This window comes from Mobula birostris, chromosome 3 (genome assembly GCF_030028105.1).
Source record: "Mobula birostris isolate sMobBir1 chromosome 3, sMobBir1.hap1, whole genome shotgun sequence".
NCBI classification, from domain to species: domain Eukaryota; kingdom Metazoa; phylum Chordata; class Chondrichthyes; order Myliobatiformes; family Myliobatidae; genus Mobula; species Mobula birostris.
Window position 1 is genome coordinate 210,724,112 of NC_092372.1, and position 144,179 is coordinate 210,868,290.

Genomic DNA, 144,179 nt, shown 5'->3' on the forward strand with positions numbered 1-144,179 from the left:
TGATGGTAGCAATGAGAAGAGAGCATGACTTTGGTGATAGGGGGTCCTTTATGATATATGCCACCCTTTTGAGGCATTGTTCCTCAAAGATGTCCTGATTACTAGGCAGGATAGTGCCTGTGATGGAGCCGACTGAGTTTATAACTTTCTGCAGCTTATTTTGATCCAGTGCAGTGTTTCCTCGACTCCTCTCCATACCAGACGGTGATGCAGCCAGTTAGAATGCTCTCCGCTGTATATCTGGAGAAATCTGTGAGTGTTTTGGGCGACATGGCAAATTTGCTCAAACTCCTAATGAAATATAGCCACTGTCGTGTCTTCTTCGTAACTGGACAATGCCAGCGTTTTGTTGTCTATCCCTAATTGACCTTGAACTAAGTAGGCAGTTTATGGCTCTTGAGTCAGTGTGTTGGCCATATCGATGCATTGAGAGATGCAACACAAACCAGGCTCTTTGGCCATTTGAGTCCATGTTGACCACCAACTGCCCTAATCCTAAATTAGCCTTTTTTAAAAAAATTCTCCCCACATTCTCATCAAATCACCAAAGACTCTCCATTGAACACCAGGGACAATTATCCTACCAAGCCGCAAAACATTGGGTATCAGGATAAAAACAGGGAGTTAAGAGCAATGGAGCCATGGGGAGAGCATGCAAACTCCACACAGACAGCACCGGTGGTCAGGATTGAATCCTGGTCTTTAGTGCTGTCAGGCAGCAGCTCTACTAGCTGCACCATGGCACCATGGAGATTTTCCTTCACTAATATACATTACAGCTGGCGGGGTGGAAAAACATTTCCACCAAAGGAGGTGTAAGGCACTTCTTCCCTCCACGAGCCTGCAGGTCACCCTTGGGCAAGGTGTAGCACCTGCTAAGCCTCCTCCAATCAGGGTCACATGAAGTCATGGGAGCAAGTGGTAGATGGTCACATGAACAACCAGTGCACATCACAAGTCCTGTGTCCGATGCCAGGCAGACAATCTCAGGGTGACCTGTCTTGTAAAGACACTGCCCAGAAGAAACCACTTATGCAGAGAAATTTGCCAAGAAAAATCATGGTCATGAAAAGAACATAAAATAAGCGAAAATCTGTAGATGCTGGAAATCCAAGCAACACTCACAAAATGCTGGTGGAACTCAGCAGGCCAGGCAGCATCTAAGAAAAAAAAGTACAGTTGAGGTTTTGTCTCGAAACCTCAACTGTACTTTTTTTCCATAGATGCTGACTGGACTGCTGAGTTCCTCCAGCATTTTTTGTGTTGTATGGAAAGAACATGATTGCCTATATCATATTACACAGTACAAGATGATGATAGATGAATGCACATTAGTGGATCTGAAGATTTTTTACAATAGTCAGGTAGATTCATGATGCTATTACTAATTCAAGATGCTTTATTGTCACTTAATTTAATTTAAACCCGCACATGCTGAAGTAACATTTGACCACAAATCTATGGATCAATACCCTAGTGTCTGTCTGTTAAGCTGATAAATTAGTCAACTATGTGTCACTTCATTACACTGAGGTAGATGGAATGTAAGAAACAGCGCAAGGATTTCCTGTTCAAGTGCCTTTTCTCCCTCTCCACGGAGAGAAAATACATGGTGTGTTGTGTCCACAGATAGAAACATAGAAGGCGCAGTCTGTGATTTACAAGCCAACAAGGACTTGTCATCATCTAGTGCCTCTAAAAATATGTACGGTGTGTCTTCAGTCTGAACTATTGGACAATATCCATCTGTTAAAACTGCGTTGCTGCTCTTACATTGAAATTGTCAAAATGTATATTTTTTTGGCAGTGAGTGAATATAAACACAAGTAATTCTGCAGATGCTGCAAATCCAGAGCAACACACATAGAATGCTAGAGGAACTCAGCAGGTCAGGCAGCATCTACAGAAATGAAAAAGCAGTCAACGTTTTGGGCTGAGACCCTTCTTCAAGACTGTGAAGAAAGCTGGAAGACACCAGAGAAAAAAGGTGGGGGCTGGGGAGAGGGGGGAGGATGACTAGCTAGAAGGTGATAGGTGAATCCAGGTGGGCAGGAAAGGTAAAGGGCTGAAGAAGAAGAAATCTGAGAGGAGAGGAGTGTGGACCATGGGAGACAGGGAAGAAGGTGGGGCGCCAGACGGAGGTGATGGCCTCATTGTAGCAAAGAGGAGACCATGGACTAACATTTCAGAATGGGAATGGGCATAGGAATTAAAATGGTATGGAACATCCCTAGTGAATGAACATCCCTGGCTCGTTACCACAGTTTCAGTGCAGCAGCTGGTGTTAATCCACAACCACATTTTCCACAAGCAGTAAGGGGTTAAAGAGGAGTCTTTGAGGATTGCACAGACGTGGTGAAAGTGAGTTGTACAATACATTTAAAACTTGGACCTACAGAATACATCTCTGAATTAGTTAGAATATTCTTCTTTTGTTGTCTTTTTTTGAATAAATTGAAGAATTCGAAGTTCAAGGTAAATTTTATTAACAAAGTATACCTATGTTACTAAATACTATCCTGAGATTCAGTTTCTTGCAGGCATTCACAGTAGAACAAAGCGTAGTAGAATCAATGAAAATAAAGACTAATAAATCGTGCAAATACAAAAAGAAGCATAATATTAATAATAACTAAATAAGTAAATAAATCGAATTCTTGAAAGTTGTGTTCAATGATCAGTTCAGTGTTGAAGTGAGTGAAGATGTCCACACTGATTACCTCACCTGGTCCCTTAATATCACCTCTCTGAATAAGGCAGCACAGCAGCATCCCCACTTCCTAAGAAGACTGAGGCAAGCAATCCCGCAACTTAACTGTGGAGCACTGACTTGCATCTCCATCTGGTATGGAAGCAGTCGAGCATCGGACCAAAAGTCCCCACAAATGACTGTGAGAACAGCTGAGAGGATCATAGGTGTCCCCTTACCATCCATCAGAGACATTTATCAGGAGCACTGCATATGCAGAGCCCTTGATATTATTAAGGATCCCACCTGTCCACCTAGCATCATCTTTGACTTAAAAACAGGAACAGCCACGATGGGAAACAGTTTCTTCCGTCAGGCCACATCATATTCGAAATGTCACTGGTTACTCTGTTCCATACCTTAAAATATTTAATATTAATGCACTTTAGTTTGTTATTTATGTCTGTAACCATCAGTAGATTTTATCCTTACCTTTATAAGTTATTGTGTGCTATGAGTGTTATGTGTACTACTGTGCATTACACCCAGGTTCGAAGAAACCATAGAAACCATAGAAAAACTACAGCACAGAAACAGGCCTTTTGGCCCTTCTTGGCTGTGCTGAACCATTTTCTGCCTAGTCACACTGACCTGCACATGGACCATATCCCTCCATACTCCTCCCATCCATGTATCTGTCCAATTTATTCTTAAATGTTAAAAAAGAACTCGCATTTACCACCTCGTCTGGCTGCTCATTCCATACTCCCACCACTCTCTGTGTGAAGAAGCCCCCCCTAATGTTCCCTTTAAACTTTTCCCCCCTCACCCTTAACCCATGTCCTCTGGTTTTTTTCTCCTCTTACCTCAGTGGAAAAAGCCTGCTTGCATTCACTCTATCTATACCCATCATAATTTTATATACCTCTATCAAATCTCCCCTCATTCTTCTACGCTCCAGGGAATAGATTCCTAACCTATTCAACCTTTCTCTGTAACTGAGTTCCTCAAGTCCAGGCAACATCCTTGTAAACCTTCTCTGCACTCTTTCAACCTTACTTATATCCTTCCTGTAATTTGGTGACCAAAACTGAACACAATACTCCAGATTCGGCCTCACCAATGCCTTATACAACCTCATCATAACATTCCAGCTCTTATACTCAATACTTTGATTAATAAAGGCCAATGTACCAAAAGCTGTCTTTACGACCCTATCTACCTGTGACGCCACTTTTAGGGAATTTTGTATCTGTATTCCCAGATCCCTCTGTTCTACTGCCCTCATCAGTGCCTTACCATTAACCCTGTATGTTCTACCTTGGTTTGTCCTTCCAACGTGCAATACCTCACACTTGTCTGTATTAAACTCCATCTGCCATTTTTCAGCCCATTTTTCCAGCTGGTCCAAGTCCCTCTGCAGTCTCTGAAAACCTTCCTCACTGTCTACTACACTTCCAATCTTTGTATCATCAGCAAATTTGCTGATCCAATTTACCACATTATCATCCAGATCATTGATATAGATGATAAATAACAATGGACCCAGCACTGATCCCTGTGGCACACCACTAGTCACAGGCCTCCACTCAGAGAAGCAATTCTCTACTACCACTCTTTGGCTTCTTCCATTCAGCCAATGTCTAATCCAATTTACCACCTCTCCATGTATACCTAGCGACTGAATTTTCCTAACTAACCTCCCATGCAGGACCTTGTCAAAGGCCTTACTGAAGTCCATGTAGACAATATCCACTGCCTTCCCTTCATCCACTTTCCTGGTAACCTCCTCGAAAAACTCCCAACAGATCGGTCAAACATGACCTACCATGCACAAAGCCATGTTGGCTCTCCCTAATAAGTCCCTGTCTATCCAAATGCTTGTAGATCCTGTCTCTTAGTACTCCCTCCAATAACTTGCCTACTACCGACGTTAAATTTGCCAGCCTATAATTTCCCAGATTACTTTTTGATCCTTTTTTAAACAACAGAACAACATGAGCCACTCTCCAATCCTTCGGCACCTAACCTGTAGACAGCAACATTTTAAATATTTCTGCCAGGGCCCCTGCAATTTCAGCACTAGTCTCCTTCAAGGTCCGAGGGAGCACCCTGTCCAGTCCCGAGGATTTATCCACTTTAATTTTCTTCAAGACAGCAAGCACCTCCTCCTTTTCAATCTGTACAGTTTCCATGATCTCACTACTTGTTTCCCTTAACTCCATAGACTTCATGCCAGTTTCCTTAGTAAATACAGACGCAAAAAACCTATTTAAGATCTCCCCCATTTCCTTTGGTTCCGCACATAGCTGACCACTCTGATCTTCAAGAGAACCAATTTTATCCCTTACAATCCTTTTGCTCTTAATATACCTGTAAAAGCTCTTTGGATTATCCTTCACTTCGACTGCCAAGGCAACCTCATGTCTTCTTTTAGCCCTCCTGATTTCTTTCTTAGGTATTTTCTTGTACTTCTTATACTCCTCAAGCACCTTATTTGCTCCCTGTTTCCTATACATGTCATACAACTCCCTCTTCCTCCTTATCAGAGTTGCAATATCCCTTGAGAACCAAGGTTCCTTATTCCTATTCACTTTGCCTTTAATCCTGACAGAAACATACAAACTCTGCACTCTCAAAATTTCTCCTTTGAAGGCTTCCCACCTACCAATCACATCTTTGCCTGAGGACAACCTGTCCCAATCGGCGCTTTTTAGATCCTTTCTCATTTCTTCAAATTTGGCCTTCTTCTAGTTCAGAACCTCAACCTTAGGACCAGATCTAACCTTGTCCATGATGAAGTTGAAACTAATGGTGTTCTGATCACTGGAAGCAAAGTGCTCCCCTACACAGACTTCCATCACTTGTCCTTACTCATTTCCTAACAGGAGATCCAATATTGCATCTAGTTGGTCCCTGTATATATTGATTTAGAAAACTTTCCTGAACACATTTTACAAACTCTAAACCATCTAGACCCCTAACAGTATGGGAGTCCCAATCAATATATGGAAAATTAAAATCCCCTACCACCACAACTTTATGTTTCCTGCAGTTGCCTGCTATCTCTCTGCAGATTTGCTCTTCCAATTCTCGTTGACTATTGGGTGGTCTGTAATACAATCCCACTAATGTGGCCATACCTTTCCTGTTTCTCAGCTCCACCCATAAGGACTCAGTAGACAAGCCCTCTAATCTGTCCTGCCTGAGCACTGCTGTAATATTTTCCCTTACAAGCAATGCTACTCCCCCACCTTTCATTCCTCTGCCTCGATCACATCTGAAACATCGGAACCCTGGAATATTAAGCTGCCAGTCCTGCCCCTCCTGTAGCCAAGTTTCACTAATTGCTATAACATTATAATTTCACGTGTCAATCCACGCCCTCAACTCATCCGCCTTCCCCGCAATACTCCTAGCATTGAAATATATACACCTCAGAAGATTTTTACCACCACTCACAACCTTTCTATTAGCGGATTTGCTTGAACTTTTAACATCATTTATTTTCACCCCAGCCACACTGTCAGCTCTGGCACTCTGGTTCCTATCCCCCTGCAAATCTAGTTTAAAGCCTCCCCAATAGCACTAACAAACCTCCCTGAAAGGATTATGGTCCCCCTGTAGTTCAAGTGTAACCCGTCTCTCTTGTGCAGGTCCCACCTGCCCCAGAAGAGGTCCCAATGATCCTGAAATCTGAAACCCTGCCCCTTACACCAGTTCCTCAGCCACGTGTTCATCCTCCAGAGCATCCTATTCTTACCCTCACTGGCACATAGCACAGGTAGCAATCCTGAGATGACCACCCTCGAGGTCCTGCTTTTCAACTTCCTACCAAGCTCTCTATACTCACTCTCCAGTGTCTCATTTCTATATACATTATAAGATGAGATATGTAACATACATGTATACAGCTAAATGACAATAAACTTGACTTGACTTGAATCTCTTACCTGGAATAGAGGGCTGTGGTTACAAGGAGAGATTGGATAGGCTAAGTTTATTCCAATTGGAATGTAGGAGTCTGTGAGATGATCTTCAAAAAGGTTTATAAAATTATGACAGGAGTAAATAAGGTAGATAGTCAGAGTCTTTTTCCAAAAGTAGGGGCTGTAACACCAGAGGGCATGAAGTGAAAGGAAAGATATTTAAAGGAGATCTGAGATCTGAGTGGTGGTTATATACAAAGAGCTAGTAGAGGAAGTGGTGGAGGCAGATACAATTATGTTTAATGGGCTTTTGGACAGACACTTGAATAGGAAGAGACTAGAGTGATTCAGACCTAATGTGAGCAAATAGGATTCACACAGAAAGGCATCACAGTGAGCATAGATGTTGGTCCAAAAAGCCTGTCTCTGAGATGTATAACTCCATGACTCTTTGTGATTTCAGACCATTAATGTGTGTGTCCATTCAGTGCTCTGAAAGTTTCTGGCAAGCTGTTTGTTGACCAGAACACTAGAAGTGCCTCCACTGGCTTTCAATGAAATAGTGGCATGGGCGATTTTGCATGGGCTTATTGAACTGAAAGAACTTTGATCCAATTCTCCAAAGGGTAGCTCTTTCACAAAGACAACACTCCTTTAAGTGTTGCATTAAATGCAGCTACAGATATAAGGTGGTGGGAGTACTGGTTGAAAAAGGAATGAAGTTTAGAAGCTGGGCCCCAAATGGTGGATGAGGGTTCGGTTTCAATTTAAGAGAAGTTTGGATCGGTACATGGATGGGAGGGGTATGGAGTGCTATGGTCCAGGTACAGGTTAATGGAGCTATGAAAAATGATATTTTGGCATAGACCAAAGTTCCTGGATGAAACCCATGAGATAATGGAAATACCTGCTGAATCCTTCAAGACAGATGTTTATAAAATCATGAGAGATATAGATAGAGTGGACAGCTGGCATCTACTTTGCATGTTTGAAATGTCTAATACTGAACGGCATGTATGAAAGTTGAGAGTGGGAACATTCAAAGGAGATGGCAGGGCAAGTTTTTGACACCAAGAGTGATGGATGCCTGGAGCGATCGTGGAGGCAGATAAAAGAGTGGTGTTTAAGAGGCTCTTGGATAAGCACATGAATGTGCAGAGAATAGAGAGATATGAACCATCTGCAAGCAGAAAGGATTAGTTTAAATAGGCATCATCGCCTTAATTAGTTCAGCACAACATCATGGGTAGAAGGTCCTGGTCCTGTCCTGAACTATTCTAATAAAGATAATGTATGAAATTCAAGTGATATGTTGTACCAAGAAAGAAATAAAGATGTCCAAGTCATTGGATATTTAGGCAAACAACTTGTCTAAAAAATATAGACAATAGAGATTATACACAATACATTGATCTTGCTTTGCAGTTAGATGTTTAAACATACAAATACACTTCAAATTTTCTATTTAAAAAGTACTATGAAACAATCTATCTACTCATTGAGTCATAGAATCATAGAGTAATTGAGTTGTTCAGCAGAGAAAGGACCTTTGGTCCATATGTCATTGCCAACCAAAATGTATATTCAAGCAAATCCTATTTCACACCTGGCTCATGTCACTCTAAACCTGGGGTTCACGGACCCTTCAGTTAATGGTAGTGGTCCATGGCATGTAAAAGGTTGGGAACTCCTGCTCTAAACACTTGTCATCCATATAGCTGTCCGTACACTTATGCCATTCTTGATTCTTCAGTCATTACTTATTCTCAGATAAGTGCAAAGTATTACATTTTGGAGGGTCAATGAGGGTAGACTTCCCGATGAGTGGCAGGATCCTGAGGAGTGATGTAGAAAAGAGAGACCTAGGCGTGCAAGTACATGGTCACATGAAAGTGCCTGAACCACCTCCTCTGACAGCTGGTTCCATATATTGACAACCCACTGCATAAAACAGTTATTTCAATATTTTGCCCCTAACCTGAAAACTATGTCCTCTAGTTTTCAGTTTCCCAACCCCAGAAAAATGACCAGTCATCTCAGGATTTTGCATACCGCTACAAGATCACCCATTCATCCTTGGAATGCATGGGTGATCTCATGCTCTGCTATACTCCAGGAAAAGAGGGATGATTTTGTAGAGGAGCATAAAATTATGAGCAACATAGGTTGATTCGTTTTCCCAGAGTTGGGAATAGGTTTAAGGTGAGAAGGGAAAGAATTAACAGGAACCTGAGGGGCAACTTGTTCAGTATATGGAATGGACTGCCAGACAAAGTGGTTGAGAGAGGTACATAAACAACATATAAAAGACAGTTGGATAGGTACATGGATAGGAAAGCTTTGGAGAACATAGGCTCAACGTAGGCAAATGGGATGAGCTTAGATAAGCACCTTGGTTGGCATGGACCATTGGCCAAAGTGTCATACAACTGTTTCCATAACCAGCAGCGCTAATTCTCTGCAGTTTTCTAATCCCTACTGGGATGAAACATTGGTGGTCACATTTACAGTACAGCAAGGGCTATGAAGTACTCTTGAGAAGTGAAAGGAGCTGTCTAAAGACAAAAGTATTTACACATGCAATTAAATATTTACTGACACATTTAGCCTTTTTTATGTCTGATAGAAATGTGAAGTATTGGAAGAGAAGCAGAATGAACTGCTGGAAGAACTCAGTGAATCAGGCAGCATCTGTGGAAGGAAATAAAGAGTGGGTGTTTGGGCTGAGACAACTTCATCTCGATCCAAGCCCGTTTTCCATCACTGGTCTGCTGAGTCAGGTGAGGCCAGTGAAAGGTTTTGTTTGGAGTCCTGGTCAGGTTGTTTACTAGCTGTGGTCCTCATTAGGTTTCCAAGGGGTCCATAAAGGCATCACAGTGGCGTGGGGGTTAGATTAACACCATTGCTTCACCATTGAACTAAGTCCAATTGCACTGTAGTCTTTAAGGTGTTTGTATGTTCTCAATGTGACCGCATGTGTTTCCTCCCACATTCCAAAGAAGTACAGGTTAGTAGGTTAATTGGTCACATGAGTATAATTGGGTGGGATAGGCTTGTTGGGCCAGAAGGACCTGTCACTGTGTTGCATCTCTAAATAACTAAAAGCAGTAAATAATACGACATGCAGAAATATAATGGCCTTGCATAATTGCAGGGGAAGGTAATATTTATTCTCCCATGAAAATGATTCAAACTTCATGTTCCTGCCAAGTAATATTCATATTCCTCACTGCACTCCATGGTTTGATTTACAATCAATAACATTTGAGTGCTAAGGTCTGTAAAATTACATCAGTAAAGGCATTAGATAATCATACCAGTTCATGATTCAAAGGAAAGCACAAGGAATGAATATTTACACGGCGGCTATTAAATGTACTCCAGCCCCCAGAGGTTTTCATGTTTTATTGTTGTACAGTATTGAATCACATTGGATTTAATTTGGCTTTTTTTTGACACTGATCAAAACAAAAGACTCTTTCGTATCAAATTGAAAACAGATCTCTACAGAGTGATCTAAATTAGTTACAAATATAAAACACAAAAATAATTGATTGCGTTAAGTATTCACATCCTTCAAGTAGATGCACGTTAGGCAGCAATTACAACCTTGCATCTGGATGGATAGGTCTCTATCAGCTTTGTACATCTGGACACTGCAATTTGTCCCCATTCTTCTTTATAAAACTGCTCAAGCTCTGTCGGATTGCATGGGAATCATGAGTGAACAGCCCTTTTCAAGTCTAGTCACAAAATCTCAATTGGATTGAGGTCTGGACTCTGATTTGGCCACTCCAGGACATTAACTTTGTTGTTTTTAAGCTATTCCTGTGTAGCTTTGGCTTTACGTTTGGGGTCATTCTCTTGCTGGAAAACAAATCTCCCAAGTCGCAGTTCTCTTGCAGACTGCAACAGGTTTTCCATCAGGATTTCCCTGTTTTTTGCTACATTTATTTTGCCCTCTGCCTTCACAAGCCTTCCAGGGCCTGCTGCAGTGAAGCATCCCCACAGCATGATGCAGCCATCATCGTGCTTCGTGGTAGGGATAGTGTGTTTTTGATGTGCAGTGTTTGGCTTTCATCAAACATGGCATTTAGTCTGACAGTCAAAAAGCTCAATTTTGGTTTCATCAGACCATAGAACCTTCTTCCATCTGTCTTCAGAGTCTCCCTCATGCCTTCTGGCAAACTCTAGCAGAGATTTCACGTGTTTTTTTTCCAACAGTGGCTTTCTCTTTGCCACCCTCCCATAAATCTGCAACTGGTGAAACACCTGGGCAACAGCTGTTGTATGTGCAGTTTCTCCTTCTCAGCCACTGAAGCTTGTAACTCCTCCGGAGTTGTCATAGGTCTCTTGGTGGCCTCCGTCACGAGTCCCCTTCTTGCACGGTCACTCAGGTTTTGAGGACAGCCTGCTCTAGGCAGATTAACAACTGTGCCATATTCTTTCCATTTCTTGATGATTGACTTAACTGTACTTAAAAGGATATTCAATGACTTGGAAATTTTCTTGTATCCATCTCCTGACGTGCCTTTCAATAACCTTTTCACAGAGTTGCTTGGAGTGTTCTTTTGTCTTCATGGTGTAATTTTTGCCAGGATACTGACTCACCAGCAATTGGACCTTCCAGATACAGGTGCATTTTCCCTACAACCAATTGAAACACCTTGACTGCACATAGGTCTCCAAAAAAGATCTCCATTTAACTAATTATGTAACTTCTAAAACCAATTGGCTGTACCAGTGATGATTTGATGTGTCATATTTAAGGGGGTGAATACTTATTCAGTCAATTATTTTGTTTTAAATTCGTTATTGATTTCAATCACTTTGTAGAGATCTGTTTTCACTTTAATGCAAAAGTGTCTTTTTCTATTGATCAGTGTCAGAAAGGCCTAATTAACTCCATTATGATTCAATGTTGTAAAACAATAAAACATGAAAATTTGCACCAAGGGGGTGAATACTTTTTTAAAAATAGGCACTGTATATTGTATTTCCTTTTGAATCAGCAACAGTCCATGTCTTGATCAATAAATTTGTCCTCTTAGAGTCATGCAGCACAAAAGCAGACGATTCAGCCCACTATGGCTATGCTAACCATCAAATTCTCTTCTCTACAAGTCTCATTGGTTCATAGCCTTCGATACTTTGCTCATCTAGATGCTTCTTCAATGTTGTGAGGGCACCTATCCCTATTGCCCATTCATTGGCTGTTCCAGATTCTGAACATCCACTGGGTGAAAACTATCTTCCTTAGATCTCCTTTACACTTCCTGATCCTTAACTTAAACCTGTGCCCTCTGATTTTAGATGCTTCTACTTTTCCTATTGCTCCCGATAATTTGATGTCACGTCTGCCTTCTTCAGTTCAAGGAAAACAAAGCCAACTTACCCAGTCATAACCGAAGTGTATGATCTGGGGCTATGCCCCAAATATCACATTTAATATGGGTCTGCATAATGAAGATTAAAGATTAGTGTTGTTTGGCAGATGTACATGAAAGCATGCAGTGAAATGCTTTGTTTGCATCAGTGACCAACACAGTTTGAGAATGTACTGGGGGCAGTGTCCAAGTGTCACCATTCAAGTGCATGGTTTGCTGAAGGTGGCATTGCAAGCAGATAGGGTGGCAAAGGTGACATTTGGCATAGTGGCCATCCTCACTCAGGGCACTGAGCATAGGATTTCAGAAGTTATACAAGACATAGGTGAGGCCACAATAGGAGTATTGTGTACTGTTTCAGTCACCCTGTTACGGGCAAGATGTTTTTAAACTATAAAGAGTGCAGAAAAGAAATGCCAGGATGTTGCCTGGACTTGGAGTTACATGGAGGCATTGTGTGGACCATTTCTTATACTCCAGGAATAAACTCCTAGATGGGTGACCTGACAGAGATATTTGGATAGGTACGGGGAGCAGAGGGGCCTGTGAGGTTTGGGCTGAACGGAGGCAACTGGAACTTGCAGGGAGAATCCTGCAGTCACTCTGGACCAGTTGAGAATATTTCTGTGCTGTGTTCTTTGACTCTTTACCTGTTATGGACTGGGCCATTTCTTTGACTCCATGACATCATCATGAGGGGCGTAGACAGGGTGAAAGCACATCGGTTCCCCCCCACCCCAACCCATGGAGGGGTTGCTAAAAATAAGAGAGTAAAATTCAAAACTCAAAAGTAAATTTATTATCAAAGTACATATATGTCACTATATACATGAGGCCATTTTCTTGCAGGCATACACAGTAAATCCAAGTAACACAGAAGAATCAATGAAAGACCGCACTCAGCTGGATAGACAATCAAACAATCAATGTGCAAAAGACAACTGTGCAAAAGCTAAAAGAAAGAAATTAATAATAATAAATAAGCAATAAACATTGAGAACATGATATTAAGAGTCCTTGAAACTGTCAATAGGTTGTGTGAACAGTTCAATGATGAGGTGAGTGAAATTATCTCCCTCCAGTTCAAGGGCCTGATGGTTGAGGAGTAATAACAGTTCCTGAACCTGGTGGTGCGAGTCCTGAGGCTCCTGTACCTTCTTCCTGATGGCAGCAACGAGAAGAGTGTATGGCCTGGGTGATGGGGGTCCCTGGCCATGGTTGCTGCTTTCCTGGTAGTTCTCTGTGTAAATGTGCTCAGTGATGGGGAGGACTTTACGCATGATGGACTGGGCTATTTCCATCACATTTTGTATGATTTTCCATTCAAGGGTATGGTGTTCCCATATCCTTCGATGGAGGATGAGAGGTGACTTGATAGAGGTGTACAAGATAATCAGAGGCATTGATAGTCAGAGGCTTTTTCCCCAAGGCTGAAATGGCTAGCACAAAAGGACATAGTTTTAAGGTGCTTGGAAGAAGGTACAGAGGAGATGCCAGGGGTAAGTTTAAAAAAAAACACGCAAAGAGTGGTGACTGCGTGGAAGGGGCTGCCAGCAGCTGAGGTGGAGGTGGAAACGATAGGGTCTTTTAAGAGACTCTTGGATGGATACACGGAGCTTAGAAAAATAGAGGGCTATGGGTAAGCCTAGTTAGTTCTAAGGAAAGGACATGTTCGGCACAGCTTTCTGGGCCAAAGGGCCTGTATTGTGCTGTAGGTTTTCTATACCAGGATGTGATGCAACCAGTCAATATACTCCACCACACATCGATAGAAATTTGTTAAAATTTTAGAAGTCATTCTGAATCTTCACAAACTTCTAAGGAAGTAGAGACACTGCCGTGCTTTCTTCATCATTGCACTTACATGTTGTGCCCAGGACAGGTCCTCTGAAATGATAACGCCAGGGAGTTTAATATTGCTGACCCTCTCCAACTCTGATCCCCTGATGAAGACTGGCTCATGGACGTCCAATTTCCTCCTCCTGAAGTCTATAATCTGTTTCTTGGTCTTGCTGACTTTCAGAGAGAGATTGTTGTTGTTGTTGCACCACTGAGAGATTTTCAGTCTCCCTCCTTTGTGCTGAATCATCACTACCTTCAATTCCGCCAACAACAGCTGACACTGCTGTCCACTGGATGGATGACGCATCAGCGAACTTAAATATGGCATTGAAGCTGTGCCTAGCTTCAGCGTCACAAGTGAAAAGCAAGCGGAGCAGGGGGCTGAGCACACAGTCTTGTCGTGCACCTGTGCTGAGCGAGATGGTAGAGGAGATGTTGTTGCCAATCCGACTGACCGGGGTCTGCAAATGAGGAAATATCCCACCAGTTGTACAGTGACATCAGCAATGGACTTTGGTACAGGATTTGAATCTGTCCGGCTCCTTGCACGTCTTCCATCCATGCTGGGTTGAGCATTGAGCTCGCAACTCAGCCTCGTTAAAAAAAAAAGTCAAATGCTACAGAAACGGCAAAAATGCCACCCGATGTGCCACAAGGTGTGAAAAAGAACAACAATTGCACAAGGAGGTATTAAGGCCAAAGCTTTGAAGCTTATTGATTAGCTTTGAAGGGACAATAGTATCAAATGCCAAGATGTAGTCACTAAGGAGCACCCTGATGTACGCTTATTTACTCTCCAGATGTTCCAGGATTGAGTGAAGAACCAATGAAATGGCATTGGCTATGGTCCTATTGTCTCGGTAGGCAAATTGGAGTGGATCCAAGTCACCTCTCAGGCAGGAGTCGATATATTTAATCACTAATCTCTCAAAACACTTCTCAGACGATGCAAGTACTACTGGATGATAGTCATTGGGGCAGGTTACTACGTTCTTCTTAGGCACTGGTATAGTTAAAGCCTGCTTGAAGCAGGTGGGAAAAAGGTTCAAGATCACAGACATGAGATTGAAAAAGGGACATTAGGGTTAGCTTCTTCATGCAAAGGGTGTTGTGTATTTGGAATGAGCTGTTAGAAATAGAGGCTGAGGTGGTCAGAATTGCAGCATTTAAAAGTCAAATTGAGAAGTACATAGTTAGGAGAGAAATGCAGATGAGCTTGCTGATCAGCTTGGACCGGTTGGACTGAATGGCCTGTTCCCATGCTGCATGATTGTGATTCAATTCCTTGCATTGTAAATGAGGCCCTTCAGCCTATTGACTCAATGGCAGCTCACAGAGCAATCCCACTTTCTTTTCTATGTCTCACATACACTCATTGGATAGAACACAAAGTACAGTACAGCAACAGGCCCTTAGGCCTTACAATATTTAGGCCAACCTAAACTAATCTATTGCAGATTTCCTCTCAGATAATAGTCTAATTGTTGACTGAATACATTGAGTAACTTTGGCTAAAGTATGCTGACTGGATATATAAAAGATAATACCTCACAAGTGTTTTGGGGATGTCCCTACTAATTATGCAGCCAATGCAATCCTTAAGAAGTGTAGTCGCTGTTGTGACACAAGGCACTGAGAGCGAATCATGCACAGCAAGCTGCCATAAACAGCAACACAATAATTGCAGTATAATCTGAGTGAACTCTAAATGGCAACTCCTCCAAATCCCCCAATGCTGAAATGGATTTACATTCCTGATTATTGAGTTCAAGTGAATGAAGTAAGACCTAAATTCACAGCTACGGGCATTAACTCAAGAGCCCTTGAGGATCATAAAGAAGCCAAAAGTGAACTCAAGAAAAGAATTAGGGGAGCTAAGAAGGACCACAAAAAATGCTTGACAAGTGGGAGTCAGAAGAATCCCAAGGATTTAACTATACACAAGTCAAAAGCAGGAGGATAACTTGGTAGGACCACTCAAGGATAAAAGGTGGATCACATGCTTGGAGGCATAGGAGGTGGGTGAGACCCTTATTGAGTCCTTTGCATCAACGTTTATTAAGGATATGGAGAACAGTGTGGAGCATACTGCAGTACTAGGGCAATTTGAGATAAAGTAGGAGACAGTGTTGGATCTCTTAAAGAACATTCAGTTCAAAGTTTAGATTAGATTACACCCTGGTCAACTGCCCTGCACAGACTCTGAGCACACGGCCAGGTATTCCATCCGGACCAGCTGCCTTCCGTACACTCACCCTGCTCAGGGTGGCGCAAACGTCGGAGGTGGAAAGTGAAAGACACAGCTCACCAGGTGGGAGATCCGCTTTGAGGGTGACCTTCTTGTTCTCTCAGTCAAAGTGAGCATAGAAGTAATTGAGCTCCTCGGGGAGGGAAGCAGAGCTGAAAGGGGGCATGGTACAAGGTGGTTTGAAGTCTGTAATGACCTGTATGCCATGCCACATGCACCGGGGGTCCGAGGAGTTGAAATGCTCCTCGATTCTCTGTTTGTATATGCGTTTAGCCTGAGAGATTCCCCTCCTCAGGTTGGCCCTGGCTGAGCTGTAAGCCGCCCGGTCTCCAGACTTGAAGGCTGAATCTCTGGCTTTGAGCAGGAGGTGAACCTCTCTGTTCATCCATGGTTTCTGATTGGGGAAAACTTTTATTTGTTTTTGTGATGTCACTATCTACACACTTGTTGATGTGCAAAAGGACAGAGTTGGTGTATAAATCAATGTTAATCTGAGAGTCTGTGGTGACATGGGCAGCAAACGCGCTCCAGTCTGTGTGCTGGAATTGGTGCTGAAGAGCAGAGTCAGCACTCTCCAGCCAGATCTTAATAGTCTTCATTGTGGGTTTCACACGTTTAATGACCGGGCTATACTTGGGAAGCAGAAACAATGGAAGATGGTCGGACTGTCCCAGGTGGGAGAGGGTAGTGGCTTTGTAAACATCAGCTTCATCTGTGTAGACATGATCTAAGGTTTTATTTCCCCTTGTGGTGCATGATACATTTTGGTAAAATCTTGGAAGCACAGTACGTAGGTTACAATGATTAAGGTCCCCAGCGACAATAAAGGTTCCGTCTGGATGCAATATCTGCAGCTTGCTAATAGTGACACTGAGGTATTTCACAGTTACTTTAGCGTTAGCATCCGGTGGTACATAAACTGCGACAGCAATGATGCATGTAAACTCTCGTGGTTGATTAAAAGGTCTGCACTTAATCATCAGGTATTCCAGATCAGCAGAGCAATAAGTGTCAGCAATGGTAGAGTTGGTGCACCATGATTGATTTAGGTAGATGAATAAACTACCTCCCCTACTTTTACCTGTCGCTGTTGCAGCTCTGTCAGCCCTGAAGACTGTGTGCCCTTCCAGTTCCACCACGTTGTTTGGGACATCAATGTTAAGCCACATCTCTGTAAAAAACATGACATTGCAATCCATAAGCCTTCTTTGTGTGAGGGTCCAAGTCCTTAGTTCATCCAGCTTGTTCGTCAGAGATCGAACATTGGCGAAGAAGATGCTAGGTAGCGCTGGCCAGTGTGGATTTAGCCTTAGCCTAGCACGCAGACCTCCACGCTTCCCCCATCTTTGTTTACGGTCTCAATGCCGGCGCCAGGCCCTTCCGGTCGGAGCGAGTTGAATGCCGGTCCATGGTGTCCTTAATAACTCCGGAGGTAGTTGGTCGAAATTGAATGGATAGTCCAAAACCGTGTTGCTGCATCGATAGTTAATGTCCAAAAGTGACTGTTTGCTGTAAGTGTAGTTTGCGTAGCCGAATCGAGCGAACACGCAGGAAACAAGCAGATAAATTAACATTATTTTTCAAAATCTGGTAAAACACTGAGCCTTGCAATACACACGCACCACCATCTTAGGCGGGAAAGTGCATTTATTATCAAAGTATGCATACGTTATACAACCTTGAGATTCATCTCCTTACAGGCAGCCACAAAAGAAACTCAAAAGAACCCTTTCAAAAAGACTAACAAAAATCCAACATGCAGAGAGAAAAAAATACAAATCATTTAACCATATAACCATATAACAATTACAGCATGGAAACAGGCCATCTCAGCCCTTCTAGTCCGTGCCAAACTCTTACTCTCACCTAGTCCCACCGACCTGCACTCAGCCCATAACCCTCCATTCCTTTCCTGTCCATATAGCTATCCAATTTAACTTTAAATGACAACATCGAACTTGCCTCAACCACTTCTGCTGGAAGCTCGTTCCACACAGCTACCACTCTCTGAGTAAAGAAGTTCCCCTTATGTTACCCCTAAACTTTTGCCCTTCAACTCTCAACTCAGGTCCTCTTGTTTGAATCTCCCCCACTCTCAATGGAAAAAGCCTATCCACGTCAACTTTGTCTATCCCCCTCATAATTTTAAATACCTCTATCAAGTCCCCCCTCAACCTTCTACGCGCCAAAGAATAAAGACCCAACTTGTTCAACCTTTCTCTGTAACTTAGGTGATGAAACCCAGGTAACCTTCTAGTAAATCTTCTCTGTACTCTCTCAATTTTGTTGACATTTTTCCTATAGTTCAGTGACCAAAACTGTACACAATACTCCAAATTTGGCCTTTACCAATGCCGTGTACAATTTCAACATTACATCCCAACTCCTATACTCAATGCTCTGATTTATAAAGGCCAGCATACCAAAAGCTTTCTTCACCACCCTATCCACATGAGATTCCACCTTCAGGAAACTATGCACTAGATCCCTCTGTTCTACTGTATTCTTCAATGTCCTACCATTTACTATGTATGTCCTATTTTGATTAGTCCTACCAAAATGTAGCACCTCACATTTATCAGCATTAAACTCCATCTGCCATCTTTCAGCCCAATCTTCTAACTGGCCTAAATCTCTCTGCAAGCCTTAAAAACCTACTTCATTATCCACAACACCAGCTATCTTAGTATCATCTGCAAAAAAAAATAAAAGTAAGCAAATCGTATCTAGAATGAAAGTGAGTCCTCAGATATGAAGCTCAGAGCAGGTAGAACAGGCCCACAGCCTCAGCTCATCACATAGCAGAGTAAAGCATTGCGAAGCCCACAGACACATAGCAAAGAGCAGCCGGCTCAGGCCCACAGCCTCAGAGCAGAGTAAGTGTTTCAGAGAAGTGAGCAGAATAGGCCTGGCCATCACCAATGTTTCCCACATCCTGCCTTTTCAATCTATCTGGCCTGGCATTTAAGTCATCTAAACATTAGGTCATTCCTCACTCTAGGATCCAGGCCTTGTCACATTGATGCACTCTGGGCCTGGACCCTGTCTCCACATTTTGGCCCTTTATCTGACCTTTCCAAATTGACCCAGCATTTAGATCAAATCAAACCTCGCTCTCTGTTTGCATGGACAGGCCCGGAATCTCCTCCTCTCCAACTTTTCTCCACTGCATATGCTCCGACTCCATCTGAAATATGATTTGACCTTGCTCACCTTTGCCTTGCACCCACATGATTCAACCTTCAACTCGGCCTAACCTTCACTCACCTCTTCATTGCTTGCAGTGGTCACTTACAATTTTTTAAAACTAAAAAGTGTTATTAATGAAGTACTTAGTTATCAAGCAGTAGAAAATCAAAGCAACTAGACTTGCTGTTCTGTCTAGAAGACATTTCACCATTCATCCAAGAGGATTCTTCAGTTCTAATCCATGGTGGGTAGTTTTCCGGTTTATAAACTCTGCGAGTTGTTTAAAGGTATAGCACTCACATGTGGGTCGTTAAGAGTGGTAGAGGTAATGAGAGGATCATTAGTCTTACCCTTGCATGAATGGAGGTGTGAACTGTTGTGGAGACGCCAGGGTAGAGATGTTAGGACTGCATATTAAGTAGCTGATAGGTGGTATCATACCCCAACCCCTCTGTTCAGGGATGGGTTTTGCAGTTTGATAAAGATGCCTTCTTTAACCCCTCCTTCAAACCACCTGCCCCCCCCCCACCATCCAAAATGTGCACGCCATTGTGGGCTGAATGTCCTGTATTGCTCTGTACTGTTCTATGTTAGCTCTAGCTAATTGTATTTGATTCTCACCACCTCCTTTGTGAGCACATTCTGTGTAAAGTACTTCCCTTTCAAATAGTTGACTGGGTATATCTGACATAATTTTGCTCTATTTTTAGTAACTTGAATGAAATAGTGGAAGGTTTCTGTAAACAGACTCCTTTATTATGAGAAACTGAAGCAGGGCTTTTCATATCACAGTCACTGTAAAAGTTATTAGTTACACAGTCCTTCTGATTGAACTGATTGCAGGAGTACCCTCACTCACTATTCTCCCAAGTAGACATTAGAATTAGAATCAGAATCAGGTTTATTGCCACTGACATCAGTTGTGAAATTTGGTATTTTGTGGCAGCAGTACAGTGCCGGCAGAAACAAATTACTATAAGTTAAAATTTAAAACAATTAATATTGCAAAAGAAGAATACAAAGTGTAGTGTTTATGTGTTCATGGACTATTCAGAAACCCGTTAGCATTTACAGCAAAGCTTACTGCACTAAACATTCATTAAACCAAAACCCAGCCTGACTACAGATTCTCACAGATTGTGTGATGTGCAGGGCCACATAACCCTGCTCGAGCTGGAAGCTTCAACCTTTTCACCTTGGTACTACAGACCAGTTTCTTAGACAGAGACATATGTTCCCTCAATCGTAATGCTAGTGTGTTTCAGAAATATCAACAGTAAAAATAAATCTATTTGTTTAGATGTTTAAACATCTGCTGTCTTCACCAGTCTAAGACATAGGCCATTTTCTCCACTCTCAACATGCTGGAGGAACTCAGCAGGTCAGGCCATTTTCTCCACCAGGTCTGCTCTGCCATTTGATTATGGCCGCTTTATTTTTGCTTATTTTATTTTATTAAGAGATACAGCATGATAACAAGTCCATCCAGGCCAAGGAGCCTGTGCCACAGATTACACCCTTTGGTTAGTGGGAAGAAACCGAGCACCCAGAGCAAACCCACGTGGTTACAAGAAGAACATGAAAACCTCTGGCGGACAGCAGCGCGATTTGTATCTGGGTCACTGGTACTGTAACGCCATAACACCACACTGCCATGACTTCTTAACCCCATTCTCCTACATTTTTTCCATAACCCCTGACACCATTACTGATCAAGAAACTATCTGTTTTGAATGACTTGGCCTTGACAGCCATCTGTGGCAATGATTTCCATAGATTCGCCACCCTCTGGCTGAAGAAATTTCTCCTCATTTCTATTCTAAAGGAACATCTTTAATTCTGAGATTGTGCCTTCTGCTCTCATACCCTCCCACTACTGGAAACATCTTCTCCACATCCATTCCATCCAGGTGTTTCAATATTCAGTAGGCTGCAATTAGATTGGCTGCCCTAAATGCCAGTGGCAAAACAGGCTTTTTATGATGATAACAATTAGATCTCCCCTTATTCTTCTAAACTCAGGCAAGCACAGGATCAGAAGCATCAAATGTTCCTCATATGTTAACTATTTAATTCCCAGGATAATTTTTGTAAACCTATGCTAGACTCTCTCCAAGACCAGCATATTCTTCCTCACATATGGGACACAAAACTGCTTGGAACGCTTTATAAAGTTTCAGTATTACATCCGTGTGTTTATATTCTAGTCTTCTTGAAATGAATGAATCACTACTGACTCAACCTGCAGATTAACCTTCAGGGAACCCTGAAGTAGGTTCCATGTTCCTTTGCATGTCTGATTTCTGAATGCTGTTCCCATTTAGAAAATAGTCTATGCCTTATTGCTTCTACCGAAGAACGTAAGCATACTCAATATTCCAACTGCCACTTTGTTACCATTCTCCCAATCTGCCCATGTCCTCGTTTATTCTCCCTGCTTTCTTAACACTCCCTGCCCTTCTTCATATCATATGCAGGCTTAGCCTCAAAGCTACCAATTCCATGATCCAAATCATTGACGTATATTGTGAAAAGCAGCAGGCATAACACAAGCCCAGTGGAACACCACTAGTCTCCCGCAATATACCAGTAAAGACTCCCTTTATTCCCATTCTTTGCCTTCTGCCAATCAGCCATTCTTCTATCCATGCTAATGTCTTTCCTGTAATTCCCTGGACTACTATCTTTTTAAGCATCCTACTTCTTTGCTAATTGTGGCTTTATAAATAGTCCTTTTGCTGCTAAGCCAGGACATTATACATTCAGCTCTCTTTGCAGAACCTAGGGATTATAGGTTGGAACTCCATTGCTGCTGTTACTGCTGTCTTGTGGATGAAGCATTAGGTCAAGGCAGGATGTTCTTAGGAGTTTGAGGTGATGTCACCAAAGACACTTACACATTTCTACAGGTGTACCGTGAAGAGCATTTGAAATGGTTGCATCACTGTCAGTTATGGTGGAGGTGGGGTACTGCACAGGATCAGAATAAGTTGCAGAAAGTTGTAAACTCACGCAGTTCCATCACGGCCTCCAGCCTCCACAGCATCTAGGACATCTTCAATGAGCAATGCCTCAAAAGAGCAGCATCCATCATTAAGGACTCCATCACCTAGGCCATGACCTCTTCACATTGCTATCAACAAGGAGGAGGTACAGGAGCCGGAAGGCACACACTCAACCATTCAGGAACAGTGTCTTCCCCTTTGCCATCCAGTTTCTGAATAGACGTTGAACCTGTATATATATAGATAGATAGTCATTTACAGCTTTTAATTATTATGTATTGCATCGTGCTGCTGCTGCATAACAATAAACTTGTGCTGGTGATATTAAACCTGATTCTGACGTAGAAGATAATGAGGTGCTATGTTGAAAGTGATTGCTGTAGCAACTTGCCAGAGTACCCAGATACTTCAGATCCAATTCCTGGAGGCAAATCTGATTGCCATTTTCACAGGCTTTGGCCCCTCAAGCAGTAATGGGATAAAGAGTAGGTAATTATTTTAGTGACACACACTAAAAACGGGAGGAAATCAGTCAGTCAGATAGCATCTATGATGACAAATAACCAGTCGATGTTTTGGGCTGAGACCCTTAATCAGCCCTAGAAAGGAAAGGGGAAGAAACCAGACAGAGAAGTTGGGAAAAGGGGAAGGAGTAAAGGTGGGAGATGGGAAGGAGTACAAGCTGGCAGAGTAAAGGTGGGTGAAGGGAAGGAGTACAAGCCGGCAGAGTAAAGGTGGGAGAGGGGAAGGAGTACAAGCTGGCAGTGTAAAGGTGGGTGAAGGGAAGGAGTACAAGCTGGCAGAGTAAAGGTGGGTGAAGGGAAGGAGTACAAGCTGGCAGAGTAAAGGTGGGAGAGGGGAAGGAGTACAAGCTGGCAGTGTAAAGGTGGGTGAAGGGAAGGAGTACAAGCTGGCAGAGTAAAGGTGGGTGAAGGGAAGGAGTACAAGCTGGCAGAGTAAAGGTGGGAGAGGGGAAGGAGTACAAGCTGGCAGAGTAAAGGTGGGTGAAGGGAAGGAGTACAAGCTGGCAGAGTAAAGGTGGAAGAGGGGAAGGAGTACAAGCCGGCAGAGTAAAGGTGGGTGAAGGGAAGGAGTACAAGCCGGCAGAGTAAAGGTGGGTGAAGGGAAGGAGTACAAGCTGGCAGAGTAAAGGTGGGTGAAGGGAAGGAGTACAAGCTGGCAGAGTAAAGGTGGGTGAAGGGAAGGAGTACAAGCTGGCAGTGTAAAGGTGGGTGAAGGGAAGGAGTACAAGCCGGCAGAGTAAAGGTGGGAGAGGGGAAGGAGTACAAGCTGGCAGAGTAAAGGTGGGTGAAGGGAAGGAGTACAAGCTGGCAGAGTAAAGGTGGGAGAGGGGAAGGAGTACAAGCCGGCAGAGTAAAGGTGGGAGAGGGGAAGGAGTACAAGCTGGCAGAGTAAAGGTGGAAGAGGGGAAGGAGTACAAGCTGGCAGAGTAAAGGTGGAAGAGGGGAAGGAGTACAAGCTGGCAGAGTAAAGGTGGGTGAAGGGAAGGAGTACAAGCTGGCAGAGTAAAGGTGGGAGAGGGGAAGGAGTACAAGCTGGCAGAGTAAAGGTGGGTGAAGGGAAGGAGTACAAGCTGGCAGAGTAAAGGTGGGTGAAGGGAAGGAGTACAAGCTGGCAGAGTAAAGGTGGGTGAAGGGAAGGAGTACAAGCTGGCAGTGTAAAGGTGGGTGAAGGGAAGGAGTACAAGCCGGCAGAGTAAAGGTGGGAGAGGGGAAGGAGTACAAGCTGGCAGAGTAAAGGTGGGTGAAGGGAAGGAGTACAAGCTGGCAGAGTAAAGGTGGGAGAGGGGAAGGAGTACAAGCCGGCAGAGTAAAGGTGGGAGAGGGGAAGGAGTACAAGCTGGCAGAGTAAAGGTGGAAGAGGGGAAGGAGTACAAGCCGGCAGAGTAAAGGTGGGTGAAGGGAAGGAGTACAAGCTGGCAGAGTAAAGGTGGGAGAGGGGAAGGAGTACAAGCTGGCAGAGTAAAGGTGGGTGAAGGGAAGGAGTACAAGCTGGCAGAGTAAAGGTGGGTGAAGGGAAGGAGTACAAGCTGGCAGAGTAAAGGTGGGTGAAGGGAAGGAGTACAAGCTGGCAGAGTAAAGGTGGGAGAGGGGAAGGAGTACAAGCTGGCAGAGTAAAGGTGGGTGAAGGGAAGGAATACAAGCTGGCAGAGTAAAGGTGGGTGAAGGGAAGGAGTACAAGCTGGCAGAGTAAAGGTGGGAGAGGGGAAGGAGTACAAGCTGGCAGTGTAAAGGTGGGTGAAGGGAAGGAGTACAAGCTGGCAGAGTAAAGGTGGAAGAGGGGAAGGAGTACAAGCTGGCAGAGTAAAGGTGGGAGAGGGGAAGGAGTACAAGCTGGCAGTGTAAAGGTGGGTGAAGGGAAGGTGTACAAGCTGGCAGAGTAAAGGTGGGTGAAGGGAAGGAGTACAAGCTGGCAGAGTAAAGGTGGGAGAGGGGAAGGAGTACAAGCTGGCAGTGTAAAGGTGGGTGAAGGGAAGGAGTACAAGCTGGCAGAGTAAAGGTGGAAGAGGGGAAGGAGTACAAGCTGGCAGAGTAAAGGTGGGAGAGGGGAAGGAGTACAAGCTGGCAGTGTAAAGGTGGGTGAAGGGAAGGTGTACAAGCTGGCAGAGTAAAGGTGGGTGAAGGGAAGGAGTACAAGCTGGCAATGTAATGGTGGGAGAGGGGAAGGAGTATAAGCTGGCAGAGTAAAGGTGGATGAAAGGAAGGAGTACAAGCTGGCAGAGTAAGGGTGGGGGAAGGAGGTGGAGAGTGGACTATAGGAGAAAGGGAAGTTGGAGGGGCACCAGATGGATATGATAGGTAGGTGAAGAGAAGTAAGCATGAAGAGGGGATCTGGAGAATCTCTTGTGTTTAATAATTTCAATTACTTTAGTAAAGAAATAAATATTGGCCAGTAGGGAACGTTCTTCCAAGTATCGTCTGTGCCCTCCTAAGAGGGAAGATTGGTTTCATGCCTCATCTAAAAGAGGCTCCTCCAAATAAGGAATTATATAAAATACAAAGTACAGAATAGACTTGATGGAAGATCAAATTTGAAGACAGAATCTAATATTAACGGTAAGACTCTTGGCAGTGTAGAGGATCATCAAGATCTTGGGGTCTGCGTCCATAGGACATTCGAAGCTGCTACGTAGAGTGACTGTTGTTAAGAAGGCGTATGGTGTGTTGGCCTTCATCAACTTTGGGATTGAGCTCAAGAGCCATGAGGTAATGTTACAGCTAAATAAGACCTTAGTTAGACTCCACTTGGAGTACTGTGCTCAGTTCTGGTCACCTCACTACAGGAAGGATATGGAAGCCATAGAAAGGGTGCAGATGAGATTTACAAGGATGTTGCCTGGATTGGGGAGCATGCCTTATGAGAATCGGTTGAGTGAACTTGGCCTTTTCTCCTTGGAGCGATGGAGGATGAGAGGTGACCTGATAGAGGTGTATAAGATGATGGGAGGCTTTGATTCTGTGGATAGCCAGAGGCTTTTTCCCACGGTTGAAATGACTAACACAGGGGGCACAGTTTTAAGGTACTTGGAAGGAGGTACAGAGGGGATATCAGAAGTTAAGTTTTTCACACAGAGAATGATAGTTGCATGGAATGCACTGCCAGTGAAGGTGGTTGAGGTGGATACAATAGGGTCTTTTAAGAGACTCTTAGATAGGTACATGGAGCTAAGAAGAATAGAGGGCTGTGTGGTAGGGAAATTCTAGGCAGTTTCTAGAGTAGGTTACATGGTCAACGCCACATTGTGGGCCGAAGGCCATGTAATGTGCTGTAGTTTTCTATGTTCTATGTTCTATAAATACAAGCATGTATTTACAATGTGAACAACGTGATAAAAAGTGGTTTAAAGTGTTTGCAGTGCAGTAACGAGTGTAATAGACAGAAGGGGGTTGGGGTTTAACTAGAATGGTTGATCAAATTCAAGAAAATCTGCAGATGCTGGTCTCGGCTGGAAATGTTGACTGTTTACTCTTTTCCATAGATGCTGCCTAGCCTGCTAAGTTCCTCCAGCATTTTGTGTGTGTTGCTTGGTTGATCAAATTAACTGGAAAAGTCAGTTTGCTGGGTGGGTAGTGTCTGCAATGATTCTTCCTGCTTGTTCTTTGTTCAGGATACATACGACCCCTTGTGACAAAGGAAAACAGTGCCTCTGAATAGGTGACTGATGTAGAGAGTGAACATTTTGGAACAGTTTCCTTTGGTGGGGTGGGATAGATTTAGTTATATTAGGATATATAACCCCCTAAGGTTACTAACAATACAGCAGAGTGCACTGTCTGGTTCAGGATCTCGTGTTATGATCTACGCCATGAGCCCAATCCTAGCAGAGGTGGGTCTATATGAAGCGAACTCTGTGTACACAAGGTGGGATAGGAAAATCCAACTGTTTACACCAACACAAAATAACATTGTGTCCATTTCAGCTGGTTTTGTACAAAGTACATTGTGCTGAAGAAATAGGGTTCAGAGCATATCTATGAATGTCCTCCATTATCAGAGAATGATACCAGTTCAATACCAGCTCTACATTTCAGTCTATTGCCCTGATACCCTAAATGGAAACTGCTAAGCATACAGTTCATATCCCTTTAATAATAGAGATGTGGAATAGGTCTCTTCAAAATTAATGTGGTGCCCAATTTAAAATGTGAGTGGTTTGACAAGGTGTAAAATCAACTGCCGTCACACTGCAGGCTCACAGATTGAGAAGGTTAGCTTTGCCCTTTAAAAAATGATGAAGAGCGTGATTTTCAATATAGAATTTAAAACATATCCAGCCTAATTAAGGAGAAAATGGCAAACTCACACTGCCGGAACTTTAGTCTCAGATTATTTCCAGTGAGAGGTTTCAAAGCCCCTGCTTGAAAGGGACAACAAAAGGAATTAGAAACTACTTACCTCCATTATTTAGCATCTGTGCATGCCTATCTCCTCTCCTCTGAACAACCTGTAATTGAACAGCACGTTTAATGGAACAAAATGTTACAAGTCACTTAACAAGATCATTAACCAAGCTAGATCGCAAATATGAAGTGAAAGAATCAGGTTTGAAGGAGAGTCTTCAAAGAATGAGTCAGAGGGTTGGAAGAGATTTCCAGAGGTCATGAATTGCAAACTCACCACGAGTGAAGTGATTAAAATTGAAGATAGATTGGACGCCAGAGAGGTGTTCAGAAGTTGTATGAGGTGAATGTAGACACTAGTTAGGAGATTGAAAGGCTGCCTGAAAATGTTTAGTTTATAATAGTTAATGTTTAGGAGTAATGAAGACATGGGTGAGAGATTCAGTTGAAATATTTTCCATTACCTCTGTTTGTAGTCATACAGTAGAATCTTGTTTTAAATGATTGCTTTTGTGAATATTTGTGTCTCTGAGTTTGTTTGTGAGTTAAGGCTGAGCAGACTTCCAATATATTTCACTGTAAAGGGAAGGTTAAGGAGTGGGTAGGTGTCAACATCCCCATTTTGCACCAATAGCCAAAGTCCAGAAAGCTATTTAGGCAGTTGGGTTGGGAGCAGGCAGATATCGAAAGGCTATCAGCCTTTGCCCAGTTCAGGTGGCCCCACTGTAGGAAGGATGTCATTAAGCATCATTTGGCATGTTCACATCAACTCTTACCAATTTATATCAATACACCCTGTAAAGCAACCTGTCTGGATGCATAACGGCTTGGGATAGCAACTGCTCTGCACGTGATCACAAGAAACTGCAGAGGGTTGTGCACATGATGGGAACCAGCCTCCCGTCTATGGACTCTGTCTATACTTCTCGCTGCTCAGTAAAGCAGCCACCTTAAACAAAGACCCCACCCATCCCAGACATTCTCTATTCGCTCCCATCTCATCAGGCAGATGATACAAAAACCTGAAAACACATGTCATCAGGCTCAACGACAGATTTTATTCTGCTGTTATCAAACTCTTGAATGGACCTCTTGTACAATAAGATGGACTCTTGACCTCACAACCTACCTTGTTGTGAGCTTGCACCTTGTTTACTTGCACTGCACATTCCCCTGAAACTGTTACACTTTATTATGTTGTTATTGTTTTACTTTGTTCTACTTCAATGAATGAATAATAACACCATAAGACATAGGAACAGAATTAAGCCAGTCGGCCCATTGAGACTGCTCTCACATTCCATCATTCTTGATTTATTATCCATCTCAACCCCATTCTTCTGCTTCTCCCCATAACTTCTGATGCCCTTATTGATTAAGAACCTATCAACCTCTGTTTTAAATATACCCAATGATTTGGCCTCCACAGCTGTCAGTAGCAATGAATTCCACAGATTCACCACTTCTGGCTAAAGGAATTCCTCCTCAACTCTGTGCTAAAGGGGTGTCCTCTACTCTGAGGCTGTGCACTATACTCCTAAGCTCCCTTACTGTAGAAAACATCTTCTCCACATCCACTCTACATATACCTTTCAATATTCATAGGTTTCAAAGAGACTCCCCCCCCCCCCCCACCGCCTCCCATTCTTCTCAACCCCAACGAGTACAGGCCCAGGGTGATCTAATGCTCCTCATACATTACAGCTTTCATGCCCAGGATAATTCTTGTGAACCTCCTGTGCACCATCTCCAATGCCAGCATATCCTTTCTTAGATAAGGGGCCCAAAATTGCTCACAATACTCCACATTCAGTCTGACTATTATAAAGCCTCAGCATTACATCCTTGTTTTTATATTCTAGTCCTGTCAAAATGGATGCAAACATTTCATTTGCTTTCCTTACCACCAACTGAACCTGTAGGGTAATCTTAGTGAATCACACACATGGACTCCCAAGTCCCTTTGCACCTTAGATTTCAGAATTTTCTCCCCATTACTCCTTTATTCCTTCAGCCAAAGCGCATGACCATACACTTCCCTGAACTATATTCCATTTGCAACTTCAATGACCATTCTCTTAATCTGGCCAAGTCCTTCTGAACGCTCCCTGCTTTCTCAACATTATCTGCCCCACTGCCTATCACTGTCCATAAGCTTGGTCACAAGGTCATCAATTCTGTCATCCAAATCATTGACATATGACAGTTAAGGAGCCTAAATCCAGAGGACATTGATTTAAGATGAGAGGGAAAAGATTAAAAGAGATTTGAGGGGAATCTTTTTTCACACAAACGGCGCTACATATGTGGAGGAGCTGCCAGAGGAAATTGTAAAGTTAGGTACAATTCAATGCTTAAAAGACATTTAGACCAATTCATGAACAGAAAAACATTAGAGAGATAAATTTGTAACTCAAGCAAATGAGATTAGCTCGGATAGACATCTTGATCACCATGGACAACTTGGGCTGAAGGACCTGTTTCCAAACGATAACTATGAAACATTGAATCTGTTTCTCCACAGATGCTGTCTGACCTGCTAAGTGTTTCCAGAATTTTCAGTTTTTCTTTCAGATTTCCTGCATTTCTGTGCTTTTTTGCTAATCAGTCAACCTAATCTTTTAGAATCAGCTTTCTCCTTCACTGAAACCAATAGAAATAACAGGAGAGCAGGTGTGAAGAGCACCGGCGGGCACTATCCTGCTGATTGTTCTCACAGTGAAGATTATCTCAGTGTAAAGGTTGGCATCCATGGCAGTGGAGCCCAGCAAACGTACAACAGTGGCAGGACAAGCTGTCCACTGTGCAATCATACATCTATTTTGGTGCAAAACAACAGCTGAAAACATGGCAACCAGCTCACATGCTCAATACCTCCTTTAACGACGAAGGAAGAGGAAGAGATGTCCAAGATCTGCAGCCAAGACAACTTACACAAACTCACACACAGGGATCTCCTACCACAATGGTGTTGGACCTTTTCGAGAGCATGTGCCCAAGCTGACAATAATCTTATGAGAATCCCTCGTGTATCATGGCAATTTTCACCGGAATTATAATTCATTAATGAATTAGTAACAATAATTATGGACTTTTTTCAGGAAAAAGGATGAGGTCTGTTGCTCATATATGTGTATTCATTGTTTTACTATTAATAAAAATATACACAAACAGATTGAAATAAGTGTAGCATTTTAGAAAATCTGATCTAAAATTATTAATCTTTTAAAAAGACAATTGTAAAATAATTTCAAAAATTTAAATAACTGAAATATAAATAAACATAATTTCATTACTGTAACCGTTCACAGGTCTGCAAGGATTTTAAATTGTATCATCCAATGTCACATGTTCTTGCTACCGTCTAGCCAGCACCAAGCCAGTGTGAGACGTTTCCTGTGATAACATCTCACTGCCCTGGCATTGTAAAAACTTATTTGCTGCGTCATGTAGCAGTAAAGATAATCAAGGTGGTGCCTTCAGGCAGAGGGTACAGGAGCCTGACAGGCCACACCCCAAGGTTCAGCAGCAGCTTCTGCCCCACTGCAATCAGGTTCTTGAACCGATTTGAAAAATCTGAACACCACCTGAGACTATATTCTCAGTCTCAACTTGCACTAACGTCATGATGTTTATTGTATGTGTAAGTTATGTAAATTTAATTTATGTTAACTTATTTTTGTCTCATTTATAATGTACTGTGGTGCTGTTGCAAAAAATTAATTGTCCTGGCATTTATATTGGCAGTGTGTGCCTGTGAAGTAGAGCTAACGTAGAACTGTACAGAAATAGACAGGTCATTCAGCCCACAGTATTGTACCAATCTTTATGCCAATTTATAGTAAATGTCCTCCTCCAGTATATCATTTGTATTCCTGCATTCTCTTTATATTCATGTGTCTATCTAAAAGCCTTTTAAACACCATCAAACTGTCTGCTTCCACTATTGCCCCTGGTATCTATTCCAGGCAGCAACCAGTCTCTGCATAAAAGTCCTCAAAACCCCCGGCCTTGCCTGCTTTTGGCGACTGAGAAGGAGGTTGAATCATTAGTACTCGGTGTCAGAGAGCTGATCAGAGCTCCAAGTTTTCGGATGACTCAGAGTCGGATTGTGGTTGGCATGGCAGGGAGAGTTTTTCTTCCTTCTCCCGTCTGCATGAGATGTGGGACATTTGAGAAACTTTGAACTTTACTGTGCTCACGGACTTCTTCATCGAGTTATGGTATTGTTACACTGTTTGTAACTATATGTTATAATTATGTGGTTTTGTCAGTTTTATCAGTCTTGGTCTGTCCTGTGTTTTGTGATATCACACCGGAGGAAATAATGTATCATTTCTTAATGCATGCATTACTAAATGACAATAAAAGAGGACTACGTGTCTTCATAATCCTAAGTCACTTTAAACTTCTCCCCTCTAACCTTAAAAGTATGTCCTCCGGTACTTGACATTTCTATCCTGAGGAAAACATTCTGACTTTTTACCCTATTGTAATGCCCTGGGCAAGAACATGTTTTATTGTATTCCTACTGCTATGCTGCGAGGTATTTTATTTCAGCAGGTTTTCTGCAAAGGACAGTGTATTCTGTTAATTAAGATTCATAGACTAGCATTTTGGTTTCTGCTAAAGTAAGGGGCCATTTGCTCAGCTTAGGAATGCTGTGTCAGTTAATTGGGTTTGTCCAGTGGGATGCCGAGGAACATTCGAGAGAGCTGGGTGGGACCAGATTTCTGGCGGCCAGTGGGCTGGTCTTGGGTCTTTGTTGGCAGGGAGTGGAAGAAGGAGGAGGTGCAGAGAAGAACACAAAGGAAGATGCTCACAGAATCCTGCTCAAAGGAGAGACCCTGTTGTAAGAAGTGCTTTGTGCAGATGAAGTAATCAAATCAAATCAAAGTATTGAGCATAGGAGTTGGGATGTTATGGGGAGGTTGTATAAGACATTGGTGAGGCCAAATTTGGAGCATTGTGTACAGTTCTGGTCACCTTACTATAGGAAGGTTATCAGTAAGATTGAAAGAGTGCAGAGAAGATTTACTAAGATGTTGCTTGGTCTTCAGGAGTTGAGTTACAGGGAAAGATTGAACAGGTTAGGACTTTATTCCTTGCAGCATAGAAGAATGAGGGAAGATTTGATAGAGGTTTACAGAATTATGAGGAGTATAGACAGAGTAAATGTGAATAGGCTCTTTCCACTTAGATTAGGAGAGATAAATACGAGAGGACATGGCTTTAGGGTGAAAGGGGAATGGTTTAGGGGGAACTTCTTCACTCAGAGAGTGGTGGGAGTGTGGAATGAGCTGCCATCTGACATGGTAAATGCGGGCTCACTCTTAAGTTTTAAGAATAAATTGGATAGGTACATGGATGGGAGAGGCCTGAAGGGTTATGGACTGGATGCAGGTCAATGGGACTAGCGGAATAATGTTTTGGCACAGACTAGAGGGGCCGAATGGCCTGTTTTCTGTGCTGTAGTGTTCCATGGTTCTATGGTTCTATGAATGGCTCCATGGAGGAGACGCCAAAGCTCCTGAGATACCCGGTTCATTTGAAGTGGACTTTGTATCATAAAGCCTATTGCAGTGGTCCCCAACTCCGGGCCGTGGACCGATACATTGCCGTGAAGAATGCAGCAGTACAGTGGTAGCCAGAACGCAACCAGCACATCTTTGAGAAAAAAGCCAAAATAAACAAGCTAATTAATTAGGTGCTGTCCAGCACGTAAATGTCGGCCCAGATCAGAGGCGATTGCTGATTGCGTCACCTCTGATCTGGGCTGACATTTATGTCCTGGGCGGCACCTAATCAATTAGCTTGTTCATTTCGGCTTTTTTCTTAAAGATGTGCTGGGTGCATTCTGACTACCACAGCACCCCTGCATTCTTCGCGGCAATGTATCGGTCCACGGCCCGGAGGTTGGGGACCACTGGCCTATTGTATAATGAGGGACTACTTTATGTTGTAGTAACACGTCATTGTATGCACGTATTATGCTTGTGCTATTAGGCCTGGATTGATCGGTACATGTGTGTTCAGTTCGGTTTCAGTCAGTAAAGAAACCTATTAACTTAGCTCCCATCTCCAGCGTTCTTATTTATAATTTTGTTGTGTAACAGGGCCACATACACAACAAATTGGCGACGAGGTTAATGAACCTACATCTTACCAGAACGCTGGGTTTTAGTTGATAACGGCAGTCGGAGGACATGCGCAAGGTACGAGCCAAGGAGCGGGAGAAGGAGGCTGTGAGTCCGAAAGGAAATGGAAGTACAGCCGCGGGTCGGGAATGCCAGGAGACCAAGGGATACAGTTGAAGCCGCAGCACGTCCAGCCGAGACCACAGCCAGCGATGACCCCAGAGTTGAGGGTCTGACTGCCCCAGAAGGGAGATAAAAAGGAGTGACACACACATCTAGACAGAGTGCGCTCGGGACACTAGCAAAAAGGTCACAGGAGTCAAAAAAAAACAAGGGACGTGGCTGAATTAACATAACAAGGATGGTGTTGATTGGAACCATTACAGCATTTGATAGTGGCATTGAAGAATGGGCAACTTACATTGAAAGAGTGGACTTATATCGTCATGCTAACGGTGTTAATGATGAAAAGAAAGCTTGCGCATTACTCAGTGTTATGGGTGCGTAAACATACGGGCTGCTACAGAGCTTGTTAACCCCTGAAAAGCCAGCTGATAAAACATTCAAGCAAATAGTAGACACCCTCCAACAGCACTTATATCCCAAACCACCAGTCATTACTGAAAGATTTAAATTTCATAAACGGAGTCAGAGCAAAAATGAAAGCATTTCTGAATATTGTGCTGAATTGCGCAAATTATCAGAACATTGTCAATTTGGAGCTGGTCTGTCAGACGCATTGAAGGTTAACAGGTTAGTGTGTGGCATGCACTTTAAAACCACATGGAAGAAGCTCCTGTGTGAAAAAGACCTTACATTTGAGAAAGCGCTAAACATCGCAATATCAATGGAAACAGCGGCACAGGGTGCTTCCGAGATACGACAAAAATCTCTGGAATATGCCACAAGTAAGATATCACTGAACAGAAATGAAGGAAAGAAATGTTACCGTTGTGGGAACAGGTCACATGACCCTGATGATTGTTGGTTCAAGGATAAAGAATGCAGAAACAGTGGCAAACAGGGCCACATTGGCAGAGTATGCAATTAGTAAACAGCAGAAATAAGGGCAAAATACAGAGAAACAAGAAACCCCAGAAAGGAAAATACAATAAGGTACACAAAATGAAAGAAAGCAATTCTGATGAAAACGACTCAGACAAAAGTGAATTGTCTTGTCTGCAACTTCACAGCGTGGAAGAGGCAGATGACCGAAGAGTAATATGGATCACTCCACAAGTAGCAGGCGTGAGACTGAAAATGGAGTTGGACACAGGCTCAGCTTTAACAGTGATCTCTGTACACGACTACAAACGACTGTTTTCTTACATACCTCTGAAACGAACTAAACTACTTCTAAATACTTACACAGGACAGAAAGTGTGACCCAAAGGTAAAATTAAAATGACAGTGACCTACGGAGACAAAACACAGAAGCCGAACCTTTATGTACCGAAAAATGGAGGACCACTGTTGCTGGGACGTGAATGCCTCAGGAAAATTCAGTTGGATTGGCACACCATCAAGGCACTAGATGTGTCAGCAGAGGAGGGCAGCAAGGCTCCATCTGAGAGACTGTCACAAATACTTGCTGACTCTGAGGAAGTGTTCATGAAAGGAATAGGAACACTTCAGGCCATGAAGGCAAGGATTGAGGTTGAGGAAAATGCATGTACAAAATCTCACAAAGCCAGACCAGTGTCATATGCAATCCGTCCTACAGTAGAGGCAGAGCTGAAAAATCTGGAGCAGACTGGGGTCCTGTCAAAGGTGGATTGGAGTGAACGGGCCATGCCTATTGTTCCAGTGATGAAGAAAACCTCCAGCACAAAACCAGGAAAACCAAGCAAGGTGCGCATATGTGGTGAGTTTAAAGTGACTGTTAACCCAGTTCTCCGCACAGTACAGTATCCCCTACCCCGTATTGAGGATATTTTTGCTTCCCTATCAGGAGGGGAACATTTCACAAAAATCAATTTGACCCAGACTTACCTCCAAATGGAAATCAGGAAGCATCCAAGAAATACCTGACAATAAATACACACAAAGGACTTTACCAGTACAACGGGTTGGTGTTTGGGATCGCATCAGCGCCTGCAATCTGGCAAAGGGCAATGGACCAGGTCCTGCAGGGTATCCCAGAGACTCAGTGTTACCTGGATGACATCATTGTCACCGGCAAAGATGACAACGAACATCTTTCTAACCTAAAACAAGTGCTCACCAGGTTTCATGAATATGGGCTCAAAGCTAATCGATAGAAATGTGAGTTTTTCGAAAAGGAAATCTCATACTGTGGGCATGTGATCAACAAGGATGGCTTACACATGTCTCAAGACAAGATAGGAGCGGTGCTTAAGGCACCACACCTGAAAATGTGTCTCAGCTGAGAGCATATCTTGGTCTAGTGAACTACTATCATAAGTTCTTGCCTAACCTATCCACAGTCCTACACCCACTAAATGCACTATTACAGACAGGGACACAATGGAAGTGGACTGAGAGCTGTGAGAAAGTGTTTTAAGAAACTAAAAGACTCATAACTTCAGAAGAGGTGCTCGCGCACCTTGACCCCTCCTTACCAATCCGACTAGCTTGTGATGCCTCACCCCACGGGATAGGAGCTGTATTATTGCACAAGTTTCCAGGTGGTTCCGAAAGACCAAGAGCCTTTGCCTCAAGCACGCTAACTTCAGCTGAACACAACAAGCACAGATTGACAGAGAGGCCCTAAGCCTCGTGTGGGGAGTCAAGAAATTCAGTCACTACCTGTATGGCCATAAGTTTACCCTGTTGACTGACCATCAACATCTCGTCAATCTTCAATCCAAAAAAAGGTTCCATTGATGACAGCACAAAGGCTGCAGCGATGGTCCCTTTTCTTAGGAGGTCACAGGTATGACATTGATCACAGGGGGACCCAGCAACGCAGATGGTTTGTCACGTTTACCAGTGCCCACTTCCGAGATAACTACACAAATGGATTCAGCAGAGGTTTTTCACACAACAATAGTCGAACAATTCCCAGTAACAAACAGCCTTATTGAAAAGGAAACACGCAATGACCCTATGTTGTCAATAGTGAATGACATCACGGTAAGGGATGGCCAGCACAGGGTAACACACTGTTTCCAGCCTTCTCAGCGAGAAAGGAGCAGTTGTCAGTGTGTCCGGATGTGTTATGATTCCTCCCAAGCTGCACACCAGAGTGCTGAAGGAACTGCACGAGGGGAACCCGGGTACCGTGAAAATGAGAAATCTTGCCCGTGCCTGTGTGTGGTGGCCAGGAATTGATAAACAGATTGAGAACTTGACCAGGAACTGCTCTGGATGTCAAAAGATCCAGAACACACCACCACAAGCCCCTCTCCATCCATGGGAGTGGCCCTCATTACCATGGCAACGAGTGCACATTGACTTTGCTGGGCCATTCATGGACTCTCTTTTTAACTACCGTTGATGCACATTCCAAATGGCCAGAGGTCATCAAAATGAAGACAACCACATCAGAAAAGACCATTACGGTTCTGAGGACCACGTTCGCCAGGAATGGCGTACCAAAACAAATCTGCACAGACAATGGACGACAATTTGTCTCTGAAGAATTCCAAAGCATTGTAAAGAACAATGAAATCAAGCACTTTACATCTGCCCCTTGCCATCCATTCACAAATGGCTTGGCAGAAAGATTTGTACAGACATTCAAGAAAGCCATCAAGGCAATGGACAGTGAAATTTGACCACTGCAACACAAGATAGACAACTTCCTCCTTGCCTATCGTAATGCAGTACACGCAACCACTAATCAGATCCCAGCAATGATGTTTCTGAACAGGAACCTGAGGTCCCGCATGGATCTTCTCAAACCAGATGTACGGCGTGATGTGGAAAACAGACAGTTCAAACACTTGAATGCTAAGCCAACACAGAGCTTCAGTGTGGGACAGTCAGCTCTTGCATGTGATTACCAGACTGAAAAGTGTCAGTGGGGTATAATTTCTGCCATAGACAGGCCACTGATGTATAGAGTACAGGTGGGAGAGAACGTATGGAGACATTATGTGGATCAAATCCTGAATGCTCTGGTGAAAAACACAACAACACCTTGCCCGGACTCCCATGACATAGAAGCACATTATGTGGATCAAATCCTGAATGCTCTGGTGAAAAACACAACAACACCTTACCCTGACTCCCTGGACATAGAAGCAAACACTCCTGATGTGACCACATCAGCCTCATCTGCAGGTAAGCCTGTCATCAGTGCTGAGGACCCACCTGACGTACCTGTGGGGACTAATTCCCCAAAGCAAACATTTCAGGGCAGACGTTACCCGGAGAGGTAGAGAAGATCCCCTCAGAAACTTGGGTTAAAATTATTATTATTATTACGTTACTTTGTTATAATTTGATATTATTTGTTACATACACCTATTAGGGTGCATTCTTCAGTTACCTTATAAGGTAACCGTAGCCTTCAGTTATTGGTAGGTGTTTGTATGTTAAGAGTACACATATTTGTTTAGTGTAGTGCCCCCGGTAATAAAATCAGTTGATACACTATTAAAATAAAAGGGGAAGAGTGTACCATATAGCCTACTGTATAATGAGGGACTATTTTATGTTGTAGTATCACGTCATTGCATGCACTATTAGCTGTGGATTGATTGGTACATGTGTGTTCAGTACGGTTTCAGTCAGTAAAGAACCCTGTTAACTTAGCTCCCGTCTCCAGCGTTTTTATTTATAGCTTTGTTGTGTAACCTGGCCACATACACAACAGACTTTGAGGGAAGTTTGAACTGTGGCTGGTGTCTTTCACACAGAACGTGGGTTCAGCACATGAGTAATCAAAGCGACTACTCCAGAAACGAGCTCCAACATTTATGTGCATACTTAGACTGGTTTAACTGTAATGACTCTGTATCTTTTTTCCATATACTTCCACTTTAATTTTATGCTGCTGTAAGGTCTGTTATCTCCTGCAAATGATAACTTTGTATAGGGCAGTATTTATACAGTATTCACCACAACTTCCGTTCCCTCCTCACAACATTCCAACTTTCCTGTCTGGTTCAACTCTCGATGTGTGTTGCTTATTGAAGGTGGCCTTCCCACCATTACCCATGAAATGCTGAGTCACATGGCTATTAGCTTTATTACGAGCCAGGGTGAGAGGGTTACACTATTATCCATGTCTCACTATCACATCTCCCCTCAACCTCCTACAATTTTTTTACAGATATACAGCGGAGAGCATTCTGACTGGTTGCACCACCACCTGGTGTGGAGACTCCAATGCACAGGATTGCAAGAGGCCTCAGAGGGCTGTAGGCTCAACCAGCTACATCACAGGCACAAGCATCATCATCATGAAGGATATCTTTAAAAGGCAGCATCCATCATTAAGGACCCTTAATATCCAGGATGTGCCCTTTTCTTATTACCACCATCAAGGAGGAAGTACAGGAGCCTACAGGCCCAGACTCAATGATTTAGAAATCTGCCATTAGATTTTTGAATGGTCTATGATTTGCTATCCTTCTTTTGCACTATATATTTATCTGTTTGCTTATTATTGTAACTTGTAGTAATTTGACATATCTGCACTCTGCTGCTACCACAAAACAAAATATTTCATGACCATTTAGCTCACACAAAATGCTGGAGGAACTCAGCAGGCCAGGCAGCATCCATGGAAAAAAGTACAGTCAATGTTTCGGGCCGAGACCCTTCACCAGGACTGGAAAAAAGGATGAGAAGTCAGAGCAAGAAGGTGTGGGGAGGGGAGGAAGAAGTACAGGGTGGTAAGTGATAGGTGAAATCGGAAGAGGGGGAGAGGTGAAGTAAAGAGCTGGGAAGCTGATTGGTGAAAGAAGTAAAAGGCTGGAGAAAGGGGGATCTGACAGAAGAGGGTGGAAAACCACGGAAGAAAGGGAAGTGGAGGAGCACCAGAGGGAGGTGATGGGCAGATAAAATGCTAAGGTGAGAGAGGAAAACGGGAATGGGGAATGGTGAAGTGGGGGGGGGGGGTGTCATCATAGTCATAGATTCTGTTTGTGTAGCACCCAACCTGATGGGCATGAATATTGATTTCTCCCTTCAGGAAAAAAAATCCCCCTCTTTCACCTCTTCCCCTATTTCCCACTCCGAGCCTTTACCTTTTCTCACCTGTCCATCATTTCCCCCAGGGTCCCTTCCTCCTTTCCGTTCTCCCATGGTCTTCTTTCCTCTCCTATCAAATTCCTACCCCTCCAGCACTTTGACCTTCCCCACCCATCTCCCTTCATTTATCACCTTCTAGCTAGCCTCCTTCCCCTCCCACGTCCCACCTTTTTATTCTGGCATCTTACCCCTTCCTTCACAGTCCTGAAGAAGGGTCTCGGCCCAAAATGTCGACAAGTTTATTCATTTCCCTAGATGCTGCCTGACCTGCTGATCTCCTCCAGCATTTTACGTGTGTTATAAGTAACTAACAGTTTGAGATTTCATTCACTTTCATTGAATCAACAACTCTCCTGAAAATTAGACCACATATTTGGCCTGATATCTAAAAACAGTGATTGGATGACACCAATTTACATTTATATTGGAAACCAGTTTCTGCAGAATTTGGGACAAGGTAATGCAAATAGAATCGCATGGTAAAAAGGAAGAAAATGTGTGTTTTATTATATTTATAATTGATCACGGAGAAATTAATGTGACTTAAAAGTTGGTAGTTTATTGGGTTCTGTTTTTGTGGTTGGTTTGATGAATAATTAAGAGCAATTGCCCATAGATCTAACAGCACACTGCTTTTAGTTTTTCTAAGGTTGAAGTAGAATTTGGTGGGAGACTCCCAGAGGATCTGCTCAGTCCCTCCTGTAACTTTGGATTAAGTGAAATGGGGCTAAATTCTTTCAGGCAGATAAGAAGTAACTTAATCGTAAGACAGTGTTGCAGGCAGCAGAGCTGCTGTTGTATATCTCCAGTGACAAAGCTCCAATCCTGGCTTCCAGTGCTGTCTGTGTGATGTTTGCACGTTATCTGTTTGAGCATGTGAGTTTCCTCCTAGCACAAGATTCAAAAAAGTACAAAGAAAAAAGTTAGTTTATTATCAAAGTACATATATGTCACCAAGAACAATCTTGAGATTCATTGAGAGCTTTCACAGTGAATACAAGAAACACGATAGAATCAATGACAGATGACACCCAAAAGGATGGACAAAAAACAACATGCAAAATACAACAAACTGCACAAATACAAAAAGAAAATAATAATAATAATAAAATAAAAACTAAATATTTGGAACATGAGATGAAGAATCATTGAAAGTGAGTCCATAGGTTGTGGGAACAGTTCAGTGATGAGGCAAGTGAAGTTGAATGAAGTTATCGCCTTTAGTTCAAGAGCCTGATGGTTGAGAGGTAATAACTGTTCCTGAATCTGGTCCTGTGAGTCCTGGGACACCTGTCTGTTCTTCCTGATGGCAGCAGTGAGAAGAGAACATGGCCTGGGTGGTGGGGGCCCTTGATGATGAATGCTAATTTCCTGCAATAGCACTCCATGTAAATATCCTCAGTGGTGGGGAAGGCTTTACCCATGATGGACTGGGCTGTATCTACTACTTTTTTGTAGGGTTTTGCGTTCAAGAGCATTGGTGTTTCCATACCAGGCTGTGATGCGGCCAGTCAGCATCCTTTCCACCAGACTTCTGTGTTCTAGATGACATGACAAATCTTCGCAAACTTCTAAGAAAGTAGAGATGCCACTGTGCTTTCTTCATAATGGCACTTCAGACAGATTCTCTGATATAACATTAAGGAAGTTAAAGTGGCTGAATCTCTCCACCTCTGATCCCCTGATGAGGAATAGCTCCTGGACTGGCTCTAGTTTTCTCCTCCTGAAGTCAATAATTAGCTCCTTGCTGATGTCGAGTAAGAGGGTGTTGTGGCACAACTCAGCCAGATTTTGAATATCCCTCCTAATGCTGATTTTCACTACGTTTTATTTGGCCTATGAAATTGGTTTCATCTGAAGACTTAAATATGTCATTGGAGCTGTGCCTAGCTCACATTCATAAGTATAAGGTGAGTAGAGCAGGTGGTGCGCCTGTGCTAATGGAGATGGTGGAGGAGATGTTGTTGCCAATCCAAACTGACTGGGATCTGCAAGTGATTGTTAGTGCCAGAAAGGGTGGTTTGAGTATCTCAGAAACTGCTGATCACCTGGGATTTTCACGCACAACAGTCTCTAGAGTTTGCAGATAATGGTGCAAAAAAAACAAGCAAAAAATCCAGTGAGTGGCATTTCTGTGAGCGAAAATGCCTTGTTAATGAGAGATGCTAGAGCAGAATAACCAGACTTGTTCAACTTAACAAGAAGGTGACAGTAACTCAAATAACCATGTGTTATGACAGTGGTGTGCAGAAGAACATCAGTCAATGCACCAACCCTGAAGTGGATGGGCTACAGCAGCAGAAGCCCATGAGCAGGAGGTGCCTAATAAAATGGCTACTGAGTGAACAGCGACAAGATCATCCTTCTATTCTTTACTACTGTGCTGCAGAGTCATTTTACATTTGCCTTCTGTACCGAACAAACCTGTGATGCCTACCTCGAAGGACACGGGCACCAGCTGCACTAAAACACCAGCACTTATATATTTCCCTTGAATTACCAACCACCCTAACTTAGAAGAGTATTGTTGACATTCATTGTTTCTGGTGATTAATCATAGACCTCCACAGTCAGCAACACTGGAGCATCAAGTGCTCTGGATGAAATTAGTAGACACACTTAAATGTGAGGTTTACCTTCCAGAATCCAGCAGAAGAAGACAATATTGGGAGAATGGGCAAAGAAGTGGCAAATGAAATACAATGTTAGGAAGTGTATGGTTATGCACTTTGGCAAAAGAAATAAACGTGCAGACTATTATTTAAATGGGGAGAGAATTCAAAGTTCTGAGATGCAACGGGACTTGGGAGTCCTCGTACAGGATACCCTTAAGGTTAACCTCCAGGTTGAGTCAGTGGTGAAGAAGGTGAATGCAATGTTGGCATTCATTTCTAGAGGAATAGTGTATAGGAGCAGGGATGTGATGTTGAGGCTCTATAAGGCACTGATAAGACCTCACTTGGAGTACTGTGGGCAGTTTTGGGCTCCTTATTTAAGAAAGGATGTGCTGACATTGGAGAGGGTACAGAGAAGATTCACTAGAATGATTCCGGGAATGAGAGGGTTAACATATGAGGAACGTTTGTCCGCTCTTGGACTTTATTCCTTGGAGTTTAGAATAATAAGGGGGGGGACCTCACAGAAACATTTGGAATGTTGAAAGGCATGGACTGAGTGGATATGGCAAAATTGTTTCCCATGGTGGGGAAGTCTAGTACGAGAGGGCATGACTTAAGGATTGAAGGGTGCCCATTCAGAACAGAGATGCGAAGAAATTTTTTAGCCAGAGGGTGGTGAATCTGTGGAACTTGTTGCCATGGACAGCAGTGAAGGCCAAGTTGTTGGGTGTATTTAAGGCAAAGATTGATCGGTATCTGAGTAGCCAGGGCATCAAGGGTTATGGTGAGAAGGCGGGGGTGTGGAACTAAATGAGAGAATGGATCAGCTCATGATAAAATGGTAACTCGATGGGCCGAATGGCAGGCTTCTGTTCCTTTGTCTTATTGTCTTATGGTCTAATATGAAGTATGAAGAAAATCTACAAGGATGTCTTTGGTACATTGGCCTTCATAAATCAAAGTGCTGAGTACAGTTGTTGGGGTATTATGTTGAAGTTGGGTGTTATGTTGAAGATGTTGGTGAGACAAAATTTAGTGTATTGTGTGCAGTTTGGGTCAACTGCACACGTGGCCAAGTGGTTAAGGCATTGGACTAGCTACCTGAAGGTCGTGAGTTCGAGCCCCAGCCGAGGCAATGTGTTGTGTCCTTGAGCAAGGCACTTAATCACACATTGCTCTGCGACGACACTGGTGCCAAGCTGTATGGGTCCTAATGCCCTTCCCTTGGACAACGTCGGTGTCATGGAGAGGGGAGACTTGCAGCATGGGCAACTGCTGGTCTTCCATACAACCTTGCCCAGGCCTGCACCCTGGAGAGTGAAGACTTTCCAGGTGCAGATCCATGGTTTTGGAAGACTAGCGGATGCTTTCTTGGGTCAACTGCTCAACTGTCTTTCAATAAGATTGAAAGAGCACAGAGAACATTTACAAGGATGTTGCTGGGACTTGGGACCTGAGTTACAGGGAAAGGTTGAATGGATTAGGATTTTATTCCCTGGAGTGTAGAAGAATGAGGAGATTTGATAGGGGTATACAAATTTTGAAGGTATAGATAGGGTAAATTTGATCAAGTTTTTTCCACTGATGTTGGGAGAGATTAGAACTAGAAGTCATAGTTAAGGGTGAAAGTTGGAACATTTGAGGGGGACCTGAGGGGATATTGATTTTGCTTTATACTACCTTAATGTATCTTGATCCTTTTTATGACTATGGTTGAAAAGATCTGTCTGGAAGGCATGCAGCTTTTTACTGTGTCTTGGTGTACGGACAAAATCAAATTAATTACCAATTACCAATTCATAGACTAACCTGATGAGATGGAGCAAAGCAATGATGACTGAATCACTGAAAAGGTTGCAGTTCAGAGCAAGAACATTCAAGCCATATTGTTCATTGCCATTCTCTGTAAGAGCAAAGCAACTACATAAAAACAGTTACTTTCCCCAAGCAGTAAGGCTGATCAACACTAATCCACCCCTCCACATCCCCAACCAGCAACTACTGTTAGATCTCTGAGGACCTAACCTGGTCCCAACATATTGATGTAGTTATAAAGAAGGCAAGACAGTAGCTATACTTCTTAAGGAGTTTGAAGCCATCACCCTCCCCCCGGCCCTAACTCACCTGGACAAAAAAGACATGTATGTTCGAATGCTGTTCATAGACTTCAGTTCAGCATTCAACACAATCATTCCTCAGCACCTGATTGGAAAGCTGAGCCTGCTGGGCCTGAACACCTCCCTCTGCAACTGGATCCTAGACTTCCTGACTGGGAGACGTCAGTCAGTCCGGATTTGAAGCAGCATCTCCAACACCATCACACTGAGCACGGGGCCCCCCCAGGGCTGTGTGCTCAGTCCACTGCTCTTCACTCTGCTGACCCACGACTGTGCTGCAACACACAGCTCGAACCACATCATCAAGTTCGCCGATGACACAACCGTGGTGGGTCTCATCAGCAAGAACGATGAGTCAGCATACAGAGAGGAGGTGCAGCAGCTAACGGACTGGTGCAGAGCCAACAACCTATCTTTGAATGTAAACTAAACAAAAGAGATGGTGGTTGACTTCAGGATGACACGGAACGACCACTCTCCGCTGAACATCGGCGACTCCTCCATAGAGATCGTTAAGAGCATCAAATTTCAAACTACCTCAACTATACCTCTTCCCACCCCGCCACATGCAAAAATGCCATTCCCTATTCCCAATTCCTCCGTCTCCGCCGCATCTGCTCCGAGGATAAGGTTTTCCATTCCAGGACATCTCAAATGTCCAAGCAACACACATCAAAGTTGCTGGTGAACGCAGCAGGCCAGGCAGCATCTCTAGGAAGAGGTACAGTCCACGTTTCAGGCCGAGACCCTTTGTCAGGACTAACTGAAGGAAGAGTTAGTAAGAGATTTGAAAGTGGGAGGGGGAGGGGGAGATCCAAAATGATAGGAGAAGACAGGAGGGGGAGGGATGGAGCCAGAGCTGGACAGGTGATTGGCAAAAGGGATACGAGAGGATCATGGGACAGGAGGTCCGGGAAGAAAGACAAGGGGTGGGGGGACCCAGAGGATGGGCAAGGGGTATAGTCCTATTCTGGTATCTGTCCCCCACTTTTCCTTCGCTACATCGACGACTGCATTGGCGCTGCTTCCTGCACGCATGCTGAGCTCATTGACTTTATTAACTTTGCCTCCAACTTTCACCCTGCCCTTAAGTTTACCTGGTCCATTTCCGACACCTCCCTCCCCTTTCTAGATCTCTCTGTCTCTGGAGACAGCTTATCCACTGATGTCTACTATAAGCCTACTGACTCTCACAGCTATCTGAACTATTCTTCTTCTCACCCTGTCTCTTGCAAAAACGCCATCCCCTTCTCGCAATTCCTCCATCTCCGCCGTATCTGCTCTCAGGATGAGGCTTTTCATTCTAGGACGAGGGAGATGTCCTCCTTTTTTAAAGAAAGGAGCTTCCCTTCCTCCGCTATCAACTCTGCTCTCAAATGCATCTCCCCCATTTCACGTACATCTGCTCTCACTCCATCCTCCCGCCACCCCACTAGGAATAGGGTTCCCCTGGTCCTCACCTACCACCCCACCAGCCTCCGGGTCCAACATATTATTCTCCGTAACTTCTGCCACCTCCAACGGGATCCCACCACTAAGCACATCTTTCCCTCCTCCCCTCTCTCTGCTTTCCGCAGGGATCGCTCCCTACGCGACTCCCTTGTCCATTTGTCCCTCCCATCCCTCCCCACTGATCTCCCTCCTGGCACTTATCCGTGTAAGCGGAACAAGTGCTACACATGCCCTTACACTTTCTCCCTTACCACCATTCAGGGCCCCAAACAGTCCTTCCAGGTGAGGCAACACTTCACCTGTGAGTCGGCTGGGGTGATATACTGCGTCCGGTGCTCCCGATGTGGCCTTCTATATATTGGCGAGACCCGACGCAGACTGGGAGACTGCTTTGCTGAACACCTACGCTCTGTCCGCCAGAGAAAGCAGGATCTCCCAGTGGCCACACATTTTAATTCCACATCCCATTCCCATTCTGACATGTCTATCCACGGCCTCCTCTACTGTAAAGATGAAGCCACACTCAGGTTGGAGGAACAACACCTTATATTCCGTCTGGGTACCCTCCAACCTGATGGCATGAACATCGACTTCTCTAACTTCCGCTAATGCCCCACCTCCCCCTCGTACCCCATCTGTTATTTATTTATATACACACATTCTTTCTCTCACTCTCCTTTTTCTCCCTCTGTCCCTCTGACTATACCCCTTGCCCATCCTCTGGGTCCCCCCCCCGCCCCCCCCTTGTCTTTCTTCCCGGACCTCCTGTCCCATGATCCTCTCGTATCCCCTTTGCCAATCACCTGTCCAGCTCTTGGCTCCATCCCTCCCCCTCCTGTCTTCTCCTATCATTTTGGATCTCCCCCTCCCCCTCCCACTTTCAAATCTCTTACTCACTCTTCCTTCAGTTAGTCCTGACGAAGGGTCTTGGCCTGAAACGTCGACTGTACCTCTTCCTAGAGATGCTGCCTGGCCTGCTGTGTTCACCAGCAACTTTGAAGTGTGTTGCTTGAATTTCCAGCATCTGCAGAATTCCTGTTGTTTGCGATCTCAAATGTCCTCTTTCTTTAAGGATCATGGTTTCCCTTCTGCTGTCATTAATGATGCCCTCACTCACATCTCCTCCATTTCCCACACTTCGGCTCTCACCCCATACTCCCGCCACCACAACAGGGACAGAATTCCCCTTTTCCTCACCTACCACCCCACTAGCCTCCGGATCCAACACGTTATCCTCCGCAACTTCCGCCACCTTCAACAGGACCCCACCACTAAGCACATCTTTCCCTCTCCGCCTTCCGCAGGGATCAGTCCCTCCGCGACTCCCTGGTCCACACGTCCCTCCCCACGGATCTCCCACCTGGCACTTATCCCTGTAAGCACAAGTGCTACACCTGTCCCTACACCTCCTCTCTTGCCACCATTCAGGGCCCCAAACAGTACTTCCAAGTGAGGCAACACTTCACTTGTGAGTCTGTTGGGGTCATCTATTGCATCTGGTGCTCCCGGTGCGGCCTCCTCTACATCGGTGAAACCCGACGCAGATTGGGGGACCGCTTCGTCGAGCACCTCTGCTCCGTCTGCCAAAACAGACAGGATCTCGCAGTAGCCACCCACTTCAACTCTGCTTCACACTCCCATTCAGATATGTCCATACATAGCCTCCTCTACTGCCATGATGAGGCTAAACTCAGGTTGGAGGAGCAACACCTCATATACCATCTAGGTAGTCTCCAGCCCCTTGGTATGAACATAGAATTCTCCAACTCCCGGTAATTCCCTCCCCCTCCCTTCCTCTATCCCTATGTCACTCTGCCCCCTCCCTCAGCTGCCTATCGCCTCCCTCTTGGTTCCGCCTCCTTCTACTACCCATTGTGTTTTCCCCTATTCTTTCTTCACCTTTCCTGCCTATCACCTCCCTGCTTCCCCTCCCCCACCCTTTTATCTTTCCCCTTACTGGTTTTTTCACCTGGAACCTACCAGCCTTCTCCTTCCCACCCTCCCCCCACCTTCTTTATAGGGCCTCTGCCCCTTCCCCCTACAGTCCTGACGAAGGGTTCCGGCCCGAAACGTCGACCGATCTTTTCCACTGATGCTGCCCGACCTGCTGAGTTCCTCCAGCGTGTTGTGAGTGTTGCTTTGACCCCAGCATCTGCAGATTATTTTGTGTTTACCAAATTTCTTGGTGTTTACCTGGTGGAGAATCTCACCTGGTCCCTCAACATCAGCTCCATAGCAAAGAAGGACCAGCAGCCTCTCTACTTTCTGCGAAGGCTGAGAAAAGTCCATCTCCCACCCCCCATCCTCACCACATTCTACAGAGGTTGTATTGAGAGCATCCTGAGCAGCTGCATCACTGCCTGGTTCAGAAATTGCACCATCTCAGATCGCAAGACCCTGCAGCGGACAGTGAGGTCAGCTGAGAAGATCATCAGGGTCTCTCTTCCTGCCATTACAGACATTTACACCACACGCTGCATCCGTAAAGCAAACAGCATTATGAAGGACCCCACACACCCCTCATACAAACTCTTCTCCCCCCTGCCATCTGGCAAAAGGCACCAAAGTATTCGGGCTCTCACGACCAGACTATGTAACAGTTTCTTCCCCCAAGCCATTAGACTCCTCAATACCCAGAGCCTGGCTTGACACCAACCTACTGCCCTCTACTGTGCCTATTGTCTTGTTTATTATTTATTGTAATGCCTGCACTGTTTTGTGTGCTTTATGCAGTCCTGGGTAGGTCTGTAGTCTAGTGTAGTTTTGTGTCGTTTTTTACGTAATTCGGTGTAGTTTTTGTTTTGTTCCTGTAGCACCATGGTCCTGAAAAACATTGTCTTATTTTTACTGTGTACTGTACTAGCAGCTATGGTCGAAATGACAATAAAAAGTGACTTGACTTGACTTGACTTGAAGAGATTTGGCATGTCAACAAATACACTCGAAAACTTCTACAGTTGTACCATGGAGAGCATTCTGACAGGCTGCATCACTGTCTGGTATGGAGGGGCTACTACACAGGACCGAAAGAAGCTGCAGAAGGTTGTAAATCTAGTCAGCTGCATCTTGGGCACTAGCCTACAAAGTGCCCAGGACATCTTCAGGAAGTGGTGTCTCAGAAAGGCAGCGTCCATTATTAAGGACCTCCAGCACCCAGGGAATGTCCTTTTCTCATTGTTACCAGCAGGTAGGAGGGACAGAAGCCTGAAGGCACACACTCAGCGATTCAGGAACAGCTTCTTCCCTTCTGCCACCTGATTCCTAAATGGACATTGAATCTTTGGATACTACCTCACTTTTTTTGAATATACACTATTTCTGTTTTTGCACATTTTTTATAATCTATTCAATATATGAATACTGTAATTGATTTACTTGTTTATTTATTATTTTTTTCTCTCTCTGTTAGATTATGTATTGCATTGAACTGCTGCTGCTAAGTTAGATTTCACGTCACATGTCAGTGATAGTAAACCTGATTCTGATTCTGTCGGTCACCATTTATACAGCACAATCACTCCTCTGCCTAGCACCACTATATGGATATACAAGCTATCTATGTATATAAGCTATCACATGTACTTATACTTATTGTGGTTTTTAGTTATTTTGTTCTTTACCTTTTTGTTTTTTTGTGCTGCATTTGGATTATTGTGTTCTCCTTTACACTATTAACCAACCTTGAATGGACAATGAACCCTTGAACAGTGAACTACCTCTCCGCCTTGCTGTCTTTTTATACTAATTTAATAACATATAACCATATAACCATATAACAATTACAGCACAGAAACGGGCCATCTCGGCCCTTCTAGTCCGTGCCGAACTCCTAACCTCACCAAGTCCCACCGACCTGCACTTGGTCCATAACCCTCTGTTCCCTTCCTGTCCATATATCTATCCAATTTAACTTTAAACGACAACATCGAACCTGCCTCAACCACTTCTGCTGGAAGCTCGTTCCACACAGCTACCACTCTCTGAGTAAAGAAGTTCCCCCTCATGTTACCCCTAAACTTTTGTCCTTTAACTCTCCACTCATGTCCTCTTGTTTGAATCTCCCCCACTCTTAATTTTGTTATATATATTTCTTATTGTAATTTGTAGTGTATTTTACGTATTACACTCTACTGTTGCCACAAAACAACAAATTTCAAAGACATGAGAAATTTTGGAAATCCAAACCAGCACATACAAAATGCTAGAGGAACTCAGCAGGTCAGGCAGCGTCTATGGAAATGAATAAACTGTCAACATTTCAGGCCAAGACCCTTCTATTTATTTTTATTGTTATTATTTCTTTTTTCTCTTTATTTTTGTATTTGCACAGTTTATTGTTTTTTTTTGCACATTTGTTATTTGTCCATCCTGTTGGGTACGGCCTTTCATGGTGTTTCTTGTATCTACTATGGTAACCTGCAGGAAAATGAATCTCAGGGTTGTATATGGTATTATATATTTACTTTGATAATAAATTTACTTTGAACAGTGGTAGTAAACATGATTCTGAAATTTACTTTGAACAGTGGTAGTAAACATGATTTTGTTTTTTTCAATACAGCAAGTACGTTTGTAGTTGTGGTCAGAGGGGTGGGGCAAAAAAAAAACAGGGAAATGGTATTCCGTGTAATTATTCTGTGATTTAGTGATCATTACTTTCTGTCTCATAATATCAGGAAATATAGTCATCTTCCTTCAGTAGAACATAAGCTTCATCTATAAGTAGGTCAGGTTATTTCCATATGGAACATTAAGAGACTTTTCCTTTTATCAACTAAAAAAACATCATTTTTAAAATGCAGCATCACTTCCCACCAATCCGCAGTGGCATTTCATTGGTACATATTTATTGGGCTGCTGAGTGGCACTGTACTTTCAAGCATATTACGGCCAGTTTCCATGGTAACACTCAGGACTCAGGTCTCAATGCTGGGTACCAGGTGCAGCCTCAGACCTACTGAGAAACATGCAGCAATAAGATGCAGCGAGGAGTGCTTCAGGGTTAGATGAAAGACCATGCAAATTAGTAGCTTTCTAGCAGTTGTACTGCCAGCCTTGAAATTCTTGGCACACCAGTTATAAATTTCAGACATGGTTTTCCCTAGCTGCAGTGACAGATATAAGCAGAACATGAACCTGTCTTCTTGACAAGACATCTAGGTTGCAAGAATGAGTGAAATACATATACTTGTTATTTTCAAGAGCTCAAGATGTTTACGGTCAAAGAAATACTTTTGAAATTTTGCAGTAAACTCAGCATCCAATTGGCAGACCATGCATTTTTTTAATTCAATAACAGAAAGTGAGTAAAATGTATTATCGAAATTTAATTGTCTTTGGACTGAAAGGCGGGATGAAGCAATTCAGGTAGCTGTTAAGAGTCAATCAAATTACAATGGATCTGAAGTCAAATTTAAACCAGGCAGAGTAATGGATGGGAGAATTCTATAGGACATAGTCATGCAGCATGGAAGCTGGCCTTTGGCCAAAATGGTCCATGCCAGCCAAGATTCCCATCCAAGTTAGTCCCACTTACCCATTTTTGGCCCATATCCCTCTAAATCTTTTCTATCCATGTACCTTCCAAATTTCAGCCATGCTTCTCTTCTCACTGCTGCCATCAGGAAGAAGGTAATTCCAACACCTTCATTTTCAGGAACAGTTATTACCCTGCAACCATCAGGCTCCTGAACTGGTATAGATAACTTCACTCACTTCAAATCTGAACTGATTCCACAACCTATGGACTCACTTCCAAGGGCTCTACAACTCATGTTTTCATTATTAGTTGTTTATTATTATTGTTGTTTTTGTTTGTATTTACACAATTTGTCTTCTTTTATTGATTCCATTGTATTTCTTTGTTGTACTGTGAAAGCCCCCAAAAAATTAATCTCAAAGTAGTGCCACACACAAAATGCTGGAGGAAATCAGCAGATCAGGCAGCATCTTTGCAAATGAATGAACAGTTAACGTTTCAGACCGAGACCCTTCACCAGCACTGGAAAGGAAGGGGAAGCCAGAGTAAGAAGGTGGGGGGAAGGGGAAGGTGTACAAGCTAGAAGGTGATAGGTGAACCTAGGTTGGGAGGAGGTGATAAGTGGAAAAGGTAGAGGATTGGAGAAAAAGGAATCTGATAGGAGAGGAGGGTGAGCCATGGGAGAAAGGGAAAGAGGAGAGGCACCAAAGGGAAGTGATAGGCAGGTGAAGAGAAGTGGTAAGAGGCCAAAGTGGGTAATTGAAGGAGAGGGAAGGGGGAGGAGAAGAATTACCAGAAGTTGGAGAAATTAATGTTTATGCCATCAGGTTGAAGGCTACCAACACGGAATATGAGGAGTTGCACCTCCAACCTGAGAGTGGCCTCAGCCATGGACCAACCTGTCGGATTGGGAATGGGGATTAGAATTAAAATGATTGGCCACCAGGAAATCCTGCTTTTTAAAGATGTTAATAAAGTGGTCCCCCAATCTACATTAGGTTTCACCGTAGGCCGTATTGGGAGTATCAGATACAGTAGACACCGCAACAGATTATCAGATGAAGTGGTTGTCTCACCTGGAAGGACTGTTTAGGGCCCTGAATGGAGGTGAGGGAGGAGATGAATGGGCATTTATAGCTTTAGGCTGCTTGCAGGGGTAAGTGTCGGGGGGGGGGGGTAAGTGCAGAGGGATAAATGGACAAGGGAGCAATCCTAGTGGAGAGTTGGGGGGAGGTCACTATGTGTTTGATGGTAGGGTCCCATTGAAGATGGCAGCAGTTCAGGGAATGATGTGTTGGATGTGGAGGCAGATAAGGACAAGAAGAATTCTATCTCTGTTAAGGCAGCAGGAAGATGGGGTGAGTGCAGATGTCTGGGAAATGGAGGAGCTGTGGGTGAGGGCAGCATCAATGGTGGAGGCAGGGAAACCCCATCCTTTGAAGACTGAGGGCATCTCTGATGTCCTGGAAAGGAAAGCCTCAAACTGGGAACAGATGTGATGGAGACAAAGGAACAGAGAAAAAGAAATAGCATTTTTGCAGGGTGGGAAGAGGTATAATCAAGATAGCTACAGGAATTGGTAGGTTTATAAAAAAATATCAATAACAGCTTGTTTCCAGAGATAGAGATAGAGAGGTCGTGAAAGTGGAGGGAGGTGTCAGAAATGGACCAAGTTGGAGGCAAAGTTGATGAAATTGACGAGCTCAGCATTGGTGCATGAAGCATTACCAGTGCTGTCATCAATATACTATGCAGGTACCTATGACCATATTTTGCGTTTGAAGAAAGTGGTAGGAGCTGAAAGGGAAATTTGCAAGGGTGTCACCAGATGGAGGATGGTGGTGAAGGGGAACTGGTCGGATCTGTTGTGAAGAAAGAAGGGGAGAGCTTTAAGGCCTTCTAGATGGAGGATAAAAGTGTATAGGGACTGGACATCCATAGTGAAATGAGGTAATCGGGCCAGAGGATTGAAAGTTGTTGAGGAGATCAAGGGCATGTGATGTTTCATGGGTGTATGTAGGTGGGAAGGACCTGAACCAAGGGCAATAAAATGGAGTTGAGGTATGTAGAAACAAGTTCTGTGGTGCAGGAACAAGCAGAGACAATGGATCTACCTAGACAGTCGGGTTTGTGGATCTAAAGCAGGAGGTAAAACCAAGTGGTGTGGTGTAAAGGAACTAGGAGGTTGGTGGCAATGGATGGCAGACCTTCAGAGTTGATGAGGTTCGTGATGATGTGGGAGACAATGAACTGATTGTCCTAAATGGGGTTCCCTTCAAGGGGTGAGTATGAGGAGGTGTCTGATAGTTACTGCCTGGTCTCAGCAAGGTCAAAGTCAGTCGGCCATACTAGAACAGCACTCCCTTTGTCTGTGGGTTTGATGGTAAGATTGGCATTGGTGTGGAGAGAGTGGAAGGCAGTGCGCTCAGAAGGGGTAAGGTTCGAGGAAGGGAGAGGAGTGCTGAAGATGAGTTGGTTGATGTCTCATCGGCAATTAGAGATGAAAAAATCCATAGCAGGCAGGAAACCAGAACGGGGTGTCCCAGAAGAGGTGAAGGGTTGGAGACAGGAGAAGAGGTCGTCAGTGAGGTGTGAGGAACCCTTGTCAAAGAAATGGGCTTGGAGACAGAGATGATGGAAGAAGAGCTTGGCATCGTAGTGGGTTCAGAACTCTCAGAGGTGGAGGCATAGGGAGATGAAGGTAAGGCCCTTGTTGAGTAGTACGTGGTGACATGCAGATTATGTATTCTGATAATAAATATACATTGAACTTTGAATCTTTTAAATGTCATCGCTGTATCTTCCTCATCCACGTCCTGTGCAGCTCATTCTACATACGGAGTACTCTCAAAGTGAAAAGGTTGCCCTTCAGGTTCCCATTAAATCGCTCCCTTCTCACCTTAGACCTGTGCCCTCTATAACCATATAACCATATAAGTTCTGGATTGAAGTCTGGTTCTTGATTTCCCCAACCCTGGGAAACTGTGCATTCAGTGTATGAGTATACACCTCATAATTTTATACATCAATAATCCTGAGTGTTTTACAATCTGCCAGTTCCATTATCAATGCTGGCCTTTTATCTCAGAATTATTTAATTAGTGGCATTTCAATTCCCTGGGGCTGTAGCAATATTTGAAGTCATGTCTCCAGATTATTAGCTTGGGCCTTTGGATTACTGATCTACCAATTTACTATACTGCCCCAAGTGTAAAAATGACCAGATGATCTATTCCACAAATGTTGCTTAAATAAGAAAAAATTGTCCAGTACTCTGGGCTATATTGAATTATAGTGAACCACAGATCAAGGAGATTGCTTTATGCTGAACCAGAAAGAGATGTGTGTTAAGGAACTGAAAGTCAAACACGATATATTACAGAGATGCATAAAATTAAGTTAATTAGTAAGTGATCCATGAATTTCTTGTTCTCCATTTCACGTGTATTGGATTAATAAGAAACACATTGAAGGAAATAGATATGTTATTCAAAATAATTAACAGCATCTACAGAATACCAAGTGCGTTTACTCCCAATGTTCTTAATACATCCATAAACTTAGACGCCATTACAACACCTATGGATTCTTTGTGGTCAGGTTAGTGATACTGATTTCAACTTTTATCTTTATATTTTGAGATCAGAAAATGTGGGGAATCTGGATTTAGGCACTTTTAAAGGGCTAGTGGTCTTATTAAAGACACGAACGCTGCAGATGTTGGAACATAGGCAAACTGAATCTTCTGGAGGAACTGAATGGGTCAGGCGGCATCTGTGGAGGGAAATGGACAGTTTTAGGCTGAGACCAGACCTTAATCCAATTGAGAAATTGTGGCTGGACTTGAAAGGGCTGTTCACTCACAAACCCCATGCAATCTGACAGGGCTTGAGCAATTTTGTAAAGAATAGGGAAACATTGCAGTGTCCAGATGTGCAAAGCTGATAGAGGCCTATCCACATAGACTCAAGCCTGTAATTGTTGCCAAATGTGCAACTGCTCAATACAGACTTGAAGGGGGTGAGTAATTATTTTGTATTTAATAATTGTAATAAATACAGACCAATTTGTAGAAATTTATTTTCACTTTGATACAAAAGAGTCTTTTCTGTTGATCAGTTTCAAAAAACCTAAATTAACACTGTGATTCAATGTTGTAAAACAATAAAACATGAAAATTTCCAAGGAGGGGGAACACACATCAAAGTTGCTGGTGAACACAGCAGGCCAGGCAGCATCTCTAGGAAGAGGTACAGTCGACATTTCAGGCCGAGACCCTGGAGACAATGGCCTAAGTAAGAGGAGGTATCCGCAAGTTGTTGCTGTGCCTCGGTAATGTAGAGGTCAGTACGCCAGACTACAACAGCATCCCCCTTATCGACGGGCTTAATAGTAAGGTTAGGATTAGTGCGGAGGGAGTGGAGAGCAGAGCGTTCGGAAGGAGTGAGGTTGGAATGGGAACAAGATGCGGTGAAGTCGAGACGGTTGATGTCCCGTTGGCAGTTAGCAATAAAGAGATCCAGAGCAGGCAGAAGACCAGAGCGGGGTGTCCATGAAGAAGAAGAGGGTTGAAGACGGGAGAAGGGGTCATCGGTTGGGGTGGAAGAGTCCTTGCAGAAGAAGTAGGCTCGGAGATGGAGACGGCGGAAGAAGAGTTCCGCATCATGGCGAACGCGGAACTTGCTGAGGTGTGGGCGAAGGGGGACAAACGTGAGTCCCTTACTGAGGACAGAGCGTTCTGCCTCCGACAGTTGAAGGTCAGAGGGGATGGTAAAGACCCAGCACGGATGAGAGCTGGGATCAGAGGGAGGAGGGGGGAGTGGAGAGGGGAGGGTTGGGGTGAGAGGAAGATGGAGCCTCTGAGTACCCAGGAGCTGACGATGGGATCTGAGGGAGACGAGATTGCAGAGTATTGGTGGGGGAAGGGGAGATGGGAGTCACAATGGCAGCACATAAAGACCTGGCCTGGAGTTCAAGGCTGGAGTCGCAGTTGGTGGTTGCGGAATCGCTTTGAAGGTGTCCATGGTCGTTGCTGGAGTCCGGGTTTTGAATATGCCCTGAGGTGTTGAAGCCGGCGAGATCAATGGCAGAGGCAATCTGAAGTTCATGCCTGCTAGCGTCAGGGCCAGCAGGCTCTGGAGTCCGTAGATGTAGGATCTTGCGATCTTTGCCTAACATGACAAAGGCAAAAAAACTGCGATTGCTGGCATGGATCTGACGGAGGATGAAATAATGGGTAGGACCATTACAGACAGCGAAGAAAGTGTCTCGAAGGTGTTGAAGGGTCTGGGATAGGGGCACCAAATACCTCCTCATGGCAGAGAGGATCGCCTTCAGAGCTTGACGGGAGAAGCGGCGAGAGGCAGAGTCAATAAAATGTGAGTACCTGGGATCCTCAGAAGGTCCAAATTGAGAGGCTTGGAAACGAATCCTAAAGCCAACTGGAGTAAGTTGGCGACGGAGGCACGTTCCAAGAAAGGATATATGGCTGTGATAGCGAGTCTGATTCAAAATGTGGTCGAAAAGTTGAAGAGCCGAAGAAATTACAGATGGGGAGCAGTGAGAGATGGTTTCACTGAACTCCCGTCAAAGAGAGGATTTAAACTTCTTCGGTGTAGGCATCACCGGAAGAGGCTTCACAGTAGTGAATTTAAAAACGCAAACAACAGGAATTCTGCAGATGCTGGAAATTCAAGCAACACACATCAAAGTTGCTGGTGTACGCAGCAGGCCAGGCAGCATCTCTAGGAAGAGGTACAGTCGACGTTTCAGGCCAAGACCCTCAGCCTGAGGGGGAATACTTTTTATTAGTACTGTACTTTCCTATTGATTTAAACTAGAAGACACACTCGGTGGCCACTTTATTAACACCTGTACGCCTTCTTATTCATGCAACTATCCGATCAGCCAATCATACGGCAGCAACTCAATGCATAAAAGCATGCAGACATGGTCAAGAGGTTCAGTTGCTCTTCAGACTGAATAACAGAATGGGAAAAAATGTGATCTAAGTTAATTTGACCGTGGAATTACTTTGTTGGTCTCAGATGGGGTGCTTTGAGCATCTCAGAAACTGCTGATCTTCTGAGATTTTCATGCACAACAGTTTCAAGAGTTTACAGAGGATGGTGTGAAAAACAAAAACATATCCATTGATTGACAATTCTGTTGGTGAAAACAGCTTGTTAGTGGGAGACAACAGAAGGAAATAAACCTCCTGGACCTGATAGAATGCACCATGGGTTCTGAAGGAAGTAACTGGAGAGATTGCGGAGCCATTAACAATGATCTTTAAGGAATTGATAGGTTCTGGCATTGTACCAGATGACTGGAAAATTGCAGATATTACTCTGCTATTTAAGAAGGGTGGGAGGCAGCAGAAAGGAAACTATAGACCAGTTTGCCTGACATCAGTGATTGGGAAGTTGTTGGAATCGATTGTTAGGGATGAGATTAAGGAATACCTGGAGGCACATGACAAGATAGGTCAAAGTCAGCATGGTTCCCTGAAAGGAAAATTCTGCCTGACTAACCTCCTGCAATTTTTTTAGGAAATTACAGGCAGGGTGGACTAAGGAGATGCAGTAGATGTGGTGTACTTGGATTTTCAGAAGGCCTTTGACAAGGTGCCACACATGAGGCTGCTTAGCAAGATAAGAGCCCATGGAATTATAGGGAAGTTACTAGCAGGGGCGGAGGATTGGCTAATCGGCAGAAAGCAGAGTGGGAATAAAGGGATCCTATGGTGGCTGGCTGCCGGTTGCCAGTGGAGTTCCACAGGGGTTGTTGTTGGGACCACTGCTTTTTACAATGTATGTCAATGATTTGGACTATGGGATTAATGGATTTGTGGCTAAATTTGCCAATGATACAAAAATAGGTGGAGGAGCGAGTATTGTTGAGGAAACAGAGAGCCTACAGAGAGACTTAGATAGTTTAGGGGAATGGGCAAAGAAGTGGCAAATGAAATATAATGTTGGAAAGTGTAAGGTCATGCACTTTGATGGAAGAAATAAATGGGCAGACTACTATTTAGATGGGGAGAGAATTCAAAATGCAGAGATGCAAAGGAACTTGGGAGTCCTGCAGGATACCCAAGAGGTTAACCTCCAGATTGAGTCGGTGGTGAGGAAGACGAATGCAATGTTGGCGTTGATTTCTAGAGGTATAGAATATAAGAGCAGGGATGTGATGTTGAGGCTCTGTAAGGCACTCATGAGACCACACTTGGAGTATTGAATGCAGTTTTGGGCTCCTTATTTTAGAAAGGATATACTGACATTGGAGAATGTTCGAGAAAATTCACAAGAATGATTCCAAGAATGGAAGGGTTACCATATGAGGAACGTCTGGCCGCTCTTGGGCTGTATTCCCTGGAGTTCAGGAGAATGAGGGGGGATCTCATAGAAACATACCGAATATTAAAAGGCCTGAACAGATTAAATTGGGCAAAGTTATTTCCCATGGTAGAGGAGTCTAGGACAAGAGGGCATGACTTCAGGTTTGAAGGACGTCCATTTAGAACAGAGATGCGGTGAAATTACTTTAGTCAGAGGGTGGTAAATCTGTGGAATTTGTTGCCATGAGCGGCTGTGGAGGCCAAGTCATTGGGTGTATTTAAGACAGAGATGGATGGGTTCTTGATGAGCCAGGGTATCAAAGGGCAAGAGGAGAAGGCAGGGGAGTGGGGATGACTGGAAGAATTGGATCAGCCCATGACTGGATGGTGGAGCAGACTCGATGAGCCAAATAGCCTGCTTCTGCTCCTATATCTTATGGTCTTATGGCCTTAAAATAGCCAGACTGGTTCAATTGACAGGAAGACAACAGTAACTCAAATGACCATGTGTTATAACAGCGGTATGCAGAGGAACCTATGTCTAACCTTGAAAAGGATGGGCTACAGCAGCGAAGTCCTCAAACGCACACACAGTGGCCACTTTATTAGGTACAGTTGATACCTAATAAAGTGGCCACTGAATGTATATCCAGCTCAAAACCTGGGTGAAGAAAGAGATTTTCACCAGATTTTATACATGTGCAGCTTATGGGTCCATAGTGACTGAAGAGCACTATCGAGAGCATTCATTGACCACCTTTGGTTGGTATGGAGAAGGTGATGGTGAACTGTCACAGCACGTCAGGTGAAAGTGTTATTTCAACTTTGTGACTCAGAACAATTGAATGCCTTGTTTGGCAGATTTCAGAGGGCAGTTAAGTATCCAGTATGGACTTCATACAGCTGGACAATTGGCCTTTGTACCATAAATCTTCTATCAAACTTGCTATGAATCAGCCACCTAAAAGCAAAATACTACAGCTGGTGGAAACGTGAAATAAAACCAGAAGATGGTGAAAATGTTCCGCAGGTCAGGGAGCACAAATCAACAAATTTCATGACTTCTGTCAGTGACAATAAACCTCATTCTGTTCTGATTCTGATTGAAAAGGCGGTGGAAACATGGATATCAGTATCCAGAAGCTCTGAGAGTCTGAAGGTGGAGAAAAATTAAAAAGCTAATGTCGATAACTTTTTATTAGACAAAATATCAGAAGGTACAAAGTCATGGAAGAGAGATGGAACTAACTTACAGCTCTGCAATGGTGTAATTAAACTATGGAGCGGGTAGTAAGTCTGTTCCAGAATTGTTCTGTGAGATTAGATCGATTTGAAATGGTGCTGCTTTAAATTAGTCTATTGAGTACCAACAAGGGCAAGGAAACGACACCTGAATTCATCAAGTAGAGTTTCGTACAAAGCAACAGTCAAACTTCTGAATTAATCCATGATAAGAATTAGCTACCAGCAGTGAACTGCCGAACTGTATCATTAACCCATGCTGTCTGTTTCTAAGTGTGGATGGCAGCAGGACCTTGTGTGATATAAGGCTGAAACATGGTGTGAGGTGATGGTAGTGGAGGAAGTGGACAAAGTCCTGCCCACACAACAGCCAAAAATAAAAATGACCCGAAGCAAAACCCTGCTTAGCTGATTGCAAGTCTATTAAAATATTGAATGTTTATGAAAGGCCCTAAGATTTCACACAAGAGCATTCAAAACCTATTTATTTTTAAAAAATGAAAGAATTTAATATGCTTAAAATTATTTAACATTTAAAGACTGAAATGTTCCTCAAGAAGGTAGAATCCGTTACTAAGAACCCTCACCATCTGGGACATGCCCTCTTCACATTACTACCATCAGGGAGAAGGTACAGGAACTTGAAGATCCACTCAATAACTGACAAACATCTTCTTGCCCTCTGCCATCAGATTTACGAATGGTCCATGTACCCATGAACACTATTCCTTCATTTCAAACTATTTATGCATTTTTTATAATTCATATTGACTTTACGACTTTGCACTATACAGCTTCTGCAAAACAACCAATTTTACATCGGCTAAGACAGTGATAATAAACCTGATTCTGATTCTCCAAATGACATTTGAAAACAGATACAATAGAAACGTTGACTGTTAATCCCATTCCACAGCTGCTGCCTGACCTGCTGAGTTCCTCCAGAAATTTGTGTGTGTTGCTTTGGATGTTCAGCATCTGCAGAATCTTTTGTGTTTCTGATAAATGTCTGAAGGTGAAGGGAAGGGAGGGGAGGGGAGGGGAATAGTGGGAGGCATGGAAAAGATTAGGGACTCATTTTGAAGCAGTGTCAAATTATTTCTATTTTACTATTACATCTGAATGTATCAGGATGTTCAAATGGTACATTAAAATCTTGGGAATCTGTTTCATCAAGCACTTTTGTCTATCCACTGCAAAAGGCGAGAATTCCCAGTGACCACCGATATTAATTCTATTCCCGATTTCAATTCTGACAGGATGGTCCATGGCCTGCTCTACTGCCACAATGCGGCCAGCCTCAGGTTGGAGAAGCAACACCTCAAATTCCATCTAGGTAGTCTCCAACTTGACAACATGAATAATGAAAACACGAGGAAATCTGCAGATGCTGGAATTTCAAGCAACACACATAAAAGTGCTGGTGAACGCAGCAGGCCAGGCAGCATCCCTAGGAAGAGGTACAGTCGACATTTTGGGCTGAGACCCTTCATCAGGACTTATGAGACTCTGCCTGGCCTGCTGCGTTCACCAGCAACTTTTATGTGTGTAACATGAATAATGATTCCTCTAACTTCCTGTGATTTCTCTCCCCTCCCCCTTCTTTCTTTCTCCTTTCCCCATTCTGCTCCCCTCTTGCCCCTTCTCTTTGCTTCACCTCTGTCTGGTTTCCCTCCTCCTTCCCTTTCCCCCGTGGTCCACTGTCCTCTCCTATCAGATTCTTCTTCTTCTGGCTTTTACCTTCTCTACCTACCATCTTCCAGCTTCTCATTTCATCACCTCACCCACCATCCCACCTTCCCCCAAACCAGGTCACTTCTCAGCTTCAATTCCCCCTACCCTCACCTTCTTGTTCTGGCTTCTTCCCCCATCCTGATGAAGGGTCTCAGGCCAAAACATCGACTGTTCATTCCTCTCCATAGATGCTGCCAGACCTGCAGAGTTCCTCAGCATTTTGTGTGTTATTCACGTTTCCAGCATCTGCAGAATCTCTTGTGTTTAGTCATAGTCATAGTCATACTTTATTGATCCCAGGGGGAAATTGGTTTTCATTACAGTTGCACCATAAATAAATAGTAATAGAACCATAAATAGTTAAATAGTAATATATAAATTATGCCAGTAAATTATGAAATAAGTCCAGGACCAGCCTATCGGCTCAGGGTGTCTGACCCTCCAAGGGAGGAGTTGTAAAGTTTGATGGCTACAGGCAGGAATGACTTCCTGTGACACTCTGTTCTGCATCTTAGAGGAATGAGTCTCTGGCTGAATGTACTCCTGTGCCCACCCAGTACATTATGTAGTGGATGGGAGACATTGACCAAGATGGCATGCAACTTAGACAGCATCCTCTTTTCAGACACCACCGTGAGAGAGTCCAGTTCCATCCCCACAACATCACTGGCCTTACGAATAAGTTTGTTGATTCTGTTGGTGTCTACTACCCTCAGCCTGCTGCCCCAGCACACAACAGCAAACATGATAGCACTGGCCACCACAGACTCGTAGAACATCCTCAGCATCGTCCGGCAGATGTTAAAGGACCTCAGTCTCCTCAGGAAATAGAGACGGCTCTGACCCTTCTTGTAGACAGCCTCAGTGTTCTTAGACCAGTCCAGTTTATTGTCAATTCGTATCCGCAGGTATCTGTAATCCTCCACCATGTCCACACTGACCCCGTGGATGGAAACAGGAGTCATCGGTACCTTAGCTCTCCTCAGGTCTACCACCAGCTCCTTAGAGTATTGGTATGACAGTGAGACCTCTTCAGGTAAAGCAAAGGCAGACAAACTTTCTAACCAGAGGAAAAGGCTTCCATAGAGATTACTGGAAAAGCAACACCTGCCTTTTCACCCCTTCCCTTCTTCATCCAGAAACCCAAATGTTCTTTCCACGTGAAGCAGTGATTCACTTGCATTTCTCATAATCTAGTGTACTGTTCTACTGAAGATGATATTGATGCTCCAGTGAAAGGAGCTCGAAGAGGCCAGAGTTCTTCACTGACATTCCTTGCGTTAATTCCATTCAATCATGGGGTATGGACTTCACTGCCAATAAATGCTGGCATAACTCTATCCCTAATTGTCCCTGAACTGAGGAGACAGTGAAGATTCTACCACATTTATGGGTTTAGGCTCACATACAGACCAGACTGGTTAAGGATTTTCAAGAAAAGAAAGATTAGCTTTATTTGTCATGTGGACATCGAAATATTGAAACATACAGTGAAGTGTATTATTTGCATCAATACTCAACGCAGCCCACAAATATCACCACGTTTCTGCCACACCGTCAACATAGCATGCCCACAACTCTCATTTACCAACTCTTACCATACATCTTTGGAGTGTGGGAGGAATGTGGAGAAATGGCAGATGGAGTCTCATCATCATCATTACAGTATGTGCCATGTTGTATGGCGTGTTCAAATATGGTCTTTATTACCATGATTGTTCTTGGCAAGGTGGAGTTTGACTTGGCCAAATGTGAAGTGTTACACCTTGGCACATCAAATGTAAAGAGATAGTAAACTATTAACAGCACAGGGATCTTGGGGCCCAAGTTCATAGTTCCCTGAAAGTGGCCACACAGTTTGATAGTGTGGTTAAGAAGTCACATAGTATGCTTCCCTCTATTAGTTGAGGAATTGAATTCAAAAGTCAGTGAGTTATGTTGCAGCTTCATAAAACTCTAGTTAGGCTACACCTGAGGTATAGCATGCAGTTCTGGTTGCCTCATTGTAGGAAGGATGTCAAGGCTTTGGAGAGGGTGCAGATGATGTTTACCAGGACCTTGCCTGGAGTTGAAGACATGTGCTATACTGAGAGGTTGGACAAACTTAGATTATTTTCTCTGGAGCAGCAGAAGCTGAGCGGAGGATCTGATAGAGGCTTCTAAGATTATGGGAGGCATAGATGGAGAAGACAGACAGTATTTTCCCACGGTTAAAATGTCTAATGCCAGAAGGCATGCATTTAAGGAGAGGGGGATAATTCCAATGGAGGAGCAAGACTTTTACATAGAGAGGTGGATGCCTGGAATGTGCTGCCTAGGGTGGTGGTAGAGGCAGAAACATTAGGGTCTTTTAAAAGACGTTTCGATAGGCATTTGAACGTGAGGAAAATGAACATTGTATAAGCAGAAGAGATTAGTTAGCCATTTGATTACTAATTTAATTGGTTTGGCATAATATTGTGCTCCTATTCTGAACTGTTCTATGGTCCATGTTCTAATGAGAGATTTCTTGCTCTTACAGCTATTGCAGATTCCTTGTGCCGCATAGAGTCATAAAGCATGAAAACAGGCTTTTTGGTCCTACTCGCCCGTGCCAACCAAAATGCCCATCCAAAGTAATCCCATTTACCCGTGTTTGGCCCATGTCTCTCTAAACCTTTCTTAACCATGTACCTGTCCAAGTACCTTTTAAATGTTGTTATTGTATTTGCTTCAGCTACTTACTTTGGCAGCTCATTCCATGTATGTACCAGCCTCTGTTTAAAGTAGTGCTCCGCAAGTTCTTATAAAATCTGTTGCCTCTGACTTTAAACCTATGACCTCTAATTATTGACACCTCATCTTCAGAGAAAAGACTGGGCACATTGACCGTATTTCTAACCTCATGAACTTATACACCACCATAACATTACCTCTCAGTCTCCTACACTCCAAGGAAAAAAACTCCGAGCCTCTCCAACCTCCCCCTATATCTCAGACCCTCGAGTCTTGGCAAGACCCTTATAAATCTTCTATGCACTCGGTCCAGTTTAATAATGCCTTTCCTACAGCAGGATGATCAAAACTGATCACAGTACTCCACGTGCAACCTCATCTGCAACATAACTCCCATTATCTATAGTCACTGCTCTGACTGAAAATTCTTTAATATTAATGAACATTTAATCTTATATATTAAACCTTAAAACTCCTGATTTAAATTTCTATTGGCATTAAAATGGACTTGCAAGTGTCACTCCACTCTTTAAGAAAGGCAGGAAGGCAACAGAAAGGAAATTATAGACCAGTTAGCTTAACCTCAGTGGTTGGAAAGATGTTGGAGTCCGTTGTTAAGGATGAGGTTACGGAGTTCTTAGTGACGCAGGACAAGAGAGGACAAAGTCAGTATGGTTTCCTTAAGGGAAAGTTTTGCCTGACAAACCTGTTGGAATTCTTTAAGGAGATTACATGTAGGATAGAACATTGAACATAGAACAAAGAAATCTATAGCACATTACAGACCCTTCAGCCCACAATGTTGTGCTGACCATGTGACCTACCCTAGAAACTGGCCAGAATAAAAGGGATGCAATGGATGTCGTATATATGGACTTTGGTAGTATGATTTCATGATTATGAGGACACACAGTCCTCTTTTGTTGTCATTTAGTAATGCATGCATTAAGAAATGATAAAAATATTTTTCCAGAATGATATCACGAAAACACATGACAAACCAACTTAAAAACTAACAAAAACCACATAATTATAACGTATAGTTACAACAGTACAAAGCAATACCGTAATTTGATAAGAACAGACCATGGCACAGTAAAAGTCTCAGAGTCACTCGAAAGTCCCATCATCTCACGCAACCGGTGAACCTCCAGCGCCGCCAACTTGCCGATGCAGCATCCCGGAAGCATCCGACCACAGTCCGACTCCAAGTCTGTCCGAAAAATTCCGAGCTTCCGACCACCTATTCAACACCGAGTGCCGAGTACCATTTCTGCCGAGCGCTTCGACCCCGGCCCCGGCAACAGGCAATAGGCAAAGCCGAGGATTTGGGGCCTTCGCCTCCGGAGATTCTCGATCGCACAGTAGCAGCGGCAGTAGAAATAAATGTGAAGACTACTTTCTAAACGTGGAGAAAATCCAAATAATCTGAAATGCAAAGGGACTTGGGAGTCCTTGTGCAGAACACCCTAAAGGCTAACTTGCAGGTAGAGTCGGTGGTCAGGAAGGTAAATGCAATGTTAGCATTTATTTCAAGAGGTCTAGAATACAAGAGCAGGGATGTGATGCTGAGGCTTTATAAGGCACTGGTGAGGCCTCACCTTGAGTATCGTGAACAGTTTTGGTCTCCTTATCTAAGAAAAGATGTGCTGACATTGGAGAGGGTTTAGAAGAGGTTCACAAGTATGATTCCAGGAATGAAAGAATTATCATATAAGGAACAGTTAATCGCTCTGCGTCTGTACTCACTGGAATTTAGAAGGATGAGGGAGGATTTCATTGAAACCTTTCAAATGTTGAAAGGCCAGGATAATGTAGACGTGGAAAGGATGTTTCCCATGGTGGGGGAGTCTAGGACAAGAAGGTACAGCGTCAGGATAGAGGGGTGTCCATTTAAAACGGAGATGCAAAGAGATTTCTTTAGCCAGAGGGTGGTGAATTTTTGGAATTTATTACCACAGGCAGCTGTGGAGGCCAGGACGTTGGGTGTATTTAAGGTAGAGCTTTATAGGTTCTTGATTGTCCATGGCATCAAAGGTTACAGAGAGAATGCTGGGGAGTGGGACTGAGGAGGGGAAGAAGTTCAGCCATGATTGAATGCTGGAGCATACTTGATGGGCCAAGTGGTCTAATTCTACTCCTGTGTCTTGTGGTCTTATGGACTTTGAACTGTATTTTGTTCTCCTTGCATTCTTTGTTGCAACACCATCTGGTACGAGAATTGCAAGACACTAAAAAAGATTGCAAGGACTGCTGAGAAGATCATCGAGGTCTCTTTTCCACCCATTGGAGATATTTATCAGGAGCACTGCATACACAGGGCCCTTAGAATTGTCAGTGATCCTTCGTTGACAAACAATCTCTTTGACTCCCTACCATCAGGTAGGAGGTATCATAGCATTAGGACAAGGATTGTTAGGATGAGAATCAGCTTCTTCCCTCCAGCCACGAGACTACTGAACCCCCCTACCACCAGCCACATTTCACCACAAATGAAGTACCAGTAGCCTTACAGTTTACTTTTTAACTTGTGTCATAAACGCACCTTATGATTTGTTAATTTATTTGTGGTAATATTACCCTATGTGTTGTGTTATACACTGTGGTCTATATGACAGTATACATGACAATGAACTTGAACTTGATGTAAACGCGATATAAACTCAACTTTAACTTTGATTTTGAATAACACACAAAAAAATGCCAGAGGAACTCATCAAATCAGGTAGTATAAACACAAGAAAATCTGCAGGTGCTGGAAATCCAGGGGAACACACACAAAATGCTGGAGGAACTCAGCAGGTGAAGAAGCATCTATGGAAATGAATAAACAGTCGATGTTTTAGCCAGAATAAGAAAGGGAGTGGTAGGGAAGGAGTACAAGCTATCAAGTGATAGGTGAAGCTAGGAGAGGTGAAAGGAGGGTGGAGGAGGGATGATGAAGTTAGAATCTGGGATGTGATGGGTGGAAGAGGTAAAGGGTTAAAGAAGAAGGGATCTGTAGGAGAGAATAATGGACCAGGGAAGCTCAGGAAGGAGAGACACCAGGAGGAGGTGATGGGCAGGAGAGGCGAAGAGAAGTGGTGAGAGGGAAACCAGAATGAGGAATAGAAAAAACAGAGAAAAGGGGAGAGGGGAAGAAATTATCTGAAGTCAAAGAATTTGATGTTCATGCCATCAGGTTGGAGACTACCCAAACAGGAAATAAGGCGTTGCCCCTCAAAAATGAGAGTGGTCTCATCAGCTAACGTGTAATGATTCAAGCTCCGGTCTCTGGATCAATCACCCAGACCACTGGAAGCCAGTCCAGTAACTAAACCATGCAAACAACAGGAATTCTGAAGATGCTGGAAATTCAAGCAACACACATCAAAGTTGCTGGTGAACGCAGCAGGCCAGGCAGCATCTGTAGGAAGAGGTGCAGTCGACGTTTCAGGCCGAGACCCTTCGTCAGGACTAACTGAAGGAAGAGTGAGTAAGGGATTTGAAAGTTGGAGGGGGAGGGGGAGATCCAAAATGATAGAAGAAGACAGGAGGGGGAGGGATAGAGCCAAGAGCTGGACAGGTGATAGGCAAAAGGGAATACGAGAGGATCATGGGACAGGAGGTCCGAGAAGAAAGACGGGGGGGGCGGGACCCAGAGGATGGGCAAGAGGTATATTCAGAGAAACAGAGGGAGAAAAAGGAGAGTGAGAGAAAGAATGTGTGCATAAAAATAAGTAACAGATGGGGTACGAGGGGGAGGTGGGGCCTTAGCGGAAGTTAGAGAAGTCAGTGTTCATGCCATCAGGTTGGAGGCTACCCAGACGAAATATAAGGTGTTGTTCCTCCAACCTGAGTGTGGCTTCATCTTTACAGTAGAGGAGGCCGTGGATAGACATGTCAGAATGGGAATGGGATGTGGAATTAAAATGTGTGGCCACTGGGAGATCCTGCTTTCTCTGGCGGACAGAGCGTAGGTGTTCAGCAAAGCGGTCTCCCAGTCTGTGTCGGGTCTCGCCAATATATAAAAGGCCACATCGGGAGCACCGGACGCAGTATATCACCCCAGTCGACTCACAGGTGAAGTTTTGCCTCACCTGGAAGGACTGTTTGGGGCCCTGAATGGTGGTACGGGAGGAAGTGTAAGGGCATGTGTAGCACTTGTTCCGCTTACACGGATAAGTGCCAGGAGGGAGATCAGTGGGGAGGGATGGGGGGGACGAATGGACAAGGGAGTTGCATAGGGATCGCTCCCTACACAACTCCCTTGTCCATTCGTCCCCCCCATCCCTTCCCACTGATCTCCCTCCTGGCACTTATCCGTGTAAGCGGAACAAGTGCTACACATGCCCTTACACTTCCTCCCGTACCACCATTCAGGGCCCCAAACAGTCCTTCCAGGTGAGGCAAAACTTCACCTGTGAGTCGACTGGGGTGATATACTGCGTCCGGTGCTCCCGATGTGGCCTTTTATATATTGGCGAGACCCGACACAGACTGGGAGACCGCTTTGCTGAACACCTACGCTCTGTCCGCCAGAGAAAGCAGGATCTCTCAGTGGCCACACATTTTAATTCCACATCCCATTCCCATTCTGACATGTCTATCTACGGCCTCCTCTACTGTAAAGATGAAGCCACACTCAGGTTGGAGGAACAACACCTTATATTCCGTCTGGGTAGCCTCCAACCCGATGGCATGAACATCGACTTTTCTAACTTCCGCTAAGGCCCCACCTCCCCCTCGTACCCCATCTGTTACTTATTTTTATGCACACATTCTTTCTCTCACTCTCCTTTTTCTCCCTCTGTCCCTCTGAATATACCTCTTGCCCATCCTCTGGGTCCCCCCCCCACTGTCTTTCTTCCCGGACCTCCAGTCCCATGATCCTCTCGTATCCCCTTTTGCCTATCACCTGTCCAGCTCTCGGCTCTATCCCTCCCCCTCCTGTCTTCTCTTATCATTTTGGATCTCCCCCTCCCCCTCCAACTTTCAAATCCCTTACTCACTCTTCCTTCAGTTAGTCCTGACGAAGGGTCTCAGCCTGAAACGTCGACTGTACCTCTTCCTAGAGATGCTGCCTGGCCTGCTGCATTCACCAGCAACTAAACCATGCTCTTGCTTCAGAAAAGCCTTCATAACTCAGTTCTGCCGTAACATGGTGGGTAAGTATCTTATAATCCAGGGTCTGGAGCCACCAGTTCACATCCAACCAGACTGGCTGTAGGATTTCAGTTTGATTAATGAAGTAAATCAGTTAAAAGACCCTGTCACTGATGATGACAGCAAAACCACTGGCTTGCTGTAAACTGATCTAACACACTAGTTCCTTTTAAAGAAGGCGATTTGTTCTCACCTGGTCAGATTACATGTGACCTCAGACCTCTGGTTGATTCTAGCTGACGTCAAGCCTGATGGCCCGGCAGCTTCGAGCGGAGAGGAATCTGGGTTATGCCTCGCCAGTAATTTACTCTTCCATATAATGAAAAAGAAAATGAAACTGGCTGCTGTAACAATGGCCCTGAGACCACAGGTCTTGTTTAAAGGCTCTGCACACACAGCTTTGCTGTGGTTTAACAAATCATACATCTCTGGAAAAGAGCATGGGACTAAAGTGACCTAGTTTTCTTTATGCAGTACATGCAAATACGTCAAATTATTTCAAAGATACAGGATCCTTTATTTAATTTCCTGCCTTTCATTTCTACATTATAACAATGACTACATTACCAAAAGGTCTGAAGCTGTCTTGGGGACATGTGTAAATGCAAGTCCTTTCTTCTTTCCCCTTCTAATCAGCTTATTTCTTGTTCTCACTACTGTGAAAAGCAATTCATTCTGCCTTTCCCAATGGCCCCTCTGTAAATTGGTCGGGCCAACAGTATTATGAAAAAATCTCATAGCACAGTCAAGATCTTTTTAATAGTTATGTCTAAACTTTCACTATGCAATTTACATTTCCCCTTGTCTTTCTTTCAAGACTTTTGTTCCACAGATGTATTATTAAAATGTAACCGTTTTCAGCTATCCACTGGGAAGGTTGTTCCTTAGAGGAGAGAGGATTTTTTTGATTGTAGCTTGATGTGCAGTGGTGGGGTAATGGTCTAGAGTTGGGTGTAGAAGGAGGTGTCAGACAACTGGGGGCAATGTCCAGAAGAAGGAAATCAAAGCAAAACACATGAGATTCTGCAAATGCTGGAAATCTGAGGGAAACAAAATGGTGAGGGAACTCAGCATGTCAGCTACTACCTATGGAGGGGAATAAATAGTTTCAGGACTGCAGATGCCAGAAAACCAAAGCAAATATGAACCTGCTTCATCCTATGACAGATTTTCCCTCTGTCCTAGGTATCACCCAAGACCCACGTGGACATTGCCCAGTCATTACAGGCAAAGCCCTCCCCACCATTGAGTACGTTTACATGGAGTGCTGTTACAAGAAAGCAGCATTCATCATCAAGGACCCCAACACCCAGGTCATGCTCTCTTCACACTGCTACCACTGGGCAGAGGTACTGAAGCTTTAGGTCTCACAACACCAGGTTCAAGAACAGTTATTGCCCTACAACTATCAGGGTCCTGAGCCAGCTTGGATAACTTCATTCACCACAACTCTGAACTGATTCTATGACCTACAAACTCACTTTCAAGAACTCTTTACAACTCATGTTCTCAGCATCATTTTTATTTGCACAGTTTGTCCTCTTCTGAACATTGATCACTTGTCAGTCTCTGTCATTTTTTTTTTATAAAACTCCATTGTATTTCTTTATTCCTGTAAATGCCTGCAAGGAAATGAATCACAAGGTAGTATACGTTAACATAAATATACTTCAAAAATAAATTAACTTTCTGGACTTTTTGCCATCTCCTTCATCGCTGGATAATTAATGTCCAGCCAGTCCAATTTCAGCTCCATTCCCTCGGCCTCCATTCCAACAGATCATGACTTTAGTGACCTGGACTTTCTTCAGCAGTGGCGCTTGATGAGAAACAGTTTGTGTTAAATGAGGTGGAATCCAGCCCCAGCTACCTTGTCCTACCCTCTGGCTCCTCCTCATTAAGGGCAGATGCTGGTGCTTTGCTGCCACTCCTTGGGAAGCCACGGGAGAGAGCTTCGAGACAAAAAGGTGCACACGAGCACAGCACAATATATCCAATATATTTAATATTTGTACATTTAAGGCAGAGGTTGTTAGATTCTTGATTTGTCAGGGCATGAGGGATACGGGGAGAAGGCAGGAGATCGGAGCTGAGAGGAAAATTGGATCAGCCATGATGAAATGGCAGAGAAGACTCGATGGGCCAGATGGCCTAATTTTGCTGCTACATCTTATGGTCTTATGGTCTTAAAATTAAGAGCAGCAACTGAAGCATTCAGGTAAAATTCCAATAACTCACAATCAGGCATTGGGAGATCCTGGTTCAATATCCGGCTCACCAAGTGCTAATTCCTGTATTCCCTTCCACTCATCAGGACTCCAGATTCCATATACTCTCCCTATTTCTGATCCTCATAGTTCCTTAAAACTCACTGGATTCTCTGGAGCTACAATATATTATTCGGCTGTGCAGCATCTAAAACAAAAAGGCGGTGTGGGACCTAAGGCCTCTGAAACAGAAACTATGGACTATTTCAAAGAAAGTTTTGAGAATTCCGTCTGAGCCTCACCTCTGGCCAGCAACCTCTTAACCCAGATTGATGAAAGTAGATTGTTGTTACCAACATTTGTGGGTGTATGCTTACCACTGCATTTCCTACATTACTATAACCAAACGTCAACTTGTCAATTTAATCCTTTGTCAGTGACGTGACGTGGTAATGAATGCTGACAGAAATCAAGTCAAACATTGGTGTCTGTGTGCTCTCTGTGCTGAGGAAATGTTCCTGTGCATTGAATGGCTCTCTCATGCAGTAATCTGTCCAGCTGGCAATAGCCAAGACCTGGGACTGGGGGAGATAAGTATTATGTCCTGTCATACATTTCACCAGTCAACTTCTGTGAAACATGAAGGGTCAATAGTGCAGATGTGTTGTCCCAATTAAGCTCAAAGCCCCAACTCAAATGATTTGGCATCAAAGCCAGAAGCAGCACAAGTCAATCAAAAACATGTCACACATTCTGGGGGGTGGCTCACATCTCACATGGTAGGTGCACTGGCTACAGGCTCAGTCTCTGTTGTCATTTGTTCATTCATTCGTTCATTCCGATTCGGAAGAATGAATCAGAGTCAGAATTAAGTTTATTATCACTGATTTATGTTTTAAAAATTGTGACTTTGAGGCAGCAGTTCAGTGCAATATATAAAAGATACTTATAAGTTACGATGAGAAATGCATTAAAAATAAACTTTACTGGGTTGTCCTCTATGGATGGAATGACTTCTCCCTGTATTTGAAGACTGAACTTGCTAGTAACCTTGCCCTTTTTGATCACCATGCATCTGGATATCCTGGCCTTGAAGGTCATCCTAGCCCATGTAGCTACGTTGTCCAGGGTTTCTAATACCCACCTTGCTTGGACATGAGTTACAGTGGTTACTGTGATGTCATCCACGAACCCCCGTATTACAGGTTGTCGAATGCCGGGCTCCAACACTGGGCCTCAGGTTACATCTGAAGCTGCTGATATGAGGAGGTTCATACCCATGACAAACAAACTGGGGAAGATGGTACAGCCGGTTGTAATCCCTTTTTGCCACCTGGTTGTAAAGTGGGCTGAAGTGAAGCGTAGCTTGAATCCTCCTAGGTAGCTGGTAATCATGTCTTGCATTACTGGTGGGATATAGTAGTGCCCCAGGCTAGTCTGGATGAGAATTGATCTGGAATTGATCCATAGGCATTGTCTAGGTCTAACCAGATGAATGTTAGCTCACCTTTTTTCTGCCTGTCCTTGTGGATCAATTGACTGATTATTGAGGTGTGTTCAAGGGACCCAGATAAACCCAGGATGTTACTTTTCGAGATGGATATTGTGATTTAGTGGTTCTCCGTTAAGTAAGAGTTCAGCCTTCTCGCAAGCACTGAGAAGAATATCTTGCATTCTTTGCTAAGGAGGGAGATTGTCCTAATCTGTGGAGGAATCTCCTTCCTTGGGAACAAAACATCCTTCAGCCATTTTCCAGCTTGGTGGGATAGAGCCTTTAGTCCAAATCTTCCTCATTATCTTCCACAACCTCTGGAGAGTTTTAGAAATTTATACCGTGTAGGGTATACCACTTGGTCCTGGGGTAGCAGATGACTTTGCTCTCTTGATGATACCCTGGATCTCCTGCCACGTGGGCTCTGCCGTGTCCTGCTTAATTGCTGAGATTATTGGTTGGGGGACTTTTGGATTGAATTCTTGTCACTGATTCCCATGGAGATTACTGTGTGATTCCTGCAGAAATTCTTCCACCTCTTGTTTTGAGCTGGTTAGTTTTGCCAGATATTCACTGGCCACGAAAAGCCCCAGTGAACTTGAACAGGTTTTCAAGAAACTGCACTCTTCCTCTCCCTTTCTCCTTTCTTCGCTTTCACAGCTGCTCCAGCCTCCTGAGCTTGTGCAGCTGTTCCCGCAGTTTGTTAGTGTTAAGGATCCGGCCTGAACACTGGGTCGAAGGGCCTCTGCTGGTTGCTCTGGATCAGGACAGTCTTTAATTTCTGTTTTCTTTCACCTGGCCATGTGGGTTCTGGCCCAGCCCTTTTCCTTTTTTAGACTTCCTCCAATTACCTGCTTGTCTCCTCATTTGCACCCATCTGTTTCTAATTTTCACTTGTTACCCTGTCCATTTAAACCTGCCTTGACTAGCATCTTCTGCTAGTTTGTCCCAGTTCTGACCTGTATTGTTCTAGCCTGTTGTTGTGACTTCTGCCAACTGATTTTGCCTGATTCTGTATTTTGGATTTTGCCTGTTCGTGGACCTGATTTTTGCCTGTGTGCTCTGGATTATGTGCCCTTGCCTGATTGCCCTTCCTGGTAAGACCTCTGCCTGCTATTTCTAATTTGTGCCTGCCTTCTGTTTCTGGAAGACTGTTGCCTTTGTGCTCCCTAATAAATCCTGCTGAAAAAGTATTCATTAGTCTGCACTTGAGTCCCACTGAAACCCAACAGTTAGTTAGATCTTTGACATCCTTTTTGTTAGGTGAACTGTTTTTGAATTGTTTGTATGGGTCTTTATCTCACTTCTCAGGTGGTAAATCTCCCTTTCCCTCCTGTTTGGTTGCTGTGATGGTTTAAGATATCCCTTTGTTTCCATTGGGCCAAAATGCTTTTCAGCAAAGTTAAACACAATGGCTGTGAAGAAGTTGATTTTCCTGTAGACAGGTCCTGCCAAGTAGCTTCCAAGATGCAATCCAGGTTGTCATCAACAGCTTCCAAGATAGATTGTCTGATGAAGTAGGCTATCTGATCCTCTCTTTCCTTGATGAATGGTTTGGGGTGTCAGAAGGTTCACTTGATTCAGTTGGTCTCTTCTTTGGCACTGGGTGGCTCAGGTACAGAGAGAGCTTCAGCTCTGTGGGGTGCTTCCTGGCTGGAGTTCTCCATTGTCTCACCGGATGTTGACTCCATACAGTACACTTGAGTCGCCTTTGTCCTGCTTTGGTGTATCCCGAGGCGCTTGATCTTACCACAATGGCACTTTGCAATGAATGCCTCCCCAGTCAGTGTTTGCTTGAGCCTTCTCGTTATTGTATTTTCACTCCTGATCGATGCCGTTATGTTCGTCCTAATGAGCCTCTCATTCTCTTCTTCCCCGGAATCTCAGGAGACTAATTAGTTCATCCGTAGCTTCCAGTAACTTCACCTGACCTCTACCTTCTGTCTTTTTTCATTCCCATTCTGGCTCCCTTCTTACCCCTTCTCCTCACCTGCCTATCACCTCCCTTAGATTCCTTCTTCAGTCCTCTAGCTTTTCCACCTATCACCTCCCTGTTTCTCACTTCATACCCCATTCCCCCCACCCACCTACCTTCTCCTTCACCTAGTTTTACCTGTCACCTTATAACATAGACTCTTTCCCCTCCCTCCATTTTCTTATTCTGGCTTCTTTCCTTTCCAGTCCTGATGAAGGGCCTTGGCCCAAAACATTGGTTCTTCATTCTTCTCCATCGATGCCTGACCTGCCAAAATCCTCCAGCATTTTGTGCATGTATCTGTGGAAAGGAATAAGCATTCAATGTTTTGGGATAAGACTCTTCATTCAGATTTCATCAGTCCTGATGAAAGGTCTCAATCCAAGATGTTGACTGTTTATTTCTCTCCATAGGTGCTGCTTGATCTGTTGAATTCCTCCAGCATTTTGTGTGTGTGTGTGTTGCTCTGCAGAATCTTAGCAGATAGGGTAAATGCAGGTAGGCTTATTCCAGTTAGGTTGGATGGAACTACAACTAGAGATCATGGATTAAGGGTGAAAGGTGAAAATTTTAAGGGGAATATGGGGGGGAAACTACTTCAGCAGAGTGTCATAAGTGTGTAATAAGCTGCCAGCACAAGTGGTGTACGCAAGCTTAATTTCAACGTTTAAGAGAAGCTTGGATAGGTTCATGAATAGTAGGGGTATGGAGGGCTATGGTTTGGGTGCAGGTTGAAGGGACTAAGCTGTTTTAAATAGTTCAACAGGGACTAGATGGGCCTAAGGGCCTGCTTCTGAGCTTTACTTTTTTATGACTCTATGTCACTTGTATTTATAAAGCAAATACAGATTCAAAAGTTAAAGCAGAGTCACTAAAATTGCAATGCAGTTTGGATGATTACAAAACCATTGAAACATACTCATACTGAGGTAAAAGGAGATGTGAGGATTAGTCAAAGATTCTCTTGGGATGCAGCATGTAACAAGCCTTCCACACTGACCCATTTACACTCTTACTCCTCCCTGTCCCTCCAGCTTTTTGTATTGGTATTACCACTCTATCTTTCAGTTCTGATGAAGGGTCTTGACCCGAAACATCAACTGTTCATTTCCCTCCTTGGATGCTGCCTGACTTGCTGAGTTCCTCCATAATTCAGCAAGATGGCCTTTCATTCTCTACCAACTTCCAAGCCAGCGCTGGTCTCCCAGTGATGCAGTTACCACGGATTGCAGCAAACTAATGCTCGAGGCTTCCTGTACAAAATGGACAGATTCATCCTGTTCCCGTGAGCCATGGAGATAATGCAAAGATCCATGGTGTCTCCGAGCACCATCTGTTACTTCCTGCACTTTTGCCCCTCATGCACAATTAATTTCCTCTCTTCCAAGGGAAGGTGATGAAGATGTTGCTCTCTGGAAACACAGCATCTGTCACTTGCTGCTTCAAAAGACTGGTTATGGTAAGATTGGCCTCTGCACCAATGAATCCCCAGTGCAGCAATTACTGAAAGAAAGTTTGTAATTTAGAGTTAACAAGTCATAAGACCATAAAACCATAAGATACAGGAGTAGACCGAGGCTATTTTGCCCATCAAGTCTTCCCTGCCATTTCATCATGGATGATCCAATTTTCCTTTTAGCCCCAATCTCCTACCTTCTCCCCATATCCCTTCATGCCCTTGATCAATCAATAATCTATCAACCTCTACCATAAATATACATAAACACTTGGCCTCCACAGCTGTGTGAGGCAACAAATTCCACAGATTCACCACTCTCTGGCTAAAGAAATTCCTCTAACTCCATTGTAAAAAGAAATCCCTGGGATCTGAGACTGTGTCCTCTGGTCGTACATTCTCCCACCATAGAAAACATCTACTCTCTATCCACTCTATCAAGGCCTTTCACTATTCAATAGGTTTCAAAGAAGTCACCCCTCATTCTTCTAAAATTCCAATGAGTAAAGGCCCAGAGCCATCAAACACTTATAGAATTATAAGTGTTTTATAGGACATAAATAATCTTCCGGAAATAGTAGGGGACAGAGGGTCCAGTGAGATGGAGGAACTGAGGGAAATACATGTTAGTAGGGAAGTGGTGTTAGGTAAATTGAAGGGATTAAAGGCAGATAAATCCCCAGGGCCAGATGGTCTGCATCCCAGAGTGCTTAAGGAAGTAGCCCAAGAAATAGTGGATGCATTAGTGATAATTTTTCAAAACTCGTTAGATTCTGGACTAGTTCCTGAGGATTGGAGGGCGGCTAATGTAACTCCACTTTTTAAAAAAGGAGGAAGAGAGAAACTGGGGAATTATAGACCGGTTAGCCTAACGTCGGTGGTGGGGAAACTGCTGGAGTCAGTTATCAAAGATGTGATAACAGCACATTTGGAAAGTGGTGAAATCATCGGACAAAATCAGCATGGATTTGTGAAAGGAAAATCATGTCTGACGAATCTCATAGAATTTTTTGAGGATGTAACTAGTGGAGTGGATAGGGGAGAACCAGTGGATGTGGTATATTTGGATTTTCAAAAGGCTTTTGACAAGGTCCCACACAGGAGATTAGTGTGCAAACTTAAAGCACACGGTATTGGGGGTAAGGTATTGGTGTGGGTGGAGAATTGGTTAGCAGACAGGAAGCAAAGAGTGGGAATAAACGGGACCTTTTCAGAATGGCAGGCGGTGACTAGTGGGGTACCGCAAGGCTCAGTGCTGGGATCCCAGTTGTTTACAATATATATTAATGACTTGGATGAAGGAATTAAATGCAGCATCTCCAAGTTTGCGGATGACACGAAGCTGGGTGGCAGTGTTAGCTGTGAGGAGGATGCTAAGAGGATGCAGGGTGACTTGGATAGGTTGGGTGAGTGGGCAAATTCATGGCAGATGCAATTTAATGTGGATAAATGAAGTTATCCACTGGTGGCAAAAATAGGAAAACAGATTATTATCTGAATGGTGGCCGATTAGGAAAAGGGGAGGTGCAATGAGACCTGGGTGTCATTATACACCAGTCATTGAAAGTGGGCATGCAGGCACAGCAGGTGGTGAAAAAGGCAAATGGTATGCTGGCATTTATAGTGAGAGGATTTGAGTACAGGAGCAGGGAGGTGTACTACTGCAGTTGTACAAGGCCTTGGTGAGACCACACCTGGAGTATTGTGTGCAGTTTTGGTCCCCTAATCTGAGGAAAGACATCCTTGCCATAGAGGGAGTACAAAGAAGGTTCACCAGATTGATTCCTGGGATGGCAGGACTTTCATATGAAGAAAGACTGGATGAACTGGGCTTGTACTCGTTGGAATTTAGAAGATTGAGGGGGGATCTGATTGAAACGTATAAAATCCTAAAGGGATTGGACAGGCTAGATGCAGGAAGATTGTTCCTGATGTTGGGGAAGTCCAGAACGAGGGGCCACAGTTTGAGGATAGAGGGGAAGCCTTTTAGAACCAAGATTAGGAAAAACTTCTTCACACAGAGTGGTGAATCTGTGGAATTCTCTGCCACAGGAAACAGTTGAGGCCAGTTCATTGGCTATATTTAAGAGGGAGTTAGATATGGCCCTTGTGGCTATGGGGATCAGGGGGTATGGAGAGAAGGCTGAGGTGGGGTTCTGAGTTGGATGATCAGCCATGATCATAATAAATGGTGGTGCAGGCTCGAAGGGCTGAATGGCCTACTCCTGCACCTATTTTCTATGTTTCTATACAGCTTGGAAACAGAACCTTTGGGCTAACTTGTCCATACCAATCAATTTGTCCAACTAAGCTGTAACATTTTCCTGCATTTGGCACACATCCCTGTAAACTTTCTTGCCCATAAAGCTATCCTAGTCAGTCAGTGGGTGCCATCCCGAACCTGGGGTTGGTGGCTATGCACCTCCATCTTCTTCGATCTTGTGCTCTTTTTCTGGCCTTAGCATAACTCAACCCAGTCCATTGCCTCACATTATCATACCAAGTGATTTGCTGCCTTCCTCTTTCATTATATCATCCCTTCCAATAACAATTTCTGCAGTCCACCACCTCTTAACAAGTGCCTGGCATATTCCAGCTTCCTTTTCTGCACATTCTTCAGCAACTCCTTTTCTCTCCTCACTCTCTTCAACACCTCCATATTACTGACTTTATCACCCATCTAATTTTCTGCATTCTCCTTTTAAGGCATCCATTAGTCTTGCGAGACCATGGATCTGCGCCTGGAAAGTCTTCACTCTCCAGGGCACAGACCTGGGCAAGGTTGTATGGAAGACCAGCAGTTGCCCATGCTGCAAGTCTCCCCTCTCCATGACACCAATGTTGTCCAAGGGAAGGGCATTAGGACCCATACAACTTGGCACCAGTGTCATCACAGAGCAATGTGTGATTAAGTGCCTTGCTCAAGGACACAACACGTTGCCTCGGCTGGGGTTCAAACTCATGACCTTCAGGTCGCTAGTCCAATGTCTTAACCACTTGGCCACGTGCCCACTCTCCTTAAACACCACATTTCAAATACCTCCAGTCGTCATTGCGCTTCCTCGCATAAGGTCCACGATTCGACTCCATACAACAGACTGCTCCAGACGTAGCATTTCTGAATTCTACAACACAGCCCAAAGTCCAACCTCTTGCCCCACAGCATGCCACTCAGGCTCCAGAACGTTGATCTTGCAATCTCAATTCTTCATCTAATTTCTGTATCACATTTCCCATCCTCTGTGACCATCTGTCCCAAGTACACAAACTTCTTGACTTGCTCTATGCCTATGCCATTAATTTTGATACTGATTTTGGGGACTTCTTTCTTCTGTGATAGTACCATCATCTTTGTCTTTATAGCATTTATTTTCATTCCAAATCACTCTCCTTCAGCATTTATCTTATCTACTATTCTGAGTAACTCGTCCTCAGTCTCGGCTAACAGCACTGAATCATCTGCGTACCTCAAGTTGTTCACCGTCACTCCACCAATTTGGACACCAGCTTCATCGTTCAACACCCTGAAGATTACCTCTGAGTAAATGTTAAATAATAAAGGGGAGATAATGCAGCCCTAGTGAACCCCTTTTTAGATCTCAACTTCCGGTGAATTCCCACCACTAGTTCTCATTACTGCCTTCTGATGCCAGTACAGGCTCGCAGCCAGTCGAACATCTTTCCCATCCAGCCCCAATGAGTTCAGGCAATTGACCAGCTGTTCATGAGCTGGTCAATTGCCTGAACTAAGAATCTTTTAAATGTTGTTATTGTACCTGTTTGAGCCACTTCCTCTAGCAGCTTGTTCCATATACATACCACCCACCCTCTGTGTGAAGAAGTTGCCTCTCAGCTCCTTTTTTGAGCATCTTCCCTTTCACTGGAAACGTAAGCCCTTTAGTTTTTTATTTTATGAGAATTTTACAAATCACTGGCTAGTTTGGAACTGCACATTGACTATTATGTGTGGTTCTGGTCACCAAACTACTGTAGATGTACTGAGGGGGGGGAAAAAAAAAACAGGGGAGATTCACTGGGATGTTGGCTGGATTGGAGGAAATTTAGTTATGGGGGAGAATTTGGATAGGTTTGGTTTTCTTGGAGTGAAGGAGACTGAAAATTAACCTGATAGAGGTATATAAGATTATAAAAGATTTAGATAGTCACTGTCATCAACATAGGCAATCATGACTGTGATTGTTCCAGGCAAACTTTTCTGCAGGAGTGGTTTGCCATTGCCTCCTTTGGTGGAGATGTATCTCCACCCTGCCACCTTTTAGATAAGGTAGGTAGTCAGAATCATTTTCTATTGGTAGGTATATCAAAAACAAGAGACAATTTGATAAATGTGTATTAGATGATAAAAGGTATAGATAGAATGGACAGCCAGCATCTCCTTCCCAATACCAGAGGCCACCATTCAAGGTGAGTGGAGGAAAGTTTAATGAAGAGACGGAGGTAATTTTTTTTACGCACAGGAGGCAGGGACCTGGAACACACTTCTGCAGCTGGTGGTAGAGGTCGATAGAGTAGGGATATATAGATGTAAGAAAAATGGAGGGTTTTGTGCTGTATAGGAGGGAAATTGTGTAAAGGTTAGATTGGTCTAGAAGTCAAAGCCTGATGGCCAGAGCACAGAGACTTGAGACTGGAGTACTGGAGGCAGGGTGTGTGGGAGGGAGGGAGGAAAGGGACTAGTTCTGCTGTTCTTGCTTTGTTGCTCATTGTGTCCTGCATTGTTCTGCTGAGCACTGTGGGGCGTGCCACATGGGTGCCGGCACGTGTGGCAACTCCAGCGCATCTTTAGTTTGTGTTGCAAACAACTCATTTCAGTGTATGTTTCCACATACGTGTGATAACTCAGTCTGAAGCTGAATAAGTTCATATCGATCAACCCAACATCCTAGTGTGAAGGGCAGGTACTGTGCTCTGTTGCTCGACGTTCTTTGTTCAAAGTGGCCACAGGTTCAGGTGAGAGGAGGAGTTTTTAAAACAGAGTTCCAACAAGTGTTGTCACCATTCCAGCATTGCTTTCCCCCTTATCTTCTATACTTCATAAGAGCATAAGGCCAGATTCAGTTTTGTCTTTCTATTTATATCTCTGCCTGTTTGAAATATCAGGGCTTCACCCCTCTCTGTCAGTGAACACCACCATCTCTGTGTCATTCACTCTCTCCTGGTTTCAAATGTCTCAGGCATTCCCTTTAGTTCTCTGCAGGCTTCCATCTTCTTTGCAGCTTGTTTGATGCTACTCCCCTCAGATTCACTGAGAGGTCATCAGTATCACATGTTAACTCTCCACAGATCTACTGAGAGCTTCCAACACTTTGTTTTCATTTCAGAAGCATTACTGTGCAACTCTTCCTCAGAGCTTTGGTTTTGAGAATATTTGAACTAAAGTAGCCAAGCTCTGCTGATTAATTCACAAGTCCTGTACTTCTGGAGCCTATAGCAAGGTTAATTAGAACCTTGCCTCACAGACTCCAATATATCAAATTGACCTTGGACATTGTCTGGGTCACTGTTTTATTATACTGTCAATTAGAGATTAAGTAAAATCCCTCTCCCTTTTACTACAGTAGCAGGCCATCAATCGTCCAGCAATAAAACAATTGACAACTAGCCTGTTTATCCAGTCTGATGTAAGTACAGTATTAATCAAACATTTTCACTCTAATACATCATGGAATCAGATTCATACAGCATTGAAGCAGAACCTTTGGCTCAGCTACTCCATGCCAATGAAAGTGCTCATCTTAGAGATCTCATTAAAGGTGAAAGAGATCGAATGATTAAAAGTTTAAGTTCAAAAGTAAATGTTACTATCAGAACATATTGTATATGTCACCACTAACAACCCTGAGATCCTTTTCCTCTGAGCATACTCAGCAAATCTATAGAATGGTAACTGTAAACAGGATCAATGAAAGATCAAGTAGAGTGTGGAAGCTGACAGCCTGTGCAAATGCTAATATAAATAGATAACAAGATGAAATAACATGATAGAGTCCTTAAAGTGATATCATTGGGTGTAGGAACATCTCAATAATTGTGTAGTTATCTCCTTTTGTTCAAGATCCTGATGGTTAAGGGATAATTCTTTATCTTTGTTGTATTCATTGTGAGACAGTTGTACCTTCTACCTGATGGCAGCAGCAAGAAAGGAGCATGCCCTGTCACGAGGATCTTTGATGATGGATGCAGCTTTCCTACGAGTGTGTTTCATGTAGGTGTGCTCAATGTTTGGGAAGGCTTTACTCATGGTGTGCTGGACCAAATCTACTACCTTTTGTAGGATTTTCCTTTTAAAGGCATTGGTATTTCTATACCAGGCCATGATGCAGCCAGTCAATACACCCTTCATGACACATCTATAGAAGTTAGTCAAAGTTTTTGATGTCAGGCAAATCTCTGCAGATTCCTAACAAAGTAGAGGTACTGCTGTGCTTTCTTTCCAATACATTCATATGATGGCTCCAGCTTTATTTGTCACATGTACTTTGAAACATAAATTTACAGTGAAATGCATCATTGCATCAGGGGCCAACACAACCTGAAGATGTTCTGTAGACATTTCAAGAGTCGGTGACACACCAAATCTCAAATTCCTAATGAAGTATACCTGCTGTCATGTCTTCATTGTAATTGCACAAATGTGTTGGGCCCAGGATAGATTCTCTGAGATATTGACACACATGAACTTGAAGCTGCTCACCCTTTCCACCACAAAACCCTTAATGAGGATTGGTGTGTTCTCTCCACTTCCCCTTCCTGAAGTCTACAATCAATTCCTCAATTGCTGATGTTGATAGTAAGGTTGGTACAAAACCACATAACCAGCCAATCTATTTCACCCTTACATGAATCCTCGAAATCTGGGATTCTGCCAAAAGCAATGGAGTCATCAGTGAATTTATAGATGCCATTTGAGCTGTGCCTAGTGACAGTCATGAGCGGAGAGATACTAGACTAGTGGGCTAGGCATGCATCCTTGATTTGCCAGTGTTGATTGGCAGCAAGGAGGAAATGTTATTACTCATCCACATTGACTGCAGTCCCTTACTGAGAAAGTCAAGAATTGAGTTGCAGAGAGAAGTACAAAGGCCGTGTTTTGAAGCTTGTTGATTAGTATCCTCAGGTCCCTGTAAAATCTTTTCCCTCTCACCTTGAACTTTTGGTTCCCTTTTCTAAGGAATGAAGACTTAGATTACCTAACCTCTCCCTATAAATCAGGCCCTCAAGTTCAACCAACATTCTTGTGCATCTTTGCACTCTTTCCAGCTTAATTACAGGAGGCTGCTTGTTTATTTATTTATCTTGTATTTCTTGTAATTATAGATTTTTTATGTATTGCACTGTACTGCTGCAAAATAACAGTAACTCGACAGACACTCACTGGCGACTTTATTAGGTATCTCCTGTACCTGCTGTCACCTTCCAGTCAGCTTGAACCAGGCTGGTCATTCTCCACTGACTTCTCTCATTAACAAGATGTTTTGGTCCACAGAACAGCTGCTCACTGGCTATTTTAATTTTGTTGTTTGCACCATTCTCTGTAAACTCTACAGACTGTTGTGTGTGAAAATCCCAGGAGATCAGTAGTTTCTGAGATACTCAAACAATCCTATGTGGCACCAACAATCAAAGTCACTTAGATCCCACCAGTCTGATGTTTGGTCTGAACAACAACTGAACCTCTTGACCATGTCTGCATGCTGTTATGCATTGAGTTGCTACCACATGATTGGCTGATTAGATATTTACATTAACAATCAGGTGCACAGTGTACCTAATAAAGTGGCCATTGAGTGATCACAAGCCTGACTCTGAGGTCAGATTAACTTGGATTGGCATCAGCACAGATATAATGGGCTGAAGGGCCTGTTCCCATGCTAAAATCTTTATGCTCCTTGCATTTTTAACAGCAGAATTTTCCATTCTTTCTAAAACTTTTTAGCCTTACTTTTCACATTTGTTGCATTATTATAACAGTTTGTAAATGCCAACTCTTTAGCTCAAAGGATGGGTTGGCAGTCAGTGAGCTGGAGGCAGGGCTTCACTAGCTGTCAGAACCGCTCTACGAGTGTGACCAGTTGCCTGTGTTGAGTCAGCCCATATGGAGGCCTGCTTCACATGAATGCAATGAGTGCTGAAAAAAGACTGCATTAAGGGTCACAGCACAGGATGTCCCCAAGTTTAACAAACAGAAACAACACTTCACAGACAATCTGCCATATAGCGTACATTTTAAAAAAAAACTCTCCAAAGGCAATCAAACATTAACTCCCCTGCTTATCCACATCCTGTCTTCCTTAATCTGACGTGATTATCATGGAATTTAAATAATTGTTTTCTCATTACATTGCAGCAAAACTTAAACAGCCTTCTTCACCTCTTAGCCAATTTGAAATTTAGATATTTTTAATTAACAATTATGATTTGCTTCAGTCATGATTAACACTGATTAACTCACTTTCTTAATTTATTTTCCTTTCTGTTCAAGACTTGTCTGTGGGGGAAAGAGATACCTCATTGTTCCAGTCTCCTTGGATCTTTTGCTTTGTGACCATGACCATATAAGAATTAATTGGTTTGCAGTAAGGTTAGCCATCCCCTGGAATCCTTCAAATCATTTTTGTTTAATATATTAGTTTGAGGCAAGGATGTCTTGCTATTTGGGACATCAAAGGATACGGTGAGAGAGCAGGTGTTTGGGGTTGAATGGAATCTGGGATCAGCTGTGTTGAAATGGCAGAGTGGAGTCAATGGGCCGAATGGCCTAATTCTGCTTCTTTGTCTTTTGTCATGAACAAACCACTTGCTGTCCATCTCAACTTGGCCCCAAAGCTGAAAAGTTGTATCAGAGAGTATTAGGATTAGGCAGCATGGTAGTTTAGAGGTTAGAACTTCCCCTTGTTCTCCAGTGCTCCAGACAATTAAGTTCTCGCCTGTTCAATCCTTCCCAATAACATAGACCATAGAACATAGAAATCAACAGCACATTACAAGCCCTTCAGTCCACAATATTGTACTGACCATGTCACCTACTCTAGAAGCCGCCGAGAATTTCTCTAGCATACAGCCATCTGTTTTTCCTAAGGGCCATGTACCTATCTAAGAAGCTCTTAAAAGACACTATTGTATCCACTTCTACCACCATTGTCGGCAGTGCATTCCACATACCCACGACTCTGTGTGTGGGGGAAAAACTTGGCCTGACATCCCCTCAGTACCTATTTCCAAGCATCTTAAAACTATGCCCCCTCATGTTAGTCATTTCAGCCCTGGGAAAAAGGCCTTTGGCCATCCACACAATCAATGCCTCTCATCGCCTTATACACCTCCTATCAGGTCACCTCTCATCCTCCGTCACTCCAAAGAGAAAACCTCTTTGACTCAAGGAGACTCAACCTATTCTCATAAGGTACGCCCTCCAGTCTAGGCAACATCCTTGTAAATCTCCTCTGCACTGTCTCCATAATATCCACATCCTTCCTATAGTGAGGTGTCCACACAGTACTCCAAGTGGGATCTAACCAGGGTCCTATATAGCCGTAACATTACTGTATTTCACAGCTCTTGAACTCAATCCCATGGTTGATGAAGGCCAACACACCATATGCCGCCTTAACAACACTGTCAACCTGTGCAGCAGCTTTGAGTGTCCTATCGACACAGATCCCAAGATCTCTCAGATTCTCCACATTGCCAAGATTCTTACCATTTATATAATATTGTCTTAAAATTTAACTGACCAAAATGAACCATTTCACATTTATCTGGGTTGAAGTCCATCTGCCACTCTGAGCCCAGTTCTGCATGCAATCGATGTCCCACTGTAACCTCAAACAATACTCCAGACTATCCAAAACATCCCCAATTTTAAAAGGAAGGTTAGTATTAATTGATACCAAATTATTCAATGGAAAAAGTTCACTCTTATGTAAATTTAGTTTATATCCTGAAAACTGACTAAAACAGGAGAGTAAAGAAAATACAGAAGGTACTGAAGTCTCAACATTAGAAATATAAAGCAATAGGTCATCAGCATAACTTTGAGTCATACCTCCTTAAAATACCAGTGACATCATTAGATTCTCAGAAAGCAATAGCTAAGGGTTCTAAGGTCAGATCAAAAAGCAAAGGGCTCAAAGGACAACCTTGTCTAGTTCCACATTGAAGTTTAAATGGTTTGGAATTCTCAGAGTTAGTAAGAACCCGAGCAGAAGGAGATAAATAAAGTAATTTAATCCATTGAATATAATCGCAAAGCTTTCTCAGTGTCTAAGGATATACATTCCAATATCTCTTTAGAAAGAGAATAAATAACATTTAATAAATGACAAATATTAAAATGGGAATACCGATTTTTAATAAATCCAGTCTGACCGTCAGAAAGGATAGAAGGTAAAATATTTTCAATCCTACGAGCCAGAACTTTAGATAGGATTTTAGTGTCAATATTAAGAAAGGAGATAGGTCTATATGAAGAGCATTCAGTTGGATTCTTATTCTTTAAGAATAAGTGAAATAGAAGCTTCATAAAAGGCAACCTACCCAACTTAAGGGAGTCTGAAAGGACTGGACATAAATGGAGTATATGCAATGAGGAAAAAGCCTTATAAAATTCTCCAGAAAATCCATCAGGACCCGGAGCCTTCCCCGAGTGCCATGAACATACAGCCTCAGCAATTTCCTCATAAGAAATAGGTTGATCCAACAGTTTTCAGTTATCATCAGAAAGTGTAGGGGTGGTTAATTGATCTAAGAAATTATTCATTACTATTATCTTTAGGAGGGTCAGAACTATAAAGTTTAGAATAAAATTTTCTAAAGGTATCATTTATTTCCAAATGGTCAGTTGTCCTATCACCATTAGCTTTACAGATTTCTTTAATTTGCCACTTAACTATAAAGGTTTTCAATTGGTTAGCCAGTAACTTACCTGTTTTGTCTCCATGAATATAAAATTGACTTTTATCTTTTAGAAGTTGAGTTTCAATTGGGTATGTTAAAAGAAGATCATATTTAGTTTTAATTTCAACACGCCTTTTATATAAAGCAGGTTCTGGAGCCACGGTATATTTTTGATCTAATTGTTTCAACTGATTATTCAATTCTCTCTTTATTAGCTTTTTTCTTAACATTTGCAGTATAAGAAATAATTCCTCTAACAAGCCTTAAAAGCATCCCATATAATAAGACTAGAAGTCTCTTCCCACGTATTCTCTTCAAAAAAAAGAGTAATTTGTCTCAAAATTTTTTAAAATCCTTATCTGATAGCAAAGTTGGATTAAAATTCCAAAATCTGTTTATTTGAGGGAGACCAGGAAGATTTAAATATAAAAACACAGGAGCATGATCTGAGACAGCAATCTCTTTATATTCACGGGATTGAACTAGTGGAATCATTTGGCTATCAATAATAAAAAAAAAATCAATCCTGGAATACAGATAATGGATATGGGAAACAAATGAGTACTCCTTATCTGTTGGATGTAAGAAATGCCAGACATCAATATCACATTTCATTAGAAAAGATTGAATAAACAAGGCTGACTTACTAAGTGTCGGTGGTTTAGCAGATGACCAATATGAAACTGGGTCTAACCAACAGTTAAAATCTCCACCCAAAACCAGTGAGTAAAGACTTAAATCTGGCAAAAGTGGAAAAAAAAAACACTCAAAGAACCCTGGATTATCTATATTCGGTGCATACAAGTTAGCAGATACCATTAATTTATTATCTAATTTGCCTGATACTATAACAAAACGCCCATTAGTATCAGTCACTATTTTATGTTGAACAAAAGAAACTATTATCTATAAAAATCAAAACTGCCCTGGAATTACCCTGAAAGGAGGAATAAAATTTAAGTCCTTTCCAACACTGAAATGGCGTAAATTGTCGCATTTACAAACAGGAGTTGCTTGTTTTTTTTAAAAAAAAAAAAAAAAAAAAAAAAAATATTGGGACCTTAAGTTTTATAATATAGGTAAATATCTTATTATGTTTCATGGGGTGATTTAATCCTTTCACGTTAAAACAAAGTAAACCCTTGTGGCTACGGGGGTCGGGGGTATGGAGGGAAGGCTGGGGCGGTGTTCTGAGTTGGATGATCAGCCATGATCATATTAAGTGGCGGTGCAGGCTCGAAGGGCCAAATGGCCTACTCCTGCACCTATTTTCTATGTTTCTAAATTAGTTGTATGATCCATTTTTTAATATCACTTAAAAAGAAAGATTAGAATAGTAAGCACTGGAATGTATATTAAATCCAAACAATAAACTTTGAGATGGGGTAACCAGGCAACAAATGTGGCTAAGAGACCAAAACAGCTTACAGGAAAAAAAAAAGTCCCCCAACCCCCCACCCACTACCCGAAGAAAGTCGACCAATAGACAGTTGACAGCTAAAACTAAAGACATTACCCACCCAAAAAAAAACCTACTGGCATAGCTCCAAATAAATTTTCAAGGTTAACTAGACTCCAACCAAGACAAAACAGAATAGAAAAAACCTCAAAAAATGAGTATAATATAAAATATTGAAAAAGACCTATCAAAGTTCAAAACATTAACACACAGACTCATTAAAATCTTATTAACTAAATAAAGCATTAAAGAGTTCAAAAAGAGAGTTAGCCGCAAAGGTATATCAAAAGTAAAAGAAGCAATTAATCTTGTAGGAATATATTAAACAGCTAGACACTTGATTCTAAAAATTCTTGAGCATCCTATATCGAACAGAGCCATTTCTGAGAGCTATTTCTCAAAATAATTCTGAGCCGAGCAGGGTAATGGAGAGACAGTTTAAAACCTTTATTATACAGTTCCAACATAACCTTTTTAAAATTGAAGTGCTCGTTCATCACCTTAGGTGAAAAATCCACAAATTCTGATCTTCTGACTGTTGTAATCAATCATACCGCTTCGACGGGATTCACAAATTAAAAGTTCCTTTCTTTGAAAATCATGAAGGCAGATTATCACTGATCATGGTCTCTCTCCTATGGCAGGTCTGGGCATGAGAGATCTATGGGCTCGATCGATGGGCAGAGATTTTAAAATTGTAGGAAATAATTTTGCCAAGAAGTTTGCAAAGAATTCCGTAGGTAGATTACCTTCTATTAACTCTTAAAGACCCAGAATTCATATTGTTTCTTCTACTTGTTTTCTAAGTCGATAATCTTCTGTCTTAATTTTTCATTAGACTTTGACTGATTTTCACAAAGCTTTTGCAGTTCTTCAATTTTCGCGTTTGAAATTGTCAAAGTGCCTTCATTCTCCTGTAATCATTTATCATGTTCAGTTAAGGTTTTTTGAATAGAATCCAATTTTACATCAATTTGTTTAATCTCAGCGCTTAGTTGCCGGATCTTCTGCTGGAACTCCTCAGAAAATTCTTTTTTATGTTTCCGAAGCATCTCCATAATAGATTCCAAAGTTGCAGGAGGGTCCTCTTCTTTTTTAGTAGCTTTACCACCCCCTCATAATAACATTATGTTTAAATGTAAGATTTCAAAAGAGGTTGGAATCAGTAAAGTAAGTAATATAGGAGCAGCTCCAAGAAGCTGTTACTCCAGCAACAACCAGTAGGCAATTGATGCAGGTTTTTAAAAGCTTCCCAGTCCCCTCTCTTCCCACTAGCTTTGGCTTCCTTGCATGCCTTTTGCTTTTACTTGGACTCTGACTTCACTTGTCAGCTACAGTAGTGTCTTTCTTCCATTTGAAAATTTCTTATTTGGAATATATCTGTCTTGCACTTCCCTCATTTTTTGCAGAAACTCCAGCCATTGCTACTCTGCTGTCCTTCCTGTTAGTGTCCCTTTCCAGTCAACCTTGGCCAATTCCCCTCTCATGCCACTGTAACTTCCTTTATTCCAGTGAAATACTGGCACATTGGAATTTAGTTTCTCCTTCTTAAATTTCAATGTGAACTCAATCATATTTTGATCACTCTTCCCTCAGGGTTCCTTAACCTTAAGTTCTCTTATCACTTCCAGATCATAGCACAATACCCAATCCAGTTCAGCCGATCCCCTGGTGGGCTCAACAACAAGCTGTTCTAAAAAGCCATCCCTTAGACATTCTACAAATTCTCTCTTGAGGTCCAGTACTGGCCCAGTTTTCCCAATCCACTTTCATGTTAAAATACCCAACGATTATCATGACATTGCCCTTCTGACATGCCTTTTCTATCTCCTGCTGTAATTTGTAATCCATATCCCGGCTGCTGTTTGGAGGCCTGTATACAACTGCCATTACGGTCCTTTTACCCCTGCCATTTCTTAGCTCAACCCATAGAGACTCTACACCTTCCAATCCTATGTCATCTATTTCTAATGATTTAATATTATTTCCTATACACAGGGCCACACCACCCCCTCTGCCCACTAACCTATCTTTCCGATACACTGTATATCCTTGGATGTTCAGCTCCCAATGGCAGTTGTTCTTTAGCCAAGTTTCAGAGATGGCCACAGCATCATACTTACCAATCTGTAGCTGAATTTCAAGATCATCCATTTTATTTCTTATGCTGCTTGCATTCAAATATAACACTTTCAGTCCAGTATTTGTTGCCTTCTGTTTTAACTGCACCATGCCTCTATTGCCCTGTAAATCATTTCACTGGCTGTAATTATGCCTCATCTCCTATCTATCCTTTCTATCATCTTTGATTTATTTCTGTTTTCCTCTTCCTCAGCCCTATCACTCTGGTTCCCTTCCCCCTGCCAAATTAGTTTAAACCCTCCCTAACAGCACTATTAAACCTGCCTGCTAGGATATTGGACCTCTTTGGGTTCAGGTGTAACCCATCCTTTTTGTACAGGTTGTACCTCCCCCAGAAAAGGCCCCAATGATCCAGGAACCTGAATCCCTGACCCCTACACCAGTCTCTCAGCTGCGCCTTAATATGCCTGATAATGCTATTGTTGTGCTTGTTAGCATGTGGCACAGGCAGCAATCCTGAGATTACAACCCTGGAGGTCTTGCTTTTCAGCTTCCTACTCAACTCCCTGAAATCTCTGTTCAGGACCTCCTCCCTTTTTCTACCTATGTCACTGGTACCAACGTGTACCAAGACTTCCGGCTGTTCACCCTCCGCCTTCAGGATGTGTACTTTTTTTCATGGACATCACCTTTAAATATCAACAAACAGAACCAAAATCCTGCACAGCATTCTAAAAACAAATACAAATTTCAAAGTAAATTAATCATCAAAATATGTTGTCACCATATTCTACCAGGAGATTCATTTTCTTGCAGGCATTCACAGGAGAACTAAGAAACAATCAAATCAATGAAAACTACAGACAAAAATGGACAAGCAACCAGTACAAAAGAAGACAATGTGAGTAAATACAAAAAAGTAAATAAGTAATACTGAGAACATGAGTTGTAGAATCATTGGAAGTGAGTCCATAGGTTGTGGAATTATTTCAGTGATTAAGTTATCCATGCTGGCTCAGGAGCCTGATGGTTGAAGGTTATTCTTGAACCTAATGGTTCTTCCACTCCAAATTCTTCTACTCCAGGCCAATCCAGTCCATGTCCTATTTTGTGGCAGGTTGTGTTGTAGAGCCATAGAGTTATACAGCATGGATTCATAACCCTCAGCCCAACTGGTCCATGGCGACCAAGATGCCCATCTGCAAGCGTTTTGCCTCTAACCTTCCAACCCTTCCCAATCATATACTTGTTCAACTGTCTTTTAAAAGTTATTGTATCTGCCTCAAGCACTTCCTCTAGTAGCTTGCTCCCTTTTACGTACCACCCCTCATGTAAAAAAGTTGAGCCTTAAGTTCCAATCAAATCTTTCACCTCTCCCCTTAAGCCTTGATACCCCAACTGTGGAGGGTCTTTTAGAAAAACTGAGTGCAGTCATCTTATCTGTGCCCTTCATGATTTTATAAGCAGGAGATGAATTCTTTAAAAAAGATAAAGAAATGTCTTGTCAGGAAGAAGAGTTTGCATGATTGACAATAAACTGGACTGGTCAAAGAACACTGAGGCTGTCTACTAGAAGGGTCAGAGCCGTCTGTATTTCCTGAGGAGACTGAGGTCCTTTAACATCTGCCGGACGATGCTGAGGATGTTCTACGAGTCTATGGTGGCCAGTGCTATCATGTTTGCTGTTGTGTGCTGGGGAAGCAGGCTGAGGGTGGCAGACACCAACGGAATCAACAAACTCATTCATAAGGCCAGTGATGTTGTGGGGATGGAACTGGACTCTCTGACGGTGGTGTCTGAAAAGAGGATGCTGTCCAAGTTGCATGCCATCTTGGACAATGTCTCCCATCCACTACATAATGTACTGGTTGGACACAGGAGTACATTCAGCCAGAGACTCATTCCACCGCGATGCAACACAGTGTCATAGGAAGTTATTCCTGCCTGTGGCCATCAAACTTTACAACTCCTCCCTTGGAGGGTTAGACATCCTGTGCCGATAGGCTGGTCCTGGACTTATTTCATAATTTACTGGCATAATTTACATATTACTATATAACTATGGTTTTATTACTATTTATTTATGGAGCAACTGTAACGAAAACCAATTTCCCCTGGGATTAATAAAGTATGACTATGATACAAATCAAAACTTCATATGGAATTCCCACATTCAGCAGAATAACTAAACATTGTAGATTTATTGGGAGGGCAGGAAAGACAATATTTGAAGAGACTGAATGACTTATCACTGCCAAATAAATTGGCCATATTGATACAATTGCGAGGAAGGTACTTGTATATGATTATTTAGTAACATATAGCTGGAAGCTGTCAGCTCTGCCTTCAATAATGAAGCCTAATTATGGTACTCTGAGCTTAGTGGCACAGGATATTTTGAAGCTCAGAATATGCTTTTAAGTTCATTGGATTTCATGGTAATAAGTGGCTTCATTTTACCATTGTCAGTATATTGGGTCAAATTGCTGTGTAAATATCCACTCCTACTTTAAATACTTTGTCTCATTTATTCTGCTTTGTGATGATTAAGCAGTAAAATTACTGATGTTTAAAGATTAATCATGGGGAATAGATCTGCAGGTAATCTTTAAGTGCCACTCCAAATCCTTTCACCATCTTTCTAGTTTTCAAGCCTTCACACTTGGTAATATTGCATTGCTGTTTCATCCCTTGATGGTTCTGAAACAGCAACTCCTCAGAAAACGATTCTTCCAAATTTCAGAAAAGAACTTTTGAGGATTTTTAATCCAACAGTAATAGTTTCAGTGATGTGATCCAGCATTTGTTTGGGCTCATGGGATAGAGCTCAAGTAGAATTGAGGTACAAATCACCCATAATCTGAGTGGTGCAACAAGCTCAAGGGGCCGAACAGATTATTTCTATTCTTTTCACAAAAGGTAGCACTGCAGAACACTTCAGTTCTACTTCTCAGTGCAGTCTCTTGCTTCAGTAAATGCTTTCTGTTTGCTCATAAAAAGAGAGTAAACAACCTTAAGATGCCATCAGATTTATGATTGCTAATATCTTAGACTGCAGCAGAGAAGGGCATGAAGCTCGAATTGCTGAGAGATTAATGCATCACAGATGAGTAATTATAGAGTCATAGAGCACTACAGCACAGAAGCAGGCCCTTTTGGCCATCTAGTCCATGCCAAATTATTCTGCTTCATCCCATCAACCTGCATCTGGATCACAGCCCTCCATAACTCTTCCGTCCATCTACTTATCCGATTTTCTCTTAAGCGTTGAAATCGAACCCACATCCACCACTTCCACTGGCAGCTCATTCCACAATCTCAACAGCTTCTGAGTGAAGAAGTTCCCCCTCATATTCCCCTTAAACCTTTCACCTTTCACCCTATACCCATGGCCTCTAATTCTGGTCTCACCCAACCCTCAGTGGGAAAAGCCTGCATGCATTTACCCTATATATACCATTTGTAATTTTATATACCTCTATCATATATACCTCGTTCTCCTACACTCCAGGGAGTAAAGTCCTCACCTATTCAGCCTCTCCCTATAACTCAGGTCCCCAAGTCCCAGCAACATAACATAATTAAGGAAAGGTACGTCGCATCCGGAGTTTCTCCGGTTAACGCTTCGATTTCCCTCCACGCCTCTCTGACATAGCGGGGAACCACGTACGAGGTAAGTTACAGCAGTGGTTTGCCATTGCCTTCTGCTGAGTGAGTTTCCAAAGAGATCACCAGCTTGTAACCCAGCACGGATGGAAAGCGTGCAGGGGAGCCAGCTGAGTTCGAACTCGGGACCCTTCGTCCCGAAGTCTGGCACTGATGCCACTGCGCCACCAGCCGGGTCTAACATAATTAATATAAGTTATTTATAGACTTGTTAATTTCCTGAAGTATTATGTACAAACTGCCTAGAATTGATAACATTGATATGATACAATATTGAAGTGGAACGCTACATGTCAGTCTATTGCTCGGGGACTGCCAATTTAACACGCAGCTTGGTTGAAGACCAATTGGGGGTTAACTTTTGAAGGTTCTTACTTTGGTAGCTACTTGCAAATCACTCACTTGGCCATGCTAGTTATCAGTTAGAAAGGCAATATGGAGACAGAAGAGAGTGAACACCCTGGAATATGGAGCACCACACAAAAGCTGGAGGAACTCAACAGGATGGCAAGAGTTGTTGTTTCAGGTGGAGGTGAAGCATCTCGACTTAAAACTTTGACTGTCCATTTCCCTCGATGGACAAACACGAGATTCTGCAGATGCTGGAAATCCAGAGCAGCGCACAAAATGTTAGACCATAAGACAAAGGAGCAGAAGTTGGCCATTCGGCCCATCGAGTCTGCTCCGCCATTTTATCATGAGCTGATCCATTCTCCCATTTAGTCCCACTCCCTCGCCTTCTCACCATAACCTCTAATGCCCTGGCTACTCAGATACCTATCAATCTCTGCCTTAAATACACCCAATGACTTGGCCTCCACTGCTGTCCGTGGCAACAAATTCCATAGATTCACCACCCTCTGACTAAAAAATATTCCTTCGCATTTCTGTTCTGAATGGGCGCCCTTCAATCCTTAAGTCATGCCCTCTCGTACTAGACTCCCCCATCATGGGAAGCAACTTTGCCACATCCACTCTGTCCATGCCTTTCAACATTCGAAATGTTTCTGAGGTCTCCCCTCATTCTTCTAAACTCCAAGGAATACAGTCCAAGAGCGGACAAATGTTCCTCATATGTTAACCCTCTCATTCCTGGAATCATTCTAGTGAATCTTCTCTGTACCCTCTCCAACGTCAGCACATTCTTTCTTAAATAAGGAGACCAAAACTGCCCACAGTACTTCAAGTGAGGTCTCACCAGCACCTTATAGAGCCTCAACATCACATCCCTGCTCCTATACTCTATTCCTCTAGAAATGAATGCCAACATTGCATTCGCCTTCTTCACTACCGACTAAACCTGGAGGTTAACTTTAAGGGTATCCTGTACGAGGACTCCCAAGTCCCATTGCATCTCAGAACTTTGAATTCTTTCCCCATTTAAATAATAGTCTGCCTGTTTATTTTTTCTGCCAAAGTGCATAACCATACACTTTCCAACATTGTACTTCATTTGCCACTTCTCGGCCCATTCTTCCAACCTATCCAAGTCTCTCTGCAGACTCTTTCCTCAGCACTACTGACCCCTCCACCTATCTTCGTATCGTCAGCAAACTTAGCCACAAAGCCATCTATTCCATAATCCAAATCGTTGATGTACAATGTAAAAAGAAGCGGCCCCAACACGGACCAAGGAATAGAGCAGCTCAGGTAGGGTCAATGGAGGGGAATAAGTAGTTGATGGTTCAGGCCAAAACCAATCATCAGGACCTGATAACCTGTTGCACCTGAAACCCAAAATTTTGTGATTCATGCACAAGCACTCCCAAGTCCCTCTTAACAATGGCATTCAGCAACCTTTCACCATTTAAATAATAATGTGATCCTCTAATTCCCTTCCAAAGTTGATGACCTCAGATTTAGCAACATTATACACCATCACATATCTTTGTTCGTGAGTCCCAATGAAGGGTCTCGGACTGACACTTGGACCGTTTATTCACCCTCCATGCATGCTGCCTGTTCCATTGAGTTACTCCACGTTTTGTGTGTTCCTCTGTAGAAGTCACCTGACCCTCTAAATACCCTAATATATTTGAAAAGCAATTAATTTTACCTTGCCATGATAATAAAATTTAGTTAGGTTTATATTGAGCCTGCTTAATGGTAATTGTCCAAACATAAAACTGATTGTGATATGAAATTTGAGAGTCAAGTGTCTGGTTTATGCATTGCATCAGACAATTCATGATTTATCTCTGTATTTGAGTCAGGAATTTGATATTTAACTAGGTTTTTCTAACAAATTGTGCAGACTTATTGAATGCATTATGGTTCTTCTATGAAGAATGACTTCAGTTCCAATTTCATAGATTCTGAAGTGACTGGTAATGCCAGTGTTGCACTGAGAGTGCATCCTTGAATCTTTCCCTCTGTTGGCATGCTGATCCCCTTCCATAACAGAGCTCCTAAATGTGCCTCTCCTCTGGGGGAAGGGAGGCTGATGTGATCTCTGGATGCTTTGTTTTGGCACATCAGGAACAAAAGAAAATATCTGCAGGAGTAGAATACAAAAGACCCTCAAGCCTGTCTCCCTATTTAATGTAATTATGGATGACCAGCTCCCAGGTCCCACCACCTCTTTTGTGCCTGCTCTCCACAGTCCTCATCTCCCTGACTTCTAAAATTGTATCTAGATTCAGTGGCACTTTATTAGCTATACCTGTACACCTGCTCATTAATGCAAATACCTAGTTCAGCCAATCATATGGCAGCTGCTCAATGTATAAAAGCTTGCACACATGGTCCAGAGGTTCAGTTGTTGTTCAGTAAAAACATTAGATTGGGGGAAAATGTGATCTCAGTGACCTAAACTGTGAAATGATTGTTGGTTCCAGATAGATGGTTTGAGTATCTCAGAAAGTACTGATCTTCTGGGATTTTCATGGACAACAGTCTGTAGAGATTACAATGAATGTGCAAAAAACAACAAGCATCCAGTGAGCAGCAGTTCTGTGGGCAATAAATGCGTTTTTAATGAGAGGGGTCAGAGGAGAATGGCCAGAATGGGTCAAACTGACAGGAAGGTGACAGTAACCCAAATAACCATGTGTACAACAGTGGTGTGCAGGAGGGCATCTGAATGCATTACGTGTCAAGCCTACAGTGGCAGAAGATCACAAACATACAGGAATACACTCAATAGTCACTTTAATATGTACCTCCTGTTTTAAAAAAAACAATTAACTTCCACAGCCTTCTATATGAAGAATATCCTTTGCACATCAGTTTTAAATGACCAGTCTCTTATCTTGAATCACTGTCAGTTGGTGCTCACCTCATTTCTTTGTTCTTACCTGGCATTTCTAACTTTGCTAATGACACAAAATTGATTGGAAATTGATAAGGGAGAGAGAGAGCCTGTGGTATGTCAAATTACCGGGTGAACAAGTCGTCTTTGGGTTACTGCAAGACTTTGTCTTTATTGATACTTGCTGCAGGCTTGAGTGCTTGTTGGGGAGTGCCAATGCTTTTTCTGCTGGTGGGGGAGGGAGATCATTGCTTTCCTACTGCTTACGCAAGGGAGGAGGGAGCTGGGGGGCTTTAGGGTTCTAGCATTTAACTATCATTCATTCTTTGGGACCCTGCTCTGTTTTCATGGATGGTCATGAAGAAAAAGAACTTCAGAATGTATATTGTATACATTCTTCTGACATTAAATGTACCTTTGAAACCTTTGTAAAAATCATATGAGATGCTTTGCATTATTAGCTGAAGCATAACACGCAAAGGCAGGGAGGTTAACAAAAACCCATATCAGGATAGTGCCTTTCACAGGAGGAATATAATGCAATGTTGTATGAGGATAGATGGTCAGGAGGAGGTTTTAGGCAGTGGTAGAAAAGACCAAGGTAGGTGGGCACAGGTTGAGGAGGGAAATCTAGAGCTTTGGACCTTGGCAGCTGAAAGCAGAACTGATAGTGGTGGAGTAATCGAAAGTGGGGAGGAAGAGGGGACCAAGTGTAGTGTATCTAAGTTTGCTGATGATATTAAATAGTGAAAAAGCAAATTGTGCTGAGGATGCAGACGAGTCTGAGAGAGATATAGCTAGGATAAGTGAATGGGCAAGAGTCTGGCAGATGGAGTACAACATTAGTAAATGCAAAGTCATCCATTTCTGAAGGGAAAATGGATAACTGGCTTTTTATTTAACTGGTGAAAGAATGCAGAATGTGCTTGCACAGGTATTGCAAACATTTGGTTTGCAGATAAAACAGGTTATCAAGAAAGCAAATGCAATGTTGGCCATTGCTAAAGGGATTGAACTTAAAAGCAGGGAGCTTATGCTGCCACTGTACAGGATACTGGTTAGGCTGTACCTGCAGTACCGTGTGCAGGTCTTGTCTCCCTACTTGAGGAAAAATGTACTGGGTTTGGAGGCAACACAGAGGAGGTTAACCTGATTGATTCTGGAGAAGATAGGTTTAGCCTATGAGGAGATAGTGAGTCACCTGGGGTAATACTCACCAGAATTCAGAATAAGAGGTGATCTTATGGAAACACAAAGTTATGAAAGAGATAGATAAGACAGAGGCAGGAACATTGTTTCCACTGGTAAGTGAGCTTAGAACCAGGGAACCTAGCTTTAAGATTTGAGGAAATAGACTTAGGATGGAGATGAAGAAAAACTTCAAAGAATAGCAAACCTGTGATAATCTCTGCCAAGGGTAACAGTAGAGGCTTTCTCATTAAGTAAATTCAAGATAGATTTTTGCATAGCAGGGGAGCTAAGGGTTATGCAGAAAAGGCAGGTAGATGGAGCTGCGTCCATGGCCAGATCAGCTATGATCTTATTTAATGTTGCAGCAGGTTCAATGGGCCAGACGACCGACTCCTCTGTTTCTTACGTTCTTAAGAGTGGAATCATCGAAAGCCTGTTAAGATGGACCCTAGGTCTGTTAAATGGAGTGAAAAACAGGTGTCGAATTTGCTGCACCAGTTCCAACTAGCTAATCCTGTCCCACTGTAGGTTCTCAAAGCAGAGCCTTGACAGGTTTTCAAAGTTCTTTCCACTGGTTGGGTTTTATGAGACTGGATTAGGATGCAAGAAAGCCAAGCATTTCAAGACTATGTTTGATCAAAACATCAACAAGAAGGTAACAGAAATCAGGAGCTTTCTCCTGTATATTTTATGGGAGAATAGTTTTAGGAAATGTCAGCTTCAGATCGCAGTTCAGACACATTCCCAATGAATGAGGAATCTGGGTTAATGCTCTGCTCCTGGTCCAATGTTTCTTTAAAACCTGTTTTCAGTCTTCTGGTGTTAGAAGGCTGGGTGGCAGGGTGAAGATGCGTCTCTACCAAAGGAGGTGTAAGGTGCCCCCTCCCCCCATTAGTCCATGGGTCTTCCTTGGGCAAAGTGTAACACCTGCTTAGACCACAGGAGCAGGTGGTGGATGGTCGTATGAGTGGCTGGTGCACATCATAAGACCTGGTTATGCGACCACTGATGACAGGCAGACAACCTCTGAAGATTGTTGGTAATGTCTGGGGTCACCTGTCTTGTAAAGACACTGGCCAGAAGAAAGCAATGGATCATGACCATGATTGCCCATATCAAATGATGTGGCACATAATGACAATGATGGTGGGATTAGGTGGGACTGGAGACCAGAAGAAGAGGAGAGGGTGGAGGGAGAAGAAAGGAGGAGGGGAGAGTGGAGGCTGAACAAAGAGGATGAATCAGGATAAGAATCAGAATCAACTTTAATATAATCAGCATATGTTGTGAAACTTGCTGTTTTGAGGAGGCAGTACAGTGCAATGCAAAATAATAAATTATAATTAGAAGTGTAAATAAATTAAACATGTAGTGCTAAAAGAGCAAAAAAGAAAAAATAGTGTTCATGGATTCAATGTCCATTCAGAAAACTGATGGTGTAGGGGATATTCAAAATAAGAATCAGATTTATTATCACCGACATGAGTTGTGAAATTTGTTAAATTAGCAGCAGCAGTTCAATGCAAAACAAAACATAGAAAAAGTAATGAATGAATAAATAAGAGCCCATGGAATTACAGGGAAGTTACTAGCATAGGTGGAGCATTGGCTGATTAGCAGAAAACGGAGTGGGAATAATGGGATCCTAATCAGGCTGGTTGTCAGTTACCGGTGGAGTTCCACAGGGGTCGGTTTTGGGACCACTGCTTTTTACAATGTATTGCAATGATTTGGACTATGGGATTAATGGATTTGTGGCTAAATTTGCCGATGATACAAAGGAGCGGGTAGTATTGAGGAAACAGAGCCTGCAGAGAGACTTAGACAGTTTAGGGGAATGAGCAAAGAAGTGGCAAATGAAATACAATGTTGGAAAGTGTATGGTCATGCACTTTGGTGGAAGAAATAAAGGGACAGACTACTATTTAGATGGGGAGAGAATTCAAAATGCAGAGATGAAGAGGGGCTTGGGAATCCTTGTGCAAGATACCCTAAAGGTTAACCTCCAGGTTGAGTCAGTTGTGAAGAAGGCGAAGGCAATGTTGGCATTTATTTCTAGAGGTATAGAATATAACAGCAGGGATGTGATGTTGAGGCTCTATAAGGCACTCGCGAGACCACACTGAGTAATGTGTGCAGTTTTGGGCTCCTTATTTTAGAAAGGATATATTGACATTGGACAGGGTTTAGAAACGATTCACAAGAATGATTCCAGGAATGAAAGGGTTACCATATGAGGAACATCTGGCAGCTCTTGGGCTGTATTCCCTGGAGTTCAGGAAAATGAGGGGAGATCTCATAGAAATATTCCAAATGTTTAAAGGCCTGAACAGATTAGATATGGCAAAGTTATTTCCTGTCTTAGGTGTAGGTTTATTCTCCCTTTCAAATTGTACGTAAAAGACATTGAGCTCAGCCGGGAGTGAAGCATCACTGTCATGATAGTTGGTTTTGCTTTGTAGGAAGTAATGGCCTGCAAACCCTGCCAGAGCTGAATATCATCTAATCATGCCTCTCATTGCAATAGGAATTGTTTTTTCACACTTAAATTGTTCCCTCTTAAACAGACTTCTAGTATAGTTCTGGTTAACCTGTCTTGAAATCCACAGATCTAGCCCTCAACAGACTACAAGGTTGCTGGTTCATCCACAACTTTTGATTTTCGTATATCTGGTATGTTTTTGAAGGCCCACAGTCATCCACACCGGTCTTGATGAAATCAGTGACAACTGTAGCATTTCTATTCCCATGCAAAGAATAATTGCTGAATATTGTCTATTCCACTGACTCAAAGCAGCCCTTTAAATGCTGCTCCTCTCCCTTGTCCATACATTCTTGGTCCTCACCACTGGTGCTGTAGAATTTAGACTCCGCCTATACATTGGGAATAGGAGTACAGCCTGGTGAGTGGGCTTTTCAAAGTGTGGGCATGAAATTGCATGGTAAGCGTTCTTTATGGTGGTGTAACGGTGGTCAGGTGTGTAGACTCCTCTGGCTCCACAGGTTTATGTTGGTGGTAGTTGATTAGAGATTCTTTAAGGTGACCTAGTTGAAATTCCCCTGCAAATATAAGGAAAACATCCAGATGTACTATTTTGTGACTGCTGATCACGATACTTAGCTTCTTCAGTGCCTGACTGATGTTGGCCTGAGATGTAATATATGATAGAAGTATACATTACATACCAGTATGATGGAAGAAACTTCCCTCAGCAGATAAAATAGCTGACATCAGACTGCTAAATGTTCTATGCCTGGAAAGCAGGAATCAGATAGAACAGCCACAAGCGTGCACCATGATACATTAATCATAAAGCATACTCCACATGCTCTATCTTTTGAAGACTGGGCTTTTGTCTTTGCAGAGAATGGTGAAGCCATCAGGCTGTAGTGCTGCATCCAAAATAGTGAGCTTGAGCCATGTTTCCATGAAGCAAAGTACACAGCAGTCTGTGATGTCCCTCTGGTATTTTAATCTTACTCTGAGGTCTTCACTTTTATTTTTCAGAGATTGGTCAGGAGTGAGGGTCTAAAGCTTCTGTGTTTCATTCATATCTGTAGACCAGCATGCTTTCCCTGCTTCTGTTTTCTTAAAGGGAAAATGCACTGGAGACCCAAGTCTGCAGTCTGGGATCCACTGACATCACTACATTTGGGTATCAATAGATTCTTTAAACATCTTAAGCTGATGTTGCTTACTGAAGTACCCAGGGCTGTGTCTGTGGATTTCAGCTGCAGTAGTCCTAAACAGCAGTATTTGCAGATTCCTGTAGGGGCTATATATATATAGTCGCCACTTACCGACACCATCTTAAAACTATACTCTTAAAACTATGGAGGAGAACAGTGGGTGGAGCAGGTGATAATGGTGGGTAGATCTGAAACAACAGCTGAAGGATAGATGGGGACTGGAAGGGAGGTTGAAGGAGGACTCTATCTGCAACATAACCCCACCCTGACTCATCTCTACCCTGGTGTATACCTGGAGTTGTCATGGTTTTACAAATGACAAGGAGATGCCAAAGATTCTCCAAGAAGTTTTTAAACTTCAATTTGCAAATTAAAGCTGAGACAGTCAGTGAACTAGCCGCTGAATGCCCGCTGATCTTTTAGACACAGCATTCTTTATAGCCCCCCTTCTGGCTTAACCACTCTAGCTAATAAATCAACCACCCTTATCTCTCTAGTTGATAAGTTCAATAGTACACAGGTTTCATTCTAGCTAGTAAATCAATGGTTACATAGTAAACTACTGTAGGAATCCCTGCGTACTCAATAACAACCACTTAATGCATAGTATAGGCATAGTAAACACCTGAGTAAACACTTGATGCACAATAAAAGCATAATGAATACTTGAGTAAACACTTGATATGTAGTAAAAGCACACTTAATTACCTAGAAAACAGTCAGTGGTTTCACTATAGTGTTACAATGTTTTCCAATAGAGTCAACACTATCACATCTTTTCTAAATTTCCTTTGCCTTTCTTCTCAACCCCTCCCAGGTATATCAAGTAGTTTATAAAGGAGTATTTTTACCAGAGGAAGAATGTGTATTTATATCCAAATTAAAATGGTAATATTTCCACTCAAATAGGCGTCAGTCCATAAGACATAAGAGCAGAATTTGGCTCATTGAGTATCTTCTGTCATTCTATCATGGGTGATTTACTATTCCTCTCAACCCCGTTCTCCTGCTTTCTCCCTGTGACCTTTGACTAATCAAGATCCTATCATCCTCTGCTTTGATACAGTCTACCCAATGACTTGGCCTGTGCAGCCATCTGTGACAATGAATTCCACAAGTCCACCACCTTCTGGCTTAAGAAATTCCTCCTCATCTTGTGCCAAAGTTGCTATATCCAGTAATACCGAATGCATCTATTGCCTAAGTTTTACATTAGCTCAACAATCTTCAGCATAGAAGAACATAACATGTTCATCCTGAAATAGGAGTTGTTCAAGATCATCAACTTGAATGAGTTTAACACTGATCCCCAAAGACAAATCAACACCTTAATCCATCCTATCTGATCCTTTCCCCCTCCACGTCCTCACAGAGACTAAACTTAAGATAATTTTGTGTCTGCCAGAGGCAAATTCGATCAGGCACAGTACTCTTGTCCTTGCGACTAAGTATTACAAATGCTAAATTGCTTTGTAGGATTTGAGCTTATAAAGTGGTTGGTATAACACTGAGAGGGCTGCATGCTGCCAACTGCCTTTTGCATAAAATGTTCCAAAAAATTTTGTCCATAAATCAACATTTGTAAGATTTTAAATCCATGATTTAACTGACAATGATGGAGAACTTTATTGAATCAGATGCTGACCAGTAATCTTTTAACAAGATTGTATCAGGAAAGTTGATAGATATTTTCAATACTTGACAGAAGATTTCACATTCTTATCAGAAAGTTCATGAAATTGAGACCATTCACTGACAGTAACTGTGTTGGTCATGAAAAACTACCTGGCCTTGATTCCACCCTTACAACACCTGAGTCCTGCAATGACCTATCTATGTCTTAGTTAAGTGATAAGGGTTTCTACATCTCCCACCCCTTCAAGCTCTACACACACCAACCTTCAGTTATAAAATATGTTGCCATCTCTTTTCAACAAGTACTTTCCCTATCTGGCTTTTTATTTTACTTCCCCACTAAAAGAAATATATACCTCCTGCTTACTGGAACTACTAACATGTGCTATAGGAAGTATACTGACCGGTTGCATCTCAGCCTGATATGACAACTGCACCACTTTAAGCTGACGGACCCTGCAGAGAGTGGTAAATACTGCCCTGTCCAGCACAACCTCTTCACTTCCTTCCATCCAGTCCATCTTCACAGCGAATTGCATCAGGAAGGCCACTCATAATGTCAAGGGCCCTGCCACTCTGGTCATTCCATCATCTTAATCCCTTTCTGGGAGAAGATACAGGAACTTGAAATCCCGGACAAGCAAACTCAAGAACTGTTTCTTCCACTCTGCTCTCAGATGCCTGAGTTAATCACCTCTTTCACACCACCTTCCTGGTGTTGCTGTCGCATTCTCGAATCCCCAATTTTACCTGTTCTGTTGTTGTCATTTCAGCATGTTATTTACACCACAACCTTTGCACAATTCTGTTGTTTTTGCACATTGTTCTGTTTGCTGTGGTATTTTCGGTATCATTTGCCTATATGCTTCATGGCGATCTTCTATTGCATCCTGATAAAATAATCTGAATCTAACAAGGCCACACATAATTTTATACTGTATATCTTGTTAAATAGTCCCTCAGCTCCTTGTTTAGAAAATTCAGTCCCAGCTAACCCTATCTTCTCGTGTAGTGAAAATTTTCTAGTATTCCAAGCAAAAGCCAAATTAGTCTATTGGACATCTTCTCAAGTGCAAACGTGTTTTGCCTGCAATGCAGAGAGCAGAAGAGAATGCAATCTTAGTTAGTGGTCTACATAACTAGTGTTGTACATGGCAGTAGGGAATGTCAGTCACATATCCACAGACTTGACATCTCATCCACTTCTAGGGACATGAGGATATTGCAAGGGAGCTTGGTGACTCTATAATCAATACTACCTTTAAGAAAGGAGACTGTGTAAGCTACTCTCCGTCACAGAGAAAGTTGTTAACAGAGTCCTCCTTAACCATTTGCTCTGTAGATCTCAGCATAAGACCGCTCCAGGAAGAAGCACAGCCACTACACATGGCCTCTGCCAACCTCATGAGAGCCTTTAACTCTATCAATTTAGCAGAGCAGTGAAACACCTTCCTCAAACTTGGCTGCTGCATTAAGGTTGGCTCCATTGTACAACTGGACTCAAGAGGACGTGCAAGCCATTTTCTGAGGCAAATCTTCGTGCTGACCAGTGTCAAATGAGACTAGATCATTGCAACGAGGCATTAATGAAACTGTTATGTGCCGTTCAGCTAGATCTGACCAGCGGCCAATCTGGACATTGGAAGTTTTGAGAGGAGGGGACTTCAATCAGGTCCACTGCCCGAGGATAAAACACAGCAGCAGGTCAGCACAGCAAAGAAGAGCTTTGCTGTACAGCAGCCAATTGTCATTTGGGATTTAGTAGTAAGAGCAAATTAAGGGAAGGCAGGGGAAAACACAGTGGCCATCGACTGTGTGGACATAGTCAGAATGGTGACCTTGAGGCTTTAAGCCCTGCAAGGCTTCAGAGAAGAGAGGCTTCAGTCAGAGAAAGCCAAGGAAATAAAAGTTCAAGATTTTTCCTGCTCTTCTTTACATCTGCTCATCTAGGACAGTAGGGATGATAGGCAGGATAGTGGGATGTGGGAAGGAAGGGAGACCTCCAGCATCCCTGATGACAACAACTGAGAAGTACATCCAGCTGCAGCTTCTGACAATCCACATTAAGGAGTTGGAGCTGGAACTGGATGAACTCCAGATCATTCGGGAGGCTGAGGGGATGATAGGACATATAGAGAGGTAGTTACACCCAAGGTGCAGGACACAGGAAACTGGGTGACAGTCAGGAAGGTGAAAAGGTTTAAGGAGCTAACGCAGAGTAGCCCTGTAACCATCCTCTCAGCAACAGGTATATCATATTAGATACCATCAGGGTGGGGGGGGGTGGAGGAATGACCTGACAGAGGAAAGTCATAATGGGCGAGTCTCTAGCACCGAATCTGCCTCTGTGACATGGGGGTGCGGGGGGAAGAAGTGGCATGCTGTAGTGATAGGGGATTCATAAATTAGAATCAGCAGGAGGTTCTGTGGGCAAGAATGAGATTCCCAGAGGTATGTTGTCTCGGAGTTCCAGGGTCTGGGATATCTCGGATCGAGTCCTCACATTCTTAAATGGGAGGGTGAACAGTCAGAAGTCAAGGTCCATGTAGGTACCAATGACATAGGTAGTATGAGTGATGAGGTAGCATAGGGAGTTCAGGGAGTTAAGTGCTAAGTTGAAGGGCAGGACCTCCAGGGTTGTGATCTCAGGAACACTATCTGTGTCGCATGCTCATGAGGCCAGAACTAGGAAGATTATACGTGGCTAAAGAGTTGGTGTAGGAGGGAGGGCATAAGATTTTTGGATCATTGGGCTCTCTTTGAGGGAAGGTAGGACCTGTGCAGAAGGGACAGTTTGCACCTGATTTGGAAGGGTCTCATGTCCCAGTGGGAAGGTTTGTTAATGCTGCTTGGAGGGGTTTAAACTAGAGTTGCAGGGGGATGGAAAACAGGGTGCTATATCAGTTAGTGGACTGGTTGTGGAGGCAGATGCTGGTAAGATCTCAGTCAGTCAGGAATCAAAAGGTTGAGTATGGTGCAACTAGTGTCCTGAGATGCATGTATTTCAATGCGAGATGGTTTCAAAGGTGCACTTAATGTCAGAGAAATGTATACAATATTCATTCTGAAATACTTTTTCTTTGCAACCATCCACAAAAACAGTGCAGTGCCCCCAAAGAATGAACAAGAGTTAAATGTTAGAACGCCAAAGTCTGCCACCACCCCCCCCACCCAGCTCCCCTCCCTCCTATGCGTAACCGGCAGCAAGTGACGATCCCCGATCCCCCCCCCTCCCCCCCACCGGCAAAAAAAAGCATCGGCACCCGCTACCGAGCACTCAACTGTGAGCAAAGCAACAGCAAAGACACAGACTCGCAGTACTCCAAAGACTACTTGTTCACCCGGTATTCGACATACCACAGGCGCTCTATCTCCCTAATAAGGAAAAGGGGTGTCTCTTTTTCACAGCAAGAGGGGAGACATAACGAACAACTCACTGGTTTACAATGTTAAAAGTTTGTTGCATCGCTTTTTCCAAACTTGTGTCCAAAGATCTCACACAGCTAAAGATCTTCCAGCTCTTGTGACACACTAGTCTGTCGGGACATAGACCTTCGATCTGCCTGTCTCCAGAGCCCTGAGACCTTAGGCCTCCAAAGGTGAGCCGAACTCTTAGGCTGTGCCCTTGGCATGTCGGATAATGGCCCGTGGTGAAACCCCAAGAGTGGGTCCTATTCCCTCAAAGAACCAAAGTCAGCATGTAACTCCAGGTCAGGGTCTTCAAAAGAATCCTGAAAAGGAAAACTATAGATATTAAAGATGAAAATAGAGCTGTTTCTGAAGATGCAAGCAAAGGAGTTGTCACTTAGCACCATCTTGACTAAGCTCTGCCCTCCTGAAGTGTCGTTGGAAAGGCGGATGGAGATGACGTAGTCGGTTTACAAAAAGAGTCAATGTGCAGTGAGGAGAGGCATTTGACAGGGCAAAATTGCAGACGACAGGATCCTTCCTAGCGTGCGGGGAGTGGCCCAACTTAGATTCGAGCTCTGGAGCCTTTGCTCCAAAGTCCAGCGCTGATGCCACTGCGCCACCAGCCAGATGAGTTGCAAAGTAAAAGGCGGACAAAATTGAAAATGGTGAATATCGGACTGAAGGGGTTATATTTGAATGTGTGCAGTATATGGAATAAGGTAGATGAACTTGCAGCATAGCTGCAGATTGGCAGGTATGATGTTGTAGGCATCACTGAATCAACACTGAAAGAGGATTATAGCTGGGAGCTTAATGTCCAAGGGTACACATCGTATTGAAAGGATAGGCAGCAAGGCAGAGGGAGTGGTGTTGCTCTGTTGGTAAAAAAACAAAATCAAGTCATTAAAAAGAACTGGCATAGGGTCGGAAGGTGTTGAATCATTGTGTACAGGGCTAAGGAACCGCAAGAATAAAGGGACCCTAATGGAAGTTGTATACAGACTCCCAAACAGGAGTAAACATGTAGTCTACAAATTACAATGGAAGATAGAAAATGCATGCTCAAAGGGCAATCTTATAATAGTCATAGGTGATTTCAATGTGCAAGTCAATTGGGAAAATCAGGTTGGTGCTGAATTCTAGAAGAGGGATTTTCTAGAGTGCTGATGAGATGGCATTTTAGAGCAGATCACGGTTGAGCCCATTAGAGGATCAGCTATACTGCAGTGAACCAGAATTGATTAGAGAGCTTAAAGTAAAAAAAAACAAACAACCCTTAGGGGAAAGTGATCATAATCTAATTGAATTCATCCTGAAATTTGAGGAGGAGAAGCTAAAGTCAGATGTATTAGTATTTCAGTGGACTAAAGGGAATTACAGAGGCTTAAGAGAAGAGATGGCCGGAATTGATTGGAAAAAAAAACACTGGCAAAGCAACAATGTCTGGAGTTTCTGGAAGCAACTCTGAAGGTGCAGGATATATACATCCCAAAGAGGAAGAAGGCAAGATGACACAACTAAGAAGTAAAAGCAAACATAAAAGCCAAAGAGAGGCTATATGATAGATCAGAATTTAGTCAGAAGTTTGGGGATAGGGAAGCTTTTAAAAAGCAGCAGAAGGCAGCAAAAGTCATTAAGAACATAAAGATGGAATATGAAAGTAAGCTAGCCAATAATATTAAAGAGTGAGCCAAAAGTTTCTTTAGATACATAAAGTGTAAAAGAGGCAAGAGTGGATATTGGACCACTGGAAAACAATGCTGGAGAGGTAGTAATGGGGGACAACAAAATAGCAGATGTACTGAATAAGTATTTCATCAGTTTTAATGATGGAAGACACTAGCTGTATGGTGGAAGTTCCAGGTGTTGGGGTCATGAAGTCTTTGAAGTTACCATAACTAGAGAGAAGGTTCTTGGAAACTGAAAGGTCTGAAGGTAGATAAGTCACCTGGACCAGATAGTGTAAACCCCAGAGTTCTGAAAGAGGTGGCCGATGAGATCATGGAGGCGTTAGTAATGATCTTTCAAGAATCACTAGATTCTCAAATAATTCTGGAATACTGGAAAATTGGAAATATCACTCCAGTCTTCAAGAAGGGTGAGAGGCAGAAGAAAGGAAACTATGGGCCAGATAGGCTGACCTCAGTGGTTGGGAAGATGTTGGAGTCAATTATTAAGGATGAAGTCTCAGGGTACTTGGAGACACATGATAAAATGGGCTGTAGTCAGCATGGTTTCTTCAATGGGAAAATTTTGCCTGACAATTCTGTTGGAATGCTTTGAAGACAAAACAAGCAGGATAGACAAAGGAGAATTGCTTGATGTGTACCTGGATTTTCAGAAGGCCTTTGCCAAGATGCCACATATGCGGCTGCCAAACAAGCTACGAGCCCTTGGTATTACAGGAAAGATTCTAGCATGGATAAATCAGTGGCTGATTGGCATGAGGCAAAGAGGGAACAGAGTTTTTTCTGGCTGGTTACTGGTGACTAGTGGTGTTCCACAGGGGTCTGTGCTGTGACTGATTCTTATTACCGTTATATGTCAATGATTTAGATAATGACATCAATGGCTTTGTTGCAAAGTTTGCAGACAATATGAAGATAGATGGAGGGGCAGGTAATTCTGAGGAAATAAGGCTACAGAAAGATTTAGACAGATTAGGACAATAGGCAAATAAATGGTAGTTGGAATACAATGCTGTGAATGCATAGTTATGCACTCTGGTGGAAGAAATGAAAGGCTTCACTATTTTCTAAATGGAGATAAAATACAAAAAACTGAGCCTCAAAGGGATTTGGGAGCCCCTGTACAGGATTCCCTAAAGGTTAATTTGCAGGTTGAGCCTGTGGTGAGGAAGGCAAATGCAATGTTAGCATTCATTTCAAGAGGACTAGCATGTAAAAGCAAGGATGTAAAGTTGAGACTTTGTAAAGCATTGGTGAGGCCTCACTTGGAGTATTGTGAGCAGTTTTGGGCCCCTTAGGAAGGATGTGCTGCAACTGGGGAGGGTTCAAATGAGGTCCACAAAAATGATTCCTGGTTTGAATGGCTTATTGTATGAATGCATTTGATGGTTCTGGGCCTGTATTCATTGGAATTCAAAAGAATTAGTGGTGACCTGATTGAAACCTATTGAATTGTGAAAGGCCTTGATGGAGTGGATGTGGAGAGGATGTTTCCTGTGGTGGAAGATTCTGAGACCAGAGGGGACAGCCTTAGAATAGAGGGGCATCGTTTTAGAATAGAAATGAGGAGGAATTTCTTCTGTGAAATCTGTGAAATTCTTTGCCACAGGCAGTTGTGGGGGCTATGTCTGTATGTATATTTAAGGCAGAGGTTGATAGATTCTTGCTCACAAAGGGATACAGGGAGAAGGCAGGAGATTAGGGTTGAGAGGAAAATTAGATCAGCTGCGATGAATTGGTGGAGCAGACCCGATGGGCCAAATGGCCTAATACTGCTCCTATGTCTTATGGTCTTCCAATATACAGAAACCTACTACAATAAGTTCAGAGTGGATCAAGTTATAGCGCGTTTATTATTTTAATTGCAAGGGAAGTTTTATCTCCACATGAGTATCGTCTGGAAAATAGCTTTGATCTTATGTCTCAAGCAAAGCAGTTTTATACTTTTCACAGACTACAATAATTAGCTCCATTCTATGACATTCTTCTATTATCTGAATTCTTATCTGGTTCTGACAATTGTTCTTTTCAAATCTTTTTATTATTATTCAAAAAATAACATGAGTACATCGAAGTAAGCCACACTTACAATGTCTCAAGGAGAAAAAAAACATTATTTTAAAGATTGAAAAGTTTTTGTGATAATAAAAAACCCTACTAAGCAGAAAAGTGGGGGAAAGCCCCCATTAGGTGTTCAACCCCGGAGCCATGCGTCATACAAAAAGCTTCTAAAGATAAACATCAAACCACCAGCAAGAAAAAAGAAATACCAGAAATTTACAATTAGATGGTGGAGAAAATCTATCAATTAACTCAAATGATAATAACGAGCAAATGAGCCCCATCTTTTCTCAATCAAATAAAGGTTCAAAGGTTCGACTTCTAGTTTTCTCCAAACTAAGACATAGCATCACTTGAGAGAACCATTGTGACAAAGTGGGAGCTGATGTATCCTTCCACTTCAACAAAATGGAAATATTAGGAAATATTTGAGACAGTCTCTCCTTCGTCAGATGGTAATGATGTACAATTTTAAATTGAATCAGTGAATGACTAGTACAGATCGAAGAAGTTAACCAGCTTCAGAATCTGCGTCCAATCCTCTGTCATAAAAGTCAAATTGGGTTCCTTTTCTCAATCTTGTTTAATCTTAAATAAAGGACACTTATCCCATTGTAATAATAAATTATAAATTATTCCAATAGAACCCTTTATCGAAGGGTTCATACTCATAATAGTACAGGTCAGCATCCAATATATAAGGAAAATTACTTAAATATTTTGTAAGGAATGTCTAACTTGAAGGTATTGTAAAAAGTGTGAGTATGAAAGAGAATATTTATCAACTAATTGTTCAAAAAACATCAATCTATTTTCTTTAAATAAATAAATCCAAAAAAGAATTAATACCTTTATTTTTCCAAAGTAAAAAAATTGGATCACTCAAAAGGCTTTAAAAAGTAATTTTGATAAATTAAACTACATAGTTTAAATTTTTTAAGATTAAAAAATTGCGGAACTGGAGCCAAATTTGTAAAGAATGCTTAATCACAGCGTATCGGTTTAAATTAGCAACTTTAGCTAATTGTATAGGTAAAACAACTCCCAATAACGAGGTTAAGTAAAACTGTTTCACAGCTTTCAATTCCAGGTCTACCCAAACTGGCTGATCATTCTTATCAACACAATATAACCAAAAGGACATGTATCGCACATTAAGAACCCAGTAATACTTTCTTAAATTAGGCAAAACAAGACCTACTTTTGTAAGTGTCGTTTACTAATTCTTGGTCTTTTATCATTCCAAATAAAAGATAAAATAATAGAATTAATCCAATCAAAAAACTTCTTAGTCAAAAAAAACAAGGATATTCTGAAATAAATATAAAAATAGTCATAATCATACTTTATTGATCCCGGGGGAAACCGGTAAAAACTTTGGTAAAATCATCATTTTAACTACATTTGTATGACTGACAAGTGAAAATGTAAGTGGACTCCATCTACTAAATAATTACTTCATAGTCTACCAAGGGAATGAAATTGGCTTTAAAAAGATCCTTATTTTTTTTTAGTAATTATAACACCTAAATAGCTAAAAGAATCCGTGACTTTAAAAGGAGTATTATCAGATATAGAGACAGATTCATTTAAAGGAAACAATTCACTTTTACTAAAATTTATTTTATATCCTGAAAAATCTCAATTCATTGAATAATTTTAGCAAGGCAGGAATACATTCTTTGGGATTAGATGTATAAGCCAATAAATCGGCAGCATAAAGAGAAATCTTATGAATGGTCTCATTCACAAAAATCCCATGAATATTTTTAGCTTCACGAAGAGCAATAGCTAGGGGTTCTAATATTAAATTAAATAACAAAGGACTTAATGGACAACTGTGTCTTGTTCCCCAGGAAAGCTGGGGGAAAAAAAGGAGACCTACAGTTGTTAGTAACAACAGTAGCAATAGGAGTTTTATATATCATTCTAATCCAATTATTAAACTTAACACCAAAGCCAAATTTCTCTAAAAACATTAAATAAATATTTCCATTCAACTCCGTCGAACGCTTTTTTAGCATCCAAACATATGATGCATTGTGGAGTTTTAAAAGAGGACCAATATATAATGTTAAATAGTCTCCGAACATTTGAAAAAGAATAACAACCCTTTATAAAGCCTGTTTGATCTTTAAAAATAATTTTACCCAAAATATTCTCCAAGTGATTGGCCATTATCTTTGACAGAATCTTAGCATCCACATTTAATAATGAAATAGGTCTATATGATGCACAGTCAGTAGGATCTTATCCTTTTTAAGAATTAAAGAAATAGAAGCCTCATAGAAAGAGGGTAAATCACCTTTCACAAGAAGAATCCTTAAACATTTCCAACATATATGAAGAAAGCAATTTTCCAAATTTTTTATATAATTCTATAGGATAGCCATCAAGTCCAGGGGCCTTACCAGACTGCATTGGAAAAAACAGCTTTATGAATTTCGGCTTCAGTAATTTGGGCATCAAGCGTTTTGTTGATCCTCAGCAGAAATTTTAGGAAAAGCAATCTTTCATAAGAAAGCATTCATTTCAGAAGAATCTACTGGACATTGAGATTTATAAAGTTCAATATAAAAATCTTGAAAAATCTTATTAATTTCTTCATATTCCCAAGCCAAGCTACTATCTTTCCTATGAATTTTCAAAATTTGCCTTTTGGCTGTAGCAGTTTTTAATTGAGATGCGAGCAGTTTGTTATTTTTATTTCCAAACATATAAAATTAGCTCTTTAACTTAAGCAAATAGCCTTCAATAGGATGAATTAATAATAGGTTTTATTATGATTGAATTTCCGCCCTTTGTTTGAATAAATCAATATTAGGAGAAATTGCATAAATATTATCTAAGTCATTAATTTGTTTTGAAATCTTATCTAATTCTGCTTTAGTCTGTTTTTTAAGCCTAGCTGAATAAGAAATGATCTGACCATGTAAAAATGCTTTAAATGTATCCCATATAATTAGGAGAGTAGGAATGTGATGAGGTGGAGGATGAATGCGTGGCTGAGGGATTGGAGCAGGGGGCAGGGATTCAAGTTTTTGGATCATTGGGACCTCTTTCGGCGCAGGCGTGACCTGTACAAAAAGGACGAGTTGCACTTGAATCCTAGGGGGACCAATATCCTGGCAGGGAGATTAGCGGGGGCTACTGAGGTGACTTTAAACTAGAATGGTTGGGGGGTGGGAATCAAATTAAAGAGGCTAGGCGTGAGGAGGTTAGTTCACTACAGGGGGATGGGAACCAGTGCAGAGAGGCAGAGGGGTGTAAAGTGAGGGTAGAAACAAAAAGTACTATGGAGAAAAGTAAAAGTGGCAGGCCGACAAATCCAGGGCAAGCATTAAAAAGGGCCACTTTTCAGCATAATTGTATAAGGGCTAAGAGAGTTGTAAAAGAGTGCCTGAAGGCTTTGTGTGTCAATGCAAGGAGCATTCGTAATAAGGTGGATGAATTGAAAGTGCAGATTGCTATTAATGATTATGATATAGTTGGGATCACAGAGACATGGCTCCAGGGTGACCAGGGATGGGAGCTCAACGTTCAGGGATATTCAATATTCAGGAGGGATAGACATGAAGGAAGGGGAGGTGGGGTGGCGTTGCTAGTCAAAGAAGAGATTAACACAATAGAAAGGAAGGACATAAGCTGGGAAGATGTGGAATCGATATGGGTAGAGCTGCGTAACACTAAGGGGCAGAAGACGCTGGTGGGAGTTGTGTACAGGCCACCTAACAGTAGTAGTGAGGTCGGAGATGGTATTAAACAGGAAATTAGAAATGTGTGCAATAAAGGAACAGCAGTTATAATGGGTGACTTCAATCTACATGTAGATTGGGTGAACCAAATTGGTAAAGGTGCTGAGGAAGAGGATTTCTTGGAATGTTTGCGGGATGGTTTTTTGAACCAACATGTCGAGGAACCGACTAGAGAGCAGGCTATTCTGGACTGGGTTTTGAGCAATGAGGAAGGGTTAATTAGCAATCTTGTCGTGAGAGGTCCCTTGGGTAAGAGTGACCATAATATGGTGGAATTCTTCATTAAGATGGAGAGTGACATAGTTAATTCAGAAACAAAGGTTCTGAACTTAGAGGGGTAACTTTGAAGGTATGAGACGTGAATTAGCTAAGATAGACTGGCAAATGACACTTAAAGGATTGACGGTGGATATGCAATGGCAAGCATTTAAAGGTTGCATGGATGAACTGCAACAAATGTTCATCCCAGTTTGGCAAAAGAATAAATCAAGGAAGGTAGTGCACCCGTGGCTGACAAGAGAAATTAGGGATAGTATCAATTCCAAAGAAGAAGCATACAAATTAGCCAGAGAAAGTGGCTCACCTGAGGACTGGGAGAAATTCAGAGTTCAGCAGAGGAGGACAAGGGGCTTAATTAGGAAGGGGAAAAAAGATTGAGAGAAAACTGGCAGGCAACATAAAAATGGACTGTAAAAGCTTTTATAGATATGTAAAAAGGAAAAGACTGGTAAAAACAAATGTAGGTCCCCTGCAGACAGAAACAGGTGAATTGATTATGGGGAGCAAGGACATGGCAGACCAATTGAATAATTACTTTGGTTCTGTCTTCACTAAGGAGGACATAAATAATCTTCCAGAAATAGTAGGGGACAGAGGGTCCAGTGAGATGGAGGAACTGAGCGAAATACATGTTAGTAGGGAAGTGGTGTTAGGTAAATTGAAGGGATTGAAGGCAGATAAATCCCCAGGGCCAGATGGTCTGCATCCCAGGGTGCTTAAGGAAGTAGCCCAAGAAATAGTGGATGCATTAGTGATAATTTTTCAAAACTCGTTAGATTCTGGACTAGTTCCTGAGGATTGGAGGGTGGCTAATGTAACTCCACTTTTTAAAAAAGGAGGGAGAGAGAAACCGGGGAATTATAGACCGGTTAGCCTAACATCGGTGGTGGGGAAACTGCTGGAGTCAGTTATCAAGGGTGTGATAACAGCACATTTGGAAAGCGGTGAAATCATCGGACAAAGTCAGCATGGATTTGTGAAAGGAAAGTCATGTCTGATGAATCTCACAGAATTTTTTGAGGATGTAACTAGTAGAGTGGATAGGGGAGAACCAGTGGATGTGGTATATTTGGATTTTCAGAAGGCTTTTGACAAGGTCCCACACAGGAGATTAGTGTGCAAACTTAAAGCACACGGTATTGGGGGTAAGGTATTGGTGTGGGTGGAGAGTTGGTTAGCAGACAGGAAGCAAAGAGTGGGAATAAACGGGACCTTTTCAGAATGGCAGGCGGTGACTAGTGGGGTACCGCAGGGCTCAGTGCTGGGACCCAAGTTGTTTACAATATATATTAATGACTTGGATGAGGGAATTAAATGCAGCATCTCCAAGTTTGCGGATGACACGAAGCTGGGTGGCAGTGTTAGCTGTGAGGAGGATGCTAAGAGGATGCAGGGTGACTTGGATAGGTTGGGTGAGTGGGCAAATTCATGGCAGATGCAATTTAATGTGGATAAATGTGAAGTTATCCACTTTGGTGGCAAAAATAGGAAAACAGATTATTATCTGAATGGTGGCCGATTAGGAAAAGGGGAGGTGCAACGAGACCTGGGTGTCATTATACACCAGTCATTGAAAGTGGGCATACAGGTACAGCAGGCGGTGAAAAAGGCGAATGGTATGCTGGCATTTATAGTGAGAGGATTTGAGTACAGGAGCAGGGAGGTACTACTGCAGTTGTACAAGGCCTTGGTGAGACCACACCTGGAGTATTGTGTGCAGTTTTGGTCCCCTAATCTGAGGAAAGACATCCTTGCCATAGAGGGAGTACAGAGAAGGTTCACCAGATTGATTCCTGGGATGACAGGACTTTCATATGAAGAAAGACTTGATGAACTGGGCTTGTACTCATTGGAATTTAGAAGATTGAGGGGGGATCTGATTGAAATGTATAAGATCCTAAAGGGATTGGACAGGCTAGATGTAGGAAGATTGTTCCCGATGTTGGGGAAGTCCAGAACGAGGGGTCACAGTTTGAGGATAGAGGGGAAGCTTTTTAGGACCGAGATTAGGAAAAACTTCTTCACACAGAGAGTGGTGAATCTGTGGAATTCTCTGCCACAGGAAACAGTTGAGGCCAGCTCATTGGCTATATTTAAGAGGGAGTTAGATATGGCCCTTGTGGCTACGGGGGTTAGGGGGTATGGAGGGAAGGCTGGGGCGGGGTTCTGAGTTGGATGATCAGCCATGATCATAATAAATGGCGGAGCAGGCTCGAAGGACCGAATGGCCTACTCCACCTATTTTCTATGTTTCTATGTCTATGTTTCTATAATTAATTTGTACGTGCTCCCTATACGATTAAAAAGAAAAAATTCTTTTATCTGGGTTTCAATGAAACAAAGTCAGAATTTTGCAATAACGTCTGAGACATGCGCCATGGTGGATGGGTAAGAATGACATCATCAAATTCAAAAGACAAACTCAGGCGCATGATCAGATGTAGCAATAGCGTCATATTCACAATTTTTAACACTAGGCAAGAAGTGGGGATCGATTATAATATAATCAATCTTTGAATATTTTTATAAACGTGAAAAGAAAGAATATTTTCTGTTATCGGGGTGCGGATACCTCCATAATTTGATCAACTCAAAATCGATCAAAAAGGAGTTAATAAGTGATGCAGAGCGATTTGGAAGTCACTGATTGGTTGAGCTCTTATCAATCATAGGATTTAAACAACAGTTAAAATCCCCACCCATTATCAACATATGTTCATTTAAATCAGGCAGTAAAGCAAATACCTTTTTTGAAAAAAAGGATCATCTAAGTTAGGACCATACAGATTGACCAAAACAAGTTTTCTGTTACAGATCACTCCTTTAACAATTCAAAATCTACCATTAGAGTCTGACTCAATATCCTCCTGAATAAATATATTGGATTTAATAAAGATGGACACGCCTTTAGTTTTACTCTGAGAAGTAGCATGGATCTGCAAACCTCTCCACCACACAAAAAATCTATTTTGATCTCCTGCCCTGATATGTGTCTGTTGAGCAAAAATTATATCAGATTGGGATCGATTAATAATTTTAAGTCTTTTTTTGTTAGGATGATTCCGTACATTCCAACTTATTACATTAATCTGTTTAAATACCATACTATAATTTTATTCTACTTAATACATGTGCAAACACATACCAATGCAGGATGATCAAAAATGGCGGCAATGAAGAATACAACCACATAGAATACACGCATGCTCTGGAACCACCCAATGGGGAAAAGCTCCTAACTCTAACCCCACCCCCTCCCCGAAAGCCCAAAGGAAAGGCAAGCAACCTATGATAGAATACAAAGCCAGGGAGCGCTCTGTCTGTACAGAAAAAATCTTTTTAAAGGATTTTTTTCCCTCCCCCAGTTTAAAAAAAAACGAGTGACCTTGTAAGAAAAACAATAAAGTCTCAACCAAGAAAAGTGTTTACATTCCAGCATCTATTAAACAAGAAAGAACCAAAATAATGTTATCTCCTAAAAAGAAAAACCAGTGCTATTTTTAATTTTAACATTAAATCCCTGAACATTAAATCGGTTATAAGACGCTATAATAAAGCAGCAAAAAAGAACATCAAACCAGATATTAGGTTAAAGAAACAAATCCCTTTATCTTCTTTTCTCAGTTGAATGTCCGAGTAACCACTTAAACAGTCATACTTGATCCATAAATCTTCTTTCCAAAAGAAAAACCAATAATATGCAATAATGAACAAATCTCCTTATCTTTTATTAGTCTCTCAATGGAATATCCAAGTAACCTTCATAAATCTTTTTTCCAAAATGCAAATAATATATAGATAACCAAACAACCTTTCAGATAGTTCATTTGGTAGTGGCGTCAGTAACGGTGGCAGGTATAGTTTGAACGAAGTCCAGTGCGGCTTTTGGATCAAAAAATGTACAAGGAGGAGAATTAGGAGGAAAAACTTTAATTCTTGTCCGGTAATGCCAAGAAGGAAACAATTTCTTTTCATATGCCTGTTTCATTACCAGAGCAAATCTTGATCTTTGTTCCATTACCTCCTTTGGATAGTCTTCAGGAAAAAGAGTTCAGATTCCCTAAATCTAAAAACTCTGTTTTCTTGCCTGTCGCATTATTTGATCTTTAACTTTAAAGTGATGAAAACAAACCAAAACAGATCTTGGCTTATTTAGATCTTTAAATTTTGAAGTAAAAGCTCTGTGTGCTCTTTCTATAGCAGGCGACTGTGATACTATGGTAGGAAATAAAGAATGAAAACGCTTACTAAAGTAAGTAGTTAACAATCCACCTTCAGCTCCTTCTTGCAGCCCAACTTTCCAGGTCTATAATCTTATTTTGATATCTTTCCAAACGGGTTGTAGCTTCAAACAATTTTTGCTTAGTTATTTTCAATTCCTCTTTGTATGTAATAACTTGAATTTCCAAATCTTTAAATTTTCCCAGAAATAACTTTATTTCATAACTATTCTTTTCCAGTTGGTCTTTAATTGATCTTTAATTGCATTCAGTGTCCGAACAATATCTTCAGCCCATGGTGGCATTTCATCAGATCTTTCCTTTCCCATTACCTTTGTCACTAGGTTCAGACACGTTCTTCCCACTCCTTGTAGACATAGACATATTGCTTCCCCTCAAAAATCAGCAAATAAAAATTTTTAATTCGAAGTTTCAACTGGGGGAGAGAAACAAAACTAGGAGCAGCACAAGATTGCTGCTACTCCCTTTGCAGACAGGCACGGTCTCCTCTCTCAATTGTTCTAAAGAAGCTTTGGCCTGTTTACCTCTGTGGTCAAAACTTCACCCTCCTAAGCCATAAATCACATCTCCTGTCATAAAAAAGTACACAGCTTCCCATCAGAAAAAAACACACACAAACTTGTAAGCCTCTCATCCAAACCAGCAAAGCACCTTGGGATTTCATAGGTTCTATTTTGTCACATTGCATTTTACAAAAAGTACAAATTCATAAAGACTTCAGGGTTACAGATTTATTTCCACAATAGAAAACTCACACTGAAGGAGCAACAGATACACAAGGTATGCTTCAAATTCATAGTCATACTTTATTGATCCTGGGGGAAATTGGTTTTTACAGTTGCACCATAAATAATAAATAGTAATAAAACCATAAATTGTTAAATAGTAATATGTAAATTATGCCAGGCAATAAGTCTAGGACCAGCCTATTGGCTCAGGGTGTCTGACCCTCCAAGGGAGGAGTTGTAAAGTTTGATGGCCACAGGCAGGAACGACTTCCTATGATGCTCTGTGCTGCATCTCGGTGGAATGAGTCTCTGGCTGAATGTACCCCTGTGCCCACCCAGTACATTATGTAGTGGATGGGAGACATTGTCCAAGATGACATGCAACTTGGACGGCAGCCTCTTTTCAGACACCACCGTGAGAGAGACCAGTTCCATCCCCACAACATCACTGGCCTTACGAATGAGTTTGTTGATTCTGTTGGTGTCTGCTACCCTCAGCCTGCTGCTCCAGCACACAACAGCAAGCATGATAGCACTGGCCACCACAGACTCGTAGAACATCCTCGGCATCATCCAGCAGATGTTAAAGGACCTCAGTCTCCTCAGGAAATAGAGACGGCTCTGACCCTTGTAGACAGCCTCCGTGTTCTTTGACCAGTCCAGTTTATTGTCAATTCGTATCCCCAGGTATTTGTAATCCTCCACCATGTCCACCCTGACCCCCTGGATGGAAACAGGGTCACCGGTACCTTAGCTCTCCTGAGGTCTACCACCTGCTCCTTAGTCTTTTTCACATTAAGCTGCAGATAATTCTGCTCCCACCAAGTGACAAAGTTTCCTATCGTAGCCCTGTACCTAGCCTCATCTCCCTTGCTGATGCATCCAACTATGGCAGAGTCTTCAGAAAACTTCTAAAGATGACAAGACTCTGTGCAGTAGTTGAAGTCTGAGGTGTAAATGGTGAAGAGAAAGGGAGACAAGACAGTCCCCTGTGGAGCCCCAGTGCTGCTGATCACTCTGTCCAACACACAGTGTTGCAAGCACATGTACTGTGGTCTGCCAGTCAGGTAATCAAGAATCCATGACACCAGGGGAGCATCCACATGCATCGCTGTCAGCTTCTCCCCCAGCAGAGCAGGGTGGATGGTGTTGAACGCACTGGAGAAGTCAAAAAACATGACCCTCACAGTGCTCGCTGGCTTGTCCAGGTGGGCGTAGACATGATTCAGCAGGTAGACGATGGCATCCTCAACTCCTAGTCGGGGCTGGTAGGCGAACTGGAGGGGATCTAAGTGTGGCCTGACCATAGGCTGGAGCAGCTCCAGAACAAGTCTCTCCAGGGTCTTCATAATGTGGGAGGTCAATGCCACCGGTCTGTAGTCATTGAGGCTGCTGGGGTGCAGCGTCTTCGGCATAGGGACGAGGCAGGACGTCTTCCACAGTACAGGAACCCTCCGGAGCCTCAGGCTCAGGTTGAATACATGGTGAAGTACTCCACATAGCTGAGGGGCATAGGCTTTGAGCACCCTGGTACTGACACCATCCGGTCCTGCGGCCTTGCTTGGGTTGAGACGTTTCAGCTATGTTCTCACCTGTTCAGCTCTGAAGCCCACCGTGGTGGTTTTGTGTGGGGAAGGAGTATAGTCATGAGAGCAGTGTGGGGGACTGTGAGGAGGGGTAGGAGGGGAGAATGGAATATGTGTTGGTTGGGGGCTGATAACAGATGACTCGTGGATGGGTAGGAGCCACAATGTCAAATCTGTTAAAGAACAGGTTATGTCCGTTGGCCCTGTCCACACTGCCTTCAGCTCCTCTGTTACTAGTTTGCTGGAACCCAGTGATGGTCCTCATCCCCCTCCAGACCTCTCATGTTGTTCTGCTGGAGTTTCCACTCAAGCTTCCTCCTGTACCTGTCTTTAGCCTCCCTGGTCCTGGCTTTCAGGTCCCTCTGTATTGCCCTCAGCTCCTCCCTATTTCCATCTCTAAACGCCCTCTTTTTAGCGTTCAGGATGTCCTTAATGTCCTTTGTTAACCATGGCTTGTTATTTGAATAACAAAGGACAGTTCTTGTCAGAACATTGCAGTCCACACAGAAGTTGATGTAATCAGTGATGCACTCTGTGAGTCCATCAATATCCTCTCCATGTGGCTCACAGAGTGCCTGCCAGTCTGTCACCTCGAAACAACCCTGGAGCGCCTCATAAGCCTCCTCTGACCATTTCCTCACTGTCCTCGAGATTGCAGGTTGAATATACTGAAATATACTGAAAATATTCTGCAACACACACAAAACGCTGGTGGAGCTCAGGGCACATCAGGCAGCATCTATGGAGAGGAATAATCTGTCAACATTTCAAGCAGAGATCCTTTATTGGTACTGGATAGGAAGTAGTCCAAAGCCAGAATATGGAGGGGTGGGGAGGGGAAGGAGTACAAACTGGCAGGTGGTAGGTAACACTAGGTGAGTAGGAGGGAGAGGGGATAAAGTAAGAAGCTGTAGAGAATAGATGGAAGAGGTAAAGGACTGAAGAAGAAAGAATCTGATAGAAAGGACACTACACCATGGGAGAAAGCAAGGGGCACCAGGTGGAGGTGATGGGAAGGTGAGGTGAAGAGAAGAGGTGAGAGGGAAACTCAAATGGGGAATGGAGAAAGGGGAGGGGAGAGGAATTACTGATAGTCAGGGAAACCCATGTTTACGCCACCATGTTGAAGGCTATCTAGATGGAATATGAGGAGTTGCTTCTCCAGCCTGATTGTGGCCTCATTGCGGCAGTAGAGGAGGCCACATACCAAAATGTCAGTATGGGAATGAGAAGTTGAATTGAAATGGGTGGTCATGGGAAATCCTGCATTTTCCAGCAGGCAGAACACCTCATATTTTGTCATATTCCAGGTGGTGAGAGTCCTTAACAATGGATGCTGCCTTTTTGAGGCAGCATCTTTGGAAGATGCTGTCAGTGATCGCAAGGCCTGTGCCAGTGATAGAGCTGGCGGAGCCTCCAGCCCTCTGCAGCCTGTTTCAATCCTGTGCATTGGAGCCTCCATACCAGATAGTGGTGCAGTCTGTCAGGATGCTCGCTATAGTACATCTGCAGAAATTTACTATCATCTTTGGTGACATACTGCATCTCCTCAGCCTCCTAATGAAGTGTAGCAGCTGGCGTGCCTTCATCGTGATTGTATCAGTACGGTTTCCAGTGGCAGAGCTGGTAAGACATTGTCTCTCATCAACACGGACCCTGGTCCAACCCTGACCCACGGTGATATCCATAAGGACTATGCATGTTCTTCCAATGACCCTGCGAGGTACATAGTAACTGGCCCTTTGGCCACAGTGTCTGCGCTCACCATGTTATCAATGTAAATAATCCCATTAGCCTGTACATGGTCTATATCCCTCCAAATCCTGCCTGTTTGTCTATAAAACATAAGCAGAATTAGGCCATTCAGCCCGTTGAGTCGGCTCCACCATTCAAAAATGACTCATTTATTTTTTCTCTCAATCTCATTTCAATTTCCTGCCTTCTCCCCATAACCTTTGACACCCTTACTAATCAAGAATCTATCAATCTCTGCTTTCAATATATCCATTGACTAGAACTCCATAGCCATCTGTTGCAATGAATTCCACAGATCCATTGGCTAAAGGAATTCCTTCTTGTCTCAGTTCTAAATCATGTAGCAGCCTAAGTGCCTCCTAAACATTACCATTGTACCTGCTTCCATCATTTACCCTGCCAGCGCATTCCTGACACACATCACTCACATATTCAGGCCCTGGCTGAGAAAAAGAAGGAGGTGCAGAGCAGGTATAGGCAGACAGGAACAAGTAAGGTGCTTAAAAATTAGAAGAAATGAAAGAGGATACTTAAGAAGGAAATCAGAGGCTAAAAGACGTCATGACTTTCCTCTAGAACACAAGGTGAAGGACAATCCTATGGGCTTCTGTAGATATATTAAGATCAAAATGATAGAAAGAGACAAAATTAGTCTTCCAGAAGATCAGAGTGGTAACCTATGCCATGGAACCGAAAGAAACGAGAGATTATAAATGGATTTTTTTCATCTGTATTTACTCAGGAGACAGACACAGAGTCTATAGATGTGGGGAAACGCAGCAACAAATCGTAGACCCTATACAGATTACAGCAGAGGAGGTGTTTGCTGTCTTGAGGCAAATTAAGATGGATAAATCCCCAGGGCCTGACAAGGTGTTCCCTTAGACCCTGCAGGAGGCAAGTGCAGAGATTGCAGGGCCCTAGCAGAGTTATTTAAATCATCCTTAGCTGTGAGCAAGGGCCCAGAGGATTAGAGGATAGCTAACATTGTTCTGTTGTTTAAGAAAGCACTAAAAATAAACAAGGAAATTACAGGCCATTAAGTCTAACATAAGTAATGGGAATGTTATTTTAAGGTATTATAAGAGATGGGATATATAAGTATTTGGGCAGACAGGAACCGATTAGGGGTAGTCAGCATGAATTTATGTGTGGTAAGCTATGTTCCCTCTAAACTGTGCATGTGTGCATATATATCTGTTAGTCTTGTGAGACCATGGATTTGCGCCTTGGAAGGTTTCCAGGCCTGGGCAAGGTTGTATGGAAGACCAGTTGCCAATGCTGCAAGTCTCCCCTCTCCACGCCACCAATGTTGTCCAAGGGAAGGGCATTAGGACCCATACAGCTTGGCACCGGTGTCATCGCAGAGCACTGTGTGGTTAAGTGCCTTGCTCAAGGACACGCTGCCTCAGCCAAGGCTCGAACTAGCGACCTTCAGATCATTAGACGAACGCCTTAACCACTTGGCCACGCGCCAACATTCTCTGTAACTAGTTAGTCGGTTTTTCAAATACCACAATGCACATCACTAATTTATGTCACCTCACCTTTCCTGTTCTGTTTTTTACAGCTGCATCACGGTGGCAGCCATCTTTGGTGGACGGTGTTCATATCGTAAAGTTTACAAAGGTATGTTTCAAATTCTGTAGATAGCTTACTAAGTTTGTATTGAAAAAAATATTGATTCACTATGTTGAATTCAAAAGAAGCGAAGGGCGTGAAGCGCAAAAAAACTTTACAGGTTTTAAGTGGTACCTTTGAACATCACTTTGAAGTAGCTTTACAGGTTTTAAGTGATGTCTTTGATGAACTGGCTGCACTGTGCAAGATTCTGCAAAAGAGTGGCCTGACACCGTTTGATTCACTTCATTTTGCGCGAAGCAAAATTAACAAGATAAGGAAGCAGTATCTGGGAGACAATGTTTCGTGGAGTGACAAAATTAAAGTTTTGCTAAGCCAACAACGTGAAAAAAAGTTACAGTAGATACAAGTTCGCTGTTGACTTTTATAAATAGTCTTTGTGTTCGTTTAGAAGGAAGGTTTCCTGAAGATGATGTACAAGAATGGTCAGCTTTTGATTTCTCAGTAATTGCAGATTGTGACTTCACATTTGGCGATGAACAAGTTAATGCCTTATGTCTAAAATATCATGATTTTCTAAATCCAAACTGATTTCAAACTTTGCTCAAATGGTGGCATTTGTACTTCAAAATGAACTGTCTTGCGACCTTGCGCAGTTGATGGACATTGGGGAAACCTTGTGTCTAGTGCGGACTGTGAGCGAAGTTTTAGCCCAATGAATCCACTCAAAAACAAGCTGAGAAACCGTTCAGGTGAATGTCTTTTGGATATGTTAATGAGAGTCAAAAGCTATCAATTGGGTGGAAGTTCTGTTAGTCTAGATAGAGTTTACAAAGAATGGGTAAATATCAAAGACAGGAGAGAAGAAAAAGTAACTGAGTGACTTAAATATGTATGTTATTTTGTTATTCTATGCAGTTTTATGTCAAATATTTTGTAAACCTACATAAACTGTGCCATGTGTGCATTCAGTGCCCACATACTTTTGTCACGGGAAAAAAATTTGCACAATGTAAGATTTTTGCACACACTGACTACTAAAAATTAGAGGGAACATTGGTGGTAAGTCATGTCTAACCAATCTTATAGAGTTTTTCAGGAAAGTGGATGGAGGCAAGGTAGTAGATGTTGTCTACATGGACTTTAGCAAGGTTCTTGACAAGGTCCTAGATGGGAAGTTGGTCAAGAAGATTCAGTTGCTTGGCATTCAAGATGAGGTGGTAAATTGGATTAGACAAAGATTGGCAATAGTTGGTTGCCTCTCTGATTGGGGGAACGCTGCATGTATCGGTACTGGATCCGTTATTGTTTGCCATCTGTATCAACAATCTGGATGATAATATGGTAAACTGGATCAACAAATTTGCAGATAGCACCAAGACGGGTGAAGCGAGGAAGACTACCAAAACTTGCAGCGGGATCTGGATCTGCTGGAAGATTGGGCTGAAAAACGACAGATTGAATTTAATGCGGACAAGTGTGAGGTGTTGCACTTTAGGAGGACCAACCTGGGTAGGTCTTACACAGTGAACGGTAGGGCACTGAGGAGTTCAGTAGAACAGATGGCTCTTGGAATACAGATCCATAACTCCTTGAAAGCGGCATTTCAGATAGGTAGGGTCGTAAAGAAAGCTCTTGGCATATTGGCCTTCATGCATCAATGTATTGAGTACTGGAAACAACAGGAATTCTGCAGATGCTGGAAATTCAAGCAACACACATCAAAGTTGCTGGTGAACGTAGCAGGCCAGGCAGCATCTCTAGGTCTCGGCCTGAAACGTCGACTGCACCTCTTCCTAGAGATGCTGCCTGGCCTGCTGCCTTCACCAGCAACTTTGATGTGTATTTATTGAGTACTGGAGATGGGATGTTATGATGAAATTGCATAAGACATTTGTGAGATATCTTTTAGATTGTTGTTTGCAGGTTTGGTCACTTACCTGCAGGAAAGATGTAAATAAGATTGAAAGAGTACAGAGAAAATTTACAAGGATGCTGCCGCGACTTGAGGACCCGAGTTATAGGAACAGGTTGAAAAGGTTGGGACTTCATTCCCTAGAATGTAGAAGATTGGTGGAGATTTGATGAAGGTATAAAAAATTATGAGGGATCTAGATAGGGTAAATGCAAGAAGGTTTTTTCCACTGAGGTTGGGTGAAATCAGAACTAGAGATCATGGGCTAGGAGTGAAAGGAGAAATGTTTAAGGAAAAATGAGAGGGAACCTTTTCACTCAGAGGTCGGTGAAATTCTGGAATTAACTGCCAGTGCTAGTGGTAGACGTGGGGTTGATTTAAGAGAAATTTGGATAGATACATGGATAAGAGGGGTATGGAGAGCTGTGGTCCGGGTGCGGGTAGACAGGACTAGGCAGAGTAATAGTTTGGCACAGACTAGATGCATCGAAGGGGCTGTTTTGGTCCTGTTTGTTCTATGACTCTGACTCCAAGCAACAGCTTAGTATGATGTAACTGACTGTCTTACCCTTAACACGGAGGGAAGAGGCATGTTAAAAGCAATCCAGAACATTACCTCAACTGCCTAGGAGTTTAAGCCTCTGTGACATCTGATTTTTTTCTAACCAGGATAATTACAATTCAGAACACAGCCATAATCATTAGTTATTCCTTCATTATAATTGCCATACATATTTGTCTTCAGGCCTAATTGATATTCTATCTAATTTACAATTAAATAAGTCACTAGGATAATTCAGCTCTGAAGCCATTTCTGTACGCTATTTGGATGCATTCTGTCTTGGTGTGGCCTTTGACCTCAAGAAACTGCGGAGTTGAGGGCACGACTCAGCACATCATGGAAAGCAATGTCCCCTCCACGGCCTCTGTCTACACTTTTTGCTGCCTTAGAAAAGTAGTCAACATAATCAAAGACCCCTCTCACCCTGGATATTAACTCTTCACCCAACCCCCAATTAAAAGGACATCAGCCCTTGCTCACTTTGGGGTTCGCCCTGCAGCGGTAAAGATGTCATTAAGCACCTTTTGACATGTCCCTCTTGACTCTTGTCAATTTTTATCAACAACAGTTAAAGCATCCTATTTGGATGCGTCATGGGTTGATATGGCAACTGCTTTGCATATAACCACAATAAATTGCAGAGAGTTGTAGACACAGCTCAGCGCAGGCACCATCCTCCCCTCCATGGACCCTGTCTATACTTCTCGCTGCCTCAGTAAAGCAGCCAACGTAATCAAAGACCCCACGTACCCCAGACTTTGATATATGGAGCTTAGAAAAGTAGAGGAGCTATGGGGAATCCTAAGTAATTTCTAAAGTAACACACATAAAAGTTGCTGGTGAACGCAGCCGGCCAGACATGTCTATCCATGGCCGCCTCTACTGGAAAGATCCTATTCCCATTCTGACATGTCTATCCACGGCCTCCTCTACTGTAAAGATGAAGCCACACTCAGGTTGGAGGAACAACACCTTGTATTCCGTCTGGGTAGCCTCCAACCTGATGACATGAACATCGACTTCTCTAACTTCCGCTAATGCCCCACCTCCCCCTCGTACCCCATCTGTTACTTATTTTTATACACACATTCTTTCTCTCACTCTCCTTTTTCTCCCTCTGTCCCTCTGAATATACCCCTTGCCCATCCTCTGGGTCCCCCCCCCCAGTCTTTCTTCCCGAACCTCCTGTCCCGTGATCTTCTCGTATCCCCTTTTGCCTATCACCTGTCCAGCTCTTGGCTCTATCCCTCCCCCTCCTGTCTTCTCCTATCATTCTGGATCTCCCCCTCCCCCTCCAACTTTCAAATCCCTTACTCTTCCTTCAGTTAGTCCTGACGAAGGGTCTCGGCCTGAAACGTCGACTGCACCTCTTCCTACAGATGCTGCCTGGCCTGCTGTGTTCACCAGCAACTTTTATGTGTGTTACTTGAATTTCCAGCGTCTGCAGAATTCCTGTTTGCGTTTAATTTCTAAAGTAAGTACGTTTGGCACAGCATTTTGGGCCGAAGGGCCTGTATTGTGCTGCAGGTTTTCTATGTTTGTATGTATGTCCTCTCTTCTGCCCTCTTCCCATCAGGCCGAAGATACAAGAGCCAGAAAACATGTACCACCAGATTCAAGGACAGCTTCTATCCGGTTGTTTTCAGACTATTGGCTGGTTCCAAGTATGTTAAGATAGACACTGGACCTCACAATATATCTCATTTAGACCTTTCTTTTTCTCAGTGCTCTAGCACTTTTGGTTGTAGTGCGCTACATGTTTTACCTTGTACCACCTCAGGGCACCATTGTACTGAACAGATCCATATGGACTGTATGCATGACAGCTTTATCACTGTACCTTAGTAGCTTTGACAATATTTGTCTGAGTGGATTCATTACAGCAGCCTCTTAGTCAATATCAGTAAGACTTTAGGAGAGGGAAACCAGAGGTCCATAAGCCATTCCTCATCAGACCCGACATGTGGGTGCGACTGCAAAGAAATCACAGTAGTGCCGTTACTTCCTTAGGGGTCTGCAGAGGTTCGGCATAACACCTAGAACTTTGACAATCCTCTATAATTGAATTATGGAGAGTGTATTGACTGGCTGAATCGCAGCCTGGTATGGAACATCAATGCCTTTGAATGGAAAATCCTACAAAAGGTAGCGGATTTGGCCCATTACATCATGGGTAAAGCCCTACCAACCATTGAGCACATCAATGTGAAACTTGTCACAGGAAAGCAGCACCCATTATTAGAGATCCCCTCCACCCAGCTCATGCTCATTTCTCGCTGCTACCATCAGTTAGAAGGTACAAGAGCCTCAGGACTTGCACCACCAGGTTCAAGAACAGTTAGTACCCCTCAGCCATCTGGTCCTTGAACAAAGGGGATAAGTATACTCACTTACCCATCCACTGAGATGTTCCCACAATCAATGATTTAAGGACTCTTTACCTTGTCATCTCATGTTCCCATTATTTATTGCTGTTTATTTATATTTGCATTTATATAGTTTGTTGCTTTCCGCATTCTAGCTGATCTTTCATTGACTCCGTTCTAGTTACTACTCTATAGATTTGCTGAATATACCTGCAGGAAAATGAATCTCAGGGTTGTATATGGTGACATATATGTACTTTGACAATAAGTTTACTTTAACCTTGAACTTTGACAATAATAAACTAATTCACTAATTTATTAACAGTACTCATTACCCACAGAAGCCACATGCAGTAGGATCCACCTATTTGCCTGCATACCTTGGTCCAGATATGTCGAATTAGGTGGGCTAGAGTGGGAGATACACTGGCATCAGTTCTCCAACAGAACCTAGGCTTATGGTTGACTTGGATAGATGCGGGGTCACTGGCCTGAGAGCTGCTGGACACGAGCAGTTCCCTTTGAAGATGATGGTTACACCCAGCAGGATTTAGCCCATGAAAATTTTATGGTACAATTGCATATTTTCTGTCACAACATTAGGCTGAGGGAATGTATTTTTGCTTCGTTGAACATCAATGCCAGCAAGACGAGAATGGAAATAACATTCCAAGGACACACAGGCTGGTAGGTTAGTTGGTCACATGGGTGGTATTGGGGTAGTGCAGGCTCGCTGGGCCAGTTTCTTCAATCCCTTAATAACAATACAGTGCACAATAATCAGTTTTTCCCTCTCGATCCATTGAAAACAGGCCTGGTGGAGACTGGGAGCACAGTGCAGGTATCTCACTGGATTATTAGTATTACTGGAACATCCAACACAAAAATGGGCTATTCAGCCCAATAGTCTATTCTGATATCTATGCTACATTTGACTCTCCTCCTGCCTTTCTCATCTATCGGGATAATGCCCTCTTTTATTTCTCTTCACATACCTGTCCAGCCTCCTGCTGAGACTTCGCTGTTACTCACATCAACTGCTCCCTGTGGTGCAAATTCCATATTCACGGCACACTCCGAATTAAGATGTTTCTTATGAATTCCTTCTTGTGTTTCTGTTTGATTAATCAATATTGCTAACCTCAAGGTATGCTCTTTCCCTCAGTGAAAGCAGTTTCCTGCATCCAATTCTGTCAAAAGAAAAGAGATTCAATCTGCTCCCTTATTTCTGATCATGTTTACCCTAACATCTCTAGCACTGCCTTTAGAGACCTGCTCTGTGCCCTCACCAGTCTGAAAGTCATTTCCACAATATGACAGACTGAACTGCACACAATGCTCAAAGGGTGGTCAACATTGGGTTTTTCTACAAATTTCTTTCTCTTCAGCTCTTTGCCCCAGAAACAACGGCTGGTTAAGGTCTCGGAATCAGAATCAGGCTTATTATCTTTGACATATGTCATAAAATTTGTTGTTTTCTGGCAGCAGTACAGTTCAATAGATTAAACAATAGTATAAGTCACAACAATAAGTAGAAAGATAGATAGAGAAATGGTGCAAAGAGGGGAATAGTGAGAGTTATTATGTACACTATTTGAACTCAGGTTGATGGGTTCTTGGGTTGTTCAGAAATCTGGTGGAAGAAGAGAAGAAGCTGTTTCTAAACATCGAATGAGGGTTTTCAGCCTCCTGCACCTCCTCCCTGATGGAAGTATTGGGAAGAGGGTATGTCCCAGGTACTGAGGGTCTTTAATGATGGATGTTGCTTTGTTCATCTCTGGCAACACTTAGAATGATTGGAATATTTGTACTCCAAGACCATAGAGTCATAGATCACAGGAAGGTGCCGGTTAGTCCACCAGATCTGTGCAACCATCAACCACCCGTTTTACACTAAACCAGCAGTGATCCCATTTTCCTCCTCCTCCCTACACTACCATCAACTCCTCCCATCCGTGCCTCTACAATTCACCTGCACTCTATGACCCTCTGCAGCCTCTTCTGATCCTGTGCATTGAAGCGATGCAACCAGTCAGAACGATTTTGACTTATTCATTGAGATACAGTGCAGAGTAGGCCCTTCTGTGCTTCGAGCCACGCCTCCTGGCAGTCCCCTAATCCCGGCACAATTTACAATGGCAATTAACCGAACAACCAGGACTCCTTTGGCCTATGGTAGAAAGCCGAAGCACCAGGAGGAAACCCACACAGTCACAGGAGGAACATTCAGTCTCTTTACAAGTGGCGGTGGGGATTGCATCTGGGTCGCTTTTACTGGAAAGCGTTACCGTGTTGCACTTCACTACTGTGCCGCCCCAGAATGATCTCCACCGTAAATCTGTAGAGATCTCCAAAAGGCTTTGGTGACTTTGGTAACTCCTCAATCTCCTATTGAAGTAGAGCTGCTGGCATGCTTTCTTCCTGATTACATCAATGTGTTGGCTTCAGGATAGATCCCCTGAAAAGTTGACAGCCCAGAGCTTGAAGCTGCTCACTCTGTCCACACTGGGAGTAATTTTAAATGACCAATTACCTAATGACACACATGCCATAGCGATGTGGGAGGAATCTGGGTAATTCCAGCATTCCAGAGTGGAGCTATTCCTCCCAGTCCACCTCCCAAGTTCACACTTTGCAGCCTCCAGCGAGAGATGTGCTAGATAAATACGTGCATAGGTGGGATTAGGGGGATATGGGCCAAATGCAGACAAATGCATTTGGTTGGCATGGACAAGCTCTATGCTGTATTAGTAGTGTGATCACGTGAGTCAAGGATGATGGGGTTGTCAGTTGTTGAATCCTCAGGTAGCTGTTGAGGCCAGTCTGGGATCCACATAACCAGGACATTAGAGTGGATTACTCAGTGGAGAACACCTGTGTGTAACTTTGTTTAACATGGAGGGATCTGGTACATGGGCAATCAGCACATTGTCCTTGACAGATCAGGGTCAAGCAGGGTCTAGTGACATGGAGTGCAAGGTGACTGGGGATCCTTCACTCCTGCAGTCTTCCTTAACTTTCACTACCATTGTAATGTGTCATCATCTTCCGCCAACTCCCCCTGTCACAATATGCACTGGCAATGTTGGACCTCAAGTGGGGAGGAAAGTCAAACTTCAATGTAAAGAGAGGACCAAAAGTTTATTCATGGGAATTCTAAGAGAACAAGTGACAGCTCAAGATGCAACATTCTCAAAACTAGGACCTCACAATTAGCACCAATCAGGCTTCCACTTAAATAATACAATAATATGGAATCCCCAAGCCTATCAAAATAAACTTAAACAGAAAGCACCAGGAGACCGCATTATAAAGAGCACGTTGCCCAGGAAAAACATAAAGAATTCTAAACAATTAATGACTCTTCTTAAACCAGCAGTCCCCAACCACCGGGCCGCAAAGCATATGCTACTGGGCCGCGAGGAAACTATATGAGTCAGCTGCACCTTTCCTCATTCCCTGTCACGCACTGTTGAACTTGAACATAGGGTTGTCAACTGTCCCGTATTTGCCGGGACATCCCGTATATTGGGTTAAATTGTTTTGTCCCATATGGGACCGCCCTTGTCCAGTATTTCCTCTGCTGAGGTAGAGTGTTCCTAAGAAACCTTTTGTGCCGAAATGGCGTGAAGCAAAGAAGCAATTACCATTAATTTATATGGGAAAAGTTTTTGAGCATTCCCAGACCCTAAAAATAACCTACCAAATCATACCAAATAACACATAAAATGGAAAATAACACTAACATATAGTAAAAGCAGGAATGATATGATAAATACACAGACTATATAAAGTAGAAATAATGTATGTACAGTGTAGTTGGGAAGATGAAGGCAAAACCGGTTTGTGGGAAAAAAAATCAGCACGTACGTGCATGTGCACTTCACGTGCACACACAGGTGCCCGCACAAGGCTTCATGGTCATGGTAGTCTTTCCTAGGGTAAAGTGTCCCAGGATTTGACTGCTACTTTTGTCCCTTATTTGGGAGTGAAAAAGTTGGCAGCCCTATCTGGGAAAGACATGTTCAGGTGAGTTTAACCCTATCTGAACAGCCCCCGGTCAGCCGGTCCACAAGAATATTGTCAATACTAAACCGATCCACGGTGCAAGAAAGGTTGGGGACTTAAACAACAATTAACGAGTTCAGGTGCTCAAAAGATCTTGGTGCCCAATGCTCTCTGCCTACCCACACAGGCCTGAAGAGCTCATTACACCACCATTGAGGCCTTGGTTAGATTGCTCTTTGTCGAGAAACTCCCTCTTGACTTTGCCACCATGGTGGTCCCTCACGGAGCTAAGCTCCTGATGGCATCGATCTCAGGAACTCGCAAGCCTCTCCACCACAACAAGGTGACGACTATGCTATCCATGATCATGATGTCCATGCTATATTATTCTATGACTCTCTATGTGCGCTACTTAAATTCGCATTAGGTTTCTCCATTATGCTTTCAGGCAATGATTTTTAGGCCTCTGTATGAAAATGTATTTATTGAATGTACTTGTAATCTTACTATCAATTCTCTTAAACCTCTCCAATTGGGTATTGGCCACCCCCTTAAGGTTTTCTAGGTTCTCATGCAGAACATGGGGGTGGGGGCAAGTAGTTTTGCCACCCCCAAGGGAAACTTATTAACTGAGGACCCCACTTTATGCTTGAAGGCCAGCAACCTATTCAGTACGCATGTAGTTCATATTTAGAATGTAGTTCGTGTGCCCCGTGCAAGAGGGGAAAAGACCAACTTAAGCGGCAGCTCTCTCAGGCAAATGTCGAGGTCAGTGAGTGGCAGCAGCTGGCTTGTGACAGAGACCACTAGAGAACGCTGATCCATGGAGCAGGCAAGAATCTTGAGTCCAGAAGAGTGACAGCTAGAGAGAAGAGATGCAGGAAGGATCCTAACACCCAAGTGCCCGCATCCCAGCTTTTCCCGTGTTCCTACTGTTCCAGAGTCTGCAGATCCAGAATTGGTGTCTAGAGTCACCAATGATCGTGCTGCCACTTCTGAGGGCTCTTCATCCCTCATAATCTTCACAAGCAAGGAGCCAGCCATCATCATCATCAGTTCAAATCTGGAGTCAGGGTTCCATCATTGGCTATTCCAGGGGATGGTGCTGAAGACTGGAGTCTGATGTGCAATTGGTGGAACAGAAGTCAAAGCCTGGAAGCTGGAGGCCCTGAGGCCTTTCCTGGAGTTGGAGGACAGTCAGTGTGTGGGTGGGTGGGTGGGAGGGAGGAAAGGGGCTGGTTTTGATGTTTTTGTTTTGTTGCTTGTTGTGTTCTGTGTTGTTCTGTTGAGTATTGGTGCCAGAATGTGTGACACTTGCAGACTGCTCCTAGCACGTCCCTGGGTTGTGTTGGTTGTTCGCACCAGCAGCATATTTCATTGCACGTTTTGATGTGTCTCTGATAAATAAATCTAAAACTGAATCACAATCAAAACTCATTGCAATTACTTCTGGTCACCTGGAGGTTCTTTGAGTTCATCCCTCTTCAGACCAGCTAGATCCAGTGAAAAACTGGATCAGCGGCAAATAAAACAGAGTAGCACTCTTGGGAGCCCTCACGTTACTTCACCAGCATGCTCCTTCCAAGTGAAGAACTAGGCCGAATCAAACAGGATTGCAGCTTGACTGGCGCAGCATCTTGAGGAGGAATGCTGAGCGCTGACGTACAAGGGCTATTCTTAAAGGAGAATGATCCTTTGGGGAGATCAGGACTTCAAAGTGTCTGCTTCAGTTGAATCTCACTCTTCCATTTGGATCATCAAGTCATAGAGCAATAGAGCATTCCAGCAGAAAAGCAGGCTCTTCAGTCCATTTAGTGTATGCCGGGCTGATCTTCTGCATAGTCCCACCTATCCGCGAATGAACCGAAGCACTCCATACCCCTCCCATCCACGTACTTATCCAAACTTAAATGTAACAATTTAATCCACATCTACTACTTGTCCCGGCAGCTCGTTCGCCACTCGTACCACACTCTAGTGAAGAAGCTTCCCTCAGATTTCCTTTAAGTATTTCAACTTTCACCCTAAACCTATGACCTCTAGTTCTAAACTCACCCAACCCCAGTGAAAAAATTGATCCATTGATACTTTATTGATCGCAAAGGAAATTACAGTGTGACAGTAGCATTACAAGTGCACAGATACACAAATATTAGAGGAGGAATAAGAGAGAATAGAACATAGCAATCTACAGCACATTACAGGCCCCTCAGCCCACAATGTTGTGTCATTCATGTAACCTAATCTAGAAGCTGCCTAGAATTTCCCTACTGCATAGCCCTCTATTTTTCTAAGCTCCATGTACCTATCAAAGAGTCTCTTAAAAGACCCTATTTTATCCATCTCTGCCACAGTTGCCGGCAGTACATTCCACACACACACCACTCTCTGTATGAAAAACTTATTCCTGACATCCCCTCGGTACCTACTTCCAACCACTTTAAAACTATGCCCCCTCGTGTTAGCTACTTCAGCCCTGGGAAAAACCCTGGCTATCCACACAATCAATGCCTCTATCAGGTCACCCCTCATCCTCTATGGCTCCAATAAACAAAAGTTACCTTAAAAATAAGATGTATAAGATTTATAAGTCAAAGATTACAAGATTTCCAAGTTCTCACTGATAAGATGGCAGTGCAAAAATTACCATAATATTATACAGTAATGGGTGCACATTCACACCATCCGGACAAGAAGTGATGGTAAAATTGCATAGTATTGCACAGGGTGTCCACAACAGCAGGGTGTGGTAAACAGAGCTAAAAATAGCTTCAACAGAGTTCTGGTAAACAGAAGTTAATAACAGTCTAACAGGAGGGAGCCATCACTTTCCTAGCTACAGGTTGACTCATTATAGAACCTAATGGCCCAGGGTAAGAATGACTTCATATAGCACTCTTTGGAGCAGCACAGTTGTCTTAGTCTATTATTAAAAGTGCTCTGCTTTACAGCCAAGGTGGCATGCAGAGGGTGAGAAACATTGTCCAGGATTGCCAGGATTTTCCAGAGGGTCCTTTGTTCTACCACAGCCTCCAGTGTGTCTGGTTTGTGTCATGGTCCGGTCCGTGGACTCAGGACTCCGGGTCTTCCAGCTGTCCCTTGTTTGAGTTAATCATAGGCACCTGATTCCCATCTTTGGGCTTGCAATATAAGTAGCCTTGGGATTGAGTGTGGGCTGCTGGTTTGTCTTGTCAGTTACCCTTGGAGCAATCTGCTGACGGAAGGCTAGTGGCACCATTTGTGATCTCTAGGACTGGTTGGAGGACCACTGCTTCATGGATACTTGTTGCCACTTGTTGGAGTAGTCTGTGGTATGGATTTGGCTGTTTCCTGGGCCAGCTGAGTGGTCTGGCAGCCACTCTGAGCTAGGTAGGGATCTGGCTGTTTCTGTAGCCAGCTGAGGTTGCTGGCTGAACTGAGCTTTGGAGCTACCCCAGAGCAGAGATAGAACTGTCTGTTCTTTGGTGTTTGTCTCTTCTTGTCCTTGCCTCTGTGGAGTAAGCCAGGCTGTTTTGCCGTTGCCCTGTGGGGGGACCTGTCTTGTCTTGTTCTTGTCCTTGCCTCTGTTGGGTAAGTCCGGCTGTTCTGCCGTTACCTGACGGAGAGACCTGTCCCACCTTGGTGTGGAGATGAAGTTGAGTCCCAGCTTGTCTTAGGATAAGTCCCGGCTCTATGTTTATGTTCTGTCCTGTCTCATGTTAGTGTCGTGTTAAAGATGAGTCCCGGCTTGTCGAAGGATAAGTCCTGGCTCTATGTTGATGTTTGGTTCCCAGTCTGTCTCTGAGCTCCAAGAACCGAAGCCTCGACGATCCCATGGCCGAGCTCCAAGAACCCTAGCCTCGACGATCCCGCGGCCGAGCTCCAAGAACCCTAGCCCCGACGATCCTGCGGCCAAGCTCCAAGAACCCTAGCCCCGACGATCCCGCGGCCCAGCTCCAAGAACCCTAGCCCCGACGATCCCGCGGCCAAGCTCCAAGAACCCTAGCCCCGACGATCCCGCGGCCCAGCTCCAAGAACCCTAGCCCCGACGATCCCGCGGCCAAGCTCCAAGAACCCTAGCCCCGACGATCCCGCGGCCAAGCTCCAAGAACCCTAGCCCCGACGATCCCGCGGCCAAGCTCGACTCAAGAACCCTAGCCCCGACGATCCCGCGGCCAAGCTCGACTCAAGAACCCTAGCCCCGACGATCCCGAGGCCAAGCTCAGGGCTCAAGCACCCTAGCCCCGACGATCCCGAGGCCAAGCTCAGGGCTCAAGCACCCAAGCCCCCAGGATCCCGCGGCCAAGCTCAAGACCCAAGCACCCAAGCCCCGAGGATCCCAAGCCAAGCTCAAGATCCAAGACCCCAGCCTGTCTGCAAGCTCAGGCCGCTGGACCCCAGCCATGTCCTGTCCTGAAGCCATGTTCTTGCCTGGTTCCAGGGTCCGAGCCCGAGGCAAGACCCAGGTTCTGGGTTCTTGTCCCATCTCGGGCTCGGAGTCCAAGCCTTGTCTCCTAGTCCATGGTTCCTAGCCCTGGTCCCACTTTCCCTAGCCCAAGTCTGCGTTCTTGTCCCTGCTCCTTGCCTGAATCCTGTCACGTCCCTACTCTAGTCAAGTCCTGTTCCTTGTACTTCAGTGTCTGTGTCTTGCATTTGAGTCTGTTCCCAGCACCCCATTGTGACAGTTTGATTCCTATAACAGATCCAGCCTCTCCAATCAGTTTATCGAGCCTGTTGTCATCACCCATTGTGATGCCATTGACCCAGCACACCACTGCATAGAAGATTGAACTTGTGACAAGAGACTGGTAGAACATGTGGAGAGGCCTGCATACTCCAAAGGACCTCATTCTCCTCAGGAAGTAGAGGCAATTCTAGCCCTTCTTGTACACAGCCTTTGTGTTGGTGCTCCACTCAAGTCTGTCATCCAGGTGCACCACCAGGTCCTCACCACATCCATGTCCACACTATCAGTAGTAACAGGGAGCAGTGCAGGCTTGGTCTTTTAAAGTCCATCGCCATCTCCTTTGTCTGACTGATGTTGAGCTGCAGATGATTCAACTTGCACCATTCAACAAAATCCTCCACCAAGGCCCTGTATTCATCCTCCTGTCTTCCCTTAATACACCCAGCTGTTGCTGAGTCATCAGAGAATTTCTGCAGATGGCATGACTCAACGTTGTACCTAAAGTCTGCGGTATACAAGGTAAACAGGAAGGAGTGAATACCATCCCCTGTGGGGCCTCAGTACTGCTGAAAGCCATGTCTGACACACAGCTCTAGAGCCACATAAACTGTGGTCTGCAGTCATGTAATCCAATATCCAGGATACAGTGGAAGTGCCAGCCTGAAATGAACGGAGCTTTTCCCCCAGCAGTGAGGGCTGTATGGCATTGAAGGCACTTGAGAAATCAAAAAGCATGATCCTCGCAGTGCTGACCTGTTTATCCAAATGGGAGTAAGCTCTGTTCAGTGGGTAGGTGATAGCATCATTGACTCCAATGTGCTCCTGGCAGGCAAACTGCGGGGGACCAAGGGCTGATCTGACCAGGGCTCAGAGGTGAGTGGGAACCAGCCTCTCTAGGGTTTTCATGATACGTGAAGTAAGGGCCACTGGACGGTAGTCATTCAAGACTTTCGGTTGGCCCTTCTTGGGTATTAGTCCACACAGTCGGGACTCTGCACGTTTCAATTCCTCCCTGTATCCTGATCTCAAGGCTCTCTTGCATGCATTCACTCTACCTATTCCCATCATAATTTTGTATAGCCCTATCAAATCTCCCTTCATTCTCCTACACTCTGCGGAATAAAGTCCTGTCCTATTCAACCTTTCCCTATTACTCTGGTCCTTGTCCCAGCAACATTCTTGTAAGTTTTCTCTGCACTCCTTCAAGCTTTTTGATATCTTTATAGGCTCTTATAATATATCCCATAATACTTCAAATGAATTAAAGACTCAATAACCATATTAAAAGAGGAAGAGATATAGTTGCAAAAAAAAAAATCACTTTAGTCATTTGCATGTTCCTTTTAAGACTGTGTACTCTTTATTACTTCAGGGGTGGTGCTAAGGTGGTGCTAGCTGGTGCTATAGCCCCAGCAGAAATTGCAATAGCACCAGCTTAACACCACCAAGAAATTTACTGAAATTTCACATACAAATTGCAGCTGCTTTGCTTTCTCTGTATAGTTTTGAATACAGCTTGTTTCTCCAGTTGATCTAGTGAAACTGTGCCCCCAATTACCATAGCACCCACGCAGCAATAAAGTTATAAACTCTGTCAGAGCCACTCTACACTTCTGCTTATTCATTCGTTGTCAATGTCTTGCCATTGCTCATCTAAGATCACTTGAGGTGATGATGTCACTCACTCTCACTCACGCAAGAGATTGATAGTATATATACAGGTGTAGATCCATGGTCTCGCGAGACTAACGGATGCCACACACACTCGCATTGTGCTTTTGCAAGCTAGCGTGGGCCTAGCACGTGCATTATTTTGGCGGCGTGAAAAATGGATCGATTTTTAGTGAGAAAACAACCTCATCCAGAGGAATCAGTGGTGTCTCAGCCTGAGCCTGTCTTAATCAAAAGTGACATGCAGAAAGAAGTGGGGATGAGGACGACAGCAGTTCATCGAAGGAGTGTGAGGGCGAAGTAAAGGAACAAAAAATGGAGCAGGATTTGGAAGAGAACGTGGATGAAGCTGCTCTTAGTTCTAGTGGGAGTACTGTTAGCAATGTTAGTCAGCAACCTGAAGAAGGACCCCATCAGCCAGCATTGAAAATGTACCCTTCGCTGCCTGCAACAAGTTTGGCAATCAGCAAAGGAGTTTTATTCAAGGCTGGTTTGACTGGCTGGAATATCCAATCATGAAAGATACTATGTTCTGCTTCGCATGCAGGCATTTCTTGTGTGGAGGACATGGGTTCCATTCTGAGTTTACCTTCACTGTCACCGGTTACCGCAACTGGCGGAAAGCTACAACAGCTTTCAAAACCCACCGTGTAAGTGCAGCTCAGAAGTTTGCTATGGAGGCACGGGCTGAATTCAGATTGAGAAAACAAGACGGTTTAAGATTGGGAAATATGCTTGACAAAGGACATGCAAAGATTGTCCAAGAAAATCATGAGTATATGAGAGCTGTGATTGAGTCTCTAGCAAGGACAGACAGTGAATGACACAGTGGAATTTCTAGCTCCAACGAGACCCTACTGCGATGCATTTATAGATTTATACAAACTAATCTGCATATCACTGACTCTACCTGTGACATCCGCCTCATGCAAACGGAGTTTTTCTTGCCTCAGATGCATCAAAAACTACCTAAGGAATAGCAGCGGTGATGCTCGGAACAGCAACTTGGCCCTGTTGTCCATAAACAGCCGGAGGACCAAAGCACTTGACATCCAGAAAATCATTGATGCTTTCGCCACCAATCACAACAACAGACGGATTGTGCTTCTCTGAAAACGTCAATGGTGAGTTTTTAAAAAATTTGGGCCAAGACTAATGCTGATTATTATTATTATTTTGTGGTGGATACCCCATAGTCCTTATGTTTCCTGCAAATCCTAAACTATTACATTTACTGCTATTAAGCCTACTGGTTTTGCTTAGACTTCCAAGCGGTGATTCTGTTGATTTTTGTTTTAAATTCAGTAGCCGAATTAATTGAAGTATTGCATGGTCAGAGTACGATTTGTCCAACTCCTGGTAAAGCCTTGCATCTGTTATTTGCCTTATTTGACTTTAATAAAGGTGTATCTTTTGGCATTGTCTGTCGATGTAATGCAAATAGCAGTGGATATTGTGGGTTAGTGTTGTGTTTTTCAGTTGAAAAGCACACATTTGATGCTGATTGCGGGATTGGTGCGTGATTTACGTTGTGCGCTGTGGGTTGGATGCTCTGTTGGTTTGTTTGTTTATGCTCTGTGTAGCCCGGGTTGTCTCCGATGCTGTTGATACTGTCACAGTTCACTTCTATATTACATTTATCAATTGCTGTTGCTTGTGAATCAACAGAGGCATTTATAGTAGGCACATAATGCTTGAAACTGACTTTTGAACGCCACGCGTCTGGCCTTGCGAATACATATTACCATACAGTACATCCCTCAGCACCATCACTGAATAACTCAGCCCCACTGTAGCACCAGCAAGAAAAAATCTCTGGTGCCGCCACCGTATTACTTTGTTACAACCTGATTAACTGCACAACTGTACTGACAAACAGGTATAGCAAGTGCCACTGCAAATACTGTAGATAGCACAGTTATAAACATAACCAACTCAATGAACTCATTATAGTGCCAAAAGAGTCCATTTGGCCCCTCAACTCTGTGCCAGCTATTTAATGCAGTAATCCATTCAGTCTTATTTTATCTCATTGCAAGCTATTTCCTTTCAAGAAGCTTGCTAAGTCCCTTTAGGAAGATTGATGGAGTTTCCACCTGCCATGCTTTTCATGAAGTTCAGAATGCAATCATTTTGCATAAAAGTGCTTGTCCACATGCCAGTCATGACCCTTAAGAGCACTGATGTACAGAAGGATGTTAGGGTCCAAGACAGTAGATCCCCCAAACGCAGACATCCAAGTAGACTGGGTAGTCAAGAAAACATATGGTATACATGCTTTCATCAGTTCCATCACTGACTCAGGACGTCAAGTTGAAGATGTACAAAACTTTGCCTCGGGCCTCATTTGAAGTATAGCGTGCAGTTTTGGCTGCCCCAGTACAGGAAGGATGTGAAGGATTTGGAGATGGTGCCGGCAGCGGGGGGAGGGTGTGGTGTTTATCAGGATGATGCCTGGATTAGAGAGTATTAGTTACAACTTGAATTATTTTCTCCAGAGTGTTGGAGGCTGAGATGAATTGATAGCGTTTTATAGAATTCTGAGAGTCATAGACATGGTAACTATTCAGTCTTCTTCCCTGAGTAGAGAAGTCATCTATCACCAATCACTTTCTAACTTGTCTTCCGTCCCCTACTCACCTCTCTATTCAGGCATCTTCCCCTTTCTCCTTTCCTTTCCAGTCCTGATGAAGGGTCTCAGGCCGAAACATTGACCGGTTACTCATTTTCATACTGCCTAACCTGCTGAGTTCCTCCAGTATTTTGTGTGTGGTGTTCAGAGATATCAAATACCAGACAGCATTAATGCGGGAGGAGGAAAATTTGAAGAAGATGTGGAGGTAACTTTTTTTACATAGAAATTGATAAATGGCTGGAATGAACTGTTGGGTTTGGTGTTGGACGCAGATGTGAGTGTGGCATTTAAGAGGCATTTAGAACAGTACGTGAATGTGCGAGGAATGGATTTCATGCAGGTAAAAGGACCTTTAGGGGCGTTTCAGAGACTAATAGACAGATCAAAGAAAAATGGAGGACTATGTGGAAGGAAAGGATTATATTGATCTTAGAGTAGGTTTAAAGGGTGGCACAACATCGTGGGCTGAAGGGCCTGTACTGTGCTGTATTGGAGTATATGCTCTCTTCTATGTTCTGTGTATGTAAGTTCTGTTGTCTGTAAGGTATAAGTACAATTGGCAACTATCAGGGAAATATAATAGTAGATTTAGCTACCGCTTGCCAAACAACTAGTAATCTATTTACAAATCACAGATTACTCATTGCAAATTGAGCTGCTATTTTGTCAGTTACTTCAGAGCATTTCAAACAAATCAGCCAACGTTATCACGTCAAAAAGATATTTCTCCAAGGAGCCACTTATTGGAATCGGCCAGGCAATTGTGATCGACTTAAAAGCCCTTTCCAGCAGCACTTTTTTTTAATGATTACATGGCTTCCAGAGGCTTCAAGATTTAATTTTGTTTTGCCTTCAGCTTGTTGTAGTTATTCTGGAGGGCGGTGTGACTGCAGTTGTCAGAGTACAGCTTTGGAGCGGGGTGGGGGGTTAAGAGGGAGTGCAGCCTCAGCTGTCTAT